General features: G+C 45.6%; 2 protein-coding genes, 1 long non-coding RNA gene, 2 other non-coding genes and 1 pseudogene across 5 annotated transcripts; 3 read left to right on the plus strand and 3 right to left on the minus strand.

The window, feature by feature from the left end:
• The first annotated feature begins 9803 nt into the window (after nt 1-9803).
• Nucleotides 9804-18519, plus strand: LOC121497699 (translation initiation factor IF-2-like). The gene is made up of 3 exons (XM_041767442.1): nt 9804-9924; nt 10131-10681; nt 17795-18519. The coding sequence occupies exons 1-3, from the start codon at nt 9804-9806 to the stop codon at nt 18017-18019; spliced, it is 897 nt and encodes a 298-aa protein (XP_041623376.1). The 3' UTR covers nt 18020-18519.
• Nucleotides 10061-10134, minus strand: TRNAN-GUU. The gene has a single exon. It is a non-coding gene; the product is annotated as a tRNA-Asn (tRNA).
• Nucleotides 18520-51995: 33476 nt separating the features above from the next.
• Nucleotides 51996-77200, plus strand: LOC121497468 (arachidonate 5-lipoxygenase activating protein). The gene is made up of 5 exons (XM_041767136.1): nt 51996-52245; nt 58715-58814; nt 65587-65657; nt 69800-69881; nt 76725-77200. The coding sequence occupies exons 1-5, from the start codon at nt 52176-52178 to the stop codon at nt 76885-76887; spliced, it is 486 nt and encodes a 161-aa protein (XP_041623070.1). The 5' UTR covers nt 51996-52175; the 3' UTR covers nt 76888-77200.
• Nucleotides 77201-88137: 10937 nt separating this feature from the next.
• Nucleotides 88138-88230, minus strand: LOC121498408 (annotated as a pseudogene).
• Nucleotides 88231-96314: 8084 nt separating this feature from the next.
• LOC121498384 lies at nt 96315-96418 on the minus strand. The gene has a single exon (XR_005989763.1). It is a non-coding gene; the product is annotated as a small nucleolar RNA U13 (small nucleolar RNA).
• Nucleotides 96419-117213: 20795 nt separating this feature from the next.
• Nucleotides 117214-126135, plus strand: LOC121497502. The gene is made up of 2 exons (XR_005989486.1): nt 117214-117635; nt 124908-126135. It is a non-coding gene; the product is annotated as an uncharacterized LOC121497502 (long non-coding RNA).
• The last annotated feature ends 17351 nt before the right edge of the window (nt 126136-143486 follow it).

The raw sequence follows: 143486 nt of genomic DNA on the forward strand, positions 1-143486 counted from the left end.
GGTCAGTAAATGATCTCTAACAGGAAAATAACCTATTTTTCTGATTTTCTTTGATATGCAAAGAGTTGACATTATCATAAATATGTTTCTCACAGCACATGTATTTCTGCAAGCAACAGTTCAGGGAGGTAATCAGATGATTATGAGACTTGCTATAAGTTGGGTTCTGTTTTATGTGAAACACTAATTCATTTAAACCTCAACATTTTCTCTGAGATACTTTTATCGCATTTAACATAAACAGAACAAAGCTTAGTAGATTGTAGAGCTGGGATTGAGGAGTGTGGTTACTACAGCGGTTAGAAGTACGTGTTCCACCGGTCAGTTTTCATTCGGGTACTTCACACCCTGCTATAGTGATTTGAGTTCATAGGAGTCGTTACTAAAGTTTTAAGGGTAGCAGTCTTGGAGTAGAGTACTCTGTTAGGGACTCTGCACTTCATGATTGATTTGTCCAATTTATTCTCAATTCTCCCTTCCATTCCCTGTTTTCTGATTACAAAAGTACTGCATGTTTATTATCAGGAGAAACTAGGCAAATAGAAGTATGGAGATTTTGGATCATCCATCTTAACATTTAGTGGTAACTACTTACAAACATTTTCATATTTTTATGCTTATAGACTTTAAAGAAATTATATCGTACCTATTTGTAAGATCTTTTTAATGTTTAATGAGCACTTTTCCATCTTATGGTTTTGACAGCTTTTGGATAGCTACATTATGTTGTATGAATTATTGTTTCACCAGTCTTTAGATTTTGAGGTGATTTGTACCATTTTGCTATTAATTGTGCCACAGCAGTTACTCTTGTTAACTTTTTGTGCAGACCCAGGTCTTATTTTTTAGGAGTGGAATCACTGGGTCAACGGATATGCATTTTAAAGTCTTAGTGATTGCATGACTGACTTTCCTGAACCTTGACCACCAAGTAGTAGCATTGAGGATGAAAAAAATCTTAGCTGCTTTTATTTACATTTCCATGATTACTGGTGAAGTAACTTTTTCTATAACTTTATTGGCCAGTTGAGTTTCTCTGAAAAATTGCTTGTTCATCCTTGTTATTAATTATTTCTAGATTTCTGCTAAATGCCAAGCGGTATTGTAAACTTCAGAGATCAAGCAGTTAAAAAAATATGTATTCCTGCCTAGTAGAGGAACTTGCCTTCTTTCTAAACAAGGAAATAAATATATAATGTTAAGTGGTCATAGGAGATACAGTTGATTCTTATTTGTGGTGGTTCTGTTCTATAAAGTTTCCATGAGCATTCCATGAACATGAAACACGAACCCATTATTCCTAGGGGAAATAAAAGGTTCCTGTGAGCTTCTGGTCACAACATTATTGTCAGGTGATCAACACATATCTTTGTATTTTGTGTGCTTCTGTTTAAAGACCTAATGTAGTATACGTTATTGGTTTATTCCCATTGAATACAGAACCAATACAGGCACTATAAGTCATGCCTGAATGAAGCTTATCTAACACATGAATTTCTTCTGTAAGGCATGCCACACCTATCTTGTGTTTAGGAATACCAGACAGCACTTTACAGTTGGGGGCCATTTAAACAGTGAAATCACTAACAAAAGGCAAATAAAAGGCAAAAGATGTGCTAGATATACATTAAAATAACATGTATTTACAGTATGAGAGTGGAGTCAAAAAGGTAGGTAGGGTGTTAAGATTTTAGACCTCAACTGGGGAAACACATGTTGGTGACTGTGGGTATCCATAATGACCACAAAAGCATTGTGTGTTGGTTTTTTGTTTTGTTTTTTGTAAAGATTGTTAGAGAACAGGGGTGGTGAGGGGCAGAGTGAGTCTCAAGCAGACTCCATGTTTTGCATAAAGCCCAGCATAGGGCCTCATCTCACAACCCTGAGGTCAGGACCTCAGCCAAAACCCAGAGTCAGAAGTCCAACCTACAGTGCCACCCAGGTGCCCCTGTGTTGATTTTTAGGGTTATAAGTAAATCTTAGCAAGTAGGCAAAATCAAATACAGAATCTGAGTAATGAGGTTTGACTCGATAACACCAGTACTAAATACTATGGAGGAAAATGGTGAATGAGAGCATGAGAGAGTCCTTAGATTGAGTGCACTTGGAAAGTTTCTTGGAGATGGGTGTCATTCGAGCAGGGACTTTAAGGAAGTTGGGGAGTTGGAAATGTGACTGTAGGGGGAGGGAATTCCAGGAATAACAAAAGTCCTGAAGAGTGAGGGTCCTTAGCATGATTGAAGACAGGGAAAAGGCCATTATGGTTGAGCAGAGTAAGAAAGGGAAAAAATGAGATTAAGGCTGATGACAGAAGCCAGCTTTTGTATGGTTTTGTGGGCCATAGTGAAGACCTTGTCTATGCATGAGAATAATGGAAGCCATTGAAAGGTTTCAATAAGGGCATAACGAGATCTAGTCTCAGTTCTGAAAGGATCACTGAAGTGTGGACAATGACTACAACCAGTAGGAATAGAAGCAGTAGTCTGTTCACAGCCTCCCCAGAGTTTAGGGTGATAGCTGTGGAGGTGTTTAAAAGCAGCTGGATTACTGTGGCATTTCAAAAGTAGAACCAACAGGATGTGTTGATGGGTTGGATATGGGGCAGAAAGAGAAACCTTAGATTTTGTTGCCTGAGCAGATGGGTCATGCCGTTTACTGAGACAGGACAGACTGGGCAGGAAAAAAAGGAAAGCATTCAATTTTGGATATGTAAGTTTACTATTAGACTTGCACATGGAGACATTTTAATAGGAAGATGGATCTCCAACTCTGACTCAGGAGAAGTGGACACGAGATTCTCAGGAACTATGAATGCATGAGTCGTATTTAATGTCACAATAAAGGATGGGGTCACTTAAGGAGTTAAAATAGCTCTGGGGAACAAGAGAGGCCATGGGAGGAAGACCAGATAAGTGTGGTGTCCAATTAAACATTGGCTTTGGTAGTTGGGAAGTCCTTGGTAACTTGGTGAGGACAGTTCAGTGAAGCTGGGACAAGAAATGTAAGTGGTCCCAAGAGAGAAGGGGTGGTAAGAAAGTGCAGGTAGAGACCTACCATTTTGAAACATTCACCTGGTGCTTGGTGAGGGAATGTGGGATCTAGGTTTTTGTTAATGTTTCTAAGGTGGGGGATGTCATAATATGTGTGTGTGTGGACCCAAAGCTTCCATAGATGTTGTAGATGAGAGGAGGGACAGTTGCAGGAGTAAATTTCCCCAGGGCTGAGCTCCGGGATGTCAGAGGAGGTGTGACCTCCTAGGAACTAGAAGAGTTTATCCATTTTAATACTACAGAAGACAAAGTATATGGATACAGATATTAGGAGATGTGATGATTAGAGATGAGAAAGGTCACATTTTTATTTTCTCAGGGACATAGTAAAATTACCAGCTGAGAGTATGAGGGGAGAAGTTGAAAATTGAGGAGAGGTTAGAATTTTTAGTCTTGAGGGCTAATTGAACAGGGACATAGCAGTAGGCTTGCTAGACAGTGTTGAGAACCCACCAGAGGTTTATGACCATAAATTTAACTGAGATGGGCCAAGATGGTTGTTTATTTTTTCTCCAATTAGAGTAGGTGGGAAGTTGGATTCATCCAAGGTTAGAGGTATTGCCAGGCAAATGGGACAGAGGAGAAAAGGAATTAAGGTTTTATGAAAGGAAAATGATTACAGTGATGGATAAGGAAGGATGTAGGACATAGGACAGATGATGATCATTTAAAAAGTGGTGGCGGATCCCTGGATTGGAGGTGGATTCAAAGAATGCGAGGGTGGGATTAGTGGAGCAAGTAAGCTGGTGAGAAAGTAGTGTGCTTGAAACTGAGTTTTGGGGAACAGTGCAGTTATTGGTGATGCAAGTCCTGAAATAAACAAGGGAAGTGGATGGCCAAGGTTGGGTGAGAAGTCCATGAAAAGTGAGTAGATAAAAGAATCAAGAGGCCAGGGTGGTATATAGATAGTCTTTATGGAAGGCAAATTCATTTAAATGACAGCAGGAGTCCTGGTAGAAAGAAATATGCAGTAAGCCAGGAGCTAAAATCCTCAAGAAAAGACAGAATGGCATGAAAATGGGCAATGACAGCAAAAGGAGCAGTGTGGGTGGTTTAGTCAAATGGTTTGTGCTTCAAAGGCACTGGAGGGTTATAATGAAGATAGGGGAACAGTGGTTGAAAAAGCCATGAGGAGCCAGGAACACAGGACAGCCACCACTTGACAGGGCTGTTGGGGGAGCTGTTTCTTCAGCAGATGTTCAGAGTTCATTAGCATAGGGCAGAGAAGAAAAGCATTTAGGAAGTTGAGGACACAGGAAGGCCTATCAGTGACGGACCATGCATCCCAGAGGACACTGGGGGTGGGTAAAGTGCTGGATAGGAGTGGAAGGTTGGGAGAGATGAGATCTAAAGCTTTAATGTCCCAGGAGGCTTAGAGTTCACAGGGTGACAGATAAACAGAGTGTAGGTTATGATAAGATCTCTCTGGGAGGGGAGATTGGGAGGACCATGAGTTCTAATTGCAGCATCCCTCTTGAGGGGGGTTTTTTGAAGAGGGAGACTGGGAGAAAGGTATGTGAAGGAGTATGAAGAGCTCTGTGGGCCTCCCTCCCAACCTTTGGTGGTTGAATTGGAGTCTTAATAATTCATATCTGTTCTTTAAATATAATGGGTTTAAACTTTTCTCTGCTGTGTGGCAATTTTGGTTTCTAGTTGACCATTTTTAATGGTTTAACAAATTTTACATTATTTTATAATCCTTTGCTTTTGGTGTTATGTTTTAGGAAGGTCATTTCCACCCCCAAAATATATAAATATATACATATATCTTCCTTTTTAAAGATTTATTTATTTATTTATTCATGATAGATATAGAGAGAGAAAGAGAGAGGCAGAGACACAGGAGGAGGGAGAAGCAGGCTCCATGCAGGGAGCCCGATATGGGACTCTATCCTGGGACTCCAGAATCGCGCCCGGGGCCAAAGGCAGACACCAAGCTGCTGAGCCACCCAGGGATTCCCCCTATACATATATCTTCTGATGAAACTAGGTTTCTTTTCTTTTTTTGGTCATGAATCTTTCATTCTTTTCGAATGTATTGTGGTGTGTTACACTGAGGTTTCTTTTTCTCCCCTGACAGTAGATTTGTTTGAACACCATTTACTGAATCAACCTTACTATTCTTTAACCATACAAAATAAACCATTCACCTTTCCTATTAAATTTAACAAATGTTTAATTCCTGTAGTAAGTGGAGGTTATGTGGGAAAAAAATTTGGTGCTTAGTTACAGAATGCCAATTAAAGAGTATAAATCCCAGATTTCCAGAAGAAAATAGACTGGGAGGAAAGTCTAAATTTTAGCTGTTTTTCCTTTGAGTTAACATTATCACAATAACAATCCACAAATCAGAAACACTGTATGAAAAGTAGAAGATATGATTTAAAGGAGTTTGGTTCTATTTTTGTTTGCTTCCAGTTGTACTGGGATATATAACTGACATACATCACTGCATACAGACGGCATAATGGTTTGACTTACATATATGGTGAAATGATTGCAACAAATTCAGTTTCAGTTAGCAATAATCACGCCTTGGATGAACCTCATTGGCTACGATACTGCCACTCTGCAAAGCTGCAACAAGTTCAGTTAACTTAGAGTTTTGCTGAGCACCACAAATGCAAGCAACACAAAATGAACTGACTTCTCTAAAAACAGAGGCTGGGGGCCAGAAAACATAAATCAATATGTGTTATGGCAGAAGAGGAAGAGGAGGAAAGATGGGATCCATCTGGTAGATTAGAGAAAGCATCCCAAAGAAGTCACGTTAAACTAGTGACTTCATTCTGAGCAGTTTGCAGAGGCAATTCCTCCTGTGGGTACCTGCAAAGAACCACTCATAGTATAGTTGATTGGCTTTGAAACAGGCCTCCTCACCGAGCTTATTCTGTGACTATCTTCCTGACTCTCCTGCTTTTGAGCACCAGGAGCTCTGTACCCCTTTTCCCCCAACCAGTGTTCCCTCAGGAAGCTACAGAAGAGGCAAGGGGGGCTGAATGGCACATGAGGATGCTTCTATTTAGAGCAGATCCATGAGAAGGGGCTTATCAATGTCTGCAACATAGCACAAGTGCTAAAGTGACAATACATCTGGTACTGGAGAAGTTTAAAATACAGTAATCAGGAGTTTAGAACCACAGAAGCAAGAGGTCATCAAGAGAAAAGGAGCTCCTATGAAATACTTCAGATCTCAAAATGAAAATTCATTTTCTATTTGGTTATTGCAGGTACTTAATAGCTTGGTAAAGCACCCTTCTTGCCAGCCTTGTCTTTATGATAGCCTTTCTCTTGGGCTTGGGGACAGAGATGATCTAAATATGCTGAGGAGGTTCAAGTGTTTCTACAATACACTAGATATTTCATGCTCTCCCAGGCCTAAGGCAATGTAAACCAGGTCAATTCAGCAGGGTGGCAAAACATTTGCAGTTGTAAACTGATGTCCCTGGCTATGCAAAGAACCTCTGTGCTTGGTAATTAGTGGAGAAATTCTATATTTCAAACTTCAGTTCTTTGTTGAGTCCTATCCAGTGTAGATTTTCACCTATGTAGTATTTATTAGGAGTGAATTCCAATGATCAGACTACCCTATAATCTTGTACACGTGAATATGTTGCTCTGTTAAATAAACTACCATTATGCTCACATATCCATATGGTTATCTAGAAGGGTCTACTTCTCAGTTTATTACTAAGGTAGTTGAAAATCTCCTTAAAGTGTGTATTTGATTTACTTTGTCACTTTATCTTTGGGAATAACTAGTTTGAGTCCTCTTTGACAGACAATAATTTCTGTTTTTACTAAAAAAAAAAAAAAAAAAAGGCAGTGAAAAGTGGCTCAATTCCTAGAACGGGGTAATGAAATATGGCAGTTTTCTGGGTGCCATTAAGTAAGTTGCAAGGAAAGAAATACAAATTAGAAACTGTTGCTGCTGTAAATCCCTACAGAAGTGACCCTGAATGGATCAATATAGTAAAGCCCTTTGCATCCTGTCATTCCAGATTACAACAATGAGATATTAAGTGTTAAAATTCCAAAGCAGCTTTTGTTGTCTCAAGTCGCTTATTATTAATTTTACATATCTATCTATTTAACTGTTCAGTAAAAAGAAAAAATTTGGTTTTTTTTGGTGGCTTGTCAATAGTATTAGACTGTTCTAGTTCTTTGTATTACCTTAAAATCTTCAGGTTAGTAATTTTCCATACCAAACACTCTGGATTTGACATACTTTACCAGTAACTGGTAAAGTACTGGTAAAGTACCTTGACCAGTAACTAGAATACAAATCGAATAAATACAATACAAAGCCTGGCCTTCAAAATCGAGGGGCCAGAAATCTCTTTCAGACGCTGTGACACTCTTGGACACTGTAAATAAACTTTCTTCTGCGAATATTCTGGGGGGGAGGATCCTTAGTTTCCCATTCAGATTTCCACAGGGCTCCATGGACCCCTAAAGTAGTTTCTTAGGAAGTTTACCTTAAGTAAATGAAGTTTAACTTAAAATGAAGTGAAACTTAAAAAAAAAATGAAGGTTGAGTCTAGGACTATATTTTAGATGAACTCCAAGGTGAAGAATCAGCCACAAGTAAGGTAAGCTAAAAGTATGGGCAATTGATAATTTCTCTAATTTCAAGACTTCTTTAAGACCCCTCCAAATTCGCAGTATCGAGCAACACCACTATCCCCATTTCCAGGGGGTACCCAGGCTCTAAATGTAGGCATCACCCTTCCTACTTCCTTCCTGTTTCAGTCCCTAAAACTTACCCAATCTTCCGTGGAATTATGTCCTTCTTTTCTAGGAGGATGATATTTCCTTTGAAATATAACTGCCTCTTATCTGTTCTCTGATCTCTTATTTCTCCTATTCTGTTGCCAGACCAACCATCTAAAATAAATTTCTTTATGTCCTAAAACAGAAACCTTGAACGATTACTCCCTTGCTATATAGGGTAAAGTCTATCCTCATCCCTTGGTCTTCAGGGCCCTTTCACAGGCTAAGAAGATTTTCAGTGCACTCTATTTAAGTACATTTGTTCTATATTCTGGTTATGCTCATCTACCCACCCCCATCTTGCCTCCAAATTTTGCCAGCTTTAAATAGCCCTCCCCTGCCTTCTGGCCTGTCCAGATCTTTCCAGGTTCTTTCAGATCCTCCGTGAAGACACAATCCAGCCTATGTTCACTTCTTCCTTTACTACCTGGAAACATTGTGTGGCCCTTGTACTGACACTTCATCATATGCATTTTTATCTGACTGTCCATCTGTTAATCACAGACTCCGAGAAGACAGAGAATGTTTCTGTCCTGAGCATGTGCTATGTTACAGGCCTGTGCTATATGAGCAAACAATGTAATTAAGACGTAGTCACTACACTCCAGGGGTTTGTATGCTAGTAGTGTAGGTGACAAGTAACTCCCTGGTTTCAGGGTCTTGGATAAATAGAGAAGGGGCACCTACATCAGAGGCAGCGTCAGGGGAGGCTTCCCTGAGAAGCTAACTCCTCAGCAGATGTTACCAGGTAAGTACAGAGGAGGTGGGCAAAGGTAAAGACATCTGGGGGTACAAGGCAGCATGGGCCATTAAAGCTCCTGGTAAATGTATATAACTGACTAGAAGGTTTCAAGCAGGAACATGGTAGGGGAAAGGCCTCGTGTGCTAAGCTTAAGAAAATTTGAACTGCATCTTAAGGAAATAGTTTGGAACCTAAAGTGGTCATTAATAACAGAAAATGGTCTCTTCCCTCAAGGAGCTTACAACCTAGTATAAATACGCTCAGCTTAAAGTGGAAGGTTGTGCTTCCTAAGTCCCCATAATTTAAGTACTAGAGATATTATGCCTTCTTCATCTTGAAATGTTAGACTAGATATGAGCAGTTTATAAATGATCTTATGACCTAATTTTTTTTCTCATTTTCATGTTTCCACTGTAAGCTATCCTTAAGTAGGAGTGGAAAGTTTAGAATTTTCAGCATCAGAGAAGCCCCTAAGAATATTTTCCTGGGCTACCCTTTACTCTAAAATTCTACAACTGCAACACTGTGTCTCCTTTTTTTTTTTTTTTTTAGGGCTCCTAACTAGGCAACAGAGGATATTTTATTATCAACAATTATTTGATGAATATTTACCAGCCAGCATTTGCCAAGGCATTCCCTAAAGGGCAGCAGAGTGAGGCAGTTTCACTATTCCCTCCTCCAGGTCTCTAAATTCTATCCATGAAAAGTACATCCCAGAGACAGAGCACGCACCCCCTAACCTCAATCTTGGCAGAAATGAATTCTATCATCACGTTATCATGTTATATCACGTGATTCTCTATCTTTATAGAAAGTCTCATGTGAACCATCTGCTTGAAAAATATCTGTGTCTTCTGTGAGACTAGAGTTGAAACTACATTCAAAAACCCCTTTAACAGGAACCCATACGAACAATTTCTAACCGAGTTTAATTTCAGGGAAAGTTCTGTCAGCGAGGCTAAAGCAAAGATGAACACCTTCGTCTGGGTTCCAGCCCATTGCCCAGAAGCCGTAACAGAGCGGTACTCAGCGGACGGCTGCATGGGGTGATTTTGCCTCCACACGCTTTTCGGTGACTCCCCTTCCACGTTCTCATCGATCCTTTTGGTAGTACGTAAGGCAACATCGAGGGACACTGACGTTCTGATGGCATCAGATTTTCCGGGAAGAAACCAGGGGCACTTATTCACTCACTTGTCAAGGGGCAATTTCTTCCCCTTCCATTACAATTAGTGCTGATGAAGCACGAGCTTCGGGCAGGTCTGTCTGCTCGAGGTGTGCGCGTTCCCGTGGCACACGGTGGAGCCGAGGTGGAGCCGAGGTCCCCGCCCCCGCCGCCGCCGCCGGCCCGGAAGCGGGGTCGCTCTTCGATCCACTCCCGCTGAGCAACAAATGCCGAGAGGACGCGGTCGCCACCGACGGAGGCGTTGTACTCCCATGAAAAATCTCACGGTTGCTCTTTTAAAACGAATCCGTCTCAGGAAAACGAGGCCGCCGTCCCTGGGTGGGCTCGAACCACCAACCTTTCGGTTAACAGCCGAACGCGCTAACCGATTGCGCCACAGAGACCCGGCTGCTCGCCCTGCCGCGCGGCGTACACAGATTTCCGCGGCCGCCCGGGGCGCCGCGCGCAGGCTCTGCGGAGGAGCGCGCGGGGGCGCGCGCGGGCGCGGGGGCGGCGGCGGGAGGGGCCCAGCGCCTTGACGTGGCCCGCGGGGGTCAGGCCGAGTCCGCGGCCGCGCGGGGCGCCGGGGCCGTGTCGGGGGACGCTGGGGCGCGAGCCGGTCGCCTCCCCGCGCCGGGCCTTGGGGCGCGGAGGGGGCGCACCGCCGCGCGTCGGACCCCGGCGGGCAGCCCCGGCGGGCAGCCCCGGCGGGCAGCCCCGGCCCCCCCGGCCCCCCGGAGGCGGTCGGGTCGGGCCTGGGAGGACGAGCCAAGTGCCGGCGGGTCGGGGGTGGGGCTCGGAGCGCGCGCCAGGGCCCAGACTGGGGGGTTGTTTCTCAGCGCCCGCGTGGCCCCGCCCACAACCCCGCGCTGCCAAATTTTAATTCCACAGACGTGCCGTGTACCAGAACTTGCCGAACGTTTACTTGTGCCTGCCTGGCCCTTGAGAAAGGTGAGATTCTTCCCCCTCCTAAGAAGCCCGCCCTGCCCGCCCGGAGGGAATGTGGCCTCCGTGGGTAACGCAGGGCTCAGGGGGCCTCCGAGGGCTTCGTGCCCTGGAGTTCGAACTGGCCGCGGAAGGCGGCCCCCGCCCTGACTTGTGAATTGAGCCCCTGGAATCCGGGGTGCGGGGAGCCGCAGTACTCCAGCAGGAGGCGGCAGGGCCCAGCAGCTGCCAGACCCCACGGGCCACCCCGGGTCACCCCACCGGGCCAGCACCGGGGGCCGGGGCCGGAAGGCTCTCCCCGGCGTCACTTGTTCTCCTGGACAGCCCCGTCGCCCTGCTGCTCCTCCTCGCCCTGCAGGATGGGACACTCGCTCTAGCTGTCCGCGTGGGAGACCGCGTCCTTGTGTTCCGTGTGTCGTCGGATGTGACCCCAGGCCCAGCCCTCCTACTTCTTCCTCTTACCCCCTATTTAAAAGCGCGCAGTTCCCTGTCATTAAGGACCTCTAAACTGCTGTGCAGCCATCGCCACCCTCCATCTGCAGAACCCGGTCACCTTCCACAAGGAGGCTCCGTACCCACCAAACACTAAGCCCATGGGCCCCTCTTCCCCCAGACCCTTCTGCTTCCTGGCTCTGTGAATTGGGCTGTTCCAGGTATCTCACGGGAGTGGAATCAGATGGCGTTGGTCCTTTTGTGACTGGCTTATTTCACTCAGCGTGATGTCTTTGGAGCTCATCCGTGTTGTAGCACGTGTCAGAATCTCATTCTTTTCTCAAAGATTTTATTTATTTATTGAGACACAGAGAGTCAGAGACACAAGCAGAGGGAGAAGCAGGCTCCACGCAGTGAGCCCGACGTGGGACTCGATCCTCGGTCTCCAGGGTCACGCCCTGGACCGAAGGTGGCGCTAAACCGCTGCGCCCCCCGGGCTGCCCAGAATCGCACTTTAATAAGGCTGAATCGTCTTCCATTGTATGACTACCCCACATTTCCTTTACCCATTCATGTGTCAGTGGACACTTGGGTGGCTTCCACATTTCGGTTGTTGTAAATAATGCCGCAGTGATCACGGATGTGCAAATATCTCTTTGAGACCTTACCCTCAGTTCTTTTGAGTGTATCCCCAGAAGTATAACTAAGATAATCCTGTTTTAAAATTTTTTGAGGAGCCATCATACCTTTTTCCACAACAACCGCCCCATTTTACACTCACACTAGCAAGGGTTTCTATTTCTCCACATCCTCACCAACCTTCCTTCCTTTTTTTGTTTTTTAATATTCTCAAGGGGTGTGAAGTGGTATCTCCTTGTGGTTTTGATTTGCAGTTCCCGAATGATTGAACGTCTTTTCTGGACCCTTCTTTCGAATCTGGGTTCCATGACCAATGTTTTACTTGTTTCCTCCCAGTGAGAGCTAGCTCTGCTTCATGGAGGAGGACAGCTGAGTATCACCAAAAGGGGCAATTTGGAGCCTGCGGCTGAGCCTGAGCAAGGAGGTGAGGTGAGGGAGGAATCTTCTGAGGAGGACCATCTGGAGATGCTGTTGTCAGGAGATTCTTGCTCATCTGTGCTGGGCAACTTTTGGCGTCCGTTACGTTTATCCTGACTCTGTAGGACTATTTATGTATGTGTTCCTTGTGCATGGCCAATAGTGAGGAAGAAATTGATGACCTTCACCTTGTACATCTTGGAACGGTTTTTTTTCTTTTTTCTTTTTTTCTTTTTTCCAGAACTGCATTTGTAAAAATTAAACTAAAATTATGGTCCTTTAGCAGAATTTTCCATTTGCATTTTCAGTTTAAGAACTGTGGGAATTCTTATTTAAGTGTTTAATGATCTCTTCTTTTGTGATTCCTCTTAAAAACAGAGTGAGGTCTTTAAGATGTATAAGAAATAGAACTTTCTGTAATTCCAGTCAGTTCTTATTTTCATTCCTATTCTACTGCTGCCAAAACCACAATCTCAGTTAATTCAGGATTCTCTCTGTCTTGTCTGTCTGATTTCCTGGAGGTGTTTCCGAGGGCTAACACTTCATAGGGTGGTCATTCATCTGGTCCTTGAGTCACCTGGGCACGGAGATTGCTGACGAGGCAATTTTGCTCCCATTGCAGGTCCCATAGCTCTCCTGTGCATCTGTTGAGGGATGAGGATCTCTGAACGGTGGTGGCACATCAGCCATTCTATAAAGTCATTCCTGGCACAGTGCCCTCTACATATGGAACTTGTTCGTGTTCCCTACAGATTCACAGTTTAAAATCTAATCTCCAGTGTGATGGTGTTTGGAGGGGAGGCCTTTGGATGAGCCCTTATGAATAATAAGATTAGTGCCCTTTTAAGAAGAGGCCAGAGAGCTGGCTCAGTCTTTTCCCACCATCTGAAGATATAAGCGGTCAGTGGTCTACAATTCAGAAGAAGGCTCTCACCCAAACCTGATCATATTAGCACCCTGATCTGAGACCTCCAGCCTCTGGAACTGTGAGAAATAAGTCATTACTGTGTATAAGCTGTGGTACTTTTGTTATGACAGCCTGAGCCATCTCAGGACCCCAGACTACTCTGTTCTCATCCCCCTCACTCACGCTCCTCTGCTTCTCTCTTGCCCCCAACTATGCGATGTACAAGTGAGGTACCTGTGTGAAAGGAAAAAAAAAGAAAGAACCACCAGGTGTGCTGTTGATGCCCCAAGTCCCATTTGAAAGTCCATGGGTGCCATTTCAGTCATACTTGTTTGAAAATACTATCTAATTTTCTCTATCAGGCTAAGCGCCGGGGGGTCCTCTCTTCCTCTGTATTCATGTGGGTATAATGGTTTTCTGAAAGGAAGGAGACATTAATAGGCTAATTATGTCTAAGAAATAGGTACTTATAAAACTGTAAGACAGGCATTCCAGGAATTAGATGGTTCTGTTGACTGCAATTACACTCTCAACTAGAAGCCCCCACTAACATGTAAGCTCTCCAAGGACAGAGATTTTGGTCGACTTTGCTCCCTGCTGAAACCCTAGCACGGACAACAGTGCCTGGCACATAGCAGGCTCTCAGTAACCATGTGCTGAGTTAATGAGAAAATGAAAACCATAAGCCATAAAGTAAACTGGAAAAAAAATAAAAAAAATAAAATGTGACAGAAAAATTAAATTCTTAATATATAAAGAGCACTTTAAAATTAATATGAAAAAAACCCTCTATAATTCAGCCAAAAAAACCCCCAAACATAACACCAGAAAATTGGGACATGAATAGAATATTCCCAAAAGAAGAAATACACGTGTCCAATAATAATCATTGAAGTTTGGCTACATTAGTAACGAGAATCAAGATTAAATTAAATAAAAATATTCTTTTTCCTGAATAGCAAAAAAAGGAAAAAAAGAGGTAACACTAAAACACTATCACAGACGTAGAGGCCACACACACAGGACTGGCAGGAGTAAACTTGGAATGTTTTTTTTGGATAGCAGTTTGGTAATGTGAACATTAAACAACGTTTATACCCTATCATTCTAGAAATTCTATGTTAGAATTTCATCCGTAAGAAAGCAAACAGAGATTGTGTGACTGAAGTTTTAAGAATATTGTCACAAGGGATCCCTGGGTGGCGCAGCGGTTTGGCGCCTGCCTTTGGCCCAGGGCGCAATCCTGGAGACCCGGGATCGAATCCCACGTCGGGCTCCCGGTGCATGGAGCCTGTTTCTCCTCCCTCTGCCTGTGTCTCTGCCTCTCTCTCTCTCTGTGTGTGACTATCATAAATAAATAAAAATTAAAAAAAAAGAATATTGTCACAATATTATATATATAATAGAGATAAATAGGAAATAACCTGGATGTCCCACAACAGGAGAAAATGGTAGATTGTAAAAAAAAAAAAAAAAGGGGGGGAGATTGTAGTATATTTAGAAAAGAGTATTAGTTATAAAAGACATCAGAAATAATTTTTAAAAGAATATTAAAAACATACAAGAATGATAAAATGTTAAGTAAAAAGTAGGCTAGAGAAACATATAATCATAAAAACAATATTTTCCAAGGAGCTTTGACTACCGGGTCCTGATAAAACGTGAAGTTCAAAGGTAAGAGAGGGAGCTTCATGATAACTCAGAGCTGCATCGATCTTTTTTTTTTTTTTTTAAGATTTTATTTGTTTATAAGAGACACAGAGAGAGAGAGGCAGAGACATGGGCAGAGGGAGAAGCCACTCCCCATGGAGAGCCCAATGTGGAATTCGATCCCAGGACCCTGGGATCACGACCCGAGCCAAGGCAGATGCACAATCATGGAGTCACCCAAGTGTCCCTGCATTGTTCTTTCTACTCGTCTTGCTGGTGGAAACACCGCATGACTATCACCTCACTTAAGCCCATGGGCACCCTGTGAGATGGATACTATGATTCTCACTTTACAGGTGAGAGAATGTGTGCAGGGAGCAATTTGTTCAGGTTACAGAGCCGGTAAGTGGTAGGGCTGGGTTTCAGACCTGGACTCAGGCTCCTTGCGGCCACGCTGCTAACCTTGACCCACACAGCCGCCCACTGCAGGGTGGTGTGCCCGTGTCTGTGTGTGCATAGTATCGGGCAAGTTCTCCACAACAGTATTAGTGGTCATCCCTGGGTGGTGAGTTTTCTTTTCTTCTTTATCCCTTTTCACTCTTTTCTTAAGCATTTACAGCAAGCAGTACTTTTAAGGAGCCAGTGGATGAAAGGTGGCAAGTAGTAGTTTCCCTAAATTATAGATAGAGGGTGGTGGGCAAAGCTATTCTCAGCCCCACCTTCTGGGGCTAGGACCCGACCAGCGTGATCAGGTGACTCCGACAGTCCAGTCTGCGTACTTAGGAGTCTCTGCCAAGCACCGTGTTACTGTCACGTTGGCCTCCCTTCTCCAAGTCTTCATCCTCTTGAGGAAAGGGTGTCTGAGGAACAGGTAAATCACTTCTGTAGGGAAGTTTTACAACGTGTGATTCTTCAGGGATGAATATGCCTTCACTTAAAAAGAACAGGAAGGGGGCAGCCCGGGTGACTCAGCGGTTTAGCACTGCCTTCAGTCCAAGGCCTGATCCTGGAGACCCAGGGTCCCAGTCCCACGTGGAGCCTGCTTCTCCCTCTGCCTGTGTCTCTGCCTCTCTCTCTCTCTCTCTCTCTCTGTCTCTCATGAATAAATAAAATCTTTGTCTCTCATGAATAAGTAAAATCTTAAAAAAAAAAAAAAAGAATGGGAGGGACTGAGATTTTGGGTGACTTATATTTCTTCTGAATGTCTAAAAACACCACTTTGCATTAATTTTATTTACTCCTTTATGATGAGTTTCATTTGGGAAATATAACCCAACCTACAGGAGAATATTAAAATTTTTTTGTGACATTGATAAATATACTAGGAGATAGTTAATATATTGTGGGCTAAATGGCAGTCTGCAGATATGTTGGGAACTGGGCTAGATGCCTCATGGACCACCCTTCTGCCCAAGACTCTCTGACACGTCATCCCTGCCCACAGATCACTTTCATCTACTTTGGGAACCAGGAGATCTATAAAAACATCTTGAGGCAGTAAGTGCTAACTGCATGGCTCAGATGGTAAGTGTTTCAGGTGGGAATAATCACTAAGCAGTCAGTAAAGAACCTATGGAGGATGTGAGTCTTGGGCTGTCCTTGGAAGGATCCTTTAGTTGAGGAGGACAAGGAACAGAGGCAGAGGGCAGATCATCAGCCCAGAGGAAGCAGAGGATTTACATAGGATATGATGGGACATAAGCTAATAGGTGACCAAGTACCTGGCTAGACAATTCACATTATGAACGGTATTGTCCACAATTTGGACAATTTTAGTGACTTAAATGTTCATCAAAGGGACCATGTCTACATTTCTTTTTCTTTTCTTTTTTTTTTTTTTTAAGATTTTATTCATCTATTCATGAGACACAGATTGAGAGGCAGAGACAGGCAGAGGGAGAAGCAGGCTCCCTGCAGGGAGCTTGATGCAGAACTCAATCCCAGGACCCTGGGGTCACGACCCAAGCCAAAGGCAGATGTTCAACCACTCAGCCACCCAGGTGTCCCTATGTCTACATTTCTATGGCATATTTATATAATGTGCGGTGAAGATGCACTGAAAATTTTGAGAAGGGAGACTTGATAGCAGCCAAATTTGGGGGAAGCTTCCTCTAGCACAGGAGGATGGGAGAGCGGCTGGAAGAACAGTTAGGTGACCATTTCAACTAAACCAGATGTGAAGACAAGAGGCCTCATTAGGATGGGGCCATGGGGAATGGAGAGAAGATGAAAGACAAAGGCTTAAGAAGAGAAACAATAGGATGTCGTTGATAAACATGTGTGTAGGAGCTATTGACTTGGTGCTACCCATGGCAATAACTCTGGCATTGAGAATTTTATTGTGTCATCACATCTAATGATTGCTTACATTATTGGTTTTTGTTTTTGTTTGATGAACATTTAAGTCACTAAGAAAGAAGTTCCACAACTCTCCTTACAGGCCTGCCATCATTGAGGCTTAATAAAATTTTTGACTCCATGGGCTGTTCCAGGAGGAACAGGCTCCATGCTCTGTTCTATTGCTATAGCCCTTACTAACAAGATTGTCTTTCTGATTTCTAATCTAAATATTGCTATATATTAAAACTCCCTTTCTCAAGTGTATCTTTTGTGAAGAAGAATAATTAGTTACTTCTGCCGATTATACACTTTCATATGTGTAAAGCAAGGCATCCTTCAGCTTGGTTTCATTATGATAAATGGCAGCAACCCCGGTAACATTTGTCTTTAAGTCCGATTTTGCAACACAAATTTGCCTATATGAGCAAGGTGCTTGTACAAAATGAAAATTGGATTCGTATAATGTCCTGGAGACCAATAACCTGGAAAGAATTTTATTTATTCATATATTTATTTATATATTAACTGAGGCATTACTTTGTGCCCCGAGGAAGACAGAACAATAACATAGTAAGAGGGAATTTTGTAAACACAAAATAAGTATAAATGTAAATGAAAGGGTTGATGTATTTGATTAAATTTAAAATGTAGTAAAACTTATATTGAATAAATAAGCAAAAAGTAAATTTAATAAGTGAATCATAGACTGACAGAATAATTTTCTTTTTTTTAAGATTTTGTTTTTGTTTACTCATGAGAGACACAGAGAGAGAGAGGCAGAGACCCTGATGCAGAACTTAATCCCAGGACCCCAGGATCACGACCCAAGGCAAAGACAGATGCTTAACCACGGAGCCACCAAGGCATTGAGAGAAGAATTTTCGACACATGTACCCAACAAAGCCTTAGTATCCGATTTCATAAAAAATGCCTACCAATTAGTGGAAGACAAAAACTAGAAAAACAGGCCATCAATGAAGAGAAAATCCATATTGCCAATAAGCTCATGAGAAGACGCTCAAGTTTTCTAATAATCTGGGAACCAGAATCATAATGAGATGTCGTTTCACACCCATTAGATTGGCAAAATTTAAGAAACTTGACAAAGTCAGTTGGTGAGGATGTGGAGCCCTAGAACTTTCATCTATTATGGATAGAATTGGTGCAGCAGTTTCCTGGTGTTAAAGAGACTCATTTCTTCCAGTGCAAGAGTTTCCTTCCCAGAGATAGGTATACAAGGATATATACAGGACTATTTGATCCAATATTGTTCCTAACATTGAAACATTTTAAATGACTCAGATGCTCATCTTAAAGGAAGGTGGATAAATTGAACTCAGTATATTTAGATACTGCAATACTATATAGCAGTTTCAATAATGGATTGGTCCTTTATTTACTGATGTGTATAAATCATAATGTTGTAAAAATGTGTAAAAATATAATGTTGCAGAAAGCATAGGTATGCTTAGTCCATGTGCATGGCAACAGATCAAATAATGCAGAGCGGGTTACAGTGGAAAGTCATGGTCTTCTAGTTTCCTCCCCTCTTTGAATCCACAACTCACAACTTTGAAACTCACAACTTTCTTTCCCTTTCTTTTCCTTCCTTCTTTCCTACGAAACAGTTTCTTTACTAAGTTTTTCTTGTGGCTATCTTCACAACTCTAGATATATGTTGTTACTTCTATTATTTAGCCTCTGCTTATTTAGAAGACGTTGACATTGTATTTTTAACTCTTGAATATGAAGATTTTACTGTACACTGTCCCAGTCTACCACCCTCTTCCCAGTATTAATATTTATATTTGTGGCAGGCAGAATTTTTGAATGTATAAGCACTCTTTTGTGGTTCTCTGAATGTTCCATTTTCATAGCAACCTGTTCTTGTTGCATGGCTACAACAGGGTAGGAGGCCTATGGTTCAGCCTGTAGGATTTTCACTTAATGCTCAGCTCTGGGTGTGGCATCATCTGCAATTGTGCCCGATCCTGCAGTGGAGCCCCTCATTTGCCTGGTAAGCCAAACAGTTTGCACATATAAGGCAGGGAGACTGTGTAGCTGATGTGGGTTTCCAGAGCTGGTGTCTATTTTCAGGCAAAGATTTCTACTGCATAGCATTTGGATTCAGAGCTCTGGTAAGGTGGGCAAGAAGTCAGCTGTCAGGCTGCAGGGGCCTCCAAATAAAGGGCTTAAAGAGGGCTTAAATATTTTGTTCAGTATCTTTAGGTTTTGTTTTGTTTTGCATGGGGGTAAATGCTGATGGCTGACTCTCTGGGTGGTAATGGGTAAGATAGGGTTAAGGGTAGTTGTTCATATAAGATGTTCATGTGTTCTCTCTTTTCAACTCACTTCTTGTTTCCACCCTCTAACCCAGCTGCTGAGTCTGAGCCCAGAAACATGTCAGGGTGTTCTATTAGGTAGATCAGTTTCCAGCATCTCTGCAACAACCACAGAAGATTCTAGATTGTGGTTTCTCTTTGAGTTTCATCAGTCAACTTGCTTCATTCTGTCTTGCAGCTTCCAAAAACCTATAGCTGTTTCTCTTTTGTTGGAGTGGCAGAAACTGCTAGCTGAGCACCTGATATTCATATTACCTTCCTTACTAACAAAACCTCTCTATTCTTGGGAGTGGTGGCTGAATAACATACCCCAGCTTTCCTTGCAGAGAGAAGTGGCCGATGAAAAGTAAGTGGAAATCATTAAGAGAGACTGCCCGCCCCCAAAAAAAGGAAAGAAAAGAAAAGAACAACACAATTTTTAAAGGAGATACACTTGTGGTACCTGGCTGGCTTAGTCAGTAGAGCATGAAATTCTTGATCTTGGGGTTGTGGGTTTGAGCCCCATGCTGGGTGTGGAGGTTGCTTAAAAATAAAAATCTTGAAAAAAAAAAAAAAGGAGACAGACTCAGCCAGCAATTCATCCTGTTTATCTTTCCCCCCCTTTCCCCCTTTCTTTTCCTTCCTGTGTGGAATTAGGGCTGTGTTTCCTGGAGCTGCAGCTGCCATCTTGGCACAACATAGGAAAGGCCAAGAACTCTCAGAGACCGCAGGCCTGGCATTTTTGTATATTTTCAAATATTTGCTCTTCCAAAGGAGGATTATATATTCTGCTTGGTGCCTTGGGACTGTGGCAGGGATATAGTTCCCTGCCTCATTGTCAGGTTTGGCCATTGGCCTTGCTTTGGCTAGTAAAATGTGAGTGGGACAAGCCTGAAGCACATTGCATGTTTCCACCAGCATTTTTACTCTCTTCCCTTTGCCTTTAGAAAGATACAACCAGGATAGAGGCTTCCTTTAGCCTGGATTCTGTTATGAGAAGACATCTAGAGGAGACTGGTAACATATATACTGAGTTAGAAATAAACCTTTATTGGGGTACCCAGCTGGCTCAGTCAGCAGAGCATGTGACTCTTGATCTTGGGGTTGTGAGTTCAAGCCCTGTACTAGATGTAGAGGTTACTTAGAAATAAAGTCTTTAAAAAATATAAATAAACTGCTGTTGTAAGCCACAGGGATTTTAAGTTTTGTTACTACACTGTTATCTAGTTTTAAGTTTTGTTACTACACTGTTATCTATTCATTTATACAATCTGTAATAGGATATTAGGTGTTGGTGTTCCAGAGCTGAGGGATAAGGGTGAAAATTGCTCACACATTCTGGGAGAAATGCTAGCTCAACCTTCTGTCATTTACCATTATTTAGGAAACCAGTTCTGAAATTCTCAAATTGTGAGTTTGGATCCTCTTGGGAGCAGACACAGAGCTGGAGTTATGAGTGCAAGGGGTTTATTGGGAACCAATAGCTGTAAAATATGATGGAGGAAACCGGGTTGGACAGAGAGACCCCAGACGATGATGGGAATCTGAGACAGTGTTGGCCAATCCAGTGGGGACCTCTGGACCAGCAACCAACCACTAGAGGTGTACCACATGGGGCAAAATAGGCAGGCCCTAGTGTTCCACAGTGACCCCTTTGCTGGCAAGTCTGTGCATGTCTACCCCTCCAAGTGGGTGATCTTTCTCCAGGTGACCTTCCATCGCTTGGCTTGGTCCCTGTCCCCAGAACCAGGGAAGTTCTAGCCTGTCTCCTTAGGTTTCTTGATGGCAGGCATCTTAACTTCACCATCCTAACAACTTTTAAATGTCCAGATCAGTAGGGTTAACTATACTCACATTGTTATGCAATAGGAGACCTGTGCATCTTCTGTCCACAAATTTCAGGAGTCCAGGCTGCTCCGACTATTGCCCTCATCCCATGTTCCTGGCACCAGGGTCTGTGCCTCCCAAACTCAAGAGACACAAATTAAGCTCTTGCAAGAACCTTCTGCTAATCCCACAGCAGCACCGGGCACAGGTCCTTCTGCGTGTGAGGAGGCTTCCCACTTTCTTCTAACTGCTTCCTTAAATCTCCTTTCACTTCTCACTTGATTTGGGGAGGAAAGCACCCAGTTCCTGTCTCAGGGAAGGAGAAGAAGGGAAAATGTGTTAGAACTTTAGGCTAACATTGCTCCTCAAAGAAATCTCCATTCCTGGATCCCTAGAAGTAGATGATTGCTGCAGCCTTGCAGGTACCCCAGATTCTCTCTACTAGAAAGAACTTGCTGCCAGAGGGGAGAGGTAGGAGAGACGAGTGAAATAAATGAAGGGGATTAAGAGATACACACTCCAGTTATCAAATCAATAAGTCACAGGGATGAAAAGAATTAGTCAATAATATTGTAATAACGTTGTATGGTGACAGATAGTAACTACATTCATGGTGGTGAGCATTACGTATTGTACGGAATTGTCAATTCACTACATTGAACACCTGAAACTAATATAACATTGTATGTCAACTAAGCTCCAACTAAAAAAGAAAAGAAAAGAAAAGAATGAACTTGCCGTCCCACCCAGAAGAGTTCAGTGGGCTTCTGGCCTCCAGCCGTGGCACCTCCAGCATCTGCTACAATATTTGAGCCAAGGCCATGTGTTTGTGAGAAGTTCCCAATGGAGGGATCACAGTGGAACCTCCAAAACTGACTCATATGAAAAGTAGGTGGCATTTGGATGACGCGTGCTGCTGTGACAGCGGGCACTGGACAGCAGAGAGAGTAGCAAACAGTACCAGCCAAGTAAGAAAACAACACAAGGATTTCCTTCCCACCCCCATCCCCCATCTCCCTTTCCCTCTGATCCTGGGAGCAAGCTGGGGAGGAAGCAGTGTGGGGGATGTCGTCCACACACTCGCTGCTGGCCTTGGCCTGTGGGGGTCCCCCACAGACAGCCTCTGAGTCTCTGCTCTTGGGTTTTGCTGCACATGCTCCCTGCCAGGGAGGAGAGGATGGCTACCTGGTTCTGCACACAGAATGCTGGTGTTTGGTGATGCCTCCCAGGGAATGACTGGTTTCACCCTGGAGGGCTTGGTGAAGTTTCTGATAGGGGGGACATGAACAAAGCAGGATTTACCTGACACTGGAGAAGCCACCTGGAGGGCAGACGGTTAAAGTCTAGCTCAGGGAGCAATCTCCTTCTACTTTGGAGCAAAGTGAGGATGGGCTCTTGGTAACGGAGTTGAGGACAGAGTGGCAGAAGGAAGTCTGCAGCCAGGGGAGATGCACAGAGAGGAGATGAGAGAGTTTAAGGGGAGACAGAGAGACACAGAGAGAAAAGCAGCAAGGAAAGGAGAACGGAGAATGGAGAATGGAGAAGTGTTAGGATGCCCCGATGCCAGGTCTGACACTCACGTCCTCGATTAAAAGGCATGGGGCTCTTCATACTTCCTCTGAGATGTCAGCAGGGAGTGTTCAAGAGTCTTGAACCAATGACAAGCCCCTCTCCAATGCTGTGTAAGGACATTCTTTTCCATAATCACTCCTGCATAGCATTTTTTCATTTTTATTGATTTGTCTTAATTTAATACACGTATAAGAATATCTTCCATTTTTTAAAATTTGCATTTCTTTAATTGCTTTGGAGGCAGTGCACTTTATTCACTGGTGATTTACTCTGCCAATAAACATGTAATTCTATGGTGAGCATGTTTTATTTGGGTAATAAACCAAAATAAAAAATGAACAAGACACATCGACTATGAATGGGACACATTAATAGGGAGTAGGGTTACAGAGGTGAACAAGGTGCAGTCCACGTTCCAGAGCAACTTGCAGTTTGGTTGGGGAGACTGAGCACGTACCTCAAAGGGTTTAAAGTGATAAAGGGCAGAGTCTATTGGATGCTGGGCTTGTGCTACAGAATGTAAATGCTTAAGGAGTTTCATGTAGGGAAGGTCAAGACCATGATAAGTGATAAGAATAGATACATTTATGACATTCATTTAAAGACTCACCCCGGGGATCCCTGGGTGGCGCAGCAGTTTGGCGCCTGCCTTTGGCCCAGGGCGCGATGCTGGAGACCCGGGATCGAATCCCACGTCAGGCTCCCGGTGCATGGAGCCTGCTTCTCCCTCTGCCTATGTCTCTGCCTTCTCTCTCTGTGTGTGTGACTAAATAAATAAAAATTAAAAAAAAAAATAAAGACTCACCCCTTGCATAGAGGGACATGCCTTTGGGGTGGGGATGGAAGTTCTGCCGGCCTTGCAATTCAGGATTCTCAAGGAGACAGAGGGGTGGTGAGGACACAAAGGTGGGATTGTGGGAGTGAATGGACAAATGATCACATGGAGGAGAGTTATGCTGGCTGCATGCCTGGGTCACCTTAGCAGCCTGCTCAGCTTTATAAGCCCTTCCAACAAGTGTGTTCCGTCAGGGTTCTTTCAGGAGCTCCTTCAGCAGAATGAAGGGAGGAACAAGTTTCCAGCAGAAAAAAAGGGGGATGTATCTTACTGCATAGGGCTGCTACCCTATCTTTCTGTATGAAGTGTACCTAGAAAGCCCATCTCTCTGACAAGGTGCTAAAAGGGGGGAGTATCCTGTGACAGGATCATTCATTCTCCCATTTATCCACAGCGCTGATAGTGTACCAGTGTCAGACTCTGTCACTTGCTGCCGTCTGCTTGACGGCAAGAAGCAAGAAGGTTGCTTGCTTCTGTCTTGCAACAAGCATGCTTAACTCTCTCTTCCTTGAAGTCTAAACCATGATTATTATTATTTCTTTTTTAGAAGAAGGCAGTTTCCTCAATCTGGCTCTGCCGGCCTTTCAGAGATTCTAAATTCCCTTTTGTGAGTGAGACTGGGGTTGATGGCTCTTTCTTGCAGCCACTGAGAAACTGAGGGCTCTCCTGCAAATGCTGAGCACACAGTTTGAAATCCCTACTTCCTGTGTCTCTGTGTGTGTGGTGCGGGGTGGGGTGGGGTCCCCACTGAAAGCTGTGGGCAGAAGGAAGGAAGGAGGGGCACCTGGGTGGCTCAGTAGTTGAGTATCTGCCTTTGGGTCAGGTTGTGATCCTGGGTCCTGGGAATGAGTCCCGCATTGGGCTCCCTGCAGGGAGCCTATTTCTCCCTCTACCTGTGTCTCTGCCTCTCTCTGTGTGTCTCTCATGAATAAATAAATAAAATCTTAAAACAGAAACAAAAAAAAAAGGAAGGAAGGGGAACTGAGAAGAGCCAGCCCCAGAGTAACAGCAGCATGGACTGCTTCCCCCAGTAAAGCCCAGGCAGGGAAAAGAAAAGCCACAGTTTTGAGAAAGAATGAATGAAGGGGATGCAGAAAAAGAGCCCAAGCAGGGTGGGGGGAGGAGAGGGAGAAAGAACTCTTTTGTTACGGAGAGTGCCGGGCAGACGGCTTTCAGGAACTGGGAAGCAGCCCTATCTTACAGCAAGAGAAAGATATGCTCAAGGACAGCAGGAAGGAAACAACACAGCTGTCACGACTGGGCTGGCAAGGCCCAGCCTTCTCGTTTTACAGATGAGGAAACTGAGGCCCAGAGAGGGGGAAGTGGTTTGCTCAAGAGCAGATTCTTGAAAGAATCATCTGCTTTCCTCCTTCCTCTCCACTTCTTCAGCTCCCCTGTTGTCCTGAGTCAGAACTGCAGGATGGGCAGGCTGGAATCCCTCCTCAGATGGGCCCCCGAGGGGGGGTGGGGGGTGGGTTAGCATGAAGCTGAGGTCCTCGGGTGCGTCTGATTCTTCATTCCAGGTCGAGGAGGGGAAGATCTTTAAGATCGTTTCTCCATGCCCTTCTGGCAATCTCCCTCAGAACCCTGCACCTCTGGACAGAATCCTGAGGAGCCGAGGGCTGGCTGTGTGAGCTGGAATGGAATGGAGAGTGTGGTTGTGTGCAGAGCTCGGGCTCCTGCAGTCAAACAAGTGGGTGCCGAGACTGTCAGTCAACCCTTTCTCCCTCCTCCACGAAGACATCTCTATAGAGCATTCTCACAGGAGACTTCAGAGATAAGAAAGCCAGGCCCCTGCCCTTCTGCTCAGTTACTGCCTCCTCCAGGAAGCACTTTTAGGCCTTAGCCCACTCAGCCTGGATTTCAGTTCTATGGGCTTTTGTCTGCTTCCTTCTCTGGACTGGAAGTTGTCGGAAGCCAGGAGGACCCAGTCTTGTTCATATCTGTACCATGCCTACCAATGTCCTTGCACTAACGTGCTCCGTGCTTTGGAGTTTTGAACCAGCATTAATGGAGGCACATTAGACATCTTCAGTGAGCTCCTCGAGAGGTCTGAAGGGTGGACAGAAGAGGGATTTGGGTACAGGAATGGAAGGTTATTCTACGAATGAGTGTGGAAGAAATGATAAATGTAGCTGATACAGTGGAGGGTAAGTGCGAAGAAAGAAAGTGGAAGTCAGAAGGGAAGGGCAGAGAGGAAGAACAGAAGCATCACAAGAGGAGGAGGGGAGGGGAAGGAAGGGGCAGACCTCGCCCATAGGGCCCTCCTCCCTGCCCCCCCCCCCCCATCCCAGGGTGTGCTTGCCTGCTGCTCACAGACAGACCTTCCTGGTCTTTTGTCTGCCATTCTAAATCTGGGTCATTCAAAGAGATCTTTTCTTTCCACCGATACTCTGACTTTGGACATTTGGGGGAAAAAAAAAGAAAGCCCATGACTCCTTGCATGCCACTCTACTGAGATTAGAATAAATATATCAATTGAAATCATTTTTCCCTTAATAGTTATTTGTGGATTTAAAATTTTCCATGATCTTTGAGGCTCTAAACATCATTTTTGGCTTTTTCAGGATAGTTTGCATCTGATGCAAAATAACCATGAGGCATATGTGCCTGTAGGTGCAGGTAATGGGATTTTTTTTTTTTTTTTTTTTTTTTTTTTATCATTACAGCTTCTGCCCTGTGCTTCTCCATTTCCATCTTTTAACTCTGCTGCTGTTTGGCAACCATAGCATGGGTCTCAGGAGTTTTTTTGTTGTTGATAGGAACAAATCATCGATGGGCTCCTGGCTCTGTGACAGGGTCTTGGGCTAGCTCATTGGGAAAATGTTGCTATAAGTCCTGGGCCAGAGGTACCTGTGGCATAAGCTACCCATTGGCTTTTTCCTCTGCTCGAATCCCATTTAGAAACCTGAATATTTCCTTTGACGTTTTATAGTCGTCAATCTTCCTTTGTCAAAATGTGTCCTGAGGAAGTTATTTTGAAAGTGAAAAAAAGTCCATAACCTCTTCTCAAGGACCTACATAAAGCATGTGGCCACCCGCCACCAGCATGGGCCACTGCTCTCCTGAGCCATCAGTTGTGCTGGTTGGTCCTTGCTTGTATAGTAAGAGTTGTCCTAAGGACAGCCCAGGTGCCTAGACATCAAGATATGCACAGTTTTCTGTGCCCCCTGGATGCTTCAGGGAGACCTCAGAGCCTGCTACCTGCTCTGGTTGGCAATTCTGGTTCTCCAGCAACCGGTTTCAGAAAAGCTCCTCCTCCTTGTGGATGGTCAGTGGCTTCTGCTTATCTGGAGAGCCCCGTCACAGAAGGATCCAGCTCATCACTGAGACATAATCTGGACCCTGCCTCCTTCTAATAATAAGGGCATCACTTTCCTGTGCAAAGGCTTCCTGCCAGTCCACCAGTTACCAAGATATCCCAGCTCCTCCTCCAAGCCAGTGTCATGAAGATGTGCTGGGTAAGCTAATCTAGGAAGCTCAGTGGCAAGTTCTCTTCCCTAATTCCTTGCCTTGGGCCTCCCAAGTGACATTAGCTGAGGGTGGTGGGGGCTGGTGAGGAAGAGGCCCGAGTTCAGAATCTTTGCTTTTTACAATCCATTGTCACACTGGAGAGTGACGTGAACGCTTACTCTTGGTTTGCTGTTGACTTTTTCAGGAACTGAAGTATTTGACTTTTTTCCATTAAGGTGATTCTGAGGAGAAGAACTGAAGGAAACGAATTCTCCAAAATAATTATCTGTAATCAGTTATTGGAAGAGAGCATGTTAAAGACGAACCTAGAGAAACATTGGCTTGAATGCCCCGTTCAAATCCAGCATAGCTGTACTTTCGTGGGCATGGAGACCTTATTGAATTGTAGTGTAGCAGATTCTGTGAGCTGACATACAGAGGTAAATGAGCCACATTGCTAAACAGTAGTTTTCTTTTTTACTCCATGACTGTGGCGGTCCTCTTGTTCATGTGTCTTGGTGAAGGAAAGCACGATGCTCTCATTACTTGCAAAGAGATGAGTGTTGGGCAGAAGGGTGGAGTATTCAGAAAACTTTGGGGGTCCTTGTTTTATTTATGATTTATTTATTTTAGAGAGAGAGAGACAGAGAGAGTGCAGGAGCGGGGAGGGGAGGTAGGGAGGAGGGTGAGAGGGGAAACGACTCCTGGCTGAGCACTGGCTCCATCTTATAACCTGAGACCACTACCTGAGCCACAACCAAGAGTCTGAGGCTTAATGACTGTCACCCAGGCACCAAAAGGTGGGGGCTAATTTTTAGAGACTTCTCACACTAGTGAACATTGATCTTACCTTTTTATAGGAGACAGGACATAGTCACTGAGCCATTGGGACATCAAAAGAGTGACCATGAAAGGAAAGGTTGGCTACAGAGCCTGACAAAAATAGATCATCTGTACAGACCCTCCTGCCTCTCCTCCCATCCTTCCACACTCCTTAGCCTCCTCTAAGTGTATCTCTCCTGGTTCTGTCTCCAAACTTACCTCTATATAAGAGTAGAGAAGACAGTGGAGAAATTTGGTTTGCATACATGTTTCATTTTATGGTCATTTTGTCCCAATATTCTGTACAACGAAGGGCCTCTGTATGGTGTAGTAATTTAAAGTGTGGGCTCTAGAGGCAGATTGTCTAGGTTTCTATTCCGGCTCAACTACTTATTATCTGTGTGTCCTTGAGCAAGCTCCCTCACTGAGGCTTGTTATCCCATTTGTGAAATGATAATAGTAATACTTACCATATAAGGTTGTGGTGAGGATCCGTCAGATAATATATGTAAAGTGCTTAGAGCAGTGTTTGGCACATAATAAGTGCTCAGAAAATATTAACTCTTATTAATAACAAACTGACATATATTTCTTGAGCAGGGTGGTGGGTACATGGTGTTCATTTTATTAAGTTTTAAACTGTGCATTTGTCTTATAAATCCTTTTTATGTGTATGATATATTTTGCATGCATTAAAATAAATGCATTAAAAATAAATGAGCATTTATGAGGTTTCTTTTAGCGATCATATGTCCCTGGGTTCCAAGAAAACAATGAAATAAAATATTCCATCCATTATTAGATCCACATACCAAACAATGGGACTGCCCAGGTATTCTTATGCATGAGTCAGAAAAATATGGTAACTATAGAAATAGTATTGATTTTCTAGGAATTAATATGTGAGCATGTTTTTTATTTTTTCCTTTCTTAGATGATCAGCAGGTTCCAGATTCATAGTCACAAATACTGAATCATCAGTATGCCTGTGCTGTCCAGGCTGGTCTCCCAGGTTCAAAGTGGGGAAGGACAGTGCTGGGTAGTCTGGGGTGAGAGCTGATCCATTTTCCAGAGAAGGAATGCTGCCGAGAATTCTCACCTGCTGAGCTTCAATTTTGCCATTGAGACTAGCAATCCTGTTCCCATTTCCTTTCTTGGCTCTCAATTCCCTGCATAGAAAGAGGGAAAAGTTGGCAGGGAGGTTTTGTTCTGGGGACCAGGGGAAGGTGTCCAGATCTTTCTGGACAAAAAAGACATAGCTGTTTAGCTCTGATGTAGTTTGTGGTGGTTACTCTTGCTCTCAGCAGCTTCTAGAGCAAAAGAGGGGTGGCTCTGCCCCTCATTCTGCAGGCTGAGAAGCATCTCCTGAATTGCTGTTGGAATATGGGGCTGTTATGCTAGTCTGTTTTCTTTGCCAGCAGTTGTGTTATAGTCCTTTGTGTACCTCTTTTTCTCTTCCACTGGATTTCAAAGGTCTTAGAAGGAAAAACTTCATCTTGTTTATCTTCGAATATCCACAGTGACTTGCTCAGTGAGTGTTTTCTGAGTATGTGAATGGATGAGTAGGTAGGCAAATGAATAGGAACCATCGTAAAAAGGTTGAGAATAAAGTGGAAAGATTGAGCCACAAAATTTTCTAGGTAAAATAGTTTTCAAATATTAGGAATATTCTGGAATATTCTGATTTGCTCAGTTGACAGAGTAGAGAATTTTAAATGTGGCTTCATTTATCTCATCATTTATGAGAATTTACAAATGTCTCACTAGGCTGAAATACTATGTCAGCAAGGACCACATTTATCCCCAGCACCTAGTACATAGCAAGTACATAGTATGATGATAAATAAAATATTCTCTTCTCTTTTAGGATTTAGCCTAACCAGTAGCCCTGACAGGAAGGAAGACACATTCAGTTCAATAAACTTGCACACAGCATCTTCTCCTGTAAGCACTTTGCAATGTACTGAATGAACATGAGAATAAGTCATGGGTTCTCTCTTTCAGGAGTCTTTGGAGGTGGATACATTTGCACCCAACTATAATACAAGGCAGAATGTGATAAGTACTATAATAGAAGTTGAAATGCTAAATGGACAGGAGAAGAGGAATTTATTACAGCTTATGGGATCTGGGAGGCTTCACAGCAGAGTGAGTTCTGGTGGGATAGGTAGAATTTTGTTAGGCAGAAGTGGGAAAAGAATCATTTGTGTGACTACAATGCAAGTGCACAGGATGAGAGGGTGAGGGTCAAGGTAGGAAATGACCTCCAAGATGGCACCCAACAATCCCCTCCTTCTGGTACTCATGTTCTTTTGGAGTCCTCCCAGCTCTTTATCAGGTTTGGTCTGTGTGACCAATGGGATATGGTGGAAGTGATGGTGTGTGGCTTCTAAGACTGTGTCACAGAAGATGTCACCACTTACCTGCTGCATTCTGGTTTGCCTACTCTGCCTACTCTGCCTACTCTGCCTACTCTGCGGGAAGTCTTGGCATGAGCACACACAGTGGCCTAGGTAGAGACTTGTGTGGGGAAGGAACTGAAGTCTCCTGCCAGGAGCCAGCACCAACCTGTGGGTCCGTGTGAATGAAGTTGATTTCCTGGCACTGGGCCAGGGCTTCAGGTGACTGCAGTCCCAGATGACACCATGACTGAAAGTGATGGGAGATCTTGAGCCAAAACTGCTCAGCTAGGACAGTCCTGAATTCTGACCCACAGTAACTTTGAGGTAACAAGTGTTTTATTGATGCTTTAAGCCTCTAGTTTTGAGGGCACTTTGTTAGGCATCAATAGACACACTGTGCAGAAATGAAGACTTGGGGAGAAGTCTGGGAGAAGCCTTAATTTTCAAAGGGCTGTACTTCTGTGCAGCGGGGTTATCGTTTAAAAAAAAGAACTGTAAAGGATGATAATTCTGGTGCTGTGCATGATCCAAGTTGGCAAAAGGAGTGCTGGAGCAGGAAGATAATTTAAGAGGCTGCTGCAGTAGTCCAGACCAGAGGTGATGAGGGAGCCTAAGTGGAGGTACCTTGGGGAGGGAGGAATAGAAAGAAGTGCATCAATGTGGGGAGTGAGAGCGAACAAGCAGGCAACGTGACTCCTTGGTTTTGAGCACAGAAAGACGGGAGAGTCGGGGGAGTCGTTATCTCATTTACCCAAAGAGGAAACACAGAAGCGAGCACTTGTTTGGGTGCCTGGTTGGGTAGGAATAAGGAAGTGGGGGCGCCCGTCTCCCAGCCAGCAGGGCTCCCTGAGTGCAGAGCTCCGAGGAGGGCCGACCACCAGGCTCGTTCACAGATCGGGCTGGTTGAAAAATCTCTTCCTAAAAGACAAGCCTGTTCCATTTCGCAGCACATCTTCCTCACTGCCGGGTGTTCCCTGGTGACAGCCTCTGCCACGGATATTTTTAGCATGTGGCCTTTCCGAGCCTGAAGAGCAGCATCTACTTCCTGGAACTCCTTCTCCAGCTGACAGCCAGTGACCCACGGAGGAGGGAGCTTCAGCTGGCCTGACCAGCCACAGCCCCTTGCAGTGCCAATTTGCTGGCGGGGGGTGGGGGGAGGAAGTCAGACCCCAAGTTTTACAAAAAACCTCCATCTCATTCCCTTCTGGTCTGCTGCCGAGGCTTACCGGCTCCAGTGCCAATCAGAAGCTGGGAAATAAGAAAGCCTGCTCATGAATCCCAAGTGGAGGGAAGCGTCTCATGCAATTTACTTATTTGACAGTTATATCAAGTCTGAAGGTAATACCTGGCCAGGTAATGGTAGAAAACCACCAGGACATAAATATTGCTTTTATAGATCCTAGAACAGGCCTGAGTGAATTCCCTTTGGGATTTATAACATGTTCCATCTCATCAAATGGAGCCAGATTTGGAGCAAAGCAAGAAAGCACTGGGGGTGCATGGGTGGGGGTGGAGTGGGGTGGCTCCTGGGTGGCTCAGTCAGTAACTCATCTGCCTTCAGCTCAGGTCATGATCTCAGGGTGCTGGCATGAGCCCTGTGTCAGGCTCCCTGTTCAGTGGGGAGTCTGCTTGTCCCTCTTCTTCTGCCTCTCTCCCCTGCTCATACACACACACTCTCTCTTTCTCTTGCTCAAAATAAATAAAGTCTTAAAAAAAAAAAAAAAAGGAAAACACTGAGGGAAACTTGAAAAGGGTGAAGGTTTCTCAGATGGAATCTGTAGTCCATGGCCAAGGCTGAGGGTACGAGAACACACCTGACAACCCCAGAATTATAAGAGTTCTCTGCGAAAATTCTAAAATTGTTTATTTCCTGTTCTGGTAATCTACACTGATTGGGATCCACATGTTCTGTGCTGTCTGACTGCCCTCTTTATGTAGCAGTACTACCTTGCCACCTCAGGACCCACAGCCACAAATGAGTTTATGATCATTTTGATGCCAAGTGGCATTTTTAAAGATGGTTGCAGAGTAATGGAAAAGATGAAAGATGGATTTAGTACAGAACAAAGCATTTGTGTCAAGTGGAGACCAGGTGACATCTCTGAGCCCTGTCCGAACAAAGGTGTAGCAGCAGCTCGAAGCAAAGCTGCCAGGATCAGGTGGGGCCACCTTCTCAGTTTGAGGATTAGGGTTCAGCAGAAACAGTATCATTTGTCATTCTGAACTAATGTGGTCCCTGATATTTGGGTTTTTGAAGAAAAAGAGCCTCTCCTTGGGGGAATATAATCACCGCAATAATCACTAACCTCATCACCACCATCACCATCGAAGTATTTCCCTGGTGTGTGCTCCAGGGATGGCAGTATAGGTATACAGTATATTATAGGTATAGTATAGGTGTATAGTATAAGCATAGGTGTATAGGTATGTAAGTATAGGCAGTAAGATGTTCTTGCTTTTCCATGAGAACTGCAAGGATGGGGAGAATGTGTTGGGATCAGAAGACAATGGTCTGTTGCTAATGATGTGAAAGCATCACAGAAGTCTAGCCCGGATGGTGTGGTGCAGATGGACGACTGTAGGATTTTCTTCCTGGAGGCTCAGGTGGGCTGACCTGGGCTGGAGGAGGGGGGAGATAGAAGAGGATTTGGGGTGATCACCTGTCCTGGAACCAGAGGACCACACTTTATATATTGGGTAGTAATAAACGGGCAAGGGAAGAGATCCTTCACAGGAGGGTCCCATACTACTGTGAACACTGCCCTGAGCTGAAGCCAAATCCCAGCATTGGTGGGTATGTTGGATGCAGGATAGGGGCAGAAGCACCAGGGGAACCTTAGAAGGAGTCAAAGCACCCTGGATAACCCCTCCTTCTCCCTTAACAAATCCAGCTCTTATTTTAGTTTGAGCCTCTTGGAATTTCAAAGCTTTGGGTACATTTGATTACACACCAGTCTCCCGGCTGTGAATTTCTAAAGCTGATCCCAGGATACCTGGAATGTCAGGTAGCTTACCTTCTCTTGGGCCTCAGTCTCCCCGAAGGAAGACTGTGTCCTATTTCCATGCAACATGACTTGTGCACAGAGCTTACCCACCCACACAAAAAAATCCTTTAAACCATGTGATTAATGGAATGAATGGTATGTACTTCTGAAGATTTAAGGACTTGTGGATGGAGGTGTTGCTGTATACCACACTGCCTGCTATTGATTCTTCATTTTCCCATTATTATCTTTATGTTTTTACTCTCATTTTTCCCTTCCTGAATCTGGATAAATTGCATTTGGCCACATTAACAGAAACCTGACTGTAGGGGCTTAACCAAATAAGGTATGTATTTTTTTTATGAGGTGTTGTTTGGGAGTGTAAATCCACGCATTTTAAGTTTATGGATCAATGGGTTTTGACAAAGATAGTGTAGCTCATAATACCACCCCATCAATATACAAGACATTTTTATCACCCTAGAAAATGAGCTTGTGTCCCTTTCTTGTGAATCCTGACCCCCTTTCCCCCATACAACCACTATTCTGATTTCTCTTACCCTAGTTTAGTTTTGCCTGTTTCTAGAATTTCATATAAACAGAACAATACAGAATGTATTCTTTTGTGTCTGACTTCTTTTGTTCAACATAATATTCATGGGATTCATCCATGTTGTTGAAAGTTTCAATAGTTCTTCCCTTTTTATTGCTGAGTAGTATTCCATTGAATAATATACCACAATTTGTATATCCATTCATTGGTTGATAAATATTCAGAATGTTTCCATTTTTTGCCCGTTGTGAATAAAGCAGTTAAAAACATTCTTGTATAAGTCTTGTATAAGTTTTTATTTTCCTGGGGTAAGTAACCAGAAGTAAAATTGTTGGATAATATATAGGTGCATATTTAATATTTTAAGAAACTGCCCATCAGTCTTTCAAAATGCCTATGCTCATTGACAGTCCCAAAATGGCAACATATGAGAATCCTGTTGTTCCACATGCACAATGATAGTTAGTTTTGCCAGTTTTAAATATCTTAGCCATTCTGGTGGTTGTGAAATGCCACGTGGTTGTTATTATATTTCTCTGATAACTGATAATATTGATTATCTTTTCATGTGCTTATCGGCCATTTCTACAGCTTCCTCTGTGACATGCCCATTGAACTATTTTGTTCATTCTTTGAAAACATTGGGTTGTATTTCTCTCTGTTATCTTTTATTTTTAATGTATAGCTGTATACGTAATCTGAATACAAGATATTCGTGAGATAAATGTATTGTGAATATTTCCTCTCAGTGTGCGGTTTGCCTGTTCATATTCTTAATGTCTTTGATGAGTGGAAACTTTAAATTTTGATGAAGACCAGTAGATCAGGTTTTAATTTTATGGCCAGCATGGATCTATTTCTGAGCTCTCTGTTTCCTTCTAGTGATCTACTGATTTACTCTTGCTTATGCCAATTTCTACCTTCGTGATTCAGATAGGGCTATTATTTTGTTTCCAGAGGTAGGTGGGCTGGGGCTGGTGAAGCTGCTCCAGGGAGTTGTCTGCTCAGAGCCGGGTTCCTTATAACTCTCTGCTCCACCATTTTCAGCAAGTGGTTTTGGTTTTTCAGGTAGCAAGATGGCCGCTTCCTCATTGGCATCACATGCTAGCTTCTGATAAGAAGAAAACAAATGAGTTAACAGCTCTGCTGAGTCTGCCCCTTTTTATCAGAAAAAAAAAAAATCCCTAAGTCCCAAAAGCCAAACAATCAAGCTTCCTGAGGCCCCAACTAGAATTCTGTTTATAGCTCAGAGCTGATCACATGGCCAACCCCTGGCAGCAGTGGAAATTGAGGAGAGGAATATTTGCATGCTATGCCCGGACTGTATTAGTGTGTTGGCCTCTGAGGCAAAAGGGGAGGGATTTGCACCTATTAGATTAGGCAGGTCAGAACCCACCCTTGGAGCTGGAGGTGGGTCAATCTCACAAACCATGAGGATGCTACAGAATGTCTTGGGGTGACAGTGAAAAGTGAGGACAAAGAGAAACATCCAGAATATATATATATATATATATATTAAATTATATTAATATATTTTAAATATATATATATTTAAATTGAGTTTTGCTTCTTCAGTTAATTTTATATCAGGGCTTCTCAACCTGGTAAGGGTACACAAGAGGGCAGAAGACTCATGAACAGAGTTTTGCAAAAGTTGCAACCTTCCTTCCACAAACCTACCCCTCCTCACTGCAATACAAGCACCAATATCTTCTTCAGATCATTAATTAAATTAGCAAATTTTGAATCTTGAAAAGGTGACTGCCCAGTTAATATCTTAAATGATCCAATGTCTTACAAACTCAAAACCAGAGAAAGCATTATGGCAAATGTTTGGGTCCCAGAGGCATTTGTGAGCACAGCCACTTCTGTTCAGAACCTACTTTTCATTCATTGAGTAACAGAGTGAAGAGGGCCCTTACAGATTGACTGTCTTACTGTCCCCAGCAGGTACTGCTCAAGTTCCCTGTGTGGATATTGTACTATTTCCTGCCTATAGCTCCCATAAATCCATTTACACTGCCTGCTATTGAGTCATTTGTTTAGCCTTTAATATTACCCCATCCTAGTTCCTGGAAGAAATTAGTTGAGTGACAGTAACCAGGCAAGAGCTTTGCAAGCCTGAATCCAAACCATTTTCCATTTGGTTGGGTGACTTGAGATACAAGCATCTTCTATCACGGTGATAGTTAGTGGTCTTTAAAAATCTATCTGAGCTGGCACAACCCAGGTTTCCTGCTGTATTTGTTCCCCAGAGCTATTGTAACAAAGCACCAGAAACTGGGAGGGCTTACACAGCAGAAATTTATTCTCTGGCGATTCTGGAGGCTGGAAGTCCAAAATCAAGGGGTCATTGGGATCCTGCTCTCTCTGAAGGCCCCAGGAGAGAATCTGTTCCATGCCTTTCTCTTAGCTTCTGGTGCTGCCAGCCATCCTTGGCTTGTAGATCCATTGCTCAGTTCTCTGTCTCTGTTGTCACATGGTGTTCTCCCCCAAGTGTCTGTCTCTGTATCTCTTGTACTCCTTCTTATAAAGGATAATGGCCCATCTCGCTCCAGTATGAGTTCACTTTAACTTAAATAATTACATGTGCAATGACCCGATTTGCAAATAAGATCACATTCTGAGGTCCCAGGCAACAGAGCTTGAGCATATGGTTTTGGAGGACATAGTTCAACCGGTAACAGCTGCTAAGACATACCACAGAGCTTGCGAGGTGAGCCAGAACCAAGATGCCAGGATTATCATTCTGCAAGGTCCAGGAACAAGTCATGTTAACAGGAAGAACATGTTTTCCTCACGTCAGGCCAGACTGGCTTGCTACTCTAGATTGTAACAGAGGTGGTCTGCCATAACTCTCACTGCTGGGGAGTCTGGACTGGAATGACACCCCCTCCACCTCCTTCGCTCTTACATTAGAGCCTGGCTGCAGCCAGAGAGGAAGAAACTGGCCCGCAAAGATGCAGAGCTGAAGGTAGAGAGCATTCTGAGGACTTGGGGGTCCTGGTTCTGTAGATGCCTACGGTTGACTCCCCTCCAGCCATGCCTGGGTGTGTGAGCCTGCAAATCTTCCCTTTCTGCATTTCATTTTCTCCAATTCTAAATTGGCAAAAGTTGAGCAGAGGAGATGCTCTATGTACATTTGAGGAAAGCCTGAGGAGCTGGACATCCCAAGGTATAAGACGGGACACCTGGGAATGGGGGGTCGGGGACTGAGGATCAAGGGGCTAAAAGCAGTGGAGGGGGCATTACCATCCTAAAGAGGGGAAGGAGCAAGGACATCGGGCTGCAGGGGTGCAGAAGGAGACAGATTAAGTGGAGTGACACAGAGCTTAGGAAAGAGGAAGTGTCTACATGGGGCACTTGTCCTTCTGCAGACCTGAATCTATGAGCCTTCCTCCCTGCCTGGTACAAGGAAATGAGTAAGTGAGATAACATTGCAACTTCTGGTCCTCTTCTTGGACTGTTCCTAACCCCACAGTGAGAAAGCTCTGCCTACCCCCATCCTTGTCTGGAGTGGGTTCAATCTGGGGAAGGCTAGTGAGGAGAGAGGCACCCGGGAAAGGGACAGAAATCACTTCCCATCATGTGGGAGTATAGGAGTGGAGGTGTCACAGCTCTGGCAGAGTGATGGGACTGAAGGGGCATCCACTCTAGCTATGGGGTAATTTGCAGGTCCCAATTTCCCCACCCCCACCTCCACCGCTCTCTCCCCTCTCATCCCACAACCCTGTGAAAAGGGAGAGTCCTGACATACCTGGATGATCCTACAAGAACTATGTAGTTAGTTTCACTGCAAATGGGGCATTGTAGAACTCTGAGAAGTCAGCAGAAGCAAAAATGTGAGCATTTAACAGCGGCTCTGGTGGGATGCACAGGAAAATCTAATACCCTCTGAATTGGGGAAATCTTTTGATACCTTGGGGAGCCTTGGGAACATATAAGGCTTTGACTGTCTCTGAGGTGGTATGTGTGTGTGTGTGTGTGTGTGTGTGTGTGTGTGTTGGAGGCACCTTCTACATGCCTCCTAGAAAACCCTCTAAGCCCTAGGGTCCCATGCAGTGGTTTTAAGAGCTGACATTCCCAGAAGTGTGAAGAGCAGCCAGAGTGGTCCTGAGATCTATGTCCAACTCCACCTGCTTCTGAACCAAGTTTCTTCTCAAGTCTTGTTCCATAAATCTGAATCATGGGGTCACATTCCTAGTCAACAGCTACGGGATTCTTATCTGCCTTGCATTAAATAATTGTGCGTCCCTGAAAGGTGCCTTGTGGACATAACTCCCAGCCCTGGCTCTTTATAAATGGCTGCTGAATAAGCATTAAGGTAAATGATGCATGTAGTAACCTTAAAAGAAAAGACCTGAGCTGAGCATTCAGAGATTCGTCAAGAACTCAGAACATCTCCCTCTTCCTCTGGAGGGAGATGCCGGGGATCCCTTTTCAGTCTCTCCTAGGAAAGACACCTTGGCAGAGAAGACCTCTCCTCCCCTCCTCACAGAGAAACCTTCGCTGGTGCAGGGGTGAGGGGGATGGGGCAAGGAGAAGGAGACATCCACGTGGTGGGAACCACTGGGGTGAGCGCTTCATCATCGTGGGGTGTGAGTGCTCCATTTCTGGAGGCTGTGCTCATTCCGCCCCTTCTCCCTGCCTCCCCTGGCTCCTGCCCCAGAGGCAGTGGCGGGCGGGGGCTTGGCGGGGAGAGTCCTGCCAGGCTGCCAGCTGCCCGGGAGCCAAAGGAGTGCTCTGGGGACCCCACACACGGTGTACAGGCTGCTGACAGGCTCTGGTGGACGACCCAGAGGGGGGTACCCTAGAGGTGGGAAGCATTGGCAGGTGGTGCCATTGGGGACTTTCTGTGGCCTCTTAAAAGACTGCTTGCCAGTAGGCCCCGGGCATTTGGCAGAGTGTCTCCACTTAGCTTACGGTCTCTGGCTCCTGTTAGGAAACTCAGGGCTTGCCAAAGCGTTCATTTTACGAAGTGAACAACGCCATTCCTGGCACCTAGCTCATTGCTCACTGCAGTATTGTGCTGTACCTTTGAGTGTGCATCAAGGTTGTGAGAGATTATCCCTTGGCTGGGGCGTGGGCATCTCTGAGGTCAGGTCATTTCTCAACTGGCTATAGCTTATTACAAGATGTAGGAGGACTGTCCTTTTCTTTGGGGTTTGCCACCTTCCTCCTTCTCTGGGTTGATAGGGGGTCATGGACTGGTTTAAGCCCCCTGGGCCTCCAAAAAATGGCTAAGTCTCACTGGCTTTGGAGAGTGACAAGTCTAGCTTTGAGTGTGCTCTTCTAACTTGCTGTGTGACCACATACACGTTACTGGGGCTCTCTGAGCTTCGCTTTCCTCATCTATTAAAAGGGCAATAATAATAATAGGGTTTTGTCCATATTAAATGAGACGTTCAGTACAAAGCAATTGGCACAGTGCCTGGTACCGTTACTGTAATTGATATATGTTATCTTTTGTTATTAGGAAGGTTCTATGAGCATAGCTGTGACACACTGCACTGGCCCGGGAGAAGGGGACGAGTACTTTTTCAGGCGGCGGGTGCAGAGAACATCTCCATACCTGTCCTGGCCTGCTCCTAAGCCTGAATGCCTCTGTCAGGACCACGCAGGGGAAAAGCAGCAGTAATCCCCAAGGACTATTAGTAATTATTTATTGTTATTATGATTCTCTACAGCCAAACCAACCTCAACTGGGATTTCAGTTTTACCACGTGCTCACTGTGTCATCCATCAGTGTCCATATTCTCATCTGGAAAATGGGTTAACAGTATCTCTTCATATGGTTATTATAAGGATGCAGTAAAGTAACATGCGTAAGGTGGCTTGCATTTAGCTGCATTTGGTAAATGTTCCCATATCCTTATTCACTTGCTGTAGGTATAGATTTCAGACAACTAAGCTTGTTACAATCCTATATAAAATGACCAGTCTTTTTAGGGCATTTCAGAGAGTCAAATACTGCTTAGCGAATATTCTCTGTTAAATCTATTTGGGTTGCTCAGGATTGACTTTGTTATGTAGTACTTCACAGCGGGTCCTACATACACGAGGTTGATGGACAAGTTCCAGGTGAGTGGGGAGGGACGGTTTGAGCTGTTCTATGGATAAACTTGGCCGTGCCTGTGATTCAAACACAGCCTGAGAAGGCTCTGGTTCAAATGCTTTGTTTCCCTTCTTCCCAAAGGTCCTTTTCAAATGGGTGCTTGCATTTGGAAAATTTGATTGGTGTTTGTTTTGAATTTTATAATGTTACACACTATCGGAGACTATGGAATACTTAAACCTTAAACCCTCCAGCCAACTAAAAAAAAAAAAATCTCTAAATGGTCCTCAGCAACCTTCATATACAACGTAAATTGAAATATCTCTCAGGATATGTGAAAACATCTGTTTTTCTTCTAATGCAGTAAACATATAAGGGCCTCCCGGGATATATTTTAGGTAGACTTAATACAACATTCAGGAGTGATAAGCAAAATATAATCACAGTCTTCAGGGAATGTGAACATTTCATATTAATAACACTGGAAACTTATGTTTAATGCAGTGTTAAAAGTTGACAATTAAGCATGTAAGAGTCAGGAAATTCAATTAAAATTATCACAGTAATATGAATTTAGCCACATCCTGTATTGGTTATGAAATCCATTTAACACCACAAACAATAATGTTTTCAGCTGGTTTCTTCCAAAGGAAAACAGGAACAAGAAACACTCTAATGCTATATATATTCTGTTACTGTGGTCGCTAATTTTCCTGGGGGAAGAAGTTTAACTTCTGAATCTTTAAATGCCCAGTCATTTAATCCAAGTATTCTATTTCCTCGCTCTTGCATAATTTCTGTCAATAAAATAAGACAGAACAACCACCACAGCAGTTTTTCTCTTTTCTCTCTGCTCCTTGCTGGGAGACTGAGCTGTCTGCAGCCCGAGGGCATCCTCCTGGGAGCACAGCCACCTTTCTAATGTCTCCCCCTACTTCTCTGTGGGCCCTGTGATTGTAAGGATTGTGGTTCCCTGTGGATGCTGCACCCCAAATCTATAGCTGGGAATCCCCTGGGGCCAGGTCGTTGGGGGAAATGAAGCTTGTAATTTCCTTCTCTGTCAGTGCACAGGGGTTCTTGGACCTTTTGTGGGTGTGCTCCATGTGCCTCCCTTCTGCTAGCTGCACACACCTCCCTCTAGTCCTTTCCTACCCAAGACCAAAGAAGATGGGCATTCATTTTTAATACACACATATCTGCGTCGAGTCTTATTTTGCCACATCACAGTAATCTGGCCAAGCGATTGTTCTTTGGGAGCTGGGGTGTTTAGCAAACATTCACTCAGTGAGTAGCCAAAGTCAACCAGGCCTGGGAACTTCAGCTATGGGCCCTCAGGAGCCCTGGTAAAACATTGTAAGGATAACATTTGCAAGTGAAAGAGTCTCGAGGAACTTCTCAGACCACCAGAACTCAGAATACCAATTCTCATCTGGAAGGTTGTCAGAAATCTGAGAATCATTATTCTTTCTTTCTTTTTTTTTTTTTGAGAGAGAGTAAGAGCAGGTGGGGGAGGGGCAGAGGGAGCCAGAGAATCTCAAGGGGATGGGGAGGGGGCTCAGTCCCAGGACCCTAAGATCATGACCTGAGCTGAAATCAAGAGTTGGATGCTTAAGCAACTGAGCTGCCCAGGTGCCCCGAATCATTTTTGACTCCTCTTCCTTATCCCCCTTCCCTCACTAAACCTTGTAGTTACTATTCAATAAACGTCCCTCAAATCCACCAACTTCTGCCCAACACCATTGCCAGCACACCAATCTAATTCATCTCTTTTTCTCCATAGACTTCTGGAACAGTGTCCTAACTGCTCTCCCTTTCTCCATGCTGGCCCCTCCAATCTGTTCTCCATCCTAGTCAGGTGGTCTCGAATGCAAGTCTTGTTTTGAGACAACTCTTAAAGTCCTAGAGTGGCTTCTCTTTGTTTCTGGGATCATTTCAAAACAGTCCAGGCAAGGCCCTTTGTGATGCATTCCCCAAACCCCTCCCATACCATCTCCTCAATCTATCTTTCAGTAAATGCAAATTGTTTCAGTTCTGCTACTGCATTGTGATCTTCCTCTTGCTCGAGATCTTTGAACACTTCCTTTGCTCTTTCTTCAAGTCTCTTCTAAACTAATTTCTATTCATCCCTCAGGTTTTATCTTAGATACCACCTCCTCTGGGAAGATGTTCCTAATATCTTCTGTAAAGAGGGCCGAAATAGTTTCCTACTCCATATCCATTTCCCATTCACCCAAATCTCTATTCAGGGCAGTAATGCACCCAACTGAAAGACTGTAGGCATGCCTTATTTAATTACACTTTGCAGATACTACATTTTTTCACAAGTTGAAGCTTTGTGGCAACCCTGCATCGAGCAAGTCTATCGGTGCCATTTTTCCTTTTTTTTTTTTTTTTAAAGATTTTATTTATTTACATAAAGTGACAGAGGGAAAGGCAGAGGGAGAGGGAGAAGCAGACTCCCTGCTCTGAGGACCCTGAGATCACGACCTGAGACTGAAGGCAGACACTTTACCAACGGAGCCACCCAGGTGCCCTTGGGTTGCCAGAAACCACAGCAATATAAGATGGTGAAATTAATCAATAGATGTTGTGTGTGTTCTGACTGTACCCCCAACCAGCCATTCCCCTATCTCTTTCCCTTTCCTCAGGTCTCCCTTTTGCCTGAGACACAGCAATATTGAAATTTGGCCAGTGCATAACCCTACAATGGCTTATGAGCAGTCAGCTGAAAGAAAGAGTTGCACATCTCTCACTTTAAATCAAAAACTAAAAACGATTACGCTTAGTGAGGAAGGAATGTTGGAAGCCCAGACAGGCCAAAAGCTGGGCCTCTTGTACCAAAGAGGTAGCCAAGTTGTGAATGGAAGAAAAAGTTATTACAGGAAATTGAAAGTGTTACTACAGTGAACATATAAATTAGAAAGTGAAACAGCCTTCCTACTGATATGGAGAAAGTTTGAGTGGTCTGGATAGATCAAACCAGCCACAACCTTCCCTTAACCCAAACCTAATCCAGAGCAAGACTCTAACTCTCTGTCATTCTGTGAGGGCTGAGAGAGGTGAAAAAGCTGCAGAAGGAAAGTCTGAAGTTGGCAGAGGTTGGTTCAGGAGATATAAGGAAAGAAATCAGCTTCAGAATATAAAGTGAAAGGCAAAGCATCTAGTGCTGGTGTACAAGCTGCAGCAAATCACCCAGAATTATCTTGCTAAAACAGTAATGAAGGTGGCTTCACTCACCAATAGATTTTCACTGTAGACAAAACAGCCTTCTATTGGAAGAAAATGGCATCGAAGACTTTCAGAGCTAGAGAGGAGATGTCAGTAACTGACTTCAAAGCTTCAAGGGACCAGCTGATTCTCTTGTTAAGGGGATAACACAACTTCTGACTTAAAGTTGAAGTCAATGCACATTGACCATTCCAAAAATCCTAGGGCCTTTAAGAACTATGTTAAATCTACTCTGTCTGTGCTCTATAAGTGGAACTACAAAGCCTAGATGATAGCACATCTGTTTACAACATGGTTTACTGAATATTTGAAGCCTACTGTTAAGATCTTCTGGTCAGTCAAAAAGATTCCTTCCAAAAATTATGTTCATTGACAATTCACCTGGTCACCCAAGAGCTCTGATGGATATTACAAGGAAATTAATTTCTTAAAGATTCATGCTGTTTTCACACGTGCTACCACAACATCCATTCTGCAGCTCATGGATAAAGTAGTAAGTCCGACTTACAAATCTCAAGAAATACATTTTGTAAGCCTATAGCTGCCATCAGGAGTGATTCCTCTGATGGTTCTGGGCAGAGTCCATTGAACACCTGGAAAGGATTCACCATTCTCGATGTCATTGAGAACATTCATGATTCATAGGAAGAGGTAAAAATATCCACATTCACAGGAGTTTGGAAGAAGTTGGTTCCAACCCTCATGGATGACTTGGAGGGGTTTAAAGCTTCAGTGGAGGCAGTAACTATAGATGGGGTAGAGACAGCAAGAGAACTGGAATTAGAAGTGGAGCCTGAAGATGGGACCACATTGCTGCCATCTCATGATCAAACTTGAACGGCTGAGGAGTTCCTTCTATTGGGGAGCAAAGAAAGTGGTTTCTTGAAATGGAATCTATTCCTGGTGAAGATGTCATGAAGACTGTTGCAATGACAACAAAGGATTTAGAACAGTACATGAACTTAGTAGATAAAGCGGCAGTGGGGTTTGAGAGAATTGACTCCAATTTTGAAAGAAGTTCTACTGTGGGTGAAATGATATCAGACAGCATCACACACTACAGAGAAATAATTTGTGAAAGGAGGAGTCAGTCAATGAGGCAAGCGTCAGTGTTATTTTATTTTAAGAAACTGCCACAGCCAGTCCAACATTCATCAACCACCACCCTGATCAGTCAGCAGCCATTGACACTGGGGCAACACTCTCCACTAGCAAAAAAAGATTATGATTCATTGGAAGCTTAGATGATGGTTGGTGTTTTATTTTATTTTTTTTAGCAATAAAGTCTTTTTTAATTAAGGTACATACATTGTTTTTTTAAAGACATAATGCTATTTAATAGACTGCAACATAGCATAAACGTGAGTTTTATATGTACTAGGGAACCAAAAAAATTCATTTGAGTCATTTTTTTTGAGATATTTACTTTATTGTGGTGATCTGGAATCAAACTCACAATATCTCTGAGGTATCTGAGAGAATGTGACTCAGAGTCAGAATAAGAAACACCCAAAGATGAGGAGAGATATAAGAGGATTTATATCCCCTTTTGGAGGAAAGGGTTAGTGCATTTTCTATTTTATGAGAGAAAGTTTCATTATGTCACACGGAAGCGTGATTTTATCACTGTCTTTCTTGGAAGTTACTGTCAGTTTGGTTACTGTCAGTTTGGCTACATGGATGCCAAGTTGACAAGGGGTAGACTGTGGTAGATAGATTTGTATTGTGTCAGTTTAGGTAAGCTGGAGCCATGTTTTCCTCAGTTCATTTCATTGCATAGTTCTGGGTTAGTGTGGACAACAGGAGACATCTTACAGGGGGTTGGAAGGTGGGAGTGAAGTGGCAGACATCTTTTATGCTTGGCAGGGTAGGCAGGCTACATGACTCTTGGAGACACATTCTTGCTTATCTACTGACTCAACTGGTCGACTTAGGGCCCAGTTGGCTGGGGCCTTCAGTTCTTCAGCTTCTGGGAACTCCTTCAGCTTCTCTGACTGGGCTGTGGTGAAGGAACCAGATTCTCCTGTGGAAAGCTTGGTCATTGAGGTTTGGACTTAAAGTCAATGTGTGACAGACATGGGTTCTAGCCTGTCATCTCAGTTTCCTCATAGATTTTAGTGTCAGTTCAGTTCTTGCTTCCCCCATTTCTCTCTCTCTCTCTCTTTTTTTAAAAGATTTTATTTATTTATCCATGAGACACACACACACACACACACACACACACACACACAGAAGCAGAGACATAGGCAGAGGGAGAAGCAGGCTCCATGCAGGGAGCCCGATGTGGGACTTGATCCTGGAACTCCAGGATCATGCCCTGAGCCAAAGGCAGATGCTCAACCTCTGAGCCACCCAGGCATCTGGGCTTCTTCCCCCATTTCATGTCCCTCTTTACTTGACCCTCTTCGCCTGATGGCTTGCCCTTTGGGATTATTTATTTATTTTTTTAAAGATTTTATTTATTTATTCATGACAGACACAGAGAGAGGCAGAGACACAGGCAGAGGGAGAAGCAGGCTCCATGCAGGGAGCCTGACGTGGGACTTGATCCGGAGTCTCCAGGATCAGGCCCTGGGCTGAAGGCTGCACTACACCGCTGAGCCACCTGGGCTGCCTGTCCTTTGGGATTTTAGGCTTCAGCACCAGCAGTGGAGAACAGCAGTGGTACTGTTAAGGGTTGAACTGTGTCCTTCAAAGGCCCGTTGAAGTCCTAACCTCCTGCATCTCAGAATGTAACCTTATCTGAGAATACGGTCATTGCAAATATAATTAGTTAAGAAAGGTCATACCAGAGCAGAGAGGGTTCTGGATCTAATATGATTGTTGTCCTTCTAAGAAGATGACCATGTGATGACAGAAACATAAGGAGTGAGCTCCAGGGGGTGACAGGTGCAGAGACTGCACTGTTGCAGCTGCAGGCTAAGGCATGCCAAGGACTTTGGGACCACCAGAAGCTGGGGCAAGCAGGGATGGATCTTCTCCTAATAGGTTGCAGAAGCAGCATGGCCCTGCCAACACCTCGATTTCAGACTTCTTCTACTCTCTAGAACTGTGTCACAGTAAGTTTTTATTGTTTTAAGTTTCTTTACAGCAACCCTAGAAAACAAATACATTCACAGGGACTATTTCAGGAGCTCCCACAATTGTGTAAGCCCAGAGCCCTATAATGCATCCATGTACATATATGGATTGTATACATAATTTCCTAGAGGTTCTGTTTCTCTGGTAAAACTGACTGCTACAAGACATGTGTTTTTATTTCTTTTGGAACACTTAAGAGTGTAGAATTGCTAGGTCATAGAGTAAAGGTGTATTTAGCTTTTTAGGAAACTACCAAATTTTTTCCAAAGTGTTTTTATTTATATTTTGCCATTTTTATATTTTCCACTTTACACTCTGACTAGCAACGGATTAGAGTCCCATTTGCTCCACATCCTTGCTACCCATTCTCGGAGGTTTATGATGGGATCTTTTACTTTGCATATCCCCAGCGACTAATGATGCTGAGCATCTTTTTATGCACTTATTGGCCATTTACAAATGGTCTACAGACCTTTTCCTGTGAAATGTCTGTTTAAGTCATTTGCCCGTTTTTAAAATGGAGATTATTCATCTTCTTGTCATTTACTGGGAATAAGTTCTTTATATATTCTGCATATAAGTTTGTCATCAAGTGTATGTATTACAAATATTTTCTCCCTGTCTGTGGCTTGCCCTTTTATTTCTTAATAGTGCCTTTCGAGCACAGATGATTTAAATTTTAATTAAATCTAATTTACTGATCTTCTTTTTCCTTTACACAGCTCACACTTTCATGTCTTTAAAAAAAAACCAACTTTTACAGCATAGGGAATCTAGTCAATGACATTGTAATAGCATTATCTGGTGACAGATGGCAACTACACTTGTGGTGAACATAGCATAACATATAGAGAAGTTGAATCACCATGTTGTACACCTGAAACTAATGTAATGTTGTATGTCAACTATACTCAAATAAAAAAAATAAAAAAACCCCACTTCGCTCTCCATATGGTCACAAAGACTTCCTTTTTTTCTTCTAGAAGTTTTATAGATTTAGTTTTTATATTTAGGTTGAAGACTCATTTCTAGTTATATTTGTGTGATGTGGGGGTAGAGTCAAGGTTCATTTCTTCCTCATGTGAATATCCAGTTGTTCTAGCACCCTTTGTTTGAAAGACTTTGCTTTCCTTATTGAATTACTCTGTCAAAAATTAGCTGACCATATATGAGCTTCACAATGTTTTTTTAAAGTTTTATTTGTTTATTTGACATAGAGAGAGAGAGAGAGAGAGAAAGAGAGCACAAACAGGGGGAGCAGCAGGCAGAGGGAGAGGGAGCAGGGAGCCCAATGCAGGGCTCGATCCCAGGACCCTGGGAACATGACCTGAGCTGAAGGCAGATGCTTAACCGATTGAACCACCCAGGTGCTCCAAGCTTCACAATTTTTAATTCTGTTAAAACTGAATGCTATCATGTCCAGTCATGCCCACTACTGATCTCCTTTCCTTAGAGAGCCTGTAAGACAAATTAAGTTGACAGTTGGGGAAAGGAACCCACGTATAAGCTCCGTTTTTGATGGTTGCTGCACTTCTGGTTACATGCTTAATTTTTCCACAAACTCATAACAATGCAGTGTGTTTTGCGTGTTTGTGATATGGGGAGGAAGATGCTTTCTGGATGCCACCTTAGGTCCTTGCAGTCTGTGTAAGGTTCTATGGGTCTGGGTCCATTTGCTTTCTTGCACTGATACTAGCAGCCTACAGCTCAAAAGTCTAGGGGATGGAGGTCATAACTGTGAATGTCATTTTGTTTTGTAAAGCACCTAGCTCAGTGTTCTGAGCATGTGTGGAATTTAGTCAATAGCGGTGAGGTTACAGCAAATTCACTGTCCCTCAGTTTCCTCATCTATGCAATGGCATCTCTACGTAATTCAGTTCAATCCAGGACCAAACTGGATATTTGTGTAAAGAAAGACCATCTGACCGTGACTGGGGAAGGAGGTTTGACATTTTAACCAGGCTGATTTGGTTCTCCTGGAGACTGTGTCACAGTAAGTTTTTATTGTTTTAAGTTTCTTTACAGCAACCCTAGAAAACAAATAGATTCACATGGACTATTTCACGAGCTCCCACAATTGCGTAAACCCAGATCCCTATAACACATCCATGTTCATATATGGATTGTATACATAATCTCCTAGAGGTTCTGTTCTCTGGTAAAACTGACTGCTACAAGACAGATGTGTGATATCTAGAACAGACCATGGCCTGGTCTTTGTTCATATTGCTCTTCTTTCAGATCAGTGTTGGTCTGAATAGTTTTTAGATCAGCTGAAATGAAAGGAACTGCTTTGTACCTGTGGACAGCTCGTACCTGTGGACCTGAGCTATGCCTCTACGTCCCAGCTAGTGTCAATGCCCCAGCTCAGGAGGATTCTGTGCTGGCTCCCTCACTCCCAGCCTTTATGTACCTGGAAAGCCTCGTCCTTATCAACACGGAGGGCAAACCTGCACAGAAAGCGACGGGAAGAGATGTCATGAAACGGCAACGTGCATCCGAGGTGAGATGAAGGATATGTGAATGTTGTTGCTTGACAGCCAGACGATGTGGCCCAACGTTGCCATGGCGACGGAGGCCTGTTGTCACTAAGTATTTGAGCAGCGCCCATGTTTTTTATAGCAGCCGGTCAGTGCCACTGCTTGCTTTGAATTGCTGTCCCCCTGAGTGGCTGCTCGGCCCCAGCTGTTCTGATCTCTGTTGACAAATGGTTGTCCTTCACAGTCAAACTACTAGCAGTACTCTAATTAATGAATGTGCTAATTATCCTTCTCTACTCCCAGCACATTTGTCTAGCTAACCTGTCACACGCTGTAAGTGCAGCACAGGCCTAACCAGGGAGGTGCTGGGAGCAGGGGTCGGGAGCAGGGAGGGTGAGCTCTCAGCTCAGAGCTGTGGGAGACTTCTTGTTAAATTACCTTTACTAATAGTGGGGTATCTGCGGTATCTGTTATTTCCTGTGACAGGTATCTGTTTTCCTTTCCTTTCTTTTTAAAAATCTCTCTTTAGGGGCTGGGGGGATGGACATTGCTCATACTAGCTTCTGAGGAGATGGCCAAGCACTGAGAAGGAAGGGAGACACCAGGGAGTCTTGAGCTCTGAAAACTATTCCAGAAGCTCCAGGAGCAGCATTCAGAGTGGTTAAGGACCTAGACTTTGAAGTAGGACAAGCCTGGGTTTGAATCCTGGCTCTGCTCCTTACCACATGTGTGTCCTTGGACATGTGGTTTAACCCCTCTGAACCTGTTTTATCCTTTAGGCAACGGGAGGAGTAACCTGTCCCGAGGTGGCTGTGTGGAGAGGAGCAAAGGTGCAAGCTGCTCAGGGCCGGGCTCCTGTGCCGGGTCAGGTCCGGTGCGTCCTGCGGGGCCTGTCTGCAGGCCCGAGACCATGCTGTTAGGAAGGCCGCGCTCCCCGCCCCCGCTCCCCGGGCGCCCCTGTCTTTTTGTTCTGTCTCAGCAGCTCTCTATTGAGATGAATGGCATTTCCAGAGGCTTCACCTCTGATAAGTGTTCCTGTGCGGCGGCAGCCAGAATCTTAATGTGCGCACTGTAATTTAATGGCCTTGGAAAACACTCTTCCAGGGTGAAGTGGACTCGCTCCATCGGCACGTGCTCCCCACCCTGGCGGGGTGAGTCCAGGGAGCTCCGACGTGGAGGGGGCGCAGCTACCGAGCCTCCTACCAGGGCCCTCATGCCTTCTAAAGTGGAAATGGCTGGGCATTCCCCCCCAGCACCGCCCCCCCCACATCATTTTATGGGGTCTCTGGAGGCTTGGGAAGCGAGAGGAGAGGCTGCCCCTTCTCAGGTTCCTGAGTTCCAGGAACCCAGGCTTGGATGATTTTCCAAAGCCTCATTGGATTCTGTCTATGTTGTTTTTTATGTGGCTGCAAACGGTGGCACACATTTAACATGCCATGAACACAAACACCCAAGCAACAAGGAGACTAGACTGAGCCTTAAAGCCGTCAGGCTGTGTGATAGAGAAACTTCTTTAACAGCTGGGTGTTTCAATCTGGAATCATAAGTGGTGGACAGTCGCAGCCTGATAGTGGATAAACCCGGCATCCCTCCACCCCTACCACCTCCCCACCCCAATCTTTCTTTAGGGAAGGATCTCTCTAAACCAGGTGACAATTATGGAAACTACCAGGTACTTTAATTTCCCTGCCATCTGGTTGTCCTAGGAATGATATGTGACTAGCCAGGGCCGATGAGATGGTTTTCTAAGAATTTAGATGCAAGAAGTTAGTTCTTTACACTGTGGAGAAAAGTGGTCTACAGAGAGAATAAAGCAGACAAACCAAGAGAAAGTTGAGAGAGAAAGAGAGAGATTGAGGGACAGAGAACTAAGAGAGAGAGACAATGGCCGGCCTCCAAGGTCCAACCACAACTCTGTTCTTTTCAGCTTTTCATTGTTCAGTTCCTTGGATTTTTTTGAGCCAATTTCCCTTTTTGCCCAAGCTAGTTGGAGCTAAGTTTCTTTTCTCGATTTTATTTATTTATTTATTTATTTATTTATTTATTTATTTATTTATTTAGAGAGAGCGAAAGAGCATAAGCAGGAGGAGAGGCAGAAGGAGAAACAAGGTCCCCACTGAGCAGGGAGCCCCCTGTGTGGCTCCATCCCAGGGCCCTGAGATCATGATCTGAGCCGAAGGCAGCCGCCCAGGTGCCTCCGAGCTAGGTTTCTATTCTTTGCAACTGGAATACTCTTAAAGGGACTGGCCATCACTTCTGATGCATTGTCCTTAGTTATGTTGAGTGTTAGAAAGGCCACCTCTTTACGAGGGTCAGACTCCTTAACTCCTGGGACCTACACATCCTCTGAAACTTACCAGACCTCCCATATAAATTAGATCTCATTAAGGTGAATATGCAAATCTTCCTGGTATTGACTGAGCCCCTAACCATTATGCTTGTGACATCATGCTTGGCAGAGTGCTCCAGGCACTCGGAGAGTACTCATGAGTACTGTCTGGACTGCCCTTGCCACAGGCCACCACGTGTCCAAGCTCTGGACACTGCTTCCGTGGACCTCTGTCTCTCTCAGCTGAATGGAGGACACTCAAGCTGGCCTCTCCCACACAAAGGTGCAGTTCCCTGCTGCCACCAAGTATAGTGGCTGAGGTTCTCTTTCAGAGTGAGGTTTTGATAAAAAGCTCCTCTTACTCATTGCCAAATAATTGTTGAGTCTGGGCTGAAGTCTTGCATTTTCTGTGTAGCTTCTGAGAGATGGCCATTTACACAGCGATCGGTAAAATGCCAGGTGACCACCTGGCTTTCTCAGCAGGCTCACTCTCACACCTTCTCTCTACTGTTATTATTATGTTGAGAAGATTCCAGGAAGGTGTTTCAAAAACTACCTCTGAAGAGCCAGCTGCGGTGTTTAATGATACTCATGCCTGGCTGGACTGAAGTTTTCCTTATGGGTCATCTGTATCCTCATTTTTGCTCCTTAACTAAGATTTGGTTTTAATTCTTTTGTTGATTTTTTTCCTGGAGAAACGGAGATGTCAGCTGCCCACTTCCTCATTCATTCATTCATTCATTCATCCATCTATTCACTCATCCAGGCCTTTTTATATGGCTGCCACTCTGGAACCTGCCATGTGTTAAGTATTCTGTGTTTTTTTTTTCCCCTGGGAATTCAAGAAAAGAAAGCACTCAAAACACAGATCTTTTTGGTGCTCTATAAATAAAACACAAGTTTCATTTTTTTTCTTCCCTTCCTGCTCCTCTTCCAAGCTCTGCTTCTCCTGGCAGGTCACACTGAGCTAGGGCACTTTGGTGGCTAGTTAAAAAGAGAGAGAGAGAGAGAGAGGGAGAGAGAAAGAAGAAGTCACCGTGTAACTGTGTTGGGACCTTTGGAAATTCTAATGATGAAAGACAGAGTTGTGGGCCCTCACTTCCCCTTTCTGCTCAGTGCAGGCCTGGGTGCCACCAAACTGGAGCAGTCCTTACTGGGGAGCTCGAAGCAAACATGGATCAAGAAGCCGTGGGGAATATTGTCCTGTTGGCCATCATCACCCTCATCAGCGTGGTCCAGAACGGTAAGGCAAAGTCCTCACTCACAGAGGGAGACAAGGGTAGATTTTGTTTGCCGGTTGTTAGAAAGTCAGGCTCACATGGTTCTTTGTCCCTGTGCGCTTTTTCCTTTTCTTTGAATGTATAGGGTGTGTGTATTCATGCTTGAACTTGGGATTTTCCTTCTCCTGGTATTTCTTTCACTTAAATGGTGGTGACTGACCATGTTTGCAGAGCCATGGCAGCAACCTAGAGGCTTTATCAAAACCTTTACTGAAGTATCACAATCAGCATTTTAACTATTAATTACTGTGGCCGGAGACCTAGAAAGGGAAAGTAAAATATGTGTTTACTCAGACACTGGGCTGCAGTAGTGCAGATGGGCTGATTTCAATGCAACTGAGATTTTCTGTCACCTGTAGGCAAAAAAAGAAAGAAAGAAAGAAAGAAAGAAAGAAAGAAAGAAAGAAAGAAAGAAAGAAAGAAAGAGAGAGAAAAACAGAATTTGGGATGTAGGGTGGAGAAATCATCTTACCATTTTTTATCTCTGTATTGCTCTTTTTTTTTCTTTTGGAGAAAAATAGATGCTTTATAATACTTTCTCTTTTTTTTCTAGTAATGAATAAATTTGAAGCGTTTTAAAAAATGCATTACATATTTACATAAAGAGAGAGAGGAAGCATTTTTCTTGTGTGGGGTTTGTATTTCCATTAACCTTGCCAGTGCCTAAAAAACCATATGAGGTACGCAGACCTGAAAAAGACAAGACTGTGTAGAATTTTCCCTTTAGAGTTCTGAGTTAGGTCTGCTATAGACTTTTTTTTTTAATGAGTATTTCCAGGGGCTTTGTGTTTTGTAGTTTATTAAGATAGAGGAAAAAGGATGGTAATTGCTAAGGGCAGCTGCTATAACCGAATGGGTATTAACTGTGTGCCCACACACTGTCATACTTGGGAAGTTTGAGTATTTAACCAGTTTGGGAGACCTTGTCATTTCCCCCCAGCTTGAAGGTGGACAGAGGCTGAGGATTTGCCTTCTGAGCCCAGAGGGCTTCCCAGAGACCTCCCCATACCAGAGAGGCCCAACTTTGCATCCTCCAAGTATGTTCCCTATATGGAAGAGCAGTTGGCCATGTTTTGACCCAAAACATTTCATACTTTCATACTAAGTCCACACGATCAAGTTGCAGCACAGGGAGGGAACAAATGGATTGTTTAGGCTGCCATTCCTCAAGCCATTGCTATTTCATGCAGGTACCATGAGTTCCCGTGGTCTTACACATCAGTGACGGATTCATTTATTCACCCTGCATACACCTACTGGGACCTGCTGTGACAGGCAGTGTCCTGGCTTTATGGGGATATAGTGGCTATGGTGTCGGGGCCCCCTGGTGAAAGGAAAAGAGAGCGAGAAAAGATGGCCAGCCATGGTCAGAGGGAAGCCTTCAAAGGCCCTTCTCATGTCTGTGGAGGCAGTTTTGCATGGGTGGATGGGGCGGGCAGTGCTTTTTCAGCTCCATATGGGGTCTCCCCTCTGGTCCTTCCCCTTATAAGCATCAACGTAGCTGACAAATATTGGTGAACTGGGAAACCAGTGCCGTGTCACTTGCCTGTGTGGATGGGGCTAAGCTAGCTAGAAGGCTGGCACTCACCCTGAGCTGCTTCCTCTCAGTTCAGAGCTGACTTGGGGGAGGCTACATGGTCTCCTGTTGTGAGAACAGAGTCTCTTCATCTCTCCAAAGAGGCAGAACCTGGCCTTGGTCTGTCAAGTGGGTCCTGGGCTTCTTCCCTTGGTGGCGAAATAAACCCTAATCAGACTTGAGAGGGACAGTGAGGTTCCTAATTACTTTGGCAGTGAGATTAAGTCTTTTTCTTTGGTACAGTATGGGAGGAGAGATTATAGCTGGCCCAATGCCTGAGTCTTAACCTCTATTCAAGGGCCTTGACTTTTGACAGGCCATTTCAGATAGGTAGCGACAGAACACAGTGGCTTCACTGATAGAGTTCCAGCAACTGATGAGTGAAATGGAGGCTTCCTGGTGGGAAGATACATGTATGGACCGGAATAGAGCTATTGTTTCGGGCTGGAGACTTTTTCAGCCTGGGCAGACCCTATGTGGCCGCCACATCATGTTGTCCATCCTCCCCAGCCCACTGTGAGCAGCCAGGGCAACTCGGGGGCAGAGTGATTTTGTATAGCACTATCGCACCCTTGCTTGGGGAAGCGACAGCCTGCTGTTAGTTTGAAGCCACAGAAGCAGCCCAGCCATGTTCCTCTCTGAGGCAGAGGCCCAGACTGCCATGGGATGCTGAGACCTCCATGTGAAGCCTTTTATTTGTAACTGTTAAATGTACTCTTGTCAGAGAACAAGAGAGAGCCAAATGGCTTGGAAGAGAACATCTGTACTTGCTTGCACCATGAGTTTTTAGGTAAACACTGAGGTTCAAGTGCATGTCCCGAGCTTCTCTTTGCAATTCTAATGAACCTCAACACTGCAACCATAGATCTTCCATATAGAGTTCAGAAAATATGCAAAAACCGTACCTTTCCCCTCCTGCCTCATAAAATGCCATTTCAAGCTCTTCCTGTTAGTTTTAAGGAGTATTTACATGTTGTTGCCAGGCACTGCACGCTTTGTCCTAAGACAAAGAAGTCCAGTCTACAGGTGTCCACAATGGTATCCAGGGCCTGTGCTCTCTGTACACTGCGTGAAGCTCATTTCTTGGGAAGAGGCCAGAGCCTTGCCTGCCTGGAGGAACTTCCTCCTCTGACTCTTAAACATTCTTTAGTCATCAAGATCTTTGAACCTGTGGCCCTCTTCCAGCTTGATCCAGCAAAACATGGATTTGGAAGCACAGAACTAGTTTAAAATGCATCATTCCAAAAAAGCTGGGCCAGAACCACCAAATCCTGGTTTCCCAGGGAGTATAGATAGGTGCGTTTCCTATGAATAGCATCCAGAGATCCTCCAACTTCTCCTGCCAAGGTGCCAGCAGCATTGATAGGCAGCAAACCTGAAAAACACAGATTTGGAGAAAATGATTTCCATAGGAAGCCAAACTAACTAGAGTGACAGGAGAGGGTGAGCTGAGGGGAAAGGCATTGAGCCTTGGGCATGGAAGCTTGAATGGTTACAGCAGAGAAACGAGGTCCTCCAGCAGGAGAGCTGTTTTTGAAGCCCTTCTGGTTGTAGAGAAAAGTGGTGGGAATTGGCATCATCGTCTCTCCTCAGCTCTCTTCTTATCATGAAGCCAAAAAGGGGGAGACATGATGGCCCTGCAGACACAAGGGTCTGTGAGAATAGTGATAAGGAGAGATACAGAGCTGGTAGTGAGCACCTACCCCCCCATGCCATCCCTGGTACTCCCACCGCAACACACACACACTCATAATGAATCTCATGGGTACCACATTGGAACACCTACCAACCCAACCTGGAGTTGGATGGGCTTTAGATACAGGACTCATGAAGTGCTCCAAAGCAAAAATTTTATTTACACCATTCTCAACCGTTCCTACCTAATCCCTCCCATGATAGAGAGCTCATGACATACTGAGCTTGCCCTTCCCATTGTTAGGTGTATTGAGTTTGTTTTGTCAAGCATAGCTCTTTGTGTTGGGAATAGTATCTCACTGAATCCTTGTGGCTTGTGAAATATATAATATTGTTATTCCTATTTTACAGAGAGGCAATGTGGGGCTTGGAAAGGCTAGACCATTGGTTAAAAGTCCTAGAGCCAGTAGTGGTGAAACTGGGATTCAAATCCATTCCAAAAAGTAGACACTTATGTTATATATATTGTCTCAAATACATTTATCCAAACACCCACTCCTGAAGAAGTTCTGCTGCCCTATGACTTCTACTCACTGGTCCTGTTTCTATTCTCTGGAAAAGCTTGGACTATGCTTGCTGCTTCTGGGTTTACAGAGTCAGCTGTACCATACTGTCTTCCATGTCATTCCTCATGTGACTTGGTTTCCAGAGTCCCTTGTCACTGGGTTTCCGCCTCCCACCCATCTTGCCCTGGGCTCTCGAAGTTGCAGGTGATAGATGTTTTCTGCACAGGGAAACTGTTCCTGAGATCCAAACATCAATTCTATTCAAATAATCAGGGGTGTGTCATTCTTTGAACACTTGTATCACACTGTTGGCTCATAGTAACTTTGTGCTTAACTAAAATCTCAAGATCTTTTTATGTGATGAGAAAGTTATTGGGTCCTCTCTCAGTTTCCTTAACCAAGAAGTGGAACTATCATAACTTCTATGCCTGCTTGTTGGAGGTACTGTGTAGAATAACCGAGGGAAAGTAGCCAGGGGGGCCTGGCATATGGTAGGTGCTCAGGAATGGCCTGTAGCCTTTTCTCTCTGGATCTCTGGCTCTGGCTCTCTCTCTCTGGTTTGGCCTACTGTCAGCAGCTAGCCAAGATAAGTGTTTAATGGTCTCTGCTCGTAAAGTTTCTGTAACATAGTGGAGGATAACAAAGGGTTGGGGTGGGAGTAGGCAGTGAGGTGTGGGCAAAGGAAGGCAGATTCTTTCAAGTTTAGCTAAACAGGAGGAGAGACTAGTGAACTGAGGCAGTCTTGATTTTGTTTTGTTTGATGGGTAGGAAAGATCTGAGTATGTTTCTAGGGTCAAGAGAAGGAAAAAGAAAGACATGGTCCAGGAAATAAGGAGAACACCGATGAAGCAAAAAGGGCCAAAAGGGTGGCAGGAATGGGCGCAAGGTCACAGGTAGAAGGCAAGCCTTGGAAAAGGGGAAGGGGTTGGTTTCTCTGAGCCAGGAGTGGAAGAAAACAGATGCAGAGAAGCGTAGCCCAAGCGGTGCTTGGCAGAAATAACCTCTGGTTTTCTTAATACCATCTGTGTTACACGTTCAGAGGCAAAGGCCATCCCATTGGGTTCTGGAAAGACACTGGTCTTCCAGCAAAATTTTCTGCTGTATTTTTGTGGCAAGAAGAGACATCCATAACAGACAGAAGTATACTTAAAACCAGTGTAGTTTATGGAATCCCTGCGGTGAGCTACAATGTGACAGTAACAGGAAAGAAGGATCCTCATTTGCTCCCCTGGATTTGAATCCCCAGTTGCACTTCTTCTCAGTGGGGTGACTCTGAGAGAGGTCTCTGACCTCCCCAAGTCACTATATCCTTGTCTACCAAGTGGGGACAGCACTGTCCACTTTGCAGAGTTGGCATTAGGCCTGGTAAGGGACTAGATGTCAGGTGTCTGCTGGGGTTCCTGGAGCAGGGCCGATGCTCTTTTTCTACAAGTGGCTGTGTAGCTGTGCTCCAAACAGGCACGTTGTAACAGGAGGGGAGGGGAGAGAGATCTTCATTCCTGCTCTCCTATCCAATCTATAGACATACCCTCAGGATTTTGGCTACACCCCATGGCCATCATCCTAGCCGGCGCCCTCCTATCTACCCCCTATTGTGGGCCTGACCCCTCTAGACACTCACCTTGCAGAAGACAGAATGGCTTTCTGCTTACACCATCCCTCAGCTTACACCTGTCAGTAACTCCTTATTGCTTGTGAGATGGGAATAAGTTCTGATTTTCTTAACATGGCTCTCATCAAGGTCACTGTCACACTTCTCAACTCTCTTCTTCTTCAGGCCTGGGCTCACTTACCGCTTTCTCACTCTGGCCGCCCTATGAGCACTTCACATTGCCCCTCACCCTGCTCTGCGTTCTCTTCTGTCCATGATTTGGCACGCTGTATAATTTAATTTAAGCGTTTTGTTCACTCTGTACACTCTATCTCCTCCTCTTCCACCCTCACCAAAACATAAGCTCCTCAGGCCAAGGTTCTTTGTGTGTTTTGTTCTCGGATGCAAGCTAAGTGTCTGGCATATGGCAAGTCACAAAGAAAAATGTCTTTGAAAGAACAATTCACCATCTACCTCTTTGGCCTCATATATAATTCTATCTGTTTCCACTCCCTGCTCCCAATTTCCCCCATCATAAGCTGGATCTACCAAACCAAAGACAGTTCTTGCCTCCGCATCTTTCCATATTCTATTCCACTCCAGTGGGGTGATCTCCTCTGTTGCCCCCTGCCCTCTCCTTCTCTTTGGCTGATTCCTACCTGTTCAGAAAATCTTATCCTAGATGTCGCTTCCTCTAGATCCCTGTGATTCCAACACTGAATTAAGTTGCCTCTTGGATCCTCGATGGCTTCCTGTTCTCAGTCAGTTTCATCTTAGCATGAATCACTAGAGTGTAATTTCTGCTCTGATTGTCTATTTCCTTCGACTGTAAGATCCTTGAAAATGGGGCTGCATCTTGTTCACCATCACCTGCCATCACTAAATGCAGTGATTAGTAGAGATAGCTGCTGAATGAATTTTTGGTAAATGACATTGGATGGAAGACATTTAAGGTTGTTTGGAGGGCACACAGAGGGAACATTTAACATTATAGTAAAATAATGGGATATCAGGCTCATGAACATGTCCGTTATAAACCAGATCCAAACCTTTCCCTCTGCCAGGGTTCTTTGCCCACAAGGTGGAGCATGAAAGCAAGACACAGAATGGGCGGAGCTTCCAGAGGACGGGAACACTTGCCTTTGAGCGGGTCTACACTGCCAAGTGAGTGATACTGCAAACTAACAGAGTGGGGCCCTGGGCATGGGGGCATCCCTACAGGAGTGAAAACAACCACTCTCAAGGCTACATGTCTGAGCCAACCTTCAGAGTGCCAGGGAGGCAGAGCTCTGAGGGAAGGTTGAACCTCACTGGGGTGGGCTGGGGGTGGGTTTGTGGACATTCTTTATCATCTAAATGAGTGCTATTGTTTAAAGAAAGGAATTGGAGATATTGGAGGTGGGGATATGTGATCGCCACAGATGCTCCAGAAACCTCTGAGCCAGTTGTGTGGTCACAGTGTTAACCAATTTCCTGGGCAATTAGTTCAGAGGTACTACCAGGAAAACCAGCCATTGCTTGTGGGCTGGCTTTGGAAGAACAGGCGAGACACAATGGCGGCAGCCTTCTGCTCACTGCCCCTTGCGGCCCCCTTGGTGGACATCTGGAGACATGGCAGGACCTTTCGTAATGCCCAGTTTCTTCGAGAGGCTACAAGAACCATAAGAATGAGGGAACTGTGCCATTGCTTCCACCCCCCTCTCATTTTTTACTTTTGAATAAAAAAGCTGCTTGGAAACACCTGAACAGCTCAGTGAAGGAGATGGGAGCTATTTGGGATGCAAATCCCAATGGATGTTATTCAAACACTCATTTTTTTCCTTCTGCAGAATGTACTTGAACAGTAGTTTCAGGCTATGGCCTGTCTGCTTCTCTGTGCTTGTCACTAGGGATCTGTCAGAAGGAAAGATTCCAGATATGAGCTGGCTAAGGAGCCGGCCTTCACTCTCAATCAAAGGTGACTCTGATGGGCTCCAGAGATCTTTCCAAAGGGACAGTCATGGACACCCAAGGAAATCATTGCAGGTGGACATCCTCATCCCTTCACCCTGTCTGGGCCTTTTGCCTTTTGGGTTTGGGGCTTCAGGCTGCTCCTGGGTGTCCACAGTACCTACAAGACCTCCCCTTCTCCTGGGCCCTGGCTACCTGCTTTGCTCCCCCTGCCTCGTATTAAGTGGTTCTAGGCATGGTCATTCTGGCAGGCTGATTTCAAGGAAATCCTTTGCTGAACTACCTACAGGGACATTTCTATTTTAACATTTCGACCTTCAATATATTCATTCTCAGAATCTATGGAAGAAGTTCGAAGATATGGCTTCAGCTATTTTAGACATTTGCATTGAAAGGAGGGTAGGGGACGTAGGTAGGGTGCATCGGTGGCTTTGTGTCACTTGCAGGGGGAGAGGTGGGAGCAGCTCTCAGACACATCTGGGGGCAAAAGATACAAAAAAGATGTCTTTGACTCCCAGAGGGGCCATGCCGAAACCTCTCTGAAAACAACTCAAGGGAGATATTCATACTATCCTAGTTTGGAAAGAGAAGCTTCTTTCTGCCTGGAGATCTGCATTATTATCAGTCACACTGTGTTCCTACAAACTCAACTGGTCCATTCTGGAGAAGTTAGACAGGGCAGCTGGCACGCAGTGCAATTTCACTGCACCTCGAGAGAAGTTCAGTTTCAAGTTTGCCAGCAATGAAGACAAAATGGGACTGGCTGAGCAGTTGAGTTCCTGCCGTTTGCCCCAGGAGTGAGCTAACTCTGCGCCTAAGAAGGGGCTGTGCCCACACCTGCCCCCTCCTCACTGGGGCCAGTCCCCAGATTGCAGAAGTGCTCTTTGGTGACAGCTGTGCTGCGTCATTTGGAAGGGCGGTTTGGAAGTTCTGCAATGGTGTGGGGTTCCTGACCTAAGGAGGAGCCAGAGGAGGGTGGTGGGATGTTCTTGCTGCCTGGGGTCCCCATGGCGTGGACGCTGCAGCCCAGCTCCCCAGGCCCAGAAAACAGGGCGAGAAGAATGAGGGGGAGGGATAGATGTGGAGAGTTTGGAACTCAGGAGGCGAAAAGGAGAATTTCCTTAAGATGAAGGCTGCCCAGACACTGCTGTGGTTCTGTTACAAAGACCACTTCCTCCCTGACCCAGCAGACAGCACTGCGTGTGCCGGTGGTAGTTTATAGACAGGCTGAAAGATCAGGGCTGCGGGCTACTGTGTGCTGGCAGAGCCAGAGGCACCCAGTCTGCTGGCCTCTGCCTGGAAGCCACAGGCAAGGGGTTATGTGTTCATCTAGCAGAAATTGTCCGGCAGTAGCTTGTCTAGAGGCCTCCAAAAGCACCAAAGCTGGTGCGGGTTGAGCTGTGAATCTGCCAAAAGAAGAGAACATCTATCTAATCCCACTATCTAAAAAATAAGAAATTAAGCTTTACTCATTTTTAATATACAGGTTGAGAGCGGAGTGTGTATTATACCTGTCACAGGTTTGCATGATCACATCTTCTGGTTGATGGGGTGTGAGGTCATAAATGTTTCCAGACCATGGCTATAAAGAAAAACTAAGCATAAAGGATAAATGATGCTGATGGATTGAAAAACCAGATGCATATTTTTCAGCATAAAATATGACGGTTGACTGATTCAGATGGTTCCAGATTTTGGAGCAGTCGATAAACAGACGTTGCAGCTAGGTGTGGCCCATTGGCTCCAAACTGGCCTCGGTTAGTGGTCTGTCTCATCACCCATCAGGGCAGAGCTGAGTCAGAGTTTGAGAGAGAAAAAGAATCTTGACCTTTACTCTCTGTTCTTGGGTATAAAACATAATTTAAAGCCCTGTCCTCAGATGATGAGCACAGCTAGAACAGTTTGATTTCTGGAGGAGAAGCTCAGTTAACTGATCTAAGATTCTTCCTCATGAGTGCAGGTGAGCACAGGTTGCAGAGAGGAGGAAGGCCTCCGGAGAAGTGTAATTTTTGGACATGTGTTCCACACATTACAAGTTCGTGGGCTGGTAGCACATGTTACAGAGAAGAAAAAGTTCTGGACAGTAAGAATGTGGAGAATTTTTAATGTACTGAGGGACACTGTGATTCTTGGTTCTCCAAGAAAGGGAAGTTAAAAAAACTACAGATACACCTCCCCTGCCTTTTTTTTTTTTTTTTCAGAGTGTATCACGGGTTTAGTGTTTCACAAAATGCATTTTGGAAAATGCCACCTTAACATCCTTTCTCCCCTGCCCCTCTCAAAATCCACTTCAGACTCACTTCTAAGTGGGTAAATAATTTGAAGGCACTAGATCTGCATTGATTCTATCGACTTGCAGTGGTACTATTACTATTATTAGTGATATTTACTTATTTTAAGTTAATCCAAACTAACTAACAAAACACTATGTAAGTACTTCTGTATCTGATTTCCAAAGGTGGGGAAAAACAAAAGGGAAAAAAATGAGTCCTTTTCTCCATAAAAACATTGATAGTGTAGTGTATCAAATTGAATGCAACACAGTGAATTGTTGACAAATCCGGCAAGCACCTCTGAATTAGACCTCAAGTAATGAGAACCAAGATGGGTTTGTCAATTTTGTCTTGCAGAAAAAAATGGCACAAAACTCTCCACAAAAGAAAATTTGGAATAATGATAATTTGTCAGCAGGAAAGACATTTCCACTGGGGATTGTAAGAAGGAAACTATTGGAGCAGTAATAGCCACCATTTATTGAAAGCTTTTTATGAGCCAGACACTGCTTTATCTCATTTTATTTTCACAAGCCAGGCAGTAATTACTAATGTCTCCATTCACCTCTTATAGATGAGGAGAACTGAGGTTCAGTGAGGCTAGGGAATGCACTGACATTTGCACCGTGGTCGACTAGGCATCAGACCCAGGCTATGTGACCTTAAAGACCATGTGAGCATTTGCTAGGCTCCACCTCAAGAGACAGCTACTTCCCTGGCCAAAGATACTTGAATTCAACCCAGTGGTGGCCCTTTGTCAAGGAGGGACATATTGCGTGGAGCTGTGGGTAGAAGACATCTCGCAGATCCTGGATCACAGGACTGGCTTGAGCCAGAGCAAGGGACAGGATTCTGGGTATATTCTGAAAATCCAGAGGAGGAGCCCATTCTATTAAAGTTGGGAGAGTTTCATTCAACTCCAGACAGACCATGTTTTATTGGGGACCAAGTTGCCTTGAGACAATAGGAGTGATTGAATGACTGATTCAATGTCACCTTACTATACCATCCTCTCTAATGAGCAAATTCCTTAAATAATTAAGAATTTAAAAAATTTTTGCATCATCTAGATGAAACCAGTACTCAAGAACAAACATAAACAGAAGCATGAGAATGAGGAGGAGGCCAGGGTGATTTTGGTATTAACAGATTTTCAAACTGTTGGAACATCAGGTATTAGATCCCATCAGGCATAGAACATTATTCAAGTAAATAAAAAAGAATGTTCTCCCTTGTTCTCTTGAACTGGGAGGTGGATGACGTCTGGAAACCCAAGGCTATGGTTTTGTGCCTCTAGTATAGAATAGATGTGATGCTCATGCTCCATAGCTGCATACAGGACCTGTTTATTCACTAAGTGCTCCTCCCCAAATGACAAATTTGTTCAGGGATCCTGCCCTTCAGAGTTTCTACTGTGCCCGCTAGACCAGGGCACGCACCCTCTGGGCACAGGGCGAGGTCAGCGGGGCTGTGTTCTCTCCCCTGCACCTCCAGCCCAGGACGGGATACACTGCTTTCTTACCTTTAATTTCATTGACTTCTCCAGTAGAGGATCCTTTGATCATCGGAGGGACATAAAGTTTCCTCTCTGGGTTCTCCGCAGGGGATGGACCGAGGGCTGGTCATCCCAGTGCTACCAGTGAGGCCTGAGATGTGATCGGCCTGAACAAGAGTTCATAGCTCATTTAGTAGGAAAATCATGAGAACCAGATCAGGAATGATCCAGATGGAGGAATCCAAGGAAGGAATTTGGATAAAAGGCTGAATACATTTTGCAAATTGCATCTTTGCTTTCACCAGTACAGTTTGAACCGTGCATTACATTACATTACGTTAAACCAGTGGTTTTCAACCTTGAGCATGCTTCTGAGTCACCTGGAGGGGCTGCCTCCTGCCCCCGGAGGCTTTTAATTTTCTAGGTCTGAGATGGGCATTAACATTTGCAGTTCTAACAAGTTCCCAGGTGATTCTGATGCTGCTGATCCAGGGGCCATATCTTGAGCAGCTCCTCATTAAAGCATCAACTTTTAGAGTTTACGTGGGTCTTAGAGTTACTATCAGTCTTAGTTTTTCAGGGAAGGAAACTAAGTCCAAGATGATTGCTTTACCAGTGACAAACAACTGGTGAGTGTCAGGTCAGAGACCACATCCTAGTCACCTGCCCTTTCCACTCTATTGCTTTACTTCCTCACCCCCCTTCATGCCTCCACCTGTTGTGAGGCTGTTTTTCCATGGACACACGTATTGGTCGTCCTGATCTAGACTGTAAACTTCTCAAGAGGACACTCGCTATTTATTTAGTGTAGTTGAAGAAGTAATAGATCTGGTTCTAGAGTTGGACTGACCAGGATGCAAATCCTGGCTTTGCCATTCCGTCTCTCTGTGATGGTGAGGAGGTTACTCAGCTTCTCCAAACCCCAGCTTCTCATGTGAAAATGAAAGTAGTTGCAGTAGGCTGAATGAAAGGTCCCCAAACATATTCGCATTCTGATCCTGGGAGCCTGTGAAGATGCTCTGTTACACCGCAAGAAGGAATTAAGGTTGCTAACCAGCTGACCTTGAAATCAAGAGCGTATTCTGGATTATCTGGAAGGAACCCAATGTAATCACAAGGGTTCTTTAGATGTGGTAAAAGGAGGAGATCCCTGGGTCGCTCAGCGGTTTGGTGCCTGCCTTTGGCCCAGGGCGTGATCCTGGAGTCCCGGGATCAAGTCCCACATCGGGCTCCCTGCGTGGGGCCTGCTTCTCTCTCTGCCTGTGTCTCTGCCTCTCTCTCTCTCTCTCTGTGTATCTCTCATGAATAAATAAATAAAATCTTAAAAAAAAAAGATGTGGAAAAAGGAGGCAGAAAAATTGGTGTGTTTAGCAGGGCTTACAAGCCAAGGAATGCAGGTGATCTCTAGAAGCTGAGAAAGGCAAGAAAACAGACCTTTGCTAGTCTCCAGCAGGTTTGCAGCCATGCTGACACACCTAGATGGTAGTCCAGTGAGACCCTTTTTGGACTTCTGACCTCCAGACAGTGTGTCTTGTTTGAAGCCACTGAGTTTGTGGCTACCTGTTCAGCAGCTGTAGAAAATGTTTGCAGTTACTCCTGCACACTTACAGGACCGCAGTGAATTTACAGGAAACACAGGGTATAAGATACCAGCACGGGGGTTGGTGCGGAGGGCCACAGGAACCGGGATTGAGCCCTACACACTGTAATCGCACGCCCAGCAGGAGACCTTTCTGTGCATCAGCTTTTCTGAGTCGACCCTGGTTTCTCTAATGGTTGAAGCTTACCTTTCTTTCCCCAGCCCAGCCTGTGGGTCTGACAAAGTTTTCCTCAGTTGGGCTCCTGTCCCCTACACCCAACCCCCCAAATCCTGAAAGCTGCCACAGCCCTGCTGTCTGTGTTGCTCACTTTTCAATTCCAAGAAGCACTTTGGCACAGCCAGGAACAGGAACCGTGCCAAAATGAATCCATCAAGAAACCAAGTCTCTTATTGGCTTCACCGAGGAAGGGAGTAAATGGATTCTGAACATGTGGTTGCCTCGTACCACTGCCTGTTTCTGAGGTGGCAGCCGTGTCTTATTGGTAGATGTCAGTGGAATGATGAATGCAGTTGCTGCCTCATGTGGGATGCTGATGATCAATTTGGGGTTTCAGGTAATTTTCAGACTATGCTGCAGTAACCTGTTTTCTGATATTTCTTCTTTTTTTTATTCTACAGCCAAAACTGTGTAGATGCGTACCCCACTTTCCTGGTTGTGCTCTGGAGTGCGGGGCTCCTCTGCAGCCAAGGTAACTCAGACTTCTCTTTGCGTGTTCTCTTTCTGAAATGTGCATCTTGAGGAGGTTCAAGTGCAGGTTTTTTATTGAAAAGACTTTGCTTGACCTCCAGCTCTAAGCTGTGAAGCCCTGGAGAGGTGAGAACCCTCGGGAGGTCGTGTTTCAGGCATGCTCTGTGCCCGGGCGGAGCGGGTGCGATAATGCATTGCTAATGCTTGCTCCCCAGTGGCTGGTTGAGAGCTGCTGCGCTGACAAGGGTGGTTTAAGGCTAAATGTGACTCAGAATCCTTAAGCAGTGTTAGCTCAGATACAAGGGCATTATAAATGAGAGCGCCTGAGGGATCTATTCTGGGACCGCTGTCACTCGGCGCTTCTGCTAATAAGCTTCCAGTGTGGAGGTCCTCTGCTGGGCATGTGTCTGCAGAGCCACGGTCTGGACTTCAGGTCTGCAGCCTTCTCCCGGGTTATCAGCAGCCTACAGTCCTGACTTTAGCAGGTTGACTCCCAGAGTTGATTTAAAATGAAATGGAAGCCAGAGTCCTGTGTTTTGGTTCCCTTTGGAGCTTGGCACTGTGCCTGTGGAAGCTTGGCGTGACCTGGCCAGCTTCCACACAGTGGCCCAGCAGGGTGTGTACATGAGAAAAGGTCACTGGTGTCCTCTGACGGACTGTGTAATCCTTAGCATTAACTCCTACTTTATAGGTAGAGTGGATATTATCTCCCTGTATTATCTCTGAGGACACTTTGGTTCAAGCGGAACAAGGTAACTTGTTCAAGGTTACACAGCAGGTGAAAGAAGAGTCAGGATGAGAGCCCAGGTCTTTTGGGTTCAATCCTGGATTTTTCACAAGTATCTTTCTGCATTATTCACGTATATACTGCCTGTACATTGAACACCTACTATGTGGCAAGCCCTGCGCTCGGATACACAGTGATAGATAATAGAGATGGGGGCGGAGCACATAGCACTCAGTGAGATGAACCATAGGAAAAAAGCTAATGGGTAAGTTACTGCTGAGAGTGAGAAATGCCAGGAAGGAAAAGAATCAGGTGCAGTGGCAGAGAGCAGAGGTGAGAGATGGCAGCAGAAACTCCTTCAGAGACACCATGTGGCCTCCTTCTGTGCTCCATAAGGCTGTCATTACTCACTATTTTTTTTACCACTATCCATCCTGAGTAAAATAAGAAACATGTCGGGGATAACTTGAAAAATCAAGTCAAACTAGGCTCATACCAGGAGTTATGACTCCTTTTCTGTCTTAGATGATACTTGATGTAGATGAATCTAGAGTTGTTCTAGCTGGATAAATACAAAGGGAGTTTGAAGATGTTTTGAAGTCCTAGAACCACACTTCTGCCCAAATAAATGTCAGCATTGCTAGGGGACAAAGGTGTCAGTAGACCCTCTTCGATCATCATTTCTTAGGACTATTGTCAACTACCAAATATTTTAATCAAAAGAAACCTCAGAGATCATTCTAGCCCAGATCCTTCACTTTACAGGAGCGGAGCCCCGGCCCGAGAGGATCAGGTGGTTTGCTCAAACCTCAGAATTTTCAGGGACACCTGGGTGGCTTAGTGGTTGAGCGTCTTTGCCTTTGGCTCAGGTTGTAATCCCAGAGTCCTGAGATTGAGTCCCACATTGGGCTCCCTGTAGGGAACCTGCTTCTCCCTCTGCCTGTGTCTCTGCCTCTCATGAATAAATAAATAAATAAATCTTAAAAAAAAACCCTCAGAATTTTTCAGTCCAGATTTGAATCCAGCATGCCCTTTCTGCTGTACCAAGCAGCCTGGGTCCATGAGGCAGGCACCAGTCTCTGCAGGAGGGCAGTGAGCGCAGCCAACTCCCACCCATGACTCCTGTGCACACTGATGTTCTGTTTAGCTCCCATGGAAAGAGACACAGACTGGTGAGTTAGAGCAGAGCCGTCCAGATGGGACAAACCAGGACAGACTTCGTCAGAACAAACTGTGAATTGTGAGAGTTCTGTGACCTTCAGACCCTAGCATGGACCTCAGAAGCAGCTTCTCTCGTGCTTTGGTTTTCTTACAGTCGGTAACACTAGTATTTTGGGAGGCAGGGTGGAGTTGTGGAAAGAACACGGATCCGGGGACTGACAGACTGCAGATAGTTCTGCTGCTGTGATCCTGGGCTGTTACTCAGCCTTCCTGAGCCTCAGTTTCCCCATCCATAAAGCAGAAATAATCGAGTTCCTAGGGTGATTAAGTGAGAGAATGTGCATAAAGCCTCTGACACACTACCCGGCATAGATCAGATTGAACCACATAAAACTGCCAATGTCTGACTGTTTCGGACCCGCAAAAATGGTAATTTCATCTAATCCAGCCCAACAATAGAAGCCCAGTAGATGCTGCTGGTGGTAATACAGTTTTGAAATCATACAAACCTGGTTTCACATTCCACCTTGTTAAAAAATATGATTCAACCAGATCAGTTCCAAGATCTAATTGGCTTTTTCAAGGGATTCACAAATCCAGCAGCATCCCATCTAGCAAGCAGAGGGGAGCTCCCAGGGGCTGTACAGAATGGAAGGTTTTTAGAGGAAGGAGGGTGGGGCAAGAAGGTTGTTAGTGAAAGAAAAGGGTTGTTCCAGGCAAGGTTTCTTTCCCTTGGGGAGAAGAGTAGGGGGTCTTATCCTACAGATTACCTCATCTTTCCTCAAAGGAAGGAGAGGGCCTTGTGGCTGATTACTTCATTGACTCCGATTGGAACATTCCTGACCACAAGTTAAGACTGAATTTCTGGGGGAAGTTGAAACTGCAGTTATATTAGGATTAAGCCCTGGTTTAGGGACTTGGCCTAGGTGACACCATATTGGGCCTTTGGTTTTCTTTTTAACAACATTTTCCTTGGCTCACCTGACTTTTATGAATTCATTTAACAAATAATTTTTGAAAGCCAGTATATGCCAGGCACTATGCCAAGCACAGAGATGGTGGCTAGCAAAAGATGGCTGTCCTCATGGGTCTTTTGGTCTGGTAAGTGACTCTGGGTGAACTGACTTCCTGTAATGTGCTCGTCACCAAGTGGCTGGGAGGATTAGAGACCCAAGTACCCAAAGGGCCTGGGGCAGTGCCTGACATTAAAAAGTTCTCTGTCAAGGTAATAATTATTTGGCATTTGAATAGTGCTAGGAGGTCTTCAGACTGCTTTGATATCCATGCACCTATTTCACCCCCATGACTATTCCTGATAGGTAAGAAAGCCACAATCAGCCCTTCGTTCAAACGTAGGATGAGTTAAGTATTAGCTCCTGACCATAGCAGTCCTGGTGGGGTTGGGTTTTCTAACTCTCAGCTCCAAGGTTCAGGACCCTTGCTGCTCATGGCTGTTCCTCATAGGATTAGATGGTAAAAGGAATCTTCTTCCCAAAGATCTCTTTCCCCACCCCCCAAAGATTTATTTATTTATTTGAGAGAGAAAGAGTGAGAATGACCATGAGCAGGGGGAGGGGCAGAGGGAGAGAATCTCAAGCAGACTCCTCTCTGAACTCAGAATGCAATGCAGGTCTTGATCTCATGACCCCGAGATCATAACGTGAACCAAAACCAAGAATCTGATGCTCAACCGACTGCAGCCTTCCAGGCGCCCTCCTCCCTAGAGATCTTTTCTGAACTGGCAGTAAATGTTCAAAAAAGGTTGAGCAATACACTGCCTAGAGTCCCAGGGGGGAAGAGCATGCTTTTAAGAGAGCTAGCCTAGAGCTGGGCTTGGGGTTCATGTCTGACTCCTCCTACCCCTACCTTGGACCACACACACACACATGCGCACAAGCATGCGCATGCACACACACCCTGACGATCTTACACAAGCTCCTTGACCACTGGAGCCCAAGTTGTCACATCCGGAATAGAAAAGATGACACTGATCATGTGGAAGGGATTCAAATAGGTGATGGCCAGGAAAACACTCTGTAAACTGTACCATGCTGCTGATAGAAAGTACCATTTATTGAAGTTCTGGGTTCCTATCTTTGCTACAGTTCACATCAGCCCCAAGTGCCAGAACCTGAGGTCTCTGCTAGATTTTGTGACCAACGCTAGTTGCACAATGACTGTATTAATATTACGTTAAACTTGGCGTGTTCTGGCATCTGTGAAACTCACACAGTCATTTCCCTTTCTCCACTCAGTTCCTGCCGCCTTTGCTGGACTGATGTACCTGTTTGTGAGGCAAAAGTACTTCGTCGGCTACCTGGGAGAGAGAACTCAGAGGTAGGCCACGGGGACTGTATAAGAACTGGGGTGTGAGTCATGCTTTGAGCAAGACTGATTACCCACAACCATGTTCTGCCTAAGATTTAAGGCTCTGGGTGATCACTTAAGGGTTGGGAGGGGAAGGCTAACTAGTAGCCCTCATCCTTTACTCTCTGAACTTCGCGAGCTCTGCAGAAACTGCTGGGGGACTCGACTCGTGTGCCCCGTAACAAATTCTTTCACATGGCGTCGGGCTCACAAAGGATGCTTTAACACCATGCGCTGCACATTCTTGCAACCCCACACCCTCTACTCCCACCTTTCAGAGTCTGGGCCTTGAATGACTTTCTGTGTCTAGCTTCTCAAGGTCTCCGGTGAGTGAAACATTGCATTGTTTGCCTAAAGAAATGAGAGCTATAGCTTGCACCTTTTGATAAGTCCTCTTGAGTCACAGATCTTCCAGGAACCAGCAGGAATAATGTTGCAAAAAATAGGATGCCCTCACATGCAAAGGATGGAGTCTGTGAATAGAGTCCCCATTGCATTGCTTATAGATGCTGCCAGACGGAAAGCTCCAGAGCAGCAGTTATACTTTGACTACACCTGGATTGGGGAATCAGGATTTTCATAAAATAAATGAGGATACTTACAGAAGAAGTGTTCGAGTTCTAGTCTGCCATCAGTTCCTTAGAATTTCTAAGGCACTGGGAGGGTTCCAAGAGGCAGGCATGCGTCCTGAGAGGCTGCCCACACCCCTCTACGTGGACTCCAGCCTTGCCCTCCATTTCTCTTCCCTGCCTATTTTCAGGTCCCTCTCGATCTCTCACAGTAGCGTGCTTCTCTCGTGGTTAACAGGCTCTCAGTTCAGATAGCATCCTTCGGCGTGACAATGGCTCTGGCAGGTGAAAGCTCTACATCTGGGGACTTTGGGATCCTGTGAAGCTAAATGGCTGGGGACAGGCAGGCGGGCCAGGGTGTGTGTGTGGGTTGATGGTGAGCTGCAGCCCAGAGACGAAGGACTCTTCTTCCAGCAATTCTTTCCTGCCCTCGTCTCTTCTTCATTCCTCTCTTGTGGTGTTCGTATTTATCCTCGAAAACCACAATTCCATTATGTCTCTTATGCGTATCAACCTGTCATGAATGTTCTTTATTCTCTTCCACCCTGGAAAGCCTCTGTTCTGCCTTTCCCTGGGAGATCACCGGTTGTCAAGAGGCGGGGTGTCTATCAATGGAAAGAGGCGCTTCTGCTCTCTTGGCCTGCCTCCCTGTCTTCCTCCCCAAAGTCTTAGGGGTTTGGCCCAGTCACTGTTCTCTTCATCTGTCACCACTTGCCTGAGATCTTAAAGTTGCTTTAATTCTAAGACAGTCTGTGGAGCATGACAAAATGTGTTCATTTACCACAGGCTCTTCTCATTTTCAAGGCAATCACTGTTACGGAGCGAACTGAGGTGGCAAAAATAATAAGATATAGACTTAAAATCTTAAAACTATTAGATTTACTTGGATCTCATTGAAGTGTAATTGGCCTAACCTCTTAAATCCTGGCCTGGTATCTCCTGGGAGAGGGCGGGAAGATCCCACCAGCCCCTTTACCCCAGCTCTGCTGCGTTACAGCCTTCTTACCTCGCCTGCATCCACAGCCTTCCTTACTAGTCCATCATGGTGCTCTTTCCTGCTGAGACCAAACGTGATCTCACAATACTTTTAAGTACAGAGTTCTGAGCTATTGTCATCAATAGAAATTATATATACTAGATGAAATGTCTAATCCTAATCTAAATGAATATATCGCTTAAGATGGATATATGCCTGAGGGCCTCTGTGGCTAGGTCCAAGAGAATTTTCAATTCTGCCTTCTAGAAACTATGTGCTAATACATTCCCACTGTAGGTTCCACTGTGGACGCCCACCTCAGTCCCTGGGCTGCGTCACACTTGCACTCTGCAGATGCTTTCCTGGCCTCATGTCTTTGGGATCTGCTTATTTCTTGGGCTCATCAACAGAGGAAGATACAGCTCAGTGAGACCCTTCCAGGAATTTCTCCCTTGGGCTCACAATCATCTTTTGCTCCTCCGCAGAAGTTGCTTTGGCCTATCCACATCAGAAGTTCTAGGGTCACTTTTGGTCCAGTGGGTAGGTGCGACATTCCTTGATGTGTCTCCCCCACCAAAGCTTCTTCCTTCTGGGATTTTGTGGTCCCTTTGAAGTATATGGCCCTAATTCTCTGTACTACATCCTACTCCCTGACTCCTTTCTCTCTGTCTTGAATAGGTAGTTTGTAGCATTTCTATGCACAGTTAAGAATGAATTTTAATTTCTTCCCCTTTCATTCTAAACTTCTATCAGACCCAAACTCAGTGGGGGTTGGCATTTATAAGACTACTTGCCTTTTATTATTTATCTTCCCTGCCTGGTGCTATGCTGCCCTATCTTCATGTCCCTCAGAACCCTGTTCCCCTTGGAACTCCTACTAAATTCCTCTCCGCATTTTGAAGTTCTCAACCCAATGGTGGACGGGCGATGATTGACAACTCTTGAGACCAATAAACTGAGGTTGGCCAACTTCACCTTCCCCTGATTGCTAACTCACTCCTCTTTGACTCTACATCCCTCCTTACTGACCATCTGCCTGCAGTGAGGTCCTGAGTCAGTTGCTGAGATGATAATAAACATGACACAGCCCTTGCCTCAAGGAGGCCTGGGCTCTGCTAGAGTCAGGGGCAGTACCAAAAATACTAGAGAAATAATTATGGGCACAATTATCAAAGGTCCTGATCTCTCATAGTCATTTTTCCCTTCAGTATCAATATTTTAGACTCTCTACCCACCCTGTCATATGGGGACCTTGGGGTTACTTCACAGAGTTAGAAGATGAACTCGTTTTCTTGGAACCCCTGAGGTGAGTCTATGAGTGTTAAGGCTGGTGTTTCTAAACTGAAGCCCACCAACCAACGACACTGGAATTGCCTGGAGTGCTTGTTAAAAATATAGATTCTGAAGGCACCTGGGTGGCTCAGAGGTTGAATGTCTGCTTTCCGGCTCAGGTCGTGATCCTGGAGTCCCGGGATCGAGTGCCACATCAGGCTCCCTGCATGGAGCCTGCTTCTCCCTCTGCCTGTGCCTCTGCCTCTCTCTCTGTGTCTCTCATGAATAAATAAATAAAATCCTTAAGAAATATATATGTGGGTTCTGGGGCCCCAGCCTGAACTTATGGAATCTGAATCTCTGGGGTGGGAGCCCGGGTGTATGTATTTCAAAAACTTCTGCACACAGTTTGGGACTCACAGAAGGCTGTTCATGCCTCTTTTCTAAGAACAATTCATTTGACAAAAATGTATGGAGGGCCTGATTTATTGGAAGTATGTGGGTGAACAGAGGCACAATATCTTGCTCTCATGGGCCTCACAGTTTTTATTCCCTTTAGAAGATTCCAGGTTTAAAGTCATATTTCCTTACTGAAAAGAACAGATTTTTTTTTTTATTTTTTAAAAGGAGGTTTTTTTTAATGATAGTCACACACACACACACACACACACACACACACACACACACACACAGAGGCAGAGACACAGGCAGAGGGAGAAGCAGGCTCCATGCTCCGGGAGCCCAACGTGGGATTCGATCCCGGGTCTCCAGGATCGTGCCCTGGGCCAAAGGCAGGCGCCAAACCGCTGCGCCACCCAGGGATCCCTGAAAAGAACAGAATTTTAAAGCCAGAGGGGACCATAAAGTTTTCTTTTTCTACTCACATTTTGTCTATGTTTTTGTGTAAGGTGGGGAGGTCAGTGACTTGCCCAGGGTGACATGACTGGAGCTCAGGTGCCTTGATGCCTGGGCTCACCTGTCTCCTACCACAGCTCCTCTTCCTCAAAGTTTTAGACACATTTGAGATGCGAATTGCTTGTCACCAGGCCTCTTTTATGTTTTCATGTAGGTTTCACACTGTGTGTGTGTGTGTGTGTGTGTGTGTGTGTGTGTGTGTGTGTTGAAAAGGGGGATACATTTGTTTCAAAACTAACCACAAAATCCTAATCTCCAAAACCTGAAGGGGCCCTCAGGAAGGCAGAAGGAACAGGACTGTGAACTCAAACGGACAGGTTTGAATTCCCACTCTGCCTCTTCTTGGCTGTGTGGCCTTAGGCCCATCGTTCAACCTGTCTGCTCTCGGTTTTCCCACCTGGAAAATAGGCTAACAATACCTCACAGAGTAGCTCTGAGAATTCAGTGAAGTCGCAGATATAAAACGCCTGGTCTGTCTGATGCTTAGTTTAATTCTGACCTTCCCCACCCCATTTGGAGAGAACTATGTATCAACTTTTAGAAACAATAAGAGAGAAACCTTGAGTTTCAAAGGTGAGTTATGTAGATGGTCCATGGCTTGGCCAGAGCCTGGGGCAGGCCCTTCCTCTGCGCATGCCATGCCTACCTCCCAGGGTCCCAGCCCATCTCCAAGCTTGACAGACTGAAAGATACAGCTAATGAGGTGGCCGAGCTGGGGACCTCCATTCACACTTAGCCCTGCAGGTGATGGGCACGTGCTGAGCTCCTGCCTCCCGCACCCTTCATACGGTCTGGTCTGGGAAGAGTTAAGGCACCACACCATCTCCTTGGGGACGATCAGCCTTGAGGCCTTTGAAAAATGCTGCCCAAAGTCAAGAACACCACAATTTCAGCAGCAGGCACTGCCATTTCATCCTTCACCACAGATTTATCTCGAGCACGTTCTGAAACAGCTTTGCAAATCACTTTTTCTTGTTTCTGTAATGAGCATATGGTGGCCTCATTCATGTGATAAATTTGAGCCACTACAATATTTGACTTTTCACAATTTAATTTCTCTGAACCCTCTATTCTCTGACTAGAAAAAATATCCCTTACTTAGACTTTGTTACTTCCTTATCAGCATTAGCAGGTAACTGTCTGAATTTGTCTGCCAGGGCCACTATAATCGAGTACCACAGATGGTGGGGGGAGCTCAGACAACAGAAATTGATTGTTCTATAGTTCCAGAGGTTAGAAATCTGAGTTCAAGGTGTTGGCTGCCTTGTTTTCTTTTGAGGCCTCTCTCCTCAGCTCACAGATGGCCGTTTTTTCCTGGTGTCCCCACATAGTCTTCTCTCTGTGTGTCTGTTTCCAAATCTTCTCTTCTTCTTTTTCAAGATTTTATTTATTTATCCATGAAAGACAGAGGGGCAGAAACATAGGCAGAGAGAGAAGCAGGCAGAGAGAGAACTCGAACACAGGACTCTGGGATCACACCCTGAGCCGAAGGCAGATGCTCGGCCAGTGAGCCACCCAGGTGTCCCCAAATCTTGTCTTCATATAAGGACACCAGTCCTATTGAGTCAGGGTCCACCTTAGTGATCACATTTTACCTTAATTACCTCTTTAAAGACTCTATCTCCAAATACAGTCATGTTCTGAGGTATTGGGGTTAGGATTTCAACATATGAATTGGGGAGGGGGAGACACAGTTCAGCCCATAATGCTCCTTTTAGGAGCCAAATATATTTCCCCAATAAAGAGATGGAATGTCTCACTTCATGAGTGTGACTGTAAACAGGAAACCAAGGAGAGAAGAATACAGTGGCCAAGGAGCAGGGGCCGGGCAGCTAGCAGTGCTTCTCAAACTTTAATGGCCTGTGAGTCACGGCGGCACTTGGCAGAATGCAGATTCTGATTCAGCAGATCCAGGGAGGAACCTGAGATCCTGCATTTCTAACAAGCCCCCAGTGGATGCCAGTGTGATTGGTCCGTGAACCACACTTTGAGTAGCAAGGAAATAGTCAACTGCTGAAGTCTGCTTTTCAGACTCTAGACATAGGAAAGTTACGAGTTACAGTATGAACCTCTGGGGTCCATTTCAAAAAAGATACAATTTCTCAGGTTGAACCTATAGATGCCAAATTCTGTTCTCTCGTGATTATGTCAAAAACCAGGCTCAGCAGCACCGACTCACCTGTTTTAGCTGAGCTGGCTGTTCTTGTTGAGCGGTCTTGATTGCCAAAGGGTCCCCTCGCCGGGGTCGTTACTAACAGCCTTAACGAGCCATTTGGCTGGACTCTCCTAACGCGCTAGTGCTGCACAGATGGATCCAGCCACAGCGGTCACAGAGGGTTGTGCAGAGGGAAGCCAGGGCAGCCGCTGTGTACAATTAGGCGGTCACATATCACTGGGGAAATGCCTCCTGACCCCAGCTGCTGATTTGCCTAAGCAGCTTAGGATTTAGAGCCTTCGAGAGAAGCATATAAATGTACTAAAACATCTTTCCCCTCTCCATTCACTTAATATGTAAGAGCCTGTCTTCCACTGTGAGGGGCCCAGCTCTTGTTAGTGCGAACATGGGCTGTTCCCAAGCAGCCTCATGGGCGTAGATGGAGCTCTCAGATACTGAAGCACCTTTTAGATTCCAGCAGCCTTATTGGCTCATTGAAACCAGCACCCCTCTCACAGAGGTTCTTCTGTCCCGCATTAGGCCCAGCAGCCAGCACGGCTTCCCAGGCACTCCTGGACCAGAACCCGGGGGTCACACCAGGTTGATGGGGTTCCTTATCCCCGGTCAGAATGTCCGAGACCAACCGACTGACAGCACCCACCACCTTCACGCCCTCAGGGAACTGGAGAGGCTGCACAGCAGAGCCCTAATGATGACGGGTTTGGGGGTCTAGGCTCTTTTAGCTTGGTTTTGAAATATGGTCTGTGATGGATAATAGTGGAGACCCTTCCATTCTTCATTTGAAGTCAATGGAGCATTCCTGAGTAAAAGGAACTCAAATTTAAACCCCATGTATCTCGAAGTGATAACATTTTTGGTTGAGTTAGTGTTATTTTATTGCTTCTACAGTTTTCTTTCTCTTTCAGCACGCCAGGCTACATATTTGGGAAGCGAATCATACTGTTTCTGTTCCTCATGTCTGTTGCTGGAATATTCAACTATTACCTCATCCTCTTTTTCGGAAGTGACTTCGAAAACTACATAAAGACAGTAAGCACCACCATCTCCCCTCTGCTTCTAATCCCCTGACTCTCCACTGAGTATGGGGTCAGCGCTCTCCTCTGATCAATACCTAAAGTCATCATAACTCAGCCCTTGCAAAGATGTGGCTCCTCTTCAGACAGCTGTAAATCTAATGACCATCTGGGCTCTGCAGCTTGAGTTAACCTTGCTTTCCCTGGAAGAAAATAACTTTGTGTCTGCTCCACTCCTTGAGAATGGCAGTGGCCCCATATCTCTTATTCAGACCCATTATGTATGTTTCTTGACTTCTCCCGCTTTCTGAAGATGTTTTGTGACCACATTAATGTGTTCCTAAAATAAAATACAGAGATATGTTTTAGGCTGGTGGTTGAGTCTTTTGTGGGTTGATTGCTGCATTTGATTTCTTTTTTAAAGATTTTATTTATTTATTCATGAGAGACACAGAGAGAGAGGCAGAGACATAGGCAGAGGGAGAAGTAGGCTCCATGCAGGGAGCCCAATGTGGGACTCGATCCCGGGACTCCAGGATTATGCCCTGAGCCAAAGGCAGAGGCTCAACCGCTGAGTCACCCAGCCATCCCAATTGCTGCATTTGAACAACTAATCTTTTCCTCGACCTCTGTGATAATAATAGAAAGTACACTGTCCTTACACACACATGTGCCTGGAAAGGCACACACCAAAATGTCAACCATGATTATCTCCAGGTGAAGAGATTTGGGGTAAGTTTTATTCTGTGGTTTATATGTTCATGAATTATTTGAAGGCTTTTTTAAAAAAAAAGATTACTTATTCATGAGACACACACAGAAAGAGGCAGAGACACAGGCAGAGGGAGAAGCAGGCTCCACGCAGGGAGCCTGATGCGGGACTCAATCCCAAAACTCCAGGATCACGCCCTGAGCCGAAAGCAGACTCTGAATCGCTGAGCCACCCAGGCATCCTTATTTGACTTAATGAGCAAATTAATACCACTCAAAAAAGAACCAGAAGAGACACAACTGAAGCATGGTCTTTTCTGGGAAGCCTTTCCTAGCTCTAGGTTGGCCTAGTGCTGCCCTCTGACTTCCCACAGCACCCTCTGAACATCTTAACCACAGCAAATCCATATTACAATGTAAAGATATTTGTTAGCATGTGTCATCCTTCCCCACTAAATCATTAGCTCTCCAATATCCCTGATGTCCTATTTATTTTGCTTTTCCTGTGCCAAGCTTGGAGACTGTCACATAGCAGGCATCCTGCCTCAAGCTATTTTAGAACTCAAACAGACGTCCTGTAAAGTGCTATATTGTAGAGGACAGTTGGGGTGAGTATTATGAGATTAGATGTGTTTTCTTTCAATGTTTTAATGGGATAAATTGTGGAGAAATGCAAAAAAAAAAAAACCCCCCCCCCCACACACAAAAAAACCCCAAAACACCCCAAACACCAAAACCCAAAAAGTCCCATGCTTTCTTTCTTTCCTATAGACAAACAGACTTCCTTATAATCTTTTTTTGACTTCCTGAAGAATCCTCCACACACCCCATGAGGATTAGGTTGGTATCTTTATGTGCTAGTATCATGCCTAACACCCATCATATCATTTCAGCTTAAAGTGTGCTGTAACTCAGTGTCAGGATACAGCCCGTTGTGGGGGGAGGGGGCCAATTATTGAACAAAAACAAATGAGTGAATGAGTTTATAAATCACTGGCTGACAATATTTAATAGAGTATATGTGTTGAGCCATTTTTCATACAGGGATAGATTCATGGTGGTCCAACCACTGTCGTACATAGTGTGCCAATGCACACTATGTACGGCTATCTCCTACATAGCTGGGTGTGGTCAAGAGTCCAAGACTCATGACAGAAAGAAGCCAGCTCTCACAAAGGGAGTCAATTCATGAGGACTTAGCTTTCAATTGAGATGACCAGCAATAATAGATGAGTCCTCTTGACCCCTAGATGATTCTTATTTATGATGGTCACAGTCTTAGGAAGGATGAGACAAATCCAAGGACCAAAACTTCCCAGCTTTCTCTGAGTGGCCTGCTTGGGGAGTGGAGTGAATGGAAACATGGAGTCTGGCCTGTGTGTTGTCTGGATTGATGTACTTCATGTGTGATGGTCAAGGCAAGCATATTTCTCAGTTCAAGGACCACCCCCCCCCCCCCCACCATGTGGATAGGGTTTCCTAGGCCTATCTGGTTGTCCAGACTAAAGTCTCATCTGGGCTTTTATGGCCAAACTCCACCCAGTAGAAGCTTTTTGGTACCAATTGTTTCAGTAGAGATGCTTCTGCTCCTAGCTTTCTATAGAGAGCAGACTCAAATATTCTAGTGGGCATTGGAAAGGAAAAGGTCACAGCAAACCACTGAGTGGAAGTGACCTCAAGTCCTACCTCAGCCTGGGCTTGCTTTGGAGGGTGGTAAGGTAGTATAGCCCTCCCGGTTTGCTTGGGATTGAGGGATTCCTGGGAGGAAGGGCTCCCAGTTTTAAAACTGGGACAGTACTAGGAAAACCAAGATGTCTTGGTTGCCCTAAGGGGGAGCTAGGCCAAAATATGCTCAGGAGAGCCTGGGGACACCCTAGCTCGCAGGGGTCGCACTGTCCACGCTGACTGTGGGACGTCCAGAGTGCAAAGACAGGAAAGGACATGATGGCCCAGCCGAGGCTCTGCTTACTCTAGCCTGGGTGGAGAGGGCATGACTGAGAGCATTAAGGGGTTGAGATGCAGGCAGAGCAGGCTTCATTATTTCGAAGAAGAGGGTCTCAGGGGCAGAACTCCTTCATGAGGGGCCCCTCGTCTGGTTGGGGGCAGCACTGCCTAGTGGTCAAACTCTGTCTTCTGAGTTCTAGGCCTGGGCTCAATCCCTGCTCTGTCACCTCCTCAGTTCTGTGACTTCTCCCTAAGCCTCAAGATTCGAAACTATTAAATCGGGATAATAATAGTGCCAAATGTATGGGGTTGCTGGAAAGAATAAGGTTATAAAGCAATTGAAAATGTTTAGCATATTATAAGCACTGAATATTTTTATCTATTATTGCTGTGTTTATTATCATTACCTTTTTGTATTAATTTTCTATTGCTGTGTAAGAAATTTCCACAAACTTAGTGCCTTAAAACCCCATACACTTGCCATGGCATAGTTTTATTGGGTCAGAGTTCCTTGTGCTTGAGCTGGGTCCTCTGCTTGGGGTCTCAGAGGACCATAACCAACATGTCAGCCCAGGATACAATCTCAGCTGAGGCTTAGGGTTCTCTTCTAGGCTCATTGGTTCTGGCAGAATTCAGTTCTTTGCAGTTCTAGGACAAAGGCCCTCAGCTCCTGGAAGCCCCTTCCTTGACACATGGACTTTTCCACAACATGGCAGTTTACCACTTGTAGGCCACCAGGAGAGCAACATTGATGTCTTTTTCATCTCTGACCTCTAGACCCACATTTATGGGGTTGTCCTGATTAGGTCGGGCCCACCCAGGTCAAGCTCCCCTTTGATTAACTTAGAGTTAACTGATTTGTGACCACAGTGACATTGCAAAATCCCTTCACTTTTACCTTATGCTGTGATTTAGTGAAATTACAATTCAGTCCCTGCTCACACTCAAGGAGAGGGGATTATACAGAGGTGTGGGTCATTTTAAGATTCTGACTGCCCAGCTTATATGCCAGTCTCAGAAGAGCCAAAGGGAGCTGGATGATGGATGGTGAGATTATGGGTCTTCTGGGCAGAAGCAGGGTGGAGTGTGTGTGTGTGTGTGTGTTTGTGTGTGTGTGTGTGTGTGTGAATGTGCATGTGTGAACATCTGGGTGAGAATTCTATGAAGAAGGAGGCTGGGATCTCCTCTGACTCTTCAGGAGCAAGAAAGCTTCATAAGCTTTTCCCCTGTGGGAAAAAGACAGTAAAAGTGCAGATGAAACTGAGACAAATAATAAATGAACTCCCCTCTCCCTTTCCATTTTGACAAAAATAGGCTATCTTTATGATAAGAATCTCCCCCATCAGAAAGAGATAATCTATGCAACTGGGTTGTTAAATTTGCCCTTCAGCCATGCTCATCCCTCTCAGTAAATGTCCCACCCATCACTCAGTTGTTCAGGCCCCAAAAGAAGGTGCTGTTCCTCTACTCCCCCTTATCTCCCCACTCCCCCCCAGCCAATCCATTACCAAATCCACCAGCTCTACTCAACACACATCCCCACTGCTGTCCCTGCTGTCTGAGCCAACATTATGTCTCTCCTAGACAATTTGCATAGCCACCCCCATCTGGGGTAATGTCACATGCCCTTGTTTGAAACCCACCAGGACATTTGCATTGCTGTTAGGAAGAACCCCAAATGTCTTGATGTGGCCTTCCAGGGCCTGTACAGTTGGTGACTGTGCTCCTCTTGGCACTGCTCCCCATGGCCCGCTCAGCTCCAGCCCTGCTGGCCTTCCTGCTCTGGCTCTAATGCAGGGCTCTTCCCCCAGGTGATATGTGGCTCTGTCCCTACTCGCATTCCCAGTCGGCCAGTGGTCCCTCCCTCCAGGACCCTCCCTCCAGACCAGCACACCACGTCTTTGTAGAAGCACAATCCTTTCTCTGCCCATCCACTATCTCCCATCCTTGCTTTTACTTTGTCTTCTCCATCACCTGAAATTAGATCACTATTTAGTCCTCTACATGTTTCCTGTCTGTCTCCTGCACCAGGGCTATAAGCTTCCAAAGGGCAAGGATTTGGCCTGTGTTTCTCATCATTCTAGCCTTATGACCTAGAACAGTGTTAGGCAGATAATCAGTGCTCCATACATACTGAATGAGTCAATAGAAGAGAATGGGTTGTGTGCTTGTGTCTACTGGCTTATGTTACTGTGGTAGGTTGTAGTGGTGTTGGCTAAAGGGTGATGATCAAATTTGGGTCACGGAGGCTCACTGATGATCTTAAATTTGAGTAAGCAAAGCTCCAGCTATGGAATCCATTAAAAAATGCAAATCCCTTAGTGCCACCCCCAGAGATATGATTTGGTAGGTTAGGGATAGGGCATAGGAATTCATATTCTTATTAAGATTCTCTGGATTTTCCTGATGCAGATGGTTGAAACCACTCCTTCTAAAGCTTTTTGTTTTATAGCTGCACCACCTGATGTGGTGGCTATTAGACCTTGAAAGGTGACTCCTCTAATTTGAGATGTAAATGTAAATGCACACTGATTTCAAAGATTTAATACAAAGAAAGTAAAATATCCCAATCATAATTCTTTTATATTGAATACACATTGAAATGATACTCTTGAGGATATAGGTATTAAATTAAATGTATCACTAGAATTAATTCCACCTGTTTCCTTACACTTTTCTTTACTAGAAATTTTAAATTACATATACGGCTCACATTATATTTCTATAGATCTAGAAGTTCTGTGGGAGCCAGCAAGTCTTTACAGCTGAAATAAATGCTGGACCTCACCCTGAGCACTTATCTTTAGGTATGATTTCTTGCAGAAAATACTGGAAAAATGTGCCAGTGAAAGTTACCACAAGAAGCAAACTGGTCTTGTCTAAATCTGGAAATAGTTCTTTGAAGCTTGTTACCATATGATCATGAGAGTGTTTCATTAAGTATTTCTGATCACAGATGTGGCACATTATTAAAATATCATTTTTACGGTCACCCTAGGGGCGAGGGTTATCTGAATATGGAGAGAGAAACAGCTTGTGGAGCTGTTGTATAAATGAAATTACTAGAAAGCAGTGCACTCGATTGCATATTGGCTTGGGGGCTTATTCTTATTAAAATGTTTAGATAGCAGTTTCTGTTCATTTTCTGCAGAATTGCTCTCCAAATTAAAAATTTGGCTTGGCACACCACTATACCAGAGTCTGGGGAGAAGTTTATCCTCCTTTCTTCTTGTTATCCTCGCCTAAGTACTTAGATGCCGTGCCGATAGGTAGCACAGAATGTCTGTATGGAGTACATGCATTAGAGTTTCCTGCAGCCTGTAAATGGGCACACTTCCACTTGCCTAAAAGAAGTCAGCACAGGCTTCAAGAATATCAGGTCTATCTATAGGAAAGCAACCACTCTACCTCTCTCATGGTAATTTTTAGAAACAATTTTTAATGGAAATTGGCCTTAATAGTTGAAGACTGTTGCAAAAATGGACTTGCTATTAATAGACTGGAAGCCACTGGATAAACATAATGAAATATAAGCCTTCTCGGAATTCAAACTAATAAATAACTGCTCAGCCAATAAACAAGACAGCGAAAGACCGAACAAGTGGTGCAGGATGACTTCCTTCCCTGCATATGTTTGCATCCTGGACATCAGTATAATGGCAACCAGAACAAGGCCACAGCCACTGTCTGGAAATGTGTGTTCTTACCTGGGGCCCAAGAGCCACGCCCACCGGGCACCCAGCCTCCTTCTTTTGCCCCGATTATATTTAAACTTATCAGTGCATCAGCTGGCATGAAAAGAGTGCAGGCTGATGCGACTCACAGCAGGAGACGGCTGGCTGATTCTTGTAAATTCCCTCAGCAAAAGGCCTGATGGAGGAGGGGGGTGCTGGGGAAAGTCTGTGTGCGCACGCGTGTAGTTCGTGCCTACCGAGAAGGCAAAACCCACTATAACATTTTGTGATTCAGCTGACACATCCTTTCTCTCGCACTTTCAATCACCTGGGTTAATGAGGACCATAGAAAACACAGCTAATGCCCAAACCTCATCTCCCCGTAACATGTTATTTCAAAGCCCTTCCTTTCCTGAGTTCCCTGACTTCATTCTTCTCCTGTGGTGAGGCAGTTATTGAGGAATTAAATGGGAGAGGCCAGGCGGATAAAGGGAATGGGTCGCCAGGAAGTAGAGTTGCTTGGGTACTCTTCCAGAATGTTCCACATTGTGAATTCTCAACTACTGTGTTACCATGAAACAAGTCAAACAAATTTCTGACCTTGATAAAATGCTAAAAAATTAAATAAAAAAATAGCCATTACTACTTCTTTTTTTAAAAGATTTTATTTATTTATTCATGAGAGACAGAGAGAGAGAGAGAGAGGCAGAGACACAGGCAGAGGGAGAAACAGGCTCCTTGTGGGGAGACCCATATGCGGGACTTGATCCCAGGACCCTGGGACCACAACCAGGTCCAAAGGCAGGCACTCAACCACTGAGCCACCCAGGCTCCCCTTTTTATTACTCTTTTTTATTGTTCTCTTGGAAGCATTTTAAAGCATAGCATCAGAAAAGCTTCTACCACTAAGAGAAACACGGAAAATTCATATGCAAAATTGACATGACTGTTAAAATAAAACACAAGACTTGAAAGTAACATCAATAGGAGATAACGAGTAAACCATTTTGACCAGAGTGAAAGATTGCCTAAAGGAAGGTCTATGGGTTAGGTCATAGACACTTCAGTTGCCACCTAGCCTATGGGATTTGGATCCTCTCAGTGAAAATTGTTGAAAATGTTTGTTTTTGAGAGAATGATGACTTGTACAAAGCAAGATTTTAATAGACTAATTTGGCAGTTTTGTCGAAAATAGTTGAAGAAAGGAAATAGCTAGATGGGGGAGGAGGAACAAGCTGGAGATAATTGGCAGGTGAAAATTTCAATGGTTTAAATGCAAGACGGGCCTGGACTAAGATGGTGGCTGAGCAGATGGAGAGTAGATGATATAACATCATGAATAAACAACCAAGAGGCAGCATGAGTGGTTGCATGGGAATAGGGGAAGGAGAAGGAGAGTAAAAGAGAACTGGTTTTGAGCCTGGGTGAGAACAGAATCACTATGCAACTAAATTCCTAGAGTGCCCCTACCACATCCCAGGCCTAGGGCTAGATGCTGGCCATGGACAGTGACAAAGAGAGACAAGATTGCCCTTGAGGAACATTTATTCTAATGGGACAGTAAGCAATCAAAGAGGTAGAGGAATTACCAGAGGAACACAGATTACAAAAGTTTAAGAGTGGATAGTTTTGATTTATAGCTCTGTGTAAATAACCAAGGAAAATGAAAATCAAAAGACACTGAAAAACCACTTAGAATTAAGAGAAATGAGAATCCCTAAACACTTAATAATAACATGACCATGCTTTTATTACTTTCTCACTGTGTGACAGGTACTGTACTATGTGCTCTGTAGGCCTTATCTTATTTAATACTTTAAAAATCCATAAATGAGGACTTTTGACCCAGGTAAAAGAGCTAGGAAGGAGCACATCCCAGATCCAAATTCAAGTCTATCTTATTTTAAAGTCGATGTGAACTAACTTTTTTCAAAAGGTCCAATCACAACTTGTGGGTAATTTGGAGTATATGAGGGCACTGGGACATTTAAGATGGGTGAGAGTTAGCTATGCCCTCTACCTCATTATCTTGTTATTAAGTAAGCAATTCTTGGACCAAATTTGGTCACAGATAGAGTTCTTTTATTAAACAAATATTCATTTAGAAAGCAGGCTCAGGACAGTTCATGCAACTGTGAGCTTGAGGGTTCCACCTCTTGCCTAAAAACTTCCCTTGAGTTGTAAGCAACAACATTGAGTGCCATTCCTAGGACATGGCCTCAGGCCTCACCAGATTCCTATAGCCTGTTCACGCCTGGGTTGGGGGCACCTTCCCAATATTTACCCAGTCCTCAAAACTTGAAAACCTTTAATTTTAACATTGAGAGCTGATTTCTGATATTCATCATATAGACCAGCAAGCCCCTCAGTTCACCAATAGAAACTCACTATCCTAATTTCAAAGCATCAGGTACTAATTGAGATCAGGAGAGCTGATGTCTTTCTCATGTAATCCCAGCTAACCACCCTTGGAAGCTGAATTTCTCTATTGCCCCTGAATTTCCTTTTCTTTTCTTTTCTTTTTTTTTTTTTTTTTAGATTTTTATTTATTTATTCATGAGAGACACAGAAAGAGAGAGAGGCCGAGACACAGGCAGAGGGAGAAGCAGGCTCCCTTCGGGGAGCCCAATGCAGGACTCGATCCCAGTACTCCGGGATCACGCCTTGAGCTGAAGGCTGACTGTGAACCGCTGAGCCACTCGAGTGTCCCTGCCCCTGAATTTCTAAGGGCAACTAAGTGACCCTAGAGTTGAGGCTTCCACTAATACAAACTCATGCTCTCATGCTCAAAGTCAAACTATTTTTTTTAAAGATTTTATTTATTTATTCATGAGAGACCCAGGGAGAGAGAGAGGCAGAGACAGAGGCAGAGGGAGAAGCAGGCTCCATGCAGGGAGCCCGATGTGGGACTTGATCCGGGGACTCCAGGGTCACGCCCTGAGCCAAAGGCAGGCGCTCAATCGCTGAGACACTGGGGCTGCCCCAAAGTCAAACTATTTTAAAGCAAATGATGAACATTGTAAAATAAACCCATACTTTTAACTGTTACTCCATAACTGTTACTCCATAATCCATATATGGATTTTTGGAAAACAATGATATCAATAAACTATAAAGTAACTATGCTATTCTTTTAACCAGGGAATCTTAACTTCATGGTCCAGGCATGAAAATAACAGCTAACAATAACCAGCTATCATGACAGACAAGGCACTGTGCCAAGGGCTTTAGCTATAGCTATTCATTTGAGCTTGAGAGCACATCGATGAGGTAGATGTCATGACTACATGCCCATTTTACAAAGAGGGAGAGTGAGTCCAAGAGAGAACAAGTCATTTGGTCCGGAGCAGACAGCTTGAAACTAATGGGTGTGGAAATAGTTCTGGCCTCTGGGGCGGGGGGCGGGTGGGGGGGTGGGGGTGGAGCTTGAAAACCTGGAAGTTATCCTCAGGGTTGTGCATGTGCAGGTGTCCTTCATGTTGTTTCTGGGGGTAGAGGGTGGGGAAGGGCTGTGGTAAGGTTCTATGATTTCGTTGGATTTCTGAAGACTTTCAGCACCATGATCTAAAGCAGCACCGTCAGAATCCAGACGCCTTGCTTGACAGCTGCCTGTCAGAAGGCATCTTCCTAATGGAAGCAAGACGCAAATGTTTCATTTCCTCTTCCCTGGACAGACATATTGAACTGGGTCTTTTAATCTAAAAACACAGCAACATTATCCTAATTTATGAAACACATGTCAGGTAAGAAAAATCACATTCATAAGAAATCAATTGATCTTGTGTATTTATAATTTATTTTTTCTGAATTTTCCAATTTAAAACTGGGCCCAAAGAGAACAGGATGGCTCTATACTGTGAAAAATGAAATTATGGATTTTTAAAAATTGTTTCCTTGCTAGGGAAAAGAGACTTTAAGGAATTTTCCTGATAATGGCCGTATAAGTCTTCCATATTTTATAGGTAATATCTAACTCTACGGCCCTTTGCTGTTTGAAAAAAATAATCTACTCCCTTATTTATTTGGACCAGAGCAAAATGATCATGTTTCCTTTGGCTCTGGTGTGGTGTTGACAGAACAGAAAATTGAAATATCTTACTGTTGCTAAGGCAAACTGACTTGAGAAAGAAGAGGAGGGGAGATAGAGGAAGTAGATATTGTCTTGAAATAATTTGTTCTTCCATCTTCCTTCTGAGCTATCTTGAGTTGTAATGAAATAGTATTTCAGGAATTAGCACAAAAAGAGAATATATGGTTTCTCTTATCCCTTCTCTACTTGAGTCATACACATTTATCTTAAACATTGTTTGAAATTTGTACAGAAAGAGGCATAGAAATTTCGCAATCACTTGCAACATATTCTACTTACACATGCCCAGCAAGCCACTACTTTGCTGCCCAGCCCATACTCCAGAAATTAGGCTAAAACAGGCAAATGCCTGATTGTCCTTTGAGGCTCATCTGCCCCTTACACAAAGAGTTCCTGTGAGCATTGAAGCTTTGCTCAGTATAATATGAGGATTTGGTTATATTATGCAGAAATTCATGAACTTTCCACTGTAATGTTTGGGTATGCAAAATTGAGAAGCATTTTGGGTTACTATATCAGACTGAGGGAGAAAATGGTGTGGAAATTGATTTTTCCAAAGCCTCAACATTTCAAATGTAAAAACTCTTTTATCTGGTTACTTCTGGGGGAAATAACAGCTAGGAGCTAATGAATGGGAAGAGACATCAAGATATCTCAGCTCCATGTTGGCCCTAATTCTACCTCCACCACCAGTCCTAGCAGATGCTTAATCATGAGGCTGAACATCTAAGGAGAAGTCTCCTCTGACTGGCAGCAGGTGGCCAGTGTGCTTTGTGGCCACTTTCTCAGAGGTGGTCATGGTCAGATGCTGATTTATTAACATCTTGCCTGATCCCTAACTTCTGTGCCCCCCTCCCCATCTCCCACACATATGTGAACTACGGCAAAAGGGAAGCATTTCAGGCTGGAGCTCAGGAAGAGAGCCTTATAATATGAACAGATACTACACTTGATCTTAGCCAAAAGGCCGAGAAGCAATTGAGAGCCTTATAATATGAATGGTTTCCTCCTTCAAATACCCAGGGTATTCCCACTTTACACTATAATGGTTTACCTTGATTTCTTCTCAAAATATTTCATTTATATTTATCCCTATCTCCTCGACTGTATTGTAAATTCCATGAGGCAAAAGCCTTTGTCTTACATTTCTCTTGTATATTTTTAACCACAAGGAGAGTGCTATGAGTTTAGTAGATACCCAACAAATACCGAGGGATTAATTCCTTCTTTCAATGTGACAGAAGCTTTTGTGGATGTGTTGTATTTTCCCTAGTAGGAGAAAGCTTCAGGAGAACAGAAACTATGTATTGATCATTTTTGTATCTTATACAACTTCCAGGTTAATTTATCAGTCAGGATACATGCTCAGTAATTATCCTGGAGAAACTGCACAGCTAAGGCAGCGATGGGTGGACCAAGTTTCGTGCTGGCCTCACTAGAACAATTTAGAGTGTTAGAAGTGGGGATGAGTGGTATTTAGCCTTTTCTTCCTTACATGGGAGCACTTACCTAGCATGGTTTGACCACTCTCTTTGCCTGGAACATTTTCTTCATTTGGCTTCCAACAAGATTCCGCATGGCTGCTATCTTCCTAACTCATTCTCTGTTGCCAGTTCCTCCCTGGCTTCCCCCTTGTGGAGAGCTCAGGCTTGGTGTGAGGATCTCTTGGATGTGTTCTTACATTTAAACCGAATCCCTGAATATTCCTTACATTTGCCAATTTCTAAGATTCTGTCTCTAATTTTTTTTACCTTCATGCCTTTTTTTTTTCAATCTCCAGACTAAAATATCCAGTTGCCCTCATGTCTACTCAATATATCCAAACAGAACCCCTGATTGCTCCATACTCCAAACCACTTTCTCCTCCAGGGGTCTTCATCTCAATACATGGCAACTCTGTACTAATTGAATGGACAAAGCGTTGGGGTCAAATCTGACTCTTTTCTCTGCACATCCAGTTCTGAGCAAACTCTGTCGGTTTTGCCTTCAACAGACATTTAAAAATCCAGCCATCCTCATCATCCTACCCTCTCTTCACCCTGTTCTGAACTTCCACCATCGCTGCAACATGAGCTCTGTGAGGGCACAGACCTTGTCTGTTTTGTTTATTTTGGTATCTTCCGTTCCCGGTACACTGCTTGGTGCATGATAGGTGCTTAGTATCCATTTAATGAGTAAATCTCTTGCCTAGATTATTGTAGTAATCTCCTAATTTGGGATTTCTCAACCTCAGCACTAATGACATTCTGGGCTGGGTAATTCTCCTGCAGGAGCTTTGTATGCCCCATAGAATGGTCAGCAGCATTACTGGCTTCCACTCACTGGATGCCACTTGCACCCTCTCCTTCCACCTCAAGTTGTGACAACCAAAAATATCTTCAGACGTTGTCTATTAGGGGGCAGAGCCATCGCCATCATTGGTATTCCGGTTTCGACTGGTGCCCCCATGGTCTCTGAGGAGCCAAATCGACTCTTTACATTTGTTAAGTCAAACCATGGCTTCTCATAGACTGAGTGAAATCCAAATACCTTACCACACCTATAAGGCCTCTCTCTTCTCCTCTGACCTCATTCCTCCTCACTACTCTCTCTGTCTCAGACCCATTCCCTGTTTATCATCAGGATATACCAGGCCTATGCCCAAGCCTTAGGGCCTTTATGCTTACTGTCCCCACTGCCCCTCCCCCCCGCATGAAGCCTATGAAGCAGCATTCTATCCTCGGCACTCTATATTCCTCTACCTTGCTTCTATGCCTCTATAGTTCTTACTGCCTCGTGATGGACAAACGTGCTTAGAATAGTTCCTGGCAGCAGATAGGCGCTCAAAACATGGAAGGGAGTAACTGACAGATGAACGGATGGGTAGACACAGAAGACAGTGGTTTATTGAGGTCTTCACTGGCCTCCCTCCTTTTCTGTCTTTGGCTCTCATAATTCTTGCCAAATCATGGTTGGTTTTCTTTCCTCCTAACATATGACCAGAACTCTACAAACGGTATAAAACAAACCAACATAGACAACCAAAAGCCTCACAGGGACTATCTTCCAGAAACTAGCTTGGACTCGTTCCCATTTAAGTCCCAGGATTTGGGCTTTATTTGGGGTTAGCAACACAGATTGGTGAACAGTGCTTATAGCTTGGAGTTGGATCACCTGGGTATATCCAGGCAACTCCTTAGTTCTGGTGTGGTCGTGGGCAAGTTACTTTCCCCACCTGTGCTCCAGGCCTTTTGTCTGTTAAATGGGATAATATATAACAGAATTCCTAGAGCTACTGTGAGGATTAGGAGAATTAATTATACATGTAAAGTGCTTAGGCATGTGGTAAGCTCTGGATAAATATTTGCTAGTATTATTAGTCTGTATATATGCTATCTTCATGAGGATTTCTCCATGATGCTGTCTTCATAAGGATTTGGTGGCTGGCAATATGATGATGCTTTGAAAGTTTCTGCAAGATACATATATTGACAGCCTGCCTACTGCATATTACATGCCATACTAGGTACTGGGGACTTGGGTTGAATAGGACAAATAGGGTCTCTGTCTTCCTGGAATTTACATTCTATTTTGAGGATACAGATAATAAGCAAATAAATGAAAAATTATGAGCTAGTGCTAAGTGTGATGATAAAAATAAAATAGGGTTGAAGAGATGGGGAAGCGTAGGGGAGGGAATTGCTATAGGTCTCCTGATCTAGAAAAGCTGCTTTCCAAGGTAATTTTAAGCTGTTACCTGAATGACAAAAAGCAGCAGCCAGCCAGACACCCAGGGCAAGAATTTTTCAAGCACAGTTACCAGTTCATGCAGAACCCTAAGCAGGGATCAGGCTTGGTGTGTTTGAGGAGCAGAAGGCAGCCAGTGTTGTAGCATGGGGTGAATGTCGTTGGGGAGAGTAGAAGAGAGTGAGGTCAGAGGGGTCAAGTCATGTGCATTGTAGACCACACTAAGGGATTTGAAGATATATATATATATTTAGAAGGCTGGGGAATCATTGGAAGGTTTAAAATGGGAGAATGACATTTTACAAAGATCTCTCTGACTGCTGCTGTGTTGAGAATGGCCTGCAGAGAGGCAAGCCTTAAAATAGGGACACCAGTGGAGGACAGTGACAAGTAAAACACATGGCCAATGGGGGTGATTATGATAGAGTTTCTGCCACAACGTGATGCTTAGATGCAGCTCTGAATCTTGTCACTAACGTGAGGCATCATCACACCGGCCAGGATGTGGTACCAGATATCTCTGACCAATCCTCCCGGCCCAGGATGGTGATTGGCTCACCCTCTCGGCCCTCTTGCCTTTTTTCTCTCCAAGGAGGTTTTAACTGTAACCTTGTAATGTGATCAGTGTGTGGGGATGGGGGAAAGGTGAGGCTATATCCCCTTTACTTCTAGAACTTTCTTCCATGGCTCTTAGGAATATTAAGATAAGCTAAAATTGTGTGGAATCTAAAGGGGGAGAACAAGAGTGTCTCAACAAAGACCAATGGAGAATTCTGTGCTGACAATGGACTATTTATTAAATATCAGCTTTTTGACAGTGACAGTAGTAACTACATGTGAATGATGTTTGTTTTAAGAATCTTGAAGAAACACTGAGACTTCTTCTAAAGGTTAAAAACAGAAAGGCCCCTTGTGCTCCCATTCCATAAATTCTGTTATGAATGAGGCTGTATGTTTCACATTTAATAAACAGTCTTTGGCTTGGAAGATTTCTTTTCTGGATCTTGTGGACTGAAGGCCAAAGTTTTTTTTTTTTTCTGTTCTAATTTACACCACTATTTATAGACTTATCATTTTCTATACTTAGAATACTTTCCAGAATGCAGAAAGAGGCCAAATGAAGTTGCTACAGGTCTTCTACTTTCTGGTTATTCACAAGAGGCAAAAAACCCTGACAATAAGACTAAGTCCCTGAAGTAATAATGGTCTTTGATCAGGCCACATCAGCTTGTCTCCTCCATTTGTCCATACAAGATCACTTCTTGGGTAGCCTACTTTAGGGTTGCCAGATCAAATTACAGGACACACAGTTAAATTTGAATTTAAGATTTTAGAAAAATGGATAATTTTTTAGTATCAGTATATCCCAAGCTTCATATGGGCAGATATTAGTTGTTTGAAATCCAAATTTAACTGGGCATCTTGTGTTTTTATTTGCTAAAGTGGCAACCCTAACTCTTGTTGGGGATGGGTGGGCAGCATCACCCACAGTAGGGGCCACTAACACATCTGCTGTCTCCTTGGGCCTGTCCATCTCTGGTCACCCACCTCCCTCAACCCAGCTAGACTGCAAATGGGTATTGTTGCTGAAGTGAACAGCTCTCTCTCTTTACCTACCTTTCTGTATCTCAAATAGACTCCATAGCTATGTAAGGACATTCTTTCCTTCCCCTATAGTAGAAGCTATTTTCCATCCATCCATCCATCCATCCATCCCATAGGTACTTACAGAACATCTTTTAAGTACCAGACATCAGGAAGCAAATCCATTATCTCCCTGGGAACATGTCATGTGGACGGCTCATGTTCTGTCTTAAAGCCAGTTTCTTGGAAGTCCTCCAGAACATAGGAAATAGCTGTTACAATGAATAAAACATTTCTGATCCCAGGATTTCTGAGCTTGTCCAGCTGAGCCTATATATCTTGGGTGCCACTGGTTGCCTTGGAACTAGTCCTGACCTGTGACATTTGGTACAGGGAAGCTGAAAGCCAGACAGGACTGTGCTGTAAGGGAAGGCTACTTGTAACAAACAGAACTCACCATGTATAGTCACTAGAAGTTTTTTTTTTTTTTTCCAAGTAATACTTCCAGGTAGGTATAAAGATTTGTGGGGCAACCCACCCTGCATATTCATTTGGGGACTTGGTCTGTCAGAGGCTTTGCCATCTTCATCAGATCACTGGTCACTTCTAAGTTTGCCCAGGGCTCATCGTCAGTCCAGCCAGGCATAAGAGGACTAGAGCCTGGAGGCGTGCATGGGAGATTTGACCAAGCCCATATCACCTTCTCTCAGATCCCTTGGATAGCTGCATGGCCACTCCTCTGCAAGGGAGGCCGGGCAGCGTGTGCCTGGGGAAGAAGAAATGAACATGCATTCATTTAACTTCTTTGAGCCTCAGTTGCCTCATCTACAAAAGGTGTCCACCCTGCACTGATTGCCTTCCAAGTACAATTGATAACATCTCTGCTGGGACCCACCTCTGGCAGGTCTGACATTCCCTGGCTCCCTTTTCCCGCCATCAGACTTTCCACCCACTCTGGGGATAAAGGAGATCTGATCCCTCTTCCATTTTCCAATCTGCCTGCTTCTCGGTTCTCACCCTTCTCAAACCAGCTGCAAAGAGCAAAGATACTTTATCTCACAGGTTGTGTTCCAATAAATCACTTACTGCTGGTCGCTTTGCAACTTCGAGTGCATTTCTCCATAAAAGCGTCTGTACATGGATCACCGCTAAAACCCCACCCCCGTCTTCTGGCTCAAGGCAACTCTAAGGGGAGGGTAGCTGGAGGGAGGCTCTGGCACCTGGGCAGTTCTCCTGGTAGCATCTAAGAGGGCTCTGCAGCAGGGAGTGTGGGTGGAGTTCTGGGGGGGAGGGCAGGTGGGCAGAGGTTTTGTGAGTGGCTAGTTCCCATGGCAACCAAGAGGTGGCCTCCACAGCAGTGGGACTGAGTAGCCTTGGTTAGAAGCTGACGGTAAGCTTAGTGTTTATATAAACCTGGAATTTCGGGTGGCTGCAACCTGGAGCAGAGTGCCTTTCAAGCTGGGAAGCTTCATTACCAGTGTGCCCTGTGCAGCTCTGTGTCCATTTCATTGAAATAAACATTTATTGATCATCTGCCAAACACTGTGGTGGATACTGGGAACCCTGGGAATAAGACACAGTCACTGATCCTTGTGTGCCAGCCTGGAGGGTGAGATGAACATGGATGTACAACAAAAAGGGACAGTGCCATGTGACCCAGGCAGGGATGAGGTAGTCTGGAAGGCTATGGAAAGAAAGATTGGATCTTAGCAAGCCATTGCATGTATAGAAATGTGGCGTGAAACAGCAAAATGCTTTGACGAGGTCATGTGGTGTCTGTGTGTGTCGGGGAGTCGATGGTATGGGAGCTTTTGGTAGGCATTGGATCAGGAGCACCTAAGGACCTTGGGTCATATCCTGGAGGCATGTGGACCTGGAAGCCTTCTCAGAGATGACATTTGAGGTGGGTGAGTCCAATGGATCCATGAATATTTTCAAAACTTGTATCCAGTTTTAGCTTCCCTGAATTCACATAAACGGAAGAAAAATTGGGGGATATTTCTCTAATGTTTGGCATATTAACCCATCTCCACCCTCCAAATGATCACAATTGTGTTCTGGTTTGGAGACTAAAGCTGTAATCCTCTAAAGTTGGAAGACTTGTTATTGCAGCATCAGCCCTGCAGGGGCATCTTTGCACATAGCGGGCATTCTCCTTGGCTCTGTTTCCCCTGGCATCTGCCCTCTACACCTGAGGCCCACCTTATGGTCCGGGTGTCCACACTCCCTATAGATGGCCATCTGGCCTAGCTTTAACACTAAAAGTACCACATCCCATGAAACCTCTCAGTCCCAGTGTCCACCTCCAGGACAGAGAGGAAAGTCTGAGCCCAGACCTCAGGTTTATAGGATGTTGACTGGCAGGGAGGCTACAGAAAGAAGGTTGGCTTTGGAACAAGGCTTGACTGATTGAACCTTGATTTCTCTGCTCAATATTTCTCTGTGTGATCTTGGAGAAGTTACTTCATTGTTTTGAATGTTAGTTTCCTCATCTATAGAATACTTATCTTAAGGAAATGGAAATAATTATTTTTAACACTGTCATGGAGGAGGTGCTCAGTAAGTGATGTCATTTTCTAGAGCGAAGGAATATCAAACGGTCACCATATAATGTGAAAAAGTGTATTGAGCTTTTATATTGAAGGCTGCAGACCCAAAGGAAGAGCATATAACCACTTCTGGTCAGGGAGGTCCTATAGTTACTGCCAATTGCTGACAAGACTGGAGGTGGGGGCCCTCCAGCCTCTCACACATCCACTGTGGACTGTGATTAAAAATTAGAGAAAAAGGAAATGCAGTATAGTAAGAACATACTGAGTAGCAAAAAAAAAAAAAAAATTGGAGTGGTGAGGTAATAGACATGAAGTGCAAGCAGTCTCTGAACTCTAGTCCACCTAGGGGAAAGAACCTGTGGGTGGGAGATTCTAAAGTCTGCAAGGGTTCTAGAGCAGAGAGCTGGGTAGGCTTGGTAGGAGAGTCCAGGCATTCCAGAATTCTCAGGAAATTCTGGAACAGTCTAGTATATTCTGGAATGGACTTCCTGTGGTTGAAGCCAGAGGGCAGGGAGAAGTGCACAGGATTCTGTTTGTGAGGAAGAGATGGGTTTGTTGACTTGTCTGATTGTGGGGTGCCCCAAAGAGGACTATAACAGCCTTGTAGTCACATCTGGAGAGTTCTGCCCCTTTAAAGAGACCAGGACTCCAGAGACTGAAGCAAACTTCCTCCAAGAGTGTAGGCAAGTCTAAATTGTACCATGATTTCTTCTACAGAAAGCCTGAACAATTTTAAATGTGGAAAACCAGTAGCTTCCTCTTGTCCCCCTCCATGGTTGGATGTCTCCTCTGCAAGGTCATCTTCTGTCTGAAACATGGAGAAGGCACTTTTCTTTCTTGTTCAGGAATCGTAGCTCCTTGACACTTGAGAATGTCATTGACAACGACACAAAGCAAGATTAGTGATGTGTAGGTCTCCAACCTCTCAAGAATGCTTCATCTCTCAGGACCAGTGGCTCCAATAATGGTGATAGGAAAGATAACACTGGAAGGAACAGCTGGTCTGGTGCCTTTGCCTCCTCACATACTATCCAGAAGGGTGGAGAATTAATTATCAGCCAAATTTCCTTCCCCAGAGCTGTGTGAGGAGGCAGCTTATTAACAAGCACAAGTCTGGATCTGCTCCAGATCTGCGGGCCAGAGCAAAGATTTTGCCCTTACTTCTCTGTTAAGCCACCTTTTTTTCCCCCCTCCGAGTTCACATCAGACGGGTAATGTGCTGAGGTCATAACAAGGTTTGAGGGAGGCACATGTCACATGATGGTGTGAACACGCGATCATCTTGTTTATGAACTACAAAAGGATCTGTTAAGCCACCTTTCTACCCTTCAGCTCTCTGAGGGACTAACATCATTACCAGGACCACGTGCGCCCCTTTAACTGTTGAGCCTCCACCTGGGGGAGGGCACTGAGAGATGACAGTGACCCACGGGCATTGAAAATGCCCGCTCCTTCAGGTATAGATGTCCTTGACAGCAGCATCTCACCAGGGCTTTCTCTTACCAAAGTGGCCCTGGCAGCAGGTGGGAGGGGGCTTCTGCATGCTTGGCATATCTCTATGTGGATTTGGGTTACTAAACAAATATAGCAAATTCCTAAGTAGGTCCCCTAGAATTCAGTCCCATAAAATGTGGCCTTGTGTTATAATGGGGTAGGTTGAATGACTGGGGGCAGGGGCCAGTCCCCTTCACTGTATATTCATCCGATCTTATGCTATTGTGAGTGCATTATCATGGGGCTTCATTATGTATCAAATAGTAACATCATTTCCACCAAGTGCAAAGAGAGCAAACTTTACCTGCATTTTCAGATGTAGTTAGTGTGATAATGAGAGATCTGGAGGCAGATAGGTCATGGCTTGAGCTGGGGAGTAGATCTGGGAATAGCTCTGTCCCAATGCTCTGACCCCACGGCCCCTTCCTGTCACCCCAGCAAGGGGTCAATGTGTGGGACAGGGTTGGCTCTGGTGCACACCTGCTGAGCCCCCCAAGCTGGGCAAGGAGCCCTTCAGAACAGCTCCTGGGTGCCCCCTCCCATGAGGACCCACCAATGAGCATGGTAGGGCTTCTGGATCTCATTAGGCCACAGCTGTCCCAGCCTGGACACCATGAGCAAAGTGTGGGCCTGGTTTCCATCACTCAAAGTGTTGATTTGGCCTGTAATCATCATCAGAAGGAACATTCCAGGTTCGTGGTTTAAGAAAAAGCATACTTTTGTCTGCAGTCATGGAGCTATTTCGTCCCAAGCCGTTAATGCTTCTCCTGGCTCAGCACCACTCCCTCTGCTCTCTGAATCCGACCAAACAGCTTTGATTTCAGAGGCAGGCCAGCATGATGCTTGGAAAGGCACACAGGCCCCTTCTCTGGATATCCTAAGTGCTTAAAACTGCAAATGTGGCCAGATACATGTGTGCTGTGTTACTGTGCTAGGGATTCCTTGGGGAGGCTTTGGGCTCTGCATCTTTACTGGAAACACCCAATAAACCACTGGCCTCAAGGCTCTGTTGTTTTAGAGTGGGGTTTAAATGCATTCTCCTCCAGGCTGCCAATGCACCTCCAAACCAGTGCTGCTTGAAGTCTCATACCTAATGTGGCTTCCTGAAGCCCCAGCCTGCTCCGACAGACCCAGCTGGTGTGCTCTCGCATGCAGGGGTCAGTTCTCAATGCATTAACTCACTATTTTTCTCCCTGCATCAGGATGACACCTGGAGCCACCTATCATCAGGGGCGGGGGAGGTGAGGGAGCTCTGCTCAGCCAGGCACTCATTCATGCATGTGACACTTTCAAAGCCAGCTGGCTAAGGCTCAGGGTGTATCCCGAAGACAAAGGGATAGAGTTTATCTCTGAGTGCAGTGAATCTACTTTCAACATTTCTTTCTTTCTTTTAAAAGAGACACAGAAAGAAGCAGAGACACAGGCAGAGCGAGAAGCAGGCTCCCTGCGAGGAGCCCGATTTGGGACTCAATCCCAGAACCCCAGGATCATGACCTGACCCAAAGGTAGAAGCTCAACCACTGAGCCATCCAGGCACCTCCCTTTCTTTCTTTCTTTCTTTCTTTCTTTCTTTCTTTCTTTCTTTCTTTTTCTTTCCTTCCTTCCTTCCTTCCTCTTCCTTCCTTCCTTCCTTCCTTCCTTTTCTTTGTAGGCCCCACACCCAATGTGGAGCCTGAACTCATGATGGAGAGTTGGATGCTCTACCAGGCAGAGCCAGCCAGGCACCCCAAACATTTCTTTAAGTTATAACTAGCCCAGGCAATAACTGCCAGCTATCTGATAATCAAGGACTGATGGGATTTCTATTGGCCAAATAACCAGAAAATTAAGGCTTCTGTTCTAACTAGCTTCACATAAGGAAAAAAAATACAGATTTTAGCTACAGGCAGATTCTATTGTTTGCTGAGTTTCCTTGGGGAGCTTGGCTGTGGGCTTGGCTGACTCACAGTTAGAGGAGTAGCCTTCCAGGCTGAGCTCAGTGGCACACAGCAGATGACACAGGCACAGAAAGCCAGTGCTGGCTGTGGGGGCCAGTGACAAGCAAGTTAGGGCTAGCTCCTGATGCTCAGGCATCTGGGGTCAAGGGATCAATCAGTGGTGCCAGAGGATTTAAAACAATTGTAACCAGCAGGGCAGGGTGGTAGTATCAATAGTGGAATACAGCAGGTACAGATAAAATTGTACCATCCCTAAAAAAAGTCAGCATTTTACCCTGGTGAGGCCTTTTTCTCAACAAGTGAGATCGTCCTCAGCTAAGGTTCAATCACCTGTGAGAACAATGACCAATGACTTGATTGGTCATTGAGCTTTTGCCACTGATGTCAGATTCATAGTCATTAGGAGAAGAGTCTGACCACTTCTGATGAACAGTCAAATCCAACCTAATCTGATTTCACTGCTGCCTTACATTTTGAAACTGTAGGTTCTCACGAATCTTTGACAAGAATGTTAGGTCTTTATACGTCTCTGTCATTGCTGCCTGAAATAATGTTAACTTGATGGAAACGTTGAACTTTTAACTATAGACATCAGGAACTTCAGAAGACCCATTGTGGAGGAGATGTGTGGAGAGACAGCCCAGACCAACTCCAAGAGGCGGACAGATAAGTGAGGTCTCTTGGCTGGCAGGAATCAGAGGCACATAATCAGAAGCCAGACAGGATGACCTGGAAAGATAAGAGAACGTTCCCAGGCCAAACTTCACCACAAGCTGCTGTGAGATCCTAAAGTTTGTGTTTAGCCCGGGATGGTTCCTTACTATTGTTCTTGCTATGCAAGCCCTTCTGTGATGACACTACCTTTTGCCTGACTCCAGCCACATGGACCACAAGGGGACTGTCATCCCTTTCTGTGACTTTGCCTCCCTGGCCCCAGTCCCCTTGATGGGAGGACATTGGAGACAGTCCATCCCTGAGATTTATCAGAATGACAGCTGGTGGCAGAGAGGTGTTCCTTATTGGGAATGGGGAGAAGAGCCTGGAAGCTGCTGGTGGTCGTCCCCACCTCCTGGAGGAAAAAGAATCCACTATCTGTTGATGAGAAAGTAGCTAACATGTTGAGAGGAGCTTGTAGCAAAAGTGGCTGGAAGGTTCTGTCTGAACTTGAGTCTCCGCTCCAGTAGTTCCCCAGGCTAGTGTGTCTCCACCATCATTTGCTTATCTGAATCAGTGTCTCTTCACTTCGCCCTAGCTGTGTTTGCTATTATACGTGCTAATAGTTTCTTAGCATTCTACCCTCGTGTTATTATTATTTCTGGTGCACAATATTTGGCATGTTTTGGCAGCCAAGCTACCCATTCCATTCAGCAACTCCCAGCATGCAGGGATGGTGCGGACAGCAGTCCTACTGTGTGAAGGCTTAGAAGCCAGAGAAGACTTTGCTTCTTACCATCAGAATCTGGCACTGAAATCACATTTTTGGCTCCTGCTTTATAGCTGAGTCAATACTCAGTTGCACTCAGTTATAAATAGTCAATACTCAGATATAAAATAGGAGCTAAAAAGCGTCATTTCAATCTGCACTTAGCAAAACATTTAATATATACCAGGAAAGGTCAAAGACAATGAGCAAATTTCAATCTGGGATGACTTTTTAACCTTCTGCAAATATTAGGGCTCATGGTCTTTGTGGAGGTAGGCAACCATTAGCTTCCGCCTCCAACGAGGAATAAGCAAGTAGGATTTATTTATTTATTTATTTATTTATTTATTTATTATTTTTATTTATTTATTCATGAGAGACACAGAGAGAAGCAGAGACCTAGGCAGAGGGAGAAGCAGGCTTCCCACAGGGAGCCCAACGCACAATTGCGACCTGAGCCGAAGGCAAATGCTCAACCACTGAACCACCCAGGCACCCTGAGCAAGTAGGATTTAGATGAGAAGCCAGATTTCGCCATTCTTCCCAAGCGATCCTACAAATCTCAATTCAGTTCAACAAATAGCAATAGACCATGTACCACACTGGAGTCATCGAGGTAAGTCCCAGCTTCATAGATCTATTAGTAGTTCTAAGATACTGATTTCATTCTATTACTCAAAGACCCTTGGGATGCCTGGGTGGCTCAGTGATTGAGTGTCTGCCTTTGGCTCAGGGCATGATCCTGCAGTTCCACGATCGAGTCCCACATCGGGTTCCCTGCATTGAGCCTGCTTCTCCCTCTACCTGTGTCTCTGCCTCTCTGTCTCTGTCTCTCTCTGTCTCTGTGTCTCTCATGAATAAATAAATAAAATCTTTTTTTTTTTTTTAAAAAGACCCTTTAGCAGGCTCCCCAGATACCCTCAGAATAAAGTGTTGACTGGGACTAGCTCACAAGGCCCTGCATGACTTTCTTTGCCTCGCCTGCTATCCTCACCTTCTGGGTTTCTGTGGCTGCTCTCCACACTCACCCATTGGCCTGCCTATCCTGCTTCCAAATAAATAGCAATAAAATAATAATTCTGTGATAATGACAACTAACAAAACATCCATGCACCTGGAACTGTTCTGGACCTTCTTCACCTGTTACCTAGCAGCACAGCCCACGAAGTAAGGACGACCACTATCTCCACTGTAACGATGTGTGTATTAATTTCCCTATGTGTCAGTAATAAATGACCACAAATCTAAAAGTCTAAAATCGAGGTGTCAGTGGGGCTGCATTCCTTCTGGATGTTCTGGGAGAGAATCCTTACTTTGTCAGCTTCTGGAGGCTGCCCAAATTCTTTGGCTCCTGGCCACATGGCCCCAACCATTGCTTCCCTTGTCTCACCTACGATAGACTCTGGCCGTTCTCTTTCTCCCTTATAAGGACCCTGATGATGACGCTGAGTCTACCCAGATAAGCAGGATTATCTCCCCATCTCTGGACCATTTCCCCCAATCACATCTGCAAAGTCCCTTTTATCTTGTGAAGTCACATATTCACAGGTTCCAGGGTTTAGAGCCTGGGCATCTTCCCCAGCCATCATTCGGCCTACCTAGTGAAGACACTGAGAAAGATAGAAGCAATTCTGTGAAATGTGCTGAGGACCATAAAGCACTTTGTATGGAAAAGATCTTAATAATTTCTCCCCCATAGCATCAAGCACTTGGGAGGTGCTCAATGAACACTTTTGAGTTGTTGAAATGATTCTTACAAAAGTGAAATGAATTGTCCTGGTATCTACTAAACTGCTTGCTTGGAAATTTAAAAATACAGTTTTCCAGTGTTGTTTATTGTCTTTGAATTCTTGAGGCCCTCTTATTCTCATTTTTCTATGATCTTGTGAGCATTCGATCATTGTTTAGTTATTGGTTATTCCTTAGGAGCCCTCCATGAGGCAGTGAAGCCTTGTTTGCTGTCAGGCTGACGATCTCTGAATGAGAATGTACTGCACTCAGGATGCAATGAAAACAATGACCAGATAGATGCTCCTGTCCTAGAATATGTATCAGAGACACAAAGTTTCTATTCCCAGGCCCCTCTCCATTCATTCAGTCTACCAGTTAGTATTTGCAGCATGCCTTCCATGTGCCAAGCCATGGACAACATCCCAGGGCAGGCCACAAATGGGAATGGGAGATCCAGCCTCTGAAGAGCTCACCGTTCACACAAGGGCAAAATGTATGAACGTACAATTATGATGCCGCACAGAAAAAGTAGGGCCCAGGTGAGAACGAGCAGGTGGTGCCAGTCTTCTGGTGGAGTCTGGGGAGATGTTAAGAAGGAGCTGCTGGATGTAAATGTACGGAATGATCCAGGGAACAGAGGGTGGAAGGGCCTGCTGTGGTTGGTGGACCTGGAGTTCTGAGTGAGAAGCAGAGGGAGAGTGCAAATAGGAGGGGGTCGAAGATGAAGGTGGAGTGGGCTCCCTCTCATAATGTGGATTCCTGGGCTCTGTTCACTGCAGGTGGCATACCATCTTAATCCTGCATCTGTTTGCTTTGTCTCTGATGTCTTTCCATTCCCTTGAGTCTTAAGAGATAAGAAAGAGCTGATTGACCCAGTGGGCATCCATGAAGCATCAGGAAGTGGGTTAGCATTGACCTCAGTGAAGCAGATACCCAGTCTCTGAGAGTCTGAGAGCATGCTACTCCTGGCAAGGTTTCAGGGTTCAATAGAGTGTCACTGGTCCCCTTTCGCCATAATCACACTTCCCATCCCTGCCTCCATCCCCTCATTCTGACACCGAGTAGCTGTAAAACTCTGAGGAGATAATTTAACCTCTCTGAGCCTCTGCTTCTTGGTGACAATAATAGTCCCTTTGGTGGCTGTTGTAAGGTTTAAAAGGTTCAATATATGTAAAGTTTCTAGCCTCGTGCCTGGAGCTTAATAGGCACACAAGAAATGTGCCAATTCCTTTCACTGAGAAACACTGTCCAAGGAGAGCTTTAATTTCAGTTGCTTTCTATTTCTCCCAATTCAAGAATTTGTTTCCAAGACAATGGAATAGGCCACAGAATTCTGCTATCTATCAGCTGCTGGTAGCCCCATAGCGGCATCACTCAAAGCTGGGACACTTAGGCAGGTGTCGATTTGTTGCTTCATGGCTCTTGATGTGTCCAGATCCACGACAGTTCTACAAGACAGGTGCTTAAATATTTACCACTCTCAGAGTCACTCCAGCATGGTGGGGCTCAGAAGAAAGTCCCAGAAGCAAGATAGCTTTGGCATCACCCATCCCTAACTTGGTGGAGCATACGTCTTGATGGGAGGTCTCATCGTCATCAGGTTGGGCAAGCTGTTGCTTTCAGAAACTAACAATGATGATCTTCACTCAAACTCAGGAATATCAAGCATGACAGATCACTTGTCAATCTTAGGCAGTCAGAATGGTTTCCTGGTCCCATTTCTCTGAGCGTCCAGGTCCACACCTAAGTCCCTGGTGTGGCCACATAGTAAGAATGCTAGGGACAGGCAGGAAGTCGGGGTCAGGGGATAGATATGGTTAAGCACAGGCTAAGCACCTGGTATGAGCTTTCATGTCACTGATGTTGCAGGAACATTATGACTATAATTTTTTTTCTGTTTTACAGATAAGACCTTCTGTGGCTCAGAGACAGACAGTGATGTACTCAAGGTCACACAGCCATCAAAGGCATGGCCAGGGTCTAGCTCTTGGCTCCTTGTCTCTAAAGGCATGACACAGAGGCAAACCTGCACAAAAGATCTTTCCCAGCATCTTTGAAAGGCTCCCTGAGGAAGTGGGCTCCAGTGGCCCACATGCCCTGGCTTCTTGTGATAGTCAGAGGCGGGGAATTCCTTTCCCTAAAGGCAGCCCTGATCCCTTGCCTGTCTGTAAATTTCTTCCACCGAGTATGGCTCATGCAGTGTCTCTCTAGGAATGTGAAAAGGATAGGGCCAGACCCGCATGCCAGACAGGCAGCCAGGGGGACGAAAGCCATCTCCAGGGTAACTGAAATCCACGCTCCCAAGCGAGAGACTAATTCTCTCTTGGATTCTACCCAGGAGCACTGAGGTGAAAACGCCGATGCACGCAAGAAGGTGTCAGAGTCCGGGAGGCTGGTGGGCACAGTCTGCCGGCCTCTCCGTGGGGGAACGGTGCCTTGGGGGTCCCCTGCTGCCTCCAGGCAGTGTCCCCTCCCATGGGAGCCCAGCAGCTCCTGCACCTGGAGGGAGAGTCTTCTGGGACCATCAGGAGAGGCCAGGAGGGCTGCAAATCTCAGGGGCCTGAAGGGAGCCCTGGTCCTCCCTGCCATCCCCTCCCCCTCCGGAGAAATTCTGAGTCTGTAGGGGGCAGTGCTGGTGGCAGGGGTGGTGGGGGAGAGTCTGCATTTTTAACAAGCTTTGTGGGTGATTTTGATGCCAGAGGTCTGCGGGCCATATTTTGAAAACAGCTGCTTTCCCTGCCAACACTGCTCCCTTTGGATTCTCCTCTGGCCACAGGGACACTCCTTATAGCCGTTTGGAGTCTTGGTGCATTCTCTAGAAAACAAATCTACACTGAGGCCAATAGGAGTCTTCACTGGACTCCATTGTGGAGTTGTGGGGGGCCCCTCTAAGGCCCCGGGAACAGGGCAGGGCAGGGAGCTGTGCCCTGACCAGGAACAGTGTCCCCTCTCCTTTCCCCAGAGCCTAGACTAGGTGACCTGGGCTTGCCCAGAGGTAGACAAGCAGGGGTGGGAGGCTGGGGGGGGGGGTCACTGCAGGGTTAAGGCCCTGAAAGTGTTAACAGGCTCCCCGGAAGCCTGGATTCCAAGGAGTCATTTGAGCACTGGACCTCCTGGCACACCAGCCAGCCCCTCAGCCCTGGCGCTGGCCTCTGGGGGCTGAGATCCTGCACCCCCCCCTACACTGGGTGCTTCCTCACCGGACACAGTTATCCTGACCCTTCTGGACAAAGAAGCTTTCCTTTGAAAAACACACACATGGAGGAAGAATGGGTCTGTGTCTACACACTTCCCAATGTTCTGAAAAGGAAAACAAACAAATGTGTGAGGTAGCGATTGAGATATTCAAAATATTTCCCTTCACTGCTGGAGAAATCTGATAGCGAAAAAAGAGGACCGATTTTGTTGTGCCTTCACCCCACAGCCACTTCAATTTAGGCTCCTTATTGCTTTCTGGATCTTTCAGGGTTGTAACTGCTATCTCAGTGAGTAATAGACAACTGCATTAGGCCCTTTCTTTATGAAGGGAATTAATGACTTTGAAAATTTAGTGCTTTGTAAACATAGTAGGGAAAGCATTTCCCCAGGCTCGTTGATTCCTTGGCAGGGAGGGAAGCTGGTTAGGAAAGTAAATGTTTCCAGCTTGCCGAAAGGCCCCCTTACCAAACACTGTCTGCTTCTTGTAAAGCCTGGCCCCACAACACTGGTGTGTTTCAAAGTCCTAAAAAAAGGAGTCAAAGCAAAAGAAAAAGAAACAGGAGCCAGAGAGAATGAGACACATCCGTGGGGTTGAAAAAAAAAATACCACTGGTGAAATTTCCTAATAGAAAATGCATTTTTCCATGAAAATGTGTGTTCTTGCTAAGTCCGGCCTTTGACCTGAATTAGAGAAATCAGTTGTTTACACAGCCCAAACCCGCAGACTAATTACCCTCTTTGTTCTTTTAAACTTTTAGGCCTGGCCAGTGACATAAAATCCTCAGAAACGAAAAACCTAAATAAATAAATAAGTAAAAATTTAAAATAAAAAAAAAAAACCTCTCAGGACAAACATTTAGAAATAAGCTTGGAAAGAAGGGGCTGTGGGATGAGGGTGTTGGGGTTTCATTGCTGGCATTCATGTGGCAAGTTGCTAATACTTGAGGGAGGCAAGGCGGGGTGCAGAGAAGGAAAGGAGTCATTTTATTTAAAAAAAAAAAATGACATTCCAGGCATTTCCCCAAAGCTTTCCTTTTCCACAAGTCTTTCTCCTTCAGAGCTGCCTTTTCCAGGGATCAGCCTTTTCCGGCCCGGTCCCTTCCTCCGTGAGAAAACCACAGCAACAGCAGTTCCGCAAATCCTCACATCTTTGAAAGTTGGTCAATCCCACTTGAGGATCCAAGTAACGGAACCACCAAGGCCCGACCTAGGCAATTCACACCCATTCTTCCCTAGCGGCTTGGTTGGGTTGTGTTAACTTCTTTATTCATTTAACAAATAGTGTTGAGCACATAACAGTGTTCTGATTTGGGGTGAAATCTTTGAGATTCCTAAATTGAGGCCTTCAGATAATGTATCACTACTTGTAATAGCAACGGCACCAAAAGAGTATATTGCTTTGGGGATATCTGAGTTTTCGAGTCAACCCGCCATGACTTCTTCTTTGTTTCTTCATATGTTTCAAAGGTGCCAGCAAGTTTGGTGAAATGATATTGCTGGTTTGCAGTACTTAAGTCTTCTGAGAGAAAAAAGGTTTAAATTTGTAAACCGATTTAAAATTTTAAAAAAAATTTTAAAAATATCTGTGGCTTACATGAGAAGTTAGAATACCCTTTATGAAATTAGAAAATCCGAAAAAGAAGGCTTTGTGTATCACATACAAAAGAGAAGAGTCTAGAAGACACAGCTTGGAGGTGTCCAAATCACAGATTAAGCAAAATTAAGGGTGACAGGGAGTAGATAGTATTGGCAAATGTCACCACTCAGGCAGTCTGGCACAGAACTTTAAAATCCTCCTTTTCTGCATAGGGTCACAGGTACCAAATATCCATGAGCCCTTTTGCCTAATGCTGTGCCACAGAAGGAATGTATCTGATGTCTGTTTTATTTGCAGTTTGCTTAAATCCATGAAGGATTTAAGGCGGTTGACAAAGAAGAAACAAAATATAAGCTTAATACACGCTGAAAACCAGAGCAAGAGAGAAAGCAGAGGGAAGAGTGGAGACCTAACAAGGAGCCAGGAGTGGGGTGAGGAAATACACAAAGTTGAGGGTGCAAGTACGTATGCTTCCTTTCAAAGAGTTACAAGCTGGGACCAGGAGGAAAGGAAAAGGGGAAACATAGGAGTGTTGAAATTAAAGCAGATCCACTGCTTAGGATATCACTATTTCTGGAACCAAGGAGAGATGGGCATTTTTCCTGAGGGCCTTTCGGAGGTAGCTCTCTGTATTATGGACAGCACCCTGGGTCTGACCATCCCCTCCAGCAGTTCAGAATTCACAACAGTGGATCGTGCTTAAGATTTCAGGTCCCTTTTTCTTGGTGTGTCACCGGCTTCTGAACACCCCACACCCGGAACATACTTATTCAGTGTGGACCTACTTTGGTCCAGACAATGGCACCTTCCAGAATCTGCCCGACACGTAAGGTAGACAGGATCGAAAATACCACCAGCGGCCTTGTTTCTTCAACTCCCACATTGTAACCAGCGTCTGGATTAATAAGTGTCCACGTGGGGCCAGTGAGAAAAATTAGTATGAAGCCAGACTACCCGCGGGGTCTGGAGTCCGTGGGCACCACACCTGGGCAAGCCCCAGCCTTCAGCCTGTCCGAGGGGGGACAGCACCCCGCGGCACACAGGCAAACCTGAGGCCCACCCCAGGACCAGTCTACACACCCAGAGACCCCGGGGGCTGGTCTGATGTTTCTAAACGGTAACAACTCTATATTCTATCCTGCAGATGCTTTCCCACTCTGATCACATCACGCGTGTTTAAGTGGTGCCTTGTGCAAGCGCCTTCCATTACAGGATAAGCAAGCCGTTCCCTTTAACAGCAGCCTGGAGCTCGCCCTGGAGGAGGGCACCTGGGGCGCAGCCCTCTCAGCGGGGGCAAGGCGAAGAGCAGAGCCGGCCTCCCCGCGCCCTCTCCGGCGCCCGCTCCGGGGGTAGGGAAGGGCGGACGCGCCCTCTAGTGGCCGCTTCCAGAACGTTCCCGCTCCCCGCCCCCGCCGGGCGCGCTCTGGCGCTGCGGGCGCTCGGGGAGGAGAAGCCCGGAGGTTACGGGGCGCCGTTCCCGGAGGGCGATGGAAGGTGGGCCTGGGCTGAGGGCCGGCCGCAGGCCCGGGGAGGAACGGGGCGGCCCAGCCTCCCTGCTCGGGCGGCGCGCCTTCGCCGCAGGGCCCCTCCGCACCTGGGGTCCCCGTGGGCCACGACTCTCCGTGCGCCGCCGCCGCCGCCCCCCTCGCCGCGGCGGTCCCGGGACGCCCCTGCCAGCCGGGGTCCCCCCGACTGCGTCTGCGCCCCGATGCTGGCAGATGTTCCTTGTCCTCCGCTGAGGCACCGCTGCTCAGAGCAGCTCGGGATGGGGGTCTTCCGGTCTCCGACCTCAGGGTGACCCTTCAGCATCGCTGTGAATTTGATAGGTTTTTGCAAATAAACCCAGAAACCGTTCCTAATAGGATTTCCACGAGAAAACGTATTCCAATTTTTCAACAACCGTCAAGCATACAATCCATTCCCTCTACAGCTTGCTTCTCCTGCCGGGCATCTCCCTAACTCTCCTCCTCAGGTCAAGTTCAGGGCCCAGGTCTCTGGGGCTCCTATGTATAGGTCAAGGATGAGGGGCCCCTGGCCTGGCTTCGGCGGGGCCGCTTGTAGGATTTGGATCTGCCTGGGTAGGTCTGATTGGACTGCAAGGTGGACCAGCCAGGGACTGTGTGCAGTGGCTGCCCAGGGCACCTAGTGGGTGCAGAGATGCACCACCCAGACCCCCTTCCACAAATAGCTCAAGCCCCATTTACAGTGAGCGTGACCTGCAGAGAGCCTCCAGCTGTTAGCTCCTTCAGAGTGTGCCTCAGCTTTCAGACCAGGCCCTAAACTTCTCAAGGCTGCCCAGGCCAATATGAGAGCATCGCTGTGGTCCAGGGCTCCAGCGCTTCTGCCCAGCACAGGACTCCTCTACTCCAGAATCCCAGTGGACAGCTTCTGGTTAGGTTCTCTCCTGCCTGCCTGCCCCCCATATTCTGCTTCCCCCACCCCCACCCCATCCCGCCCCCATCTCTCCCGCTGGAGTTTCTCAGCTACTGCCTGCATGCCCAACTCCAGCTTAGGGCCTTTCTTGGAGAGCCCAACCCAATAGATTGGCCTGTCCTATGGAAGCTAGGGTCCCTGACATTTGGGGGATCGTAAACCCCTTTGGAGAACATGCTAATAACCGTGGAAGTCTTCCCAGGAAATGCCAGCGCACACATTCAGTTTCAGACTGCAGACCTCCCAGGCATCCCAGAGGCCTTTTAAATCTCCTTGAGAACCCCTGACTTGAGGGAGATGGGGGTGGTGTGGGGACTGGAGGGCTGGGGGAGGGGGAAGGCGGGAAGGGGAGGGATAATGACAGCTTTTGGAGAGGACTTAATATTAATTTCTGGTCAGATCTGACCCTCAGCCCAGCCTCCCATGAGCTCATGGATTCTGTGAGAAAAAAATAGGAAGCCAATTCCCTTAAGTGCTCGGCAAGGCCCTGAAGGCAGGCTGCCCGGCTTGGCCCCATATGGCTCTGGCACAATGAGAGCTCAGAGAGCAGAACTGGCTCACCCAGGAGTGCCGCGGCCCAGTTGCCCATCTGGCAGGGGTGGGGGAGGGCCCCACATTATCTCAGGAGACCAAGGGGCCCACTAGCTCTGGGGGCAGGGCTTTAGGCACCTTCGAAGTAGTTGGCTTTGGAAGTGAGTGTCACTGAACAGTGTCCTGATGGCAAGAAACAGAAGGTATCTAGGAAGTGGTATCTTCTATGGCCTCTTCCAGAAGGTCCTCCTTCCCAAAATAATTGACTTGGGATTGCAGGGGATTAGATGTCTGCTGTTAGCAGGTGGAGAAAGGAGCCAGCAATACAGGTTTATGCAGGAATAGGAAGTGGCATTGTAGGACTTGGAACAGACACACCGCACTTATTATATACCAGGCCACCATGAAACACTCGCGCGTAGTAACTGATTCAATCCACATGCAATCCATGCGATAGGTCCTATTATTACTCTCAATTTAAACTTAAAGCACCCGATGCACAGAGAAGGTTTAGCAACCTGCTAAAATCACACAGCCAAAGAGCCCCAGAGGTGGGATTTGAGCCCAGGTAGTGTGGATCTGTGTTTTTTTTTTTTTTTTTTTTTTTTATCCCTATCTGTCCTGGCTCTGGCTCTGGATCCGCCAGTGGTCAAGAAGCTAGACACTGGTGTCAAATGGCTTTGGTACATTCCCAGCTCCTCTTCTGACTCGTGGTGTGATCTCAGTAGGTTTCCTACCTCTTTGTGACTTAGTTTCCTCAACAGAGTAGAAAACCCTATTAATCCTACCCCACAGAGATATTTGAGGTTTAAGTGAGTCAATCATGGAAAGGGTTTTTGCTGGCACACAGAAAAGTGCTCAGAATGAGGGGGCATATCTATATCTATGAAGTCATCAGACTTCGGCCATTCACAGAACCCACAGTGACCAGCCCAGCCGCATTAGGCCTTGAGGTAGGAGGCCTGAGGCCAGCCATGGAGTTAAAGAAACCAGATGAGTTTTTTTGTTTTTTTTTGGGCGGGGGGGGGTTTCTTGCTGGGCTAAGAGCCTTTCAGCTCCCCCGGCTGCCTCAGTGCTCTATCTTCAAAGCGCTCCTGTGCTAGGAGCCTGCCCAGCCCCTGCACATTCCTACCAGTGCCTGAATTAATAATGCTGTTGTTTTCCTCAGAGACGAGGGACGTGTGGGAGAAGGCCGAGGGTACACTGTCAGCCCGCCAGGCTGTCTGGAAAGCTGGAGGGAGCTGGAGGAGGAAGGGGAGGCCCCGCTGCTGTGAGGTGCCGCCCGCTTTCCATTAGCCGGGTCTCTAAGCTTACAGTGCATGGTTCTGGGGTGTGTCCCTTGTTCTGAGAAGGGATTCCTGTCTAGCGAGTTTGAAAGCGTCACATGAATACAAATGTAATCAATATGAAACTTTTCCCCTACACATTTTTTTGTGTAACACCATATGTACTCACAATTGGAAACACTGACCAGTTCCACACAAATATTTCTACAGGCAGATGAAAAGCCAGAGTCTCAGTTCTAAAGCCAGTTCTAAAGGCAGGTTAGATGAAAGGTAGTGGCTGAGGGTAGGTAGGGGCTGTGTAGACAGCAGTGTGTGGGGGTGGAGGACTGGGGAGAAAGGAGAATTTTTTTTTTTTTTTGGAATGAGTTTTCACTGATTTATAAAAATTATGTTTTCAGGGGCACCTGGGTGGCTCAGTCAGCTGAGTGTGTGCCTTCAGCTCAGGTCATGATCACGGGGTCCTGGGATCCAGCCCTGCTTCAGGCTCGCTGCTCAGCCAGGAGCCTGCTTCTTCCTCTCCCTCTCCCTCTGCCCCTCGTCTCCTTGTACTCTCACTTGCTCTCTCTCAAATAAATAAATAAATAAATAGTAATAATTATGTTTTAAAATTATATTTTATATATTTGTTTTAAAACACGTTATGGAATCCTGAGAAGCACAATGTGATTTCACCTTAGAATCTGAGTTCCATCAAATAGGACCCCAAATACTCAAAGGCCTTCAATGGAGGCTTTTCTTAAACGAACTAAATTTCTTTTATTTCTTATTTCAGAATTCATTATTCTTGACTCCTTAGAGGCTTTTTTTTCCCCTCTGGCGTGGCGTGGCATTAAGAGCAGGAGAGTCCTGGATTCTCATCTCAGTGAAGCCCCCGCCTTCCCCATTCTCACGTTAGCTGGAGCCCGGGCTGCATCTTTTTTTTTTTTTTTTTTTTTTTTAAGATTTTATTTATTTATTCATGAGAGACACAGAGAGAGGCAGAGACACAGGCAGAGGAAGAAGCAGGCTCCCTGCAGGGAGCCCAATGTGGGACTCGATCCCAGGATCCCAGGATCATGATCTGAGCCGAAGGCAGTTGCTCAACCACTGAGCCACGCAGGTGCCCCAAGCCCAAGCTACTTCTAAGGACTAAAAATAGTCATTTCATCCCAGACTTTTCTTTCTCTTTTTGCAGAATCAGAACTCAGCTCATTTAGGATCTTTCACAGATGCAGGTGTCTTTGCACTGTAAGAGGTTTTGTTCCCCCCACCCCATTCCCGGCAAATATATTTGTACACATATATTTTTCCTAACAAGTGAGGTTTAATTAAACCATTAATTTCATTATAAATACACCAGAAAAGTTTAATTTAAAAAACTGCTGTGAAGTTAATGCTTTTCATTTTCCTTCTTTTTTGTTTGCTTTTACTTGACAAGTGGTTGGTACTTATTATACACTAGTCACTTTATGGGGAAATAGCACTGAACACACAGATAAGGGTTCTGCTTTCCTGAAGCTTTGATTTTAGGACAAGCAAATTTTTTGAAATGAGTGAACTAATTGCAGAGTGTTTTGGTGGAGACTGTCTGGTTAGAGGTGGGGGGCTACCAGGGATGGCCTGTTGGGATGATCTTTCGGAGAGGATGGGGAGCCTGAGTTGAGATGTGAATGCCAGAGTGGAGCGGGCCACGTGTAGACGTAGGACAGTAGGCTGTGCTAGGGAGCAGAATGGCAGGAGTGAAGGCCCGGAGGTAGGATATGCTCTGGTGAGTCCAGAGAGCAGAAGGGCCATGGTGGCTGGAGCAGAGTGAGGAAATGTCACCGGAGTGGTTAGCAGGGCTTTCGGTGCCACGGTAGGTGCAGACTGTCCCTGTGGATACCTTGGGAAGCCGTGGGAGGTTTTGAAATGTGGAGGTGACTTGATCTGATTTGTTTATAAAGACCCTCTGCTGTAAAGTAGTGTGAGGAGAGGGGAGAAGGGTTGGGGTATAGTTACAAGACTGGCCAGGAGTTGATAAGTACTAAAGCCAGGTGACTAGCTGGGGCTGGGGGATATTATGTGTTCTTTTGTTTTGTGTGTGCTTGAAAATGGCTATTAAAAATTTTACAAAAGAATGCTTTAAACTGCAAAAGAAACAACGTGGAGAAAGAACACTTTAAACCACAAACAGACCAAACAAAACAATAGCAAAATGCCCTCTCTGGCTGCCCTGTGGACAACAGATTACAGAGGGGCTGAGTGGGAGGAGGAGTGAGAGGACTGTTGCAATAGTAGTTCAGGCAGGGCATGGTGGGGCCTGGCTCAGAAGTAGGTCAGGGCTGTTTTGAAGCTAGAGCCAGTTGGACTGGGTGGTAGACTGGATGTGGGTTGAAGGAGAGGGAGGGGTCCATGCAAATGATCAATTGATTGATCATAAGGCAAGTTATTATCTCCAGATGTGCCTTTGCCACTAGACGGGACTGTCATCCACTGAACTGCATCAACTAGCTTATGAGTTGGAGAAAGTATATTAATCACAACTTTTATTTTCTGATGCTTTGATCTGAGGGGCCTTGCTGCCCCTAGAGGGTGAGCCAATTCCTAGAGACAGTCAACAGCTTGCCCTTGCGCATGCTTTTCAAATACACACCAACCCAATCCAGAGCCCACACCCCAACCATTTCCTTTATCTATCGGGCTCTCACACCTGGGCCACTTCTCCCCTCATCCTAATTAATCACCCCAGGGCTGGGTACCAGACAACTAGGGACAGACTGTGCCCCAGAGTCCCCTGAAACTATTCAAAGGAGCCAGTGTTAAGCCTGCTTACCCAGTCTTGCCCATCCATCCCTGTGGGAAAATCACAATAAAGGCTTTTGCCCCCAGTCCCCTGTCTCTGCCACCTGACCGACCTGATGCTTCCCCGGGTGGTCCTCCTCTTGGGAACTGAGAATCATAGCTTGTCCTTACAATACCATGGTCTGTCCTTTATGACCAAGAGTAGATCTAGGAGGACTGCTCTCTTCCTGGCACCCAATTATGAGCCAAGTTGAGAAAGGAGAGAGAGAGAGAGAGAGAGAGAGAGATAATTTACCAAAGGGAGCTCTCTTGGGGCTGATAGGCCTGGGTAGTAGGATACATTCGAATAGGAAGTAGAGCCTAGGATAGGATACTGAGTGAGGGATGCTGGGCAGCCAGCAGGGCCCCATCAGGGCACTATCACCTGACAGGGCCTTAGAGAGAAGAGCCAGGAAGAGTGAAGCTGGAGACAAGGGAAACTGGAGGCACCTGAAACACCCTACTAGTGCTCGTAAACTGGGCCACCACACGGTACAGCCCCAGGGGAACACACAGGGCCATGCCCTGGACTTTGTAGTGCACTTGTTTCTTCCAAGAGGGCCTCAGAGGCAGGTGATATGAAGGTGTTGGGGGTATATTTTCCTATGGCCTGTGGCCTGCTGCTGTGGCAGGAACCCTCAGGCTCCCCTTGTGAGAGCTGTTGCTGGGGGAGGCTGCCAACCACAGCTTCCATCTCCCAGACCCCATGCTAGACCCTGTGTCACTATGGGGCTGTGTGACTTGGTGAATGCATATGAGCTGCATGTGTCACTGCTGACAAAGGCAGGGGGTGCTGTCCAGGTGTCTTCCCTGGTCTTCTGCCCCTCAAGCGTTGACGATGAAGTGTCACACAGCAGAAGGATCCTTGAGTCATCCCTTGGAGGAGGACCGTGAGACCCAGAACATTCATATTGGGCTCCATGTTGATTGAAGCTTCTGAGATTTGGGGGCTCTTTGTACAGCCTTTTCTGACCAATACAATTGCCTGATCTGAGTGGACAGAAATCTCATGGATAATTGAAATAACATATAATCGCCAAACGATAGTTTAGTACATCATTAGATCTCTGGTTGGACCAAGTCTTGTGTGGGATCAGTTAAAAAAAGCAAATGACTCTTTGTTGGTTTGTAAGCTGCTCGGGAGCTTCCCAGGTGAAATCCAAAACTGGCCTCTGGACACAGAGGGAGAGATGGGCTCCAGGTCAGAAGGGACAGTTTTAATAAGCAAAGGGAGCTTACATATGAGGCTTGTCGTGGGCAGCAGCCAGATGAGTGGATCCCAGCACCCCCAAACCTTAAAACTTTATCGGGAGGCCTTAACTGGGTTCAGACACATGTGCTGTGCAGATGTGCTCATCACCACACCAGTATCTCAAGGCTGTGTCCCTGGGGCAGCTCCTGGGAGTGGGAAAGACAGGCAGAGCCTACATTCCAGGGACAAGGAATGGGATGAGGAGCTTGCCAGGCCCAGGTGGCTCCCAGGTCAATTGACAGTTATGTCTTTTTGAGGACCTTCCCTACCACTCCTTCTGCCCATCTATGGTAAAAGCTGTTCATGAGTGTCAACGTGACTAAAAGACCAAACACAAGAGGACAGGGGAGGGGAAATGAAAGGGTTTGGAAAACGCACAGAATGACCCACCAAACCTGAGAATATCACTCGGCCAATCTATAGAAGGAACTGAGAACAAGAAGGAAAATTGAATGTAGTGACCACTGGAGCTGTCATCCATTTATTCAGGAAACATTTAGTAAGCACCTACTCTGTCCAGAAACTGTGCTAGGTCTGGGTATACTGTGGAAAATACATCAGACATGGTATTTGTCTGGAAGGGAATTAGTCTAGTTGTGACAGATAGAAACAAAAATAAGTAAGTAAAACTATAAATGAGAACTACTCAGTTGTACTGGGGGCTCTGACAGAGTAAAAAAAAAAAAAAATGGTGGGACACCTGGGTGGCTCAGTCCTTGAGTGTTTGCCTTTGGCTCAGGTCGTGATCCCGGGGTCCTGGGATCAAGTTCCCCATCGGGCTCCCTGTGAGGAGCCTGCTTCTCTCTCTGCCTATGTCTCTGCCCCTCTCTGTGTGTCTCTCATGAATAAATAAATAAAATCTTAAAAAAAAAAAAAAAAAAAGGCTAAGACTCCCCACTAAGGGAGAGGGCTAGGAGCAGGCAGGGGGAGCTCTCCCCTAGGGCCTAATGGAAGAGAAGAGGTGGACTATAAGCAGAGGCAGGATGGAGGTCAGGACCAGGAGAGAGTAGACCATGCAGAAGGAGAGCATGAAGTGTTCCAGGCAGAGGGAGCAGCATGTGCAAAGGCCCTGAGGCTGTGAGGCTGTATATGCTTGAACCACTGAACAAGCTGGTATGAGACAGGGTAGGAGTGAGGGAAAGTGGCATGACACGAGGTAGGAGGAAACAGAGGCTGGATGAAGTAGAGCCTGGGCCATGGTGAGAGTTTTGACTTTTATTCTCATTTCAGTCTCTCACTGCTTCCTGGCTTTTTCGTTTAAAAGGGCCCACCCCCATGGTCATCCAGCCATTATGGGTATTTTCTGGATAGCCTCTTTCCAGTTGTGCCCTGAAAGGTGTTTGTCTGCTTAAGGCTGAGCAAAGCTCCACAGGGCTTCATGTCCTCCTCCTCCTCCTCCACTTCCCAGCTGAGGGAAGCTGGCATCAGGCACAGACTATGGCTTCTGACACACCAAAGGCAGGAGTCAGGCTTGTCGGGTAACCGGACCTGGTCGTGGCTGCTGGAGCTTTCCATCCTCACTCCCCAAGGAGCCAAGCCAGCCAGTAGCTGCCAGGGACCTTCACACCCCGTGCTTTTGGGAGCAAAGGAAGCGCGGGGCACACAGCAGGCGCCCTCAGGGCGCAGGCATGAAGCCGGCACCAGCGGCGGGACCCCGCTGAGGGAACCGGGCAAGTGGTTCCTTGGGCCCCGTGCGCGGTGCCAGGTGAACGGGCCCTGCCAGGGGGTGGCAGAGGCCGTGCCAGGGCCCACGCGAGGTCTGCCCGACGTTCCCTCCGACAGCAGCTGGCAGCGGCCCAGCTCGGCCCCAGGAGCACTCACGCAGCGCTGCAGGCCCGGAGCTGCCCCAGAGCCGCGTGCCTTCCTCCGGGCGGGCAGGGCAGCGCAGGGCGGGCGGGGAGGGCATGGGGGAGGGCAGGGCAGGGCGGGTGGGCACCGCAGGGCAGGGAGAGCACGGGGTAGGGCGGGGAGGGCAGGGGGTAGGGCGGGCGGGGAGGGCGGGGGGAGGGCAGGGCAGGGCGGGTGGGCACCGCAGGCAGGGAGGGCAGGGGGTAGGGCGGGCGGGGAGGGCGGGGGGGAGGGCAAGGCAGGGCGGGTGGGCACCGCAGGGAGGGGAGGGCGGGGCGGGCGGGGAGGGCAGGGGGTAGGGCAGGGCAGGGCGGGTGGGCACCGCAGGGCGGGCGGGGAGGGCGGGGGGGAGGGCAAGGCAGGGCGGGTGGGCACCGCAGGGCGGGCGGGGAGGGCAGGGGGTAGGGCGGGCGGGGAGGGCGGGGGGGAGGGCAGGGCAGGGCGAGTGGGCACCGCAGGGAGGGGAGGGCGGGGGGGAGGGCAGGGCAGGGCGGGTGGGCACCGCAGGGCAGGGAGGGCAGGGGGTGGCGGGCACCGCAGGGCGGGCGGGGAGAGCAGGGCAGGGGGGACAGGCACAGGGGGCGGGGAGGGCAGGGCAGGGGGGACAGGCACGGGGGCCGGGCAGGGCGGGGCGAGCGCCGGCGCGGGCTGGTGTGGAGGCCTCCAGGCCGGGCCTTCCTTAGGCGCAGCATTTTTCTTCCCCGCCCTATTAGCTCCCCAGGGCCCATCCTGAAGGGCTGGGTCTGTCCGAGCGACCGGACAGCACTGAGGAGCTGGCTGCCACAGAGCGCGGCTGGGGGGCGAGGCGGTGTCTCCCAGCGGGTCATTTGCACGGTTTGCCTGACTTCAGCAGAAACGCGGCAGATAACCCGGAGCCGCGCGAGCACCTGCAATGGAAGAATCCGGAATCAGAAGTAATGGGCCTAAATTGGCAGGCTTTCATGAAAGTCCCACCAATCTCCGAGTATACAGCTGCCATGGGTCACGTAAAATGTACGGAGCTTTAATATACAGTTTCATTTGCTTGAGTATCAGCCTGGGTGTAGATAATCAAAGAATGGCTTGGGGTAGAGAATTTAATATGAGGATCCAGCCGGGGCTGCCAAGCCATATATGTGCTAATGTTGCAATTTCGACACCCTACTTAAGGTCAAGATTAATTCAGTGAAAAATATTATTTCACAATGTAATAGACACCTCCTGAGTGGCAGAGCAGGAGGCTTCCAGGAGGAGAGATGAGGCATGGGGTGTGTTTTGCCAAATGGCAGAAGTGGGGAGTTCTTTGACAAGAGATTTGACCAACAGTGATACTTTCCTTTGCCTCTGCGGCTCAGCTCGGCTGCTGGGGCGCAAAGGCAGCCGCGGCGGCCCGTAACCGGTAGTGCTGTGACCTAATAGACCTCGATCTGCGGCCGCTAGCCTTTGAGTTCCACATCATTTTCACATCTTATGAAATATTCTCCTTTTAGCTCTTCTCTAACATGTAAAAATGTAAAGGCCATTCTCGGCTCATCGGCAGAGCAAAAATAGTTGGTTTTCAGACCCCTGAAATGATATGAGGACTCTCTGCAGCCATCATGCACCCATTTTCAGCAAAAACCAACTCCCGGTCAATCTTGCTTTTGTCTCCTCCTGTTCCTTTTTCCTCCCGGCAGCAGTGTTGGAAGCGAAGCTCTAATGAACAAATGATTTCATCCATATCTGTATTTCAGTATTTGTCTCTAAAAGAGTTCTCTGGTTTTAAACATAAACCCACAATGTCATTATCACATCTGAAAATATTGACAATAACTCCTTAATATCATAAAATTTCCAAATAGTATTCGTTGTTTTCCAACTGTCTCATAAATGTGTATGATCATAGATTTTATGTTTTCTTCCCTATAGCTTGTTTGGCTAGGATCTAGATGACACCCTTAAATGGCAATTGCTTGATCTGTCCCCTAAGCCTCCTCATCTACGAGTTCTTTCTATCTCTGTCTTGTTTTTCTTTACAAGTGATTTGTTGAAGAAATTGTGTTCTGTTCTGCAGGGTTTCCTATAGTCTGTATTTCTGATTACACCCTTGTGTCGTTGTTGGATATATTCCTTTGTTCTCCGAATTTCCTATAATACAGTGCTGTTTTCTGCTATTTGGAAGTTAGAGGTAAGAGCTTGATGAGATTCAAGTTTTCCTTTGTTTTTGGTTCATTTTTTGGGGGTAAGATTACTCTATGGGTGGTATTGTGTTCTTCTGTCAGGGGGTACATAACGTGTGGTTGTTTCTCTTTTTGTGTGTTGGCAGCTATTGACGATTATTGCCTAGATCGATCCCAATTTTTTTTAAAAAGACTGTTTTTTAAAGTAGTTTTAGATTTACAGAATAATTGAGCAATTAGTACAGAGAGTTCCCATCTGCGCCCGTATGCACCCTCCTCCTCAGTTTCCCTATCATGAACATCTTGCTTTAGTATGGTATGTTTGTTACAATTGATGACCCAATACCAGTATGTTCTTGTTTTGTCCACAATTTACATTAAGACTCATTCTTTGTACAATGCTATGGTTTTGACAAATGGCATAATGACATGGACCCACCATTGCAGGATCATGCAGAACAGTTTCACTGCCTTAAAAATCCTCTGTGCTCCACCTCTCTATCCACCTCTGCACCCCAAAACCCTGGTGACCAATGATCTTTATACTGTCTCCATAGTTTGGTCTTTTCCATAAGGTCACTTAGCTGGAATCATATAGCGTATAGACTTTTCAGATTGACTTCTTTCACTTAGCAACATGTTATGTTTTTCCCATGTCTCTCTGTGGTTTGATAGCTCCTTTTTATTGCTGAATAATATCCTGTTGTATGGATGTACCACAGTTTGTTTACTCATTTAACTTATACTGAAGGTTCCAGTTTGGGGCAAGTATGAATGAAATTGCTATCAATATTTGTGTGCAGGCTTTTGTGTGGACATAAGTTTTCAACTCACTTGGGCAAATACCAAGAAGCAGGATTTTCTGGATCACGTGGTATGAATCTGCTTCCCTTTTAAGAAACTGCCAAGCTGTCTTCCCAGGGGTCGTGCCATTTTTGCATTCCCACTGGCTATGAATGAGGATACCTGATGTCCCATTGGCTGGCTAGCTTTTGATCTTGTCAGTTTTTTGGATTTGGGCCATCCTAATAGATGTGTAATGAAATCTCACTGTTGTTTTAGTTTGTGATTCTCTAATGATGTGATGTGGAGCATCTTTTCATATCTTTTGTTATCTGTCTCTTCTTTGGTGAGGTGTCTGTTCAGATCTTTTGCCCATTTTTAAAGCAGGTTGTTTGTTTTCTTATTGTTGAGTTTTAAGAGTTTTTTCTATATTTTGGACGCAAGTCCTTTATCAGATATATTTTGAAAATATTTCGTCCTAGTTTGTGGCTTGTGTTTTCATTCTCTTAATGTCTGTCGTAGAACAGACGTTTTTAATTTAATAAAGGCCTGCTTATTGACTTTTCTACCATAGATCATGCTTTGAGCATATCTAAAACCTCATTGTCAAACCCAAGGCTATTTTAATTTTCTCCTTTGTTGTCTTATAGGAGTTTGATAATTCCACATTTTACATGTAGGCCTGGAATCCATTTTGAGCTTGTTTCTATGAAAGTTGTAAGTTCTGGGTTCATTCTTTTCTATAAAGATGTCCAGTTGCTTCAGTATAATTTGTGGAAAAGACCCCTTTCTTCACTGAATTGTTTTTGCACCTCTGTCAAAGATCAACTGACTGTATTTGTGTGGGTCTATTTCTGGATGCTGTATTCTGTTTTATTGATCTATTTGCCTACTTTCTCACTGGTACCGCACCATCTTGATAACCGTGGCTTTATAGTGCATCTTGGAATCAGGGTTTATTAGTTCTTTGTTCTACTGCACTCTGTTAGCTCTTCTGGGTCTTTCTCCTTTCTGCAAAAACTTCAGGATTAGTTTTCCAGTATCCACAAAATAACCTCCTGGAATTTTTATTGGGATCACATTGAATCTATAGATCAGGCTGGGAAGAATTGACTTAATAATATTGATTCTTCTCACCTGTGAACATGAAATATCTCTCATTTATTTAGATTTTCCTTGATTTCTTTCATCAGAGTTTTTTAGCTTTCCTCATGTATGTGCATATTATGCATATTGTGCATATTATGTTAGATTTGTTCCTATTACATTTTCTTGATGCTAATGCTATTGTATGTTCATTTCAAATTCCATTTGTTCATTCATCCATCTTTTTTCTTTTTTAAGGAGTTGTAAAATGGTGAAATTTGTTAGCTGACACATTTGGCTGTAAGAAAATTGCTCTCATCAACTCTCTGGTTATACAGGACTATGGGTCATTTAGGAAGGAAAGGGTAAATGCTTGATTCTTTCACTTGATTTATCAATTTTTTCTAAAGTTTTGGATTGGTTCCCTCACACCTCTAATGTTAACCAATGAGTTTTTCTTTAAGTATTATTATGAAAAAACATTTTATGTGTTTCAATCGATTACATTTAGTATCCTTATTGGTGCTTAAACTGTCCCCTTACCAGCGGGGGCCTTTTCAGTTGACATCTGACATGATACCTTGGTTTTTGATAGTTTCTCTATTTCCTTATGTGGAAAGATGGTCCTGGCTTATCTCTTACATGTCCTTCCTCTGATGTGTTACCTTCCATTTCTCCAAGGAGCCCAGGCTCCTTTTAGTGGGAGACAGTGTTTAGAAGCCACCAAGATCGGCTTTCCTGCCTTTCCAGTGGTAAGAGTCAGGAATTATACATTTATTCATTTAAGATAAAATGGATCATGAATTTATACTGATACATTTAATTTAGAACTATGAGGACTTTACTTAATCCCACTGGTTTTGGAGATGTCTTTCCTTTCTTCCATGCTAAAATTGCTTTATTCCATAATATGCACGCTTAATCTCAGAACAATGTTTATTGAAAAAAGTTTAAGTTTTTTTTTTTTTAGTTCTTGTGCTTAGGTTATATCCCATCAGAGATCTACAAGAAAATAATGGTGTTTGTTGAAAAAATAAGTTTGTTGGTACAGTTTCTGTTTGTATGGCTATACCACCAAGAGGGTATGGAGTTAAGTTTTTATTTCAATGTGGTTTTGCTTTTTAAAAATTCAGGTATTGGGGATCCCTGGGTGGCTCAGTGGTTTAGTGCCTGCCTTCGGCCCAGGGCATGATCCTGGAGTCTCGGGATGAGTCCCACATCGGGCTCCCTGCAAGGAGCCTGCTCCTCCCTCTGCCTGTGTCTCTGCCTCTCATTCTCTTTCTCTGTATTTCTCATGAATAAATAAATACAATCTTTAAAAATAATTCAGGTATTCAAAAAGTAGTTACGTGCGTTTTTCTCTTCATATTTTTAAAAAATATTTTTGCCCGTTTATCTTTGGAATGAATTCCTAGAAGTGGGATTGTCACTTCAAAGGGCAAATACGTGTGTGATTTCGCTTGATATTGTTGAACTCCTCTCTGGAGGGTTGTGCCATTTTACATTTTACTGACAAAAGAACCTGATTTCCCACCTTAAAGTTTCATCCGTTACATTTGTAAAGTGTGTTAGGGCATGTTACGTGTTTTTTATAACATATTTTCTTTTATCCTGGCAACAGCCCTTGGAGTTAGGTATTATCCTCATCCTGATTTTGTACATGGGGAAACTGAGGGTCAAGAGAGCTGAAAGGTGCTGCACACACCAAGAAATGAGCTGACTGTAGTCTTGACCGTGTGCGTAGCCACAAAATACCCTTGAGCAAGACCCAGTGTCCTGGCTCTAGTGCCGGAGTGGCTGTCTGCTTGCCTGCCTCCTGGAAGCTGTGGGAATTTGCCAAGTATCTTATGGTGCAGTTTAGAAGTCTGGGATAGTTAATGTGCCCTGAGGCATGCCTCAGCCCATGTGAACAAGAGCCCCACATCCTTCAGAAGCACAGTTGTGAAACCCATACATTATTTCCCAGGGGCCTCCAGTAGGATTGAGCCAACTGTCACAGCAGTAACCTGCTCAGTAACTCACCTTTAGTGGCTTTGCCTTCCTTCCTGTCTCCCTCCCTGTCTCCCTCTTCCTGGGACCACCTTCCAAGTAAATGAACTGGACCCAAGTCTCTGATGTAGGTTTTGTTTCTTACAAACAGTAAGAGCATCTATCTAGCTCTGAGTTGTGCTGAGCCTGGGCTTCTGACACCTAGAGGTCTTGGCATGTAGACTGTAGCTTCAGCTTCCTTGGGATGCAGCCCTCCAGTCCTATGGGGCCATCTCATAGCCATTCTGTGGTCCTCTCCCCTGTAACTATGGTCACACCACACTCCTGGAACATATGTGTCAGGAAGCATGGCTCTATCAAGGCCCACTCTGCTATGTTTGCTCCAGCCCTACCCTACCCCCAATTGCCCCACACCATTGCTTTGTATCAGCTAAAAAGCTATATCTGGAATTGGACCATCAGTTCTTTGTCATTGATGTAGAAAGGGTAAAGTACGGCCGTGGCTCTGGGCTAGCCTCAGTATTCCTTGGTTAAGAAGGCATTTGCTCCTGATGCTACCTATGGTCTTTCTTTGGTGTCTGGAAGGGAGCCATTGGACACAAAGTCTTCTAGATACATAGTCTGGGAGAGGGGAAGGAGACCCCAGTATCTACTGGCAATGTCAATATAGTTACCTGAGTTGCCTTCATTGTCTAGATGCCCTCTGCAAAGGCTGCATGACCTGTGACGTATGCACTTGGAATTGTCCAGCTTAAGGGAGGTTGCTTAATTCAGGGAGGGGCTACTTCATAGATGGATAGTCACACTCTCATCTTACAAGGCCTGGCCTGCTTGGCTCCCTCTGGGGCCATATACCCAGGGCCTTCGTAGTGGCAGGGTCCTTTGGCGATTTAATTTGTTCATTCATGTATTTACCCGATGGCACTATGCAAGAGGCATCTATCAGTGACAACGTTAGATGCTCACGTGGCCCTGTGAGAGCTGATTCAGACCTTTTGGTATAGAAGGAATACACTTAAGTGAGAACACATTCACAATGAAGTGAAAGTTAGGAGGAGGCAAGTGAAGGGTACCATGGAAACAATGTGGGAGGAGCTTCAAAGAATGAGGAGGTCCAAGAGAAGTTCCAGAAAATGACAGCTAAGCTGAAGCTGGAGCAGTAAGATTGAGTTCCATCAAGAGGAAGGACAAGGAAGGGAAAAGAGGATCCTGGACAGAAATAGGTAACACATCTGGAGGTAAGAGAGGAATCATAGGGAATCGAGGAAATCAAAAGGATTTCTGAAGGACTGTAAATTGTCAATAGTTTGTGTCAATATAGATATTAGAATTGCAGATGACTTCCTGGGAAGTCTGGCAGCAATTCTGGGTGACCAGGTTCTAGAAATTCAAATCTGAGAAGTGATTGTAAAAATCTTACGTTCTGCCGCTTTCTACATGGTGTTACCCACTGGGACTCTGACTTAGGGAGCAGTATCTGTTGCTTCACATCTTTTCCTCTCCCAGCCTGGGGTGGGCCTCTTAGACCAAAATTTGGTAGTAACTGGTGCACTGGGAAATTCTGACTGCTGGTCTCCCAGTTAAAGGCAACATAAAAACAGGCCGATTACACAGTGGTTTGATTATAGAAAACTCTATTTGGGAAGACAACGGAAGGAAGAAATGCTTTTCAAGAGTGTTCAAGAACCTGAATTTGCATTTGTTTACTAGAACAAAAAGTTGGCTGGTGAGTTAATGGATTGATAATTATAATGTACCTCGATCAACATGTTCTCAGAGGGCTGATAAATAAAAAATAAAGATCTTTGCCCCAAGATCGTATGTATCCTGGACCTGCTTGATAGAGGTTAATAAAATTAGTGAGCAAGATAAATGAGCAGAGAGACGGGAGCACGCTTCTTTGATTTTGTATAAGAGAGCCATGAAAATAAAACTCTGGGGCTCATTCCATCTTAATCACGGCAGACACTGAGCCGGCTTCCCACTTGCTGTGTCAGCCTGATCTCTCAGAATGGATCAGGGCACAAGGAAGCATATTTGACTGAAACTTTGTGATAAATGACTTAAAAAAAATGGAATCCTGTGTTATTGGTGGTCTGCCATAACTAAGCCTTTTTTCTAAGGTTTCCCCAATGAAGAAATAGCAATGACCCTTTAACTTAGCTGTTAAAATCATAGATGGGTTGCATAGAACAATGAATCAATGTGGGTATTAAAATTTAGAAGGTTGCTTTGAAATTCCATGACTCATATCATTTCTACATTACAGAATGGTTTCTCCAGAAAACCGAGGTTCCTTCTATTCTCTCTCTTGGCTGCCTCGTTCATGCCTGTGACGTCAATGACCAGCTCGGTGATGATGAATTCCAGGTGTCCTCTGGTCCACATCTCTCATCTGTGTGTCTCCAATGGCTGCTCAAGCATCACCACTCAGATGCTTCACTGCCACCCCATCCCATAAGTCTGGTCTACTTCTGGCTAAGGACACCACATTCATCACATTATGCAAGTCACAAGTGTAAAAGTTCTTATTGACACCCCCCCTTGCCCTGCTCATCACTCCCAGACATCTGATTATTCCCAATGCCTGCTTCTTCTACTCCCTTTATTTTTTAAAATATTTTATTTATTTATTCATGAGAAACACACACACACACACACACACACACACACACACACAGAGAGAGAGAGAGAGAGAGAGAGAGGCAGAGACACAGGCAGAGGGAGAAGGAAGCTCCTGTCCTGGCAGCCCCTGCTCAGGCCACACCTGTCTTCTTTGCCAGTCATATCACAGGGCTGGGTCCGTCCTCCACCTGCTCTTTGCACGTGCCAGTCCTATGGCCTTCCTGATCCTGCCCATCCATCATATCTGAGCTCAGACACAGCCCTGTCTTATTCATACGTCCCCTGACCCTCAGCCCAGGCCAGGTGTCTTGTCATCTCTCTCAGAGACCTGCTTATCTGTGCTAACATTCAGTACAACATCTGGTCATACATTTATCTGTCATTACTTGATTTTCCAGAGTCTCCCTTGCTAGCCCAGGCCTTCATGAAACTAGGAACCGTGTCTGTTTTTAACCAGGGTACTCTCAGCCACTTGCAAGGTGCCCACGCACAATGTGCTTGCTCAATACATGCTTATCGAGTGAATAAAGCCACCAAGACACCTCCAGAAAGGGCCTTTGATGTCTGTGCCAACTCATCAGAATAATCTAACATTAGCAGCTCTGGAAAAAAGTATATATTTGATGCCACAAAGAATTCTAAAAGAAAAGAATGCTCTGAACCTTCTAAGACATGTATATGAGGGAGACAGAGTCTAGCTTGTCAGTTTAATGATTAGTTTGATGTTTCTTTTCCTGTAGGATTGTGACTAATGTAACATGACTATAAATATAATTAGACCTGGTGTTTGTGCCTTACCTTTTGCACTTATCAGCTTTTGTGGAAGTAAATCTTGAATCCTAATCTATCATTAAAGTAGATGCTAAAATTGCAATGACATTGTAGAAATAATGATGTGGAATATTTACAGCTGAGTTTTTTTGGTGTATGCGCTCACGATGTCTCCTCTGTTCTGTGTTATTGTAACTCCATGATAATTATTGGGCTGGTTATTTGTTAAAACAATGTAGAGACAAATCCAGCCAAGAATTGGGTGCCATTGCATGATAACCTGCTCTAAGCAGAAAATAATGAATACAGTGAGATTTGCTCCCAGCGATTCAGAACTAATCCTGAACAAATAATAAACTAGGTCATACAGTTAGGTCTACAGAGAATAAGTACATCCTCTGAGCCATTAAGACCTCTGAAACCAGTACTGCTTTCAGAATAGGAGAAACTAGTTAACTTCCATGTGCGGGGATGACTTCAGGGAACCTCAGTCAGATTTTAGAAATGTCACAAATAAATTGAACACTGGTATCTTGGATTAAGCAAGGGTCAAGAACACAGTGGAAAGAGAAGGATCTTGTGTGTGTGTGTGTGTGTGTGTGTGTGTGTCTGTGGCGCATATATGTGTATTGCCCAAGAAAAAATTTGGATGTAGATTTTAAGCTTTCAATTTGAGCACATAGCTCCCATTGATAGTAATAGGGATTGAACACCCAAAGAGAAAAATGCAAACCAATTCCCAGTGCAGAGTATAAATTAGCTACATAAACGAATATAGAACCAGGGATTTGCTAGGTGATCCAAGAGGAGGAACACATCTTGAAACATTAATAAGCATCACCTATTAGAGAATGGGGAGATGGAGACATGGAACATGGCACACGAGGTCCGAAATGATCCTCTCAACCCTCTTAAATGCTGGTGGATGTGGCATTATTCTCCACACAGTATATGTGACCAAAAAGATATGCTATTCCTGATTTTTAAAAAAATTTTATTTATTTATTTATGATAGTCACAGAGAGAGAGAGAGAGAGAGAGAGAGAGAGAGAGAGAGAGAGAAAGGCAGAGACACAGGCAGAGGGAGAAGCAGGCTCCATGCACTGGGAGCCCAATGTGGGATCTGATCCCGGGTCTCCAGGATCGCGCCCTGGGCCAAAGGCAGGCGCCAAACCGCTGTGCCACCCAGGGATCCCTATTCCTGATTTTTAAGGTTGAAACACCTTATACACCAATGGACATGTTTCTGAGATTGGAGACACAAACTGACACAGCTAAATACAGAAAGTCAGTATGTTCACCTAGTTTTCTCCAATTGGCTCACAGGTTTATCTTCCTAATATTTTAAATAAAAAGAAAATCTCTCATTTTCATTCTCAGGCTGTGCCTATGCCATATAAGCAAAATTTAATTCATTTTAGCCAAAATTTTACCATTTTGACTCAGAGGTCAAAAAAGTAGAATGTGTTGAATTGTGTTCTTTCCTCTGTGACTTCTCCAGGCCGTCTATTACAGGGATTTGTAGATATAAGTCCTATCTGTTTCCCTGGATATTATTAGATGCCTTCCCTTTCATCCTGAAAGAGAATGTCTTTGAAATAAATCTAAGAGAGTGGTTCCTAAACCAAGCTGATGAATAGAATCACCTGAGAAACTAAAAACATACCTGGATCCCATCCCAGAGTTACTGAAACAGAGATTGTTGGCGGGGGGGGAGGGGGGGGGCATCAGGAGAGATGGTCCTTAGGTGGTGCCCAAGTAGTCAGCCTGGGCCAGCAATTGGAGGATGTTTCTAGCTTCTCCTCCAGCAGGGTGGCCTGAAGGAAATAACCGTAGGGTCACGTTCTGGCATTTTAGAGGAAGGAAGATGAGCCTCTGTGGCACAACTGACTGTTATCTCCAGGTTCACTTCAAACTCTACAAACCCTTAGAGCATTTTCCAGCTCTTTAATTGGGAGCGATTCTCGTCCAGTGTATAACTGCATGTTCAAGGCTTCAGTTTCGTTGGGTGCTTACCAGGTAGCTAGCTCCTGATGAGAACATTCCCCTCCTCTAGCCACACTGCTCTGCTTCCCAAATCCGGAGCATTCTTCAAGGCCTAGCCAAAGACCCACCTCTTCCATGAAAACAGCAATGACTGCATTAGTGTCTTCTCCCTCTGAGAATACCCTGGGCTAGTCAGAGGCATATAATTTAACACTTAATTGTTTTCTAATTGCTTCTGATCTGTTCTGTTCCCTCACCCTATTATAAGCAGCTCAAGGGTGGAGACCATGGTTCTTAGTGACTTTAACAAGGCTGGTTGCCTGCCTGGCTCACCACAGTGGCCTCAGAGTCCCAGACTGGCATGAAGCTGATTCTCCATGAATATTTGTTGAATTAATGAATTTGGTGATGGAATGATTACTGGAACATTTAGTAAGAAAACTAAGGCCTGTAAGCAAATTACCCCATAACATGCTCTGTTCTTTTTCATTAAATCAACCTTTAATAGATATGTACCAAATGCCTCTGGTGTACCCGGCACTGTCCTAGGTGCTGGGGATACAGGCAACAAATGCGTTTTATCATGCAGTAGGTGCTACCTTTTAAAAGAGGGTAAATTAAAAGCTTTTTGAAAATGCTCTTCCAGGTCCTGGAAGCTATGAAAAACAGGGCTGAGATCAGTTCAATAAAAATTGTAACTCAGAGAAACATAGGATGACAATCTGGAGCCTGTAATTGGATTTTATAATATTTTAGCCCAAAGTAGCCCAAAGTACTAGACAGAGCTACAGTGAGACTCGTTTCTTTCCTTCCAGGGCCTTCCTCACTACGTTTTCAGAGTAATAGAGGCCTCTGCACACTAGCATTGTTCCTCACTTTTAATCTGCTATCTTTCATATTAAAAGTTTCGCTCTGTGGCAGCATGGGCTGGACAAGGCCAAGTCTTGTCCATCGGCCTCCGATGTGCCCTGGTGTCTTCTCCTTGTGTGACAGACTTCTAGAGCCAAGATGTCAAGACCTCACTCTAGGCAAGTTGATCTAAAACCATCTAAGATTAGGTGAAGTGGCCTAAACAAATAACAGTATTAGTTGTAGAGAAATGAATTCTCTTTTTCTAGAAATTGACTTTGGTTCTCGAATGTGTGGACTCTGTGGGTCCTTCCTGCTCCACATTTCACCTCTCTGTTATCTGTCTTGTACACATGAAGTCAGCAGCAGGCATTTCAGCCTGACCCAATGCCACACTTTTCCCAGCACATGGCTTCAGCTGCTCTGGCTTGTGGTAATTACGGGCCGAACTGATTGCAGGAGAAGCAGCCCACAGAGATTTCTACTTCCAAGTAATTAGGGCTAGAGACATTCCACAGACCATTAGTGTCATTTTGGGGAGCAGATTTTTACAAACATTGTGGCAGGCACTTAATCCAAAGTCCCATATCTTCTTGAGTAGGAATGAGTATCAGGAAAAGAGAGAAAGAAGGTGAAACATGAATGACAAAACAAAGGGAGGGAAATTAGTCCAAGCAGAGATTGGGAGGAAAAGTGGAAAGGAGAAGAGAAAGCCTTATGTTTGGGTAGTTTCCCATTTATCAAAGGAGACAACCGGTATGTGCATTCATTTAAAGAATTTCTTAGTTGTTTTGACCTTGAGGCTGTCCCTGAATAAAGGGGTGACTGTCACACGGGGAGGCAAATTTTACTCCGCAAATGGCTATCCAAATGACAGCCCTTTGTTTCACATTGGCTTCTGTTATATTGGGAGCTGGTCTTTCTAAAGCTGTCCCCGGAGTCCTTGGCACTGGACTTCATATAACAGAGGCCCTTGTGCCTCATCTGTGTCATCTTCTTTAGGAGTCTAAGTCATTCTTCCCAGCAGAGGGTGAAGTTTGGGTAATTACTTTGGGGCATAAGTAAAATGGACTCAGCTTCAACAAGTGGTCTATCCTCCAATGCCCAGGTGAGACAGGGCTGGGAGAGGCAATAACGACCTATTCTTCACTCCTGTACTTAAAGAATTTACAAATGTATCGACTTTCTGATTTCCTTTAAGCAGAGATGCCAGCATATCCTACCAAGGCACAAGTCAGACCTGTCCCTGGGTAGAGCCAAGTGTGGATCTCTGGCCACCTGTACACCTGAGATTTCCTGATTTGATGTCATGAAATATTTTTAGTACAAGCAATTATTATATGACAAAATAAAAAGACTACATTTTAATATTTTTGTGAAACTTTTTTTTTTTTTTAAGATTTTATTTCTTTGCTCATGAGAGACACAGAGAGAGAGAGGCAGAGACACAGGCAGAGGGAGAAGCAGGCTCCATGAAGGGAGCCCGTTGCAGGACTCAATCCCAGCACCCTGGGATCACAACCTGAGCCAAAGGCATCTGCTTTTGAATAAAGGGCTGAACCACTGAGCCACCCAGGTGCCCCTATTTTTATAAAACTTGATGATAAAACAAATCAGAATAAAAAAATGATGGCAGTTGGTGCTGAGACTTTAGAAACTGGGTCATTCCAAGAGACCCCAGAAATCTTGAGCTCTATACCCTCATTTTGGCTGGCTATCTATCATTTATCTATATCTACTCTAGCAATTATCTATCAATCAATCATCTATCATCTTCCTTTTTATCTATTGAATCTATCTACCTACCTATCATCTATCAGTCTATTGATTACCTATTTATCTTGTCTATCACCTATCTTATTTTATCTATCTATCTATCTATCTATCTATCTATCTATCTATCTATCTATCATCTTTATCTTCATGGCATTCATTTCTGCACGGTAAGCTCTCCTCCAGGTTCTGGGAGATTCTGCATAATGTCCTCATCTCACACCTCAGAGTCCAGCGTTGGTCTGTGATCGTAACATTATTCCTGCAGACTGTGGGCTTGTTCCTCAGTGTTTAGGCCTCCTGAAAATACAGAGAGCCGAGGCCCAGCTAATCAACACCTCTGTGGGGGTCATGCTAAAATTGACTCTGATTTGGTCAATGAAACCCGTCTTGGGAACAGCCTGCTAGTTCCCCAGCTTGAAAACAATTCTACTTGTGAAGTTCCTGTGGACAGGCTGTTTTCTACCACAGCTACCAGTAGCCAGCCAATGACCTCCAGGGACCAGAGGCCTGCTCTGTCAGATGAGGCTGGGCCCTATGCTCACAGAGAAGTCACAGGTGGGGCCAGACTCTGTGACTGTGAATGGATTCCCACTCTGTGTTCACCTCGACAGCGCCCATCTGTCCCCAGAGCTGGGGTGCCCTCAGCCTTCTCCACAAAGTCCTCTCCAGCTGCCTGAAGCAGAAGGCCACTCTTCCCTGGTGCTCCCCTTGGAGCTCTGTCTTTGGGTCTCCAACTGTACTTGTGTGGTGACCATTTGTTTTCATGCCTGTCACCCCACCACACCCTGGACGTCCCCAGGACAGAGGTTCATCTTTGTTGGTTGATGGTTGGTTCATCTTTGTTTTTTAAAGACTAGAGCAACCCTCAGGTCTGGATTGCATAGCTTTTATTTCGTGTTTGTTGCACGGACCAATGAAGTATAAATGAGAAGACATGGGTGCTGGTGGCGTGGGACAGTTGTCACATCTCATTTTCTGTCTTCCTGTCTTTGAACAGTCTCCACTGAGCGCATACAGAGTCTGTCCCTAACTTTCATATCTCTTGCATTCCTCCTTAGTCCCAGGGAAAATGTAACAGGGGCAGGTGAGAGGTCAAGCAACATACCCCACATTAGGTAGCAGAGTCTAGCCTTGGTAACAGGTAACTCCCCTAATTTAGTGTTTGAAGCAGCAAAGCATTTGTCTTTTTTTAAAAAAATTTCCTCCTTCTTTATGTCTATCACTGATCATCTGGACCTCCCTCTGGGACCCTTGTGATGGAGAAGCTTCCATCTGATCGATGAGACAGAGGTGAAAATACTGCAGGGAATCTCTCGTGGGCTCTTGAAATTTTCTCACAGAAATGTGAGAAGTGCTTACATTTTATTGTTCAAATCAAGTCACATATTCCCTCATAATTTCCGGGAGGCTAGGAAGCACAAATCTGTCAGGTGCCTAAGAGGAGAACCAAAAATATTTGGTAGAAGGTACTAATGAGTACCACACTCAAACAAGGATATCTATGTGTGTGCACACGTGTTTATGTGTGTGTGCATGTGCACATGTGTGTGTAGGGGAACGGGAGATGAGACTTGCTGCCCTGATTTTTGTTTTGCTGAATGTCATCTTATTATGCTGGGGGCTTCTTTGCTCCAGGTTTTCTGACTCCCTAATACCTCCTGCTACAAAAGGAACCCCAAAATGAAGGTGACAGCTATGATTCTCCTTATACTCTGTTCAAATACTCAGAAGGACTTTGAGAAGTACCTTCAATGAGGGGGATTATCCCGGACCTTACTTTATCAGATTCACCACCACCACCACCACCCACGTCTTCTCTGGTGACAGCGGTGGGAAGGGAAGGGCTCATAGCCAAGTGGGAACCCAAGTAGGCAGGGCTGAGGCCCCCAGGCCAGGTGGAGCTTTAAGACTCAGGCAGTGTCTCCAAGTGGTTACTGCTCTGTCCCATCCCACGAATTGAAACCCTACTCCTCTCCCATCTGTTCGTGTCTAACTGTGATTTCAGCCACTTAATGTGGGTCTCCTGTGTTCTGACTCTTACCACTTGTTCTCTCTTGGTTTACCTCTCCCTTTCTGACACTGGGCTGATAGCCTGCCCATTCCAGGGACAGCTCTCAGAGGTGGCTTGGAATTTAGCTGCTCCCCTCCAGTCTTCATCAATTCTATCATTTACCACCAAACCTCCCCCCGATAAAATACAATCTAAATAAGCCTAGTGCAGGGACACCTGGGTGGCTCAGTGGTTGAGCACCTGCCCTTGGCTCAGGTCATGATCCCAGAGTCCTGGGATCGAGTCCCACATCGGGCTCCTTGCATGGAGTCTGCTTCTCCTTCTGCCTATGTCTCTGCCTCTCCCTGTGTGTCTCTCATGAATGGATAAATAAAATCCTTAAAAAAGAAAACAAATAGAACTTACACCCTGAGACCAACATCAGACCTGCTAGGTGAAAATCTGAGATCCACCAAGAATCTCCATTTTAGTAAATGCCCCTGGGGATTCTGTGGTCATTAAAGTTTACAGAAACACTGATAGAAAGCCAAGGGAGTCAGGGCCTGGAAGGGTGGGTGTTCTGGGTTTAAGGGGCTTGGGAAAATCAGAGTAGTTCTGACCACAGGAATCAAGGGAAAAAACCAGACATGTATCGGGCAGCCAAGTAGCACAAATGTGGTCCACTTTTTATTATTCAGTTGGAGGATTTAGGGATCCTTTTACTCCTGTATGTTCCCGTTTAACCTCAGTTATGATATCACAAGCTCCCAGTGGCTTTCTGGTTGGACCTTGGCACCTCACGCAACATTTCCCTTAGTTCTTTCTGAGAGCTACCAGGGCTTCCTTGGTGGCCTTGGGGAGAGGTTTCAGAGCCCCTTTCCCATTTCCTTATCTCGCCACCTTGCTGCCACCTGTTGCTGAGGCCCCGTGTGGGACTCCTGTTCCGAGGCCCAGCTGTGATCTTACTCTGACCACAGAGTGGGGGAGAGGACACTGTTCTCCTGGGTGTGGAGCAGGTCCTTCCCTCAATGCCTCTTTGTAGAGCAGAGACTTGGCTGAAATGATCGTAGGGCTCCAACAAAGGTTCTGGGATAAACGGAAGGGAAGCACGACACAGAATATATGGCACCTTGTCTTGCAGACCCAGACCCACCCTGGCATAGCTTACTGGGCAGGCCTCCTGCCTTCTTCCAGACTTGCCTCCGAAGGGCCATCACACATGTGCCCCAGATTTCTGTGCTTCTGAATGAGGGCCAACATGGACCTCTGGCTTGGGAATGAGGTAGACATTTCCTTTAGGTGTTCTGAGAAGCAGATCCCGGGTCGGGATGAGATGTGCAAGGGATGTATTGGGGGACGTGTGTGTGTATCACAAGGGGAGAATGAGTGCAAGCGGGCAGAGCCTGCAGACAGGGAGGCAGGTCTGACACCGTGGAGAGATAGGGAAGGAAGATTGGCTGGGGAGGCTGTCTTAATGCTGTGAAGTTTTGAGAGGGCTTATTTTTTTAAGGTTTTACTTATTTGCGGGGGGGGGGGGGTGGTGGGAGAGAGAGAGAGAGAGCGCGAGCATGAGCGGAGTGGAGGGGCAGAGCCAGAGGGAGACGGAGAAGCAGACTCCCCACTGAGTAGGGAGCCTGACGTGGGACTTGATCCCAGGATCCTGAGATCATGACCTGAGCCAAAGGCAGATACTTAGCCAAATGAGCCACGCAGGTGCCCTGAGAGGGTCTTTTGCAGGCTTCTGGGGAGACATCAAGCAAGAGGTGCCTGTTGGAAGAATTCTAGGATGATCAGCAGTGGCCTGGCCTTAGTATCCACTGTGCTTAGTCATTGGCTGGAAGCATCCAGAGGAAGTGAAGGCCCCAGAGGAGCCAAAGGTGTAGCCTCTAGAGACCATCAGCCTGCCATGATCCCTGAAGCAGGCTTTCTCGAAGGTGGAGCTGAACAGCACCCTCCAGGGCCACCACATTCCAGCCTTTGTGGGGTTGGAAGCCTGCTTCCAGGCTGGATTCCTTCCCCAAGCAGGTGTGGGGAGTATGGTTCTTGTGGGCCTTTCTACCCAAGGAGAACCTTAGAAGGAGGTGAGTGGGAAGAACTACCTCTGCTACCATTGCAGTAGGTCCTGTAACGCTACTGCTGCCAATGTCTTTTTTCTTTGCTCTGCTTTTTACGCTCCTCTGTCCCTAAGCTGTCACCCCAAAAGGTCTTGTGGCCCATACCCTCCCTCCTGAGGTTCTGAGTTTGGGTGGCCATATTCTCCTCAGGCCAGGATGGATGCTGTATGTATTCATTGACAGTTGTGATGGGGCAAGGGAGTACCAAGAGACACCCCAGGGGCTCATCTGGGTTCCCCACATATTCCAGCCCACCTCTGCTGAAGGAAAGCGGTCCCATCTCCTCCTGCTGATCAGGATTAATTGCCCCCGCCAACATGGCGACTCTTCTTGCTTACCGGCAGTGGACACAAGGTGTCCAAAGAGCCCTGGGTGCAGCTGTATCTTGTACATCAAGGGGACTCTCATGGTGTCCTCTGGCAAGAGTGCATTCCCTCTGGGGTCCAGGATCTTTAACCCTGCAGAGCCCAGAGTTGTAGGGACAGGAAGCACAAAGTCCCTTCTATGGCCTGACTGTGTCCCCTCAAAATTCTTGTGCTGAAATCTGCTACGGAAAAACATTCTTGTGCCTCCTCTACTCTCAGAACTCTACCACAGTGCTCCTGCACCTCTGACACCTGACATGGGGGATTCCTACACATTAAGCAATTCTGCAACACCACCGGGGTGTCCTGCTATTTAACTCGATTCTGACATCATCCACCTGGAGTTAGTGTCAGATCCCACAAGTTTCCAGGCATAGTCCCACAAGACTGCCCCCCAGCCTTCAGACACCCATCACAAGTCCGTGTCGCTGTCCATGCTTCTGACCAATGAGCTGGAAGTCAGAGGTTTTCAGGATCCCTCCTTGGGTTTGATGAATTTGCTAGAGCTGCTCACCAAACTCAGAAAAAAAGTTTATTTAGTAGATTACCAGTCTATTACAAAGGCTATTAAGGAAATTATCTGAGTTGGGTGCTGAGCTGAATGAGTCACCCAGGCGCCCTGGCATTTTGACTATTTTAAATAGAAGTTCCTTAAGAGACAGCCTATCCAAATGGACACTCACTCTCCTCTATCCTCCTGGAAGCAGGAAGTACATCTCCCCCGTGACAGGTACCTTCCCTGTACCAGGAGGTAAGAGATAGACCCTTATCACCAGAGATGAGAAATTTAGAGCAGAAGAGGCTATATGGACAACTCCTGTTACTCTTACTAATTTACGACCCTCACCCAAATTCTGCCTAGCATTCCTTACTAATTGAAGCTCCCAAGGTAAGTTTTCTTTGTCCTGTCTATTCCTCACAGATTTATTGTCTCATTGTCTAACAAGTATAAAAACTGTCTGCTTTGGCCATTTCTTTGGGGCTCCATTTCATTACTGGGCTTCCTCATGCTCGTAATAAAACTTCATTTTTTTTTCCTCCAGTTATTCTGTCTCATGTCAATTTAATTCTTAGTCTAGCTGGAAGACCATGAGGGCAGAGGAGGAATATTTCCCTTGCTTTTTTTTTTTTTTTTGGAAGATTTATTTAATTACTCATGAGAGAGAGAGAGGCAGAGACATAAGCAGAGGGAGAAGCAGGCTCCCTGCATGGAGCCCGATGCGGGACTCGATCTTGGGACCCAGGAACTACACTCTGAGCCGAAGGCAGGTGCTCAACTGCTGCACCACCTAGGTGTCCCAATATTTCCTTCCCTTTAACACCCAGGGGAAGAGATACCCAGGGCAAGAGCCAGAAAGGTCCGAAGCACAGGAGCTTCTGAGTTTGGGTTGCCACCCTCCTGACACGTGGATGTATTTTTCTTGTTCACCAGCCCAGAGGCTTTCTGAGTCCCATTCTTTTGGGTTTTTATGGAGGCTTAATTGCATGGGCATGATTGATTAAATGATTGGCCGTTGGTGATTTAACTCAATTTTTAATGCTCTCATCCCCTTGCACCAACTCCCTCCTTAGAGGCTTTCCAAAAGTCACCTCATTCACATAAACTCAGGTGTGGCGGAAAAGGGCTTGTTATGAAGAGCAAAGACACTGATTTGAACTTTATCTCTTTGGAGTTATTTTAGGAGCTGGGAACAAAGATGCCCTTATACCTCTTATCACTCAGGAAATTACAAAGGTGCCAGGAACTATGGAAGAAGACCACATACACATTTCTTATAATAAATAACAGTATCATAAAATCCTAATGTTCAAGATAGGTGTTAGGAGGGGAGATCTTTGGGAGATGACTAGGTCTTGAGGCTGGAGCCTCATATATGAGATTAATGCCCTAATAAAAAAGGATCTAGGAAAATCCTTGCCCCTCTGGCTGTGTAAGAACACAACAAGAAGTCTGTGACCCAGCAGAGGGCCCTCACCTGACCATGCTGGCACCCTGATCTTGGACTTCTGGCCTCCAGAACCATGAGCAACAAATCTCTGTTGTTTATAGCCACCCAGTCTCCAGCCCCTGAACGGACTAGGGCAGTCCCCAAGTGGATCATTGAGAGTAATGATAAGTGGATTTTCTATTTGTCATAACTAATTACCACAAACCTCGTGGCTGAAAGCAACACAGTTATTGTCTCACAGTTGTGTCAACTAAAAACTGAATTTAGGTATCACTGGGCTGAGATCAAGATGCTGGCAGGGCCACACATCTTTCTGGAGGTTCTAGGGGAGAGCCTCTTGACTTTCTCACCCTCTAGAGGCCACTCATGTCACTTGGCTTGTGGTCCCTTCCCCCATCTTTAAAGCAAGTGACACTGATCTCTGATAATTCTTCCATGGTCACATCTCCCTCTGACCATAACTGGGAACCACTGTTCTCTGTAAGGACCCATGTGATCATGTGAGTATCGGAAAACCAAGGACAATCTCCCCATCTCATGCCCTTGACTTTTTAAAAAAGATTTTATTTATTTATTCATGAGAGACACAGAGAGAGAGCCAGAGACACAGGCAGAGGGAGAAGCAGGCTCCCTCCCGGGGCTCCAGGATCATGCCCTGAGCCAAAGGCAGGTGCTCAACCACTGAGCCATCCAGGCATCCCTAGAGGCCCTTGACCTAATCACATCTGCAAAGTCCCTTTTGCTATTCAAGATAACCTATTCATAGGTCTTGGAATTTGGGGCATGGACATCTTTGGGGGCCCCTCCTCTGCCTCCCATGGCAGGGTGGGTGTGAGGCTTGCACAGCATCCTGCCACTCAGGGGAAGTGCCAGCTCTTACTATGGAGGTGTTGAACCACCCCTGTAAATACTGAGCATTCAGGAGGTCTGCAGAGCTAAAGTCCTAGAGGACATCCCAAGTTTCAAGATCCCAGATTTTTCCAAGCATGGAATTAGCAAAACAAACCCACTTTGGCTGACAGGCTGACCTCACTCTCTGTCTTCCAGCCTGCCAGGGCTCCCATTGGCCACACCCAATCAAAGACCAGAGGGTTAAGGAGCCCCTCCTGTGGTAGACAGGTGAGCTTCTCAGGACAGGGAGCGGGTGCTGAGCAGCTGGGGGTGGGGACAACAGCTGGCACATCCCCTGCCTGTGTAAGTCAGGTGCAGCCCAAGGTCACACAAACAGCTGAATAAAGAAGATAAATAACAATTCATCTTTCATTGGTCGACTCAGCATTTTTTTTTTTTTTTTTTGGAGTCAGCATAGTGCTAGATGCTGGAGATACAAAGAGAAGTAAGTAGTAACATCATTCCTTGTTGGGCATTCTCAAGAGTTAAAGCCATGGAACGGAGTGAGGTTTGGGAGCTGCTGCAATGTTATCCTGGATAATCTGATTGCTGACAGATAATTGAGATAGGAGATACAGGTGCTATTTTGAGTAAGAATCTGCCTATGTGTAATGAAGAGATGCTGGGAAGTATCTACTGATCCACTGGAGACTGAATCCCATAATTTGAGTTCAGAAATGGATCTTAAAGGATTTTTTGCCTTTAAGTATCTATTACAAAAATGCAAATCCAACCTCAGGAATAAGTAATTCCTTTAATCCTTGGCTCTTAACCCCGGCTGCACTTGACAATCACCAGGAGAGCCTTTAAGAACACGGATACCTGGGGGGCATGTGGGTGGCTCAACCTGTTGAGCATCTGACTCTTGATTCTGGCTCAGCTCCTGGTCTCTGGGTGGTGGGATTAAGCCCCGTGTTGGGCTCTGTGCTCAGCTGGGAATCTGCTTGAGATTCTCTCTTCCTCTGCCCTTCTGTGGGCTTGCGCTCTCTCTCTCTCTCTCTCTCAGTCTGTCTGAAATAAATAAATAAATCTTTAAAAAAAAGAAAAAGAAAAAGAGCACAGATACCTGGGCCACGCCCAGAGCTCCTGTTCAATTGGCCAGTAGGGCCTAGATTGCTGCATGTTTAGATTCTTTGGTGCAGTTGGGGCTGAAAGCCATGAGCACCACTGCGTGAAACCTTCATAGGTGGAATCTGCTCATTGAGAGCCAGCTGTGTGCAAAACTGGTGCCAGGGGTAGAGGCAGACATTGGAATCGAGAAGGGACTCTAGAAAGCCAAAGAGCTTATGTTTCTGTCTGGTGCTGGCCACACTGGAGCAGAGGACGCTCGAGAACTTTTAACAGGTCTTGTGATCTAACAGGTGTGAGAGGCAGGGTGAAGGAATCTCTGTCTGTTGGGATGAAGATGTTTTGGAGGGTGTGTACATGAGGGTGCACATTGTCTCACCACCTCCTTCTGAGGCAGAGCCAGTAGAGGGTGAGGTGAAGGGGGAGTCATCCTCAGGTCGCACAAATGTAGGCTGGATCCTGTCTTTATTCACAATTTTGATATTTTGTTCCTTGTAGATTTTTTGCATTAATTCTGATTTTTTTTAAAAAAAATATTGCTCCTGGGTGGCTCATTCTGGGGGGGGGGGGTCTGCTTCTCTGACTCCCTCTGCCCCTCCCCCCTGCTCATGCACTCTCCCTCTCACTCCAACAAATAAATAAAATATTCAAAAAAGAAAAAAATAAATGTTGCATTAAGATTTTATCTATCCTGATTACTACTTTTTTTTTTTTTTTTTTTTTTTTTTTTTTTTGCGTTCTGTTCAATTTGGCGCCAGGTGCCAGTGCGACTCCCTCTTCATTGTGGGGAAGGGGAGGGGCGGTCACTGCAGGTCACTGCAGCGTTGGCGGGCGTGGCTTGTGGCTGCGGACCGGGCTTTCCTGCGGGGAGGACTCGCATCTGCGTCTCGGCTGGAGCTGTGTGACCGCGGACACGTCACGAACCTCTGCGCCTGTTTCGCTCGCCGTAACCTGGGGCTAAGGAATCCCCGTTGACAGGGTTTGCTGCGAGGGCGAAGTGATGTCATTGCAGGGGCACGCGGGGCTTCGTGCAGGGCCCAGGGCCCAGGGAGTGTTTCCTCCGCCGGGGGTGGGGGGCGCCGGGCCCTTGCTCCCCGTGTCCCTCCAGTTCTGCGTCTCCCCTTTGCAGGTGCGCAGGACGCTCGGCCGCCCGGGGCCCACGGCGGGGGGGGGGGGGGGCTCCCGGCTCCCAGGCAGCCTCGGCCCCGCCGCGCACAGAAGGCCCCTTTGTCTGGGCCACACCTGACTGCGGCGGCGGCGGCGGTGACGGCTCTCCTGGCGCGCGGCCAGGGCACTTTCAGCAATAACAACATTAGTCATGCCTCTTCCAGAAACCGCCTCGTAAACCGTTCCTGGGCCTGGGTGGCCCTGGGCAAGTGTTTTTCATTTCCTTTCCATGCTGATTTTTAAAGGCAGGCGGCTATTTGGTGCCCGAGATCTCTGGGTCAGTCTTGGGTCTGCCCCCTGATGCTCTGGCTCGGTGGGGAGGGTGACCACGCCGGGCCCCTGCAGGGCTCAGCTGAGCTGCCGGCACCCTGGGGAAAGGACGGCTCCAAACCCGAATGCAAATCTCCAGGGACCCCCCCCCCCCCTTGGGTTCTTAGGAGAATCACCTTGAAGCCGGCTCCTTTGTTTGAGGAGCAGGACGCTGCCCCAGCGGCGGGCACTGGCATCTCTCCCCAGACGCAAGGCTGCCATCAGGAGGGAGAGGGCTTCGTGCTCATCCTCCGACAGAACAGGCACAATGGGAGTAAAGCTACTTGCCCAGCGTGTCAGAGTGACAGCACCGAACTAGGTGGGGGCGGGGGAGCCGTGCTTCTGGCATTGGGGGCGGGGTGCGGGGTGGCTGGCAGGAGCATTTGAAGCCAGGTTGTCAGTACGACTGCAAATTGGAGCATGCTGACTGAGGGGTCTTTAGGGTTGTTCCCAGAGATCTACATTTTCCCCTTCTCCCAGGCACGGAGTGGGATGGCATTTTCTTGTCTTGTTGAGCTTGGGTATTTGCATGGAAGCCCGTGTGTCGCTCCTGAGTGTAAGTTTTAAGAGCCTATGCTTTGCTTTGCAACATTCTTTCCCTTTGCCATGGCAACTGGCAATGTCCTAGATAGTGGCCTCCCCCTCCTGCTTCTCCCCCTCTGTCAGCCTGGGTCCTGGAGTGAGGACATGAGAGGCTGATGCTGGGGGTTGTTTGCTACCTCAGCACGACCCGGCCTGTGTGGGGACTGCTGCACGGACCCACCCCTCCCAGCAACCTGCAGGCCCCGGTGACAGGCAGCAGAAATAAAATTTCCTGTCCTCCTCCGTAAGTCTGGAGAGTTTCCGAGTGTGCAGAAGGAAGGCTCTGCAGTGGGTCAGAGGGCATCCCGAATCTGTGGTGGCAGTCATGGCTTTCCACATGTCCCCGCCTTGCCCAAGTTTGAAAACTTAGATGAAATATTATTTACACCATGAAGTCTTCCATAAATAGGGGAGACAGGTTTAGCACATAAAAACCCAAGACACACAGTTAACTTTGATTTTCAGATAAACAGTGCTAAACATTGTATCATTTTTTAGTATAAGTATATCCCAGGCAATATTTGTGCTAAAAAATGCTAAAAAAAATGCTTTAAAAAGTATTGTTTCTATGAAATGCAAATGTAACTGGGCATCTTGATTTTTATCTATAAACCTTTCTTTCCTCGGAACTCCATAACATTTCAGCTCCATTTATCACTTCCTACCTGTGGTAATCTGTCTACCCATTCTATCTGTCCCCTTGGACTTTGGGTTCTTGAGGGGACACCCGTCTCTGAGGCACACACAGTACAGGGATTAACTCAATGAAAAAAGTTGGCTTTGATGTGGCAAAAGGCTCCTAGAGGTACTGAAAGAAAAAAATCAAAAGTACAAAGTGGTAGACATTTGTGTCCTTTTGCATTTTCCTGCTTCCTTTCGAAGGTTAGCAGAATCTGGCATTTAACATCTTGCTGTGACCATGGTGCTGGCATCCAGAATGAAAAGCTTAACTTCTTTTTAGGTTACAATCATCATTTCCAAGCCAACTCTATGCAGGAAATGGACTCTTTCCTCCAGGGTCCCTGCCGTGCTCTGGGGCAGGTGCTCTGCAAACCCTGGGTCCCTGGGGGTGGGAAGCATGCTGAGCCTCTAGCTCCTAGATTGGCTCCCAAGGCACCTCTGCTGACACAGGTCTGGCCGGAGAACCTTGGGAATGAAGCCACAGATGACCATGATGGGTGGACTCGGCCTGAGCAGCAGAGCCTTTGGTGGGGCGCATGACTCCCCTTTCAACCTGACAAACCCATGTGGGGGTCATTGAGGTTCTGTGGGTTGGACTTCTGCCAACGTCTGCCTTTTAGCCCTTAGATAAGTGTCAACATCCTGAGAGCAGATGTTTCTCACTTCTCACTGCCAAGACATGGCTTAATGTTTATCTCACGCTTCCTTCTCAGTCTGGGCTCAGGGTGAGGAAGTACATACCTCTTCCGAGCTGGAGCTGGTCATCCTCCATCACAGAAGCTTTAATGGAGCTGGAGCTTCTCTCCCCACCCCTTCCTTTGCCAGTCATATTCTCCCAAGTTCCTGGGGTTGTGTATACAAGAAAACTAACCAGATTTGCAGAATTGTGTGCAACCTGAGACCACTAACTAGTACAGCTAGTAGTAACTATCCTGTGTGATACCTCCAACCTGATTGAGAGGAGTAAACTTTCATAAAATTTATACAAGCAATGCATTTCTCTACATTGCAATGTTTCCCCAGTTGAGTTCTCTCTTAACTCCATAACAACCTGTATCCCAGAATAAGCAGAGTCAGCCACAGTCAACATATCTGGAATGGGGGTGCTCTTGTATTTCTGCATGGGGGTTTCTTATCTTCTTCTTGTAGGCCCTTGACAAGATTTGATGCTTGCATTTGGCCCCCAAAATGGTCCCAGATGGATCTAAGGGCTCTCAACATTCTTGGCACTTGTGTCCCTATGACAACATCCCAACAGCTAGGTTCCAACAGCCAATATCTGAGCATCATGCATGCATAGGGCCAACAGGAGGATATTATAGAACCCTACGAAGAGAGAACGGGGAAGCAGAGATCAGGATGTGAGTGTGAAGAAGAGCGCCAAGGTTGGCCGTGCCTCCACATCAAGACTTCGGATCTCCTCTGGTTCCAGATCCCAGTTTCTCCCGAATTTTCCTTGCAGACATCCCTTGACCTCTGCCCCAAGACAGCTTAAGCACAGGACAGACCCAACCCCCCTTGATTTCCCTGCAGCACCCATCCCTGCCTGCACCCCATGATCAAATACACGGAACATTCTCCTGAAAATCGAAGCCAAAAAGGCCTATATGGCAATGACACACATCAGGTAATTGAAACACAAATATTAGGCTTTCTGTACTTAAAAATTCTTTTGGCCATTTCCACCACTGTCTTCTCGAGCCTTCCGTGGTGTCGTCCCCCTGC

Source organism: Vulpes lagopus, chromosome 8 (genome assembly GCF_018345385.1).
Source record: "Vulpes lagopus strain Blue_001 chromosome 8, ASM1834538v1, whole genome shotgun sequence".
Classification (NCBI taxonomy): Eukaryota; Metazoa; Chordata; class Mammalia; order Carnivora; family Canidae; genus Vulpes; species Vulpes lagopus.

What these genes read in the sequence shown, in the direction of transcription:
- LOC121497699 (XM_041767442.1), top strand. Translation starts at nt 9,804, where the DNA reads ATGAAGCACGAGCTTCGGGCAGGTCTGTCTGCTCGAGGTGTGCGCGTT. An exon ending in GCCGCCGGCCCGGAAGCGGG is followed by an intron (nt 9,925 to 10,130) that starts GTCGCTCTTCGA and finishes ATTGCGCCACAG; the next exon opens with AGACCCGGCTGCTCGCCCTG. An exon ending in CTGCCTGGCCCTTGAGAAAG is followed by an intron (nt 10,682 to 17,794) that starts GTGAGATTCTTC and finishes CTTTTTTTTAAG; the next exon opens with ATTTTGTTTTTGTTTACTCA.
- LOC121497468 (XM_041767136.1), top strand. Translation starts at nt 52,176, where the DNA reads ATGGATCAAGAAGCCGTGGGGAATATTGTCCTGTTGGCCATCATCACC. An exon ending in GAGCGGGTCTACACTGCCAA is followed by an intron (nt 58,815 to 65,586) that starts GTGAGTGATACT and finishes TTTATTCTACAG; the next exon opens with CCAAAACTGTGTAGATGCGT. An exon ending in CTGGGAGAGAGAACTCAGAG is followed by an intron (nt 69,882 to 76,724) that starts GTAGGCCACGGG and finishes TTTCTCTTTCAG; the next exon opens with CACGCCAGGCTACATATTTG.